Genomic DNA, 144179 nt, shown 5'->3' with positions numbered 1-144179 from the left:
GCTTTAAAGCGTGCTTAAAGACATACGTGTGCAGTCTATTGATGGTTTTAGGAAGATCAGGAATGGAATGAAATCCCTTGTTGACTTGTTCTTCAATGAATTAAATAAATTAAAAGCTACTTTTATTTTTGCTCTGAAGGAAATTATAATGTTATTGCACTATTTGCGGTATCTTGAACTTCATTTCGGATGAAAAAATGTTTTGAGTCACCAAAAGTTAGCACGACAAATCTGACAAACTGAACATCAGAAAATAACACAAATGTTCATTTTGTTCAAACATGTGAGCATTTAAAAATTCGTTACTGGACTCCTGAGTGTAAAATTATTTCTTTTGACCAGGTTATAAACATTTTCTAAATGTCATCATTTTTTGTCAGTGTGGGGACAGTCTTTGGTTTATTAATGATTTTGGTTTACGAAACAAAGTCTTAATTTAACATCTCCTAATTTGGTAACATCTAATTCTCGCTGAAAACTTCCTGTTCACAATTTAAGATATTGAGATGACAACTATGTTCGGTGTGTGTGTGTGTGTTGTGTGTGTGTGTGTGTGTGTGTGTGTGGGGGGGGGGGGGGGGGGGTGTTCTATTTATTCTGCATCAGCACTCTGTGCAGATAATTCAGATATAGTGCTGTTATAAAAGTCAACAAGTAAAACAATATTTGCCTTTATGTTTAATCCAAACTACTGCATGTTTTCCAGTTAAAGCAATAACTATGTTTTAAAAATGCTCTCTATGGGCTTTTCTATTTCCTGAACTTATTAGCTTTTTTTAAAGAGGAAGTAAACTATCACTCGAGAAACAACAAATCATTAGAGATAGAGAAGCATGCTCAACAAAAGTATCAAGAAATAAAAGAAAGCTGAAATAAACATTTTCTATCTCAGTACAGTTTGGTTTGTGTCTCTATCTTTCAAATCTACAAGAAAACTTCAAAAACCTTTTTTTTGTGTGTGTTTGGAAACATTTTTACAAAACTTTGGAAAACACCCTGACAATTTATACTGCTGCAGTTGCCTTAGTACTTTGAAACGTATGCTAACATAATATACAGGATAAAACTAAGTCTTTATATAAATATGTGTGCAAATATTAGATGACTAAAAAAAATAAATATCACCTTGCTACATACTTTTCTGTATTCATCACATTCACAGCCTTGTTAGCTGTACTTCACTGTGAACACAGGTTGCAGGTGTGTGTTCTTAAACCAAATGACAAACCTAAATTTTCACCCCCCAATGACGGTGCAAGATATGCAGTTTGAGAAGAAAAAAAAAGATTTATTTTACATTGAATTATGTATACTTCATTTCCAGACAGTATGCTTAGTAAACATTCACTTCTAGAAGCAGACATGGTTTTGAGTCTGTCTATAAACGTAACCTGGCCACTGGTCGGTTGTACGTCACTTCCTGCTGAGTCTGAATGAGCTGTCTGATGTGCTGTTTATTTTCTTCCTTCCCACAGTAAAGTTAATATCAAAGCACTTTACAAACAGTATAAATTCTCATAGGTTTACATTGGAAAATATTAAAATCCCCATCACAGCATGACTATCTATGTAATCTTTGCTTGCTATGGTCAGTCATTATTTCAAGATGGGATTATGTCAAAGATTATGTTAAAATCACATTAACACTACAATGCAAATAAAAGTGGTATATTTTTGCAGTTTTTCTAAAACAAACAAACAAAAAGTTTAGCAATAATAATTGAACACATTAAAAATTGGAGCAGATTTATCCAAATAATGTATAAAATAACAATATAAGTAAACTTGCTTGACAAAAAAATGCATCACACATAATAAAAAGGAACTTGCAACTCCTTATCTTCACTGTACATAAGTAACCCACAGCTCTGTTGTGGTGTTTCATGCAGCTTGGTAAAAAAACAAAAAAAAAAAAAACACACACACACATCTGTAGCATGTTGCTTCCACATGGGGGTGACATAAAAAAATATATAAAACATTTAAGCTGTGGGCTGGTCTTGCTTATGTTAAACCTTTATTTGCCTTTCTACAGAAAGGATAGAAGTCAGTCAGGACAAAGGTTTAATTTGTGGTGGAATGAAACTAAATATTAAAAATAACGAGGATCATCTTTTGGAGCTGTAAATTGTATTTTTACTACAACTACTTAAAACAGGAGAAATTAGCTTTTCCCCTGTTAGTTTTTTTTTATTATTTTTTTTTTTATTTTCATGTTTATCCTCTTTGTGATAAAAATGTCATCAGCCTACTTCTTGCACAAGCTACATTTAAACCAAGCAAATCATCCTCTGCATGGTTCAACTCCTGAGGGCCATGTTGCTTCCTTCTTAGAAGCACCTATCCAGTTGCAATATATAGTAGATGTCTAAATATAGTCTGTCACTCAGCACGTGCTAAAAGCAAAAATATCTACACTATGTGCACACTTGCAATATTATTCCTGTGCTATTTGCTCAAGAATATTGGATTTGTCTCTCCTTTAAATGGCTGCCAGATCTGATTTTATGACTAGTTAAAGAGGGAAAAAAGCTAATTGCAAAACCTCTATATTACAATTACTCAAGACTTTTGCAGCTGGAAATCACTGATGGATTGAACCATCTTGATGAATGTACTGGACTATTTAGATGACTTATTTTATTCCTTGCTGATCTGTAATGTCTTTGTATCTGTAATGTCTTTGTTTTATGTAAAGCACTTTGAATTGTCCTGTACATGAAATGTGCTATACAAATAAAATAAAACTGCCTTTATCAGATAATCATCTTATCCATTGAAAAGGATCTTTTAAATGGTGAAGTGGAAACTTAAATAACAGGTTATCCTAAAACATCTAAAGCAAAACTATATTTTGTCTCTTTGAAAAGAGGTGACAGAAGTGGGATCACACCACACATGAACATTTATGTAATAAAGATTTAAAAAACAAAAAGTCCATCCTTCTGTCTGTGCTGATTAATTTAACTGCAACGTGTACTGGAATATAAAGACTGTATATAAATGAACGTATGAATATTTCAGGAATCTCAGTTTACAATTTTTTCTTTGAACATAGCAGCCAGGTGGTAGCTGGTGAGAGTTGAGTCACTAATGCAATCTGTCCATCACATCTGACCACAGTCCTCAAATCTCATCCATTAGATCTTTTACATTGGAGTACACCGCCTCCTCTGCCTCTTTCTCCTCTTCTGTGACAAAATGTTGTACCTCCTCACCTTCCTCCATCATCACCTCCTCCTCTTTGTCCTCCAATATTTCACCTTCCTTTCCACCATTTTCTTCTTCATTCTCTCTTCTATCTGTCTTAATTTCAGCATATTCTGTCTTTGTGTTGTCTTGCTCCTTTCTTGCCTCCCTGGGATTCTTGGTTTTCAACAAGGAAAGGTCAATGCTAGCATACACCACTTCTCTTGGCCCAGAGTTGGGCTCAGAAACGGATTTCTCTGCTACCACAGCCCCATTCTCAAGTACCTCTTGGATGCAAGTCTGATCTTCTCCTGCTTGTCCGTCATATATCTGTTAGGGAAAAAGAAATGAGAAAATGGGACAGCTGCTGCATTAAGCACAACACTGAGTGTATCATTATAAAAATTCTGTGGTATGTTCACTGCACACTACAGATTTATTCAGTTTAAGTCAGCTTCATTTCTCATGTGCCAATTCAAGATTCTGCTCTTCTTAAACTCAGATTTGTGTCTTTGATTGTATGACTTGAAAATCAGTTTAAGGCAAGATTTAAGTCTCTTCTGTCATATCACACTTTAACTGCTTTGCTAAGTAACAATAAAGAAAATATGGTCATTAAAGCCTACATGATACTGATGAGAAAATAAAAGTATTTCAAGTTCGCAAAAAAACTTTCAACTCTTTTTAGTGAGTTATAATGGCTAAAATTAATACTGCAGAGAAGAAAATCCCTAACATGCTTGCATAAGTCATCTCATTCAAATGAAATCTTAAATAAAGTCCAGTTACGATGATGCTGATAAACTCAGCAGCCTTCAGATTCTGACAAATTCTGCAGCCTCCTCTACAATCCAAACCTCGCCCACTTTTACTACTTCCTTTGTATTGATGATTTGTTCATGATTTAATATATGTGCTGCGGCTGTGTTTGCTGACAGATGATTTTTTTTCTTACAGAGCACTTGCTCTTGTTTAGACACCGTGGAGGCATCTTAAAGAGGAGGGCTAATTATGTTGCTTCTCTGCTGACTGTGGGCAGTTCTATGTTTGCGACTGGAAACTGATCTAAGTTGTCCCAAAATAGATTACTGCAACGCACGATTGTAATTTTAACAATGATCAAACAAAGTTGTCTAATCTCGCAAGCACTGAGGACACATGTGATGTCTTAGACTATGGCACTAATATATTGCCTGAACTTATTTCAAACAAATCATATTATATTATATTTACTTTATGATAAAATACTAATTGATTAAAAAACTTACCAATAGATCATTTCTAGTCATCTCCAGAGTGTCATCCAAATTTCCAGAGCTCTTCTGTTGTTTTCTGCAGAGAAATTATTGCATAAAAAAATAAAAAATAAAAATGTGCTGTATGCATACTCTATATGTTACCTTTAAGGAGGTATACCTGAAGCATTTCATGGTCAAACAGCAAGTGGAGGCTGTAAGGACAACCCCAATCAGAAAAGCAATGACGATTTCCAGCCAGGGTGCTTTTTCTAGAATATTTCTGGATTCATCTGTTATTATGGGAACCAAAAGACAAAATGTCAAAAGTGCAACTATGATTTTGTTTGAAATAAATATATTTCTGCTGTAGTTTGGTAGCAGTCTAAAGACAGCAGAAGTATTTTAGTGGGGAACATTTACCTTCTTTTTCTGGTATGTTTTGCTGGATGCTGAAGTTTTGTTTAGCTTCCCCATCGTCATTGCTGCTGACACATTCAATAGTCATGTTGTCATGGTGCTTAACTGTTAGGGTCACAGTGCTGTTGACAGTGTAGCCTGACACCATGGTAATAACAGAATACTCTCTGTGATTCTGCAGCAGCGGCCATTTAATGGAGGGTAAAGGAAACCCTTCACTGATGCACACACAGGTCAGGACCACCGACTGATGCACACATCCAGAACCATCCAGGATCTTTGAAAACCCTGCAAACACATAAAAATCACAAAATACACAAGTTAGGATGTAAATGTGGAGAAATTCTTTAATTTCATATTTAAACAGTGTACTTACAAGTTACTGTTACATCAGTTAGCTCCGTTACGGTCGTGTTCAGATGTTTTGCAGTGCAGACGTACTGTCCAGAATCCTCAGCTGTCACATTTGAGATGAAAAGAGTGGCTGGTCTGGTGTCTTTAAAGAGGATGATTTCACTTTGTAGGTTTGTGCTGGAATTCTGTTTAGTCCACATGATGTGTGATGGAGGGAAACTTTCAATGCTGCAGGTGAGATTCAGAGCATCTCCTCTCTTTACAGTTGTTCTGCCAGATATCTGAACTTTCCTTTTATCTGTGGAGCACAAGTTTAGAGGATGGAGATTATAGATCTGAAGTTACTCTATGTTTTTCAAAGTTTGAAAAAAAAGATATCCCATCCATACTGCACAACAGCAGTAGTGGCTTAAAATTACAGGTTGTAATAAATTAAAAAAGCAAAAGCAAATACCACCAAAGGAGGGCACACCTATGCAACCCACTTTAAGGAGCATTAAAAGCCATCCAACCATTTTCTATACCAACTTTTCCAATTCAGGTTCGCAGGGAAGCTGGAGCCTATCCCACCAATTAGCAGGCGAGAGGCAGGGTACACCCTGGACCTGTCGCCATCATAGGGCCAACACAGAGAAACCAACAATCACACTGACATGCTCAAGCTCACATTCACTCCTAGGAAGAATTTAGAGTGACCAAACATGGACGTCCTTGGATGGTATAAGGAAGCTGGAGTACTCAGAGAGAACCCACACATGCACAGGAGGAACATGCAAACTCCAAACATAAAAAAGTCCACTGTTTGAACTTCCTCCCAGCCTCGAACCAGCAACATTCTTGCTGTGAGGCAGGGGTGCACCACACCACCATGCAGCCAGCAGCCAAAAAAGCTGTTTCTGTTAAAAACGGAACTCACAGCACTGCAAACTGTTTCTTGCTGTAATGCTAGTTCCTGTTTTAAAAGAGTCTACTGTGAGTCACTACCTCCATAACAAAAATTAAAAAACTGTTTTACACATGGTCTAAAACACTGCATTTGAAGTTATTACCAGGGCAGTCAAAATCTAAAACATCGTAAGCTGGAGTATGCTACAAGATAACATGGGACTGATGTTTAACTGGCATACATTTGAAAATATGGTGCAGGATTAAGCTTATCACTCTGAACACTAAACACGGCTTTATGACTATTTAACAACATATGTTTTATATTTAATACACACATATAAAGAAATATTGCACCATTGTATTTTTTAGGCCAGGCCAAAAGCATCAAGCAAATTGTACTTACAGATCACTGTTAAGTTGACTTCTTTTGTCATGATGTTGTCCAGATGTTTTACATTGCAGATGTAAAGTCCAGAATCTTCTGCTGTCAAGTTAGAAATGAATAAAGAACAAATTCTTTCCTTCTCCAAGCATGTGGGAGATTTGTTCTGCTGGACAGACAGAGTATCTTTAGTTAGATATGTTGCTGTTCCAGATCTGGTCCAGCTGACAAGTGATGGAGGGAAGCTTTCAACATGGCAGGTCAGATTCAGAGGTTTGCCCTCCTCCACATCTCTGTCCCCATTAATTTTTACTTCTTTCACGTCTAAGAGTGAAAAAAATAAATAACATTATTTATAGTTTTAAATAAATGTCCTGCAGAAACAGTAAAGTTGTTAAATTAAACAAAATTCTTAGGAAAACCGGCATCCATCAAGACATTGAAAGACTCACGTTTCACTTGCAGAGTGACAGTCTCCTCTGTAGTTGTGTCGTCTGTGAAGCTGATCTTACAGGTAACATTGGTGTTGTGGTGTTCAGCTGAAGGGTTAAAGGTCAGAGATGAGCTGTGTCTCTGTGAGACCGCAGTCAGATTCTCAGTGTGGACAGCAGTGATGTTTCCTGGGATGTAAACGTCCTTCTCTCCTGCTCCTCTCCACATCCAGGTGATTTTAGGATGAGAGCTAGAGCAGAGACCAGGAGCAGTGCAGGTCAGTGTGGTCTGCTGTCCCTCTGTCAGTGGAGGAACCATCACTGTGGGCTTCTCCTTTAGATCTGATGGAAATATATTCAATGAGCAATTTGAAGGTCATCGTTTACTTAAATGTGGGATGAAAAGTGACAAGAATATGAAACACTTAAAAATGAAAAGTATGGAGTTTTAAGGTGTTAGCTACAGATTTAAGACCAAGAATTACTTTTTGCTTCATTAAGATGAAAAAAGGAGAAAAACAGACACTCTCTCACACACACACCCACAATGCCCAGAAACCTTGTTTCTTGTTGCTGTAGTTTTCCTACCTGTAACTGAGATGTTTGTTTTTGGTATAAATGTAAATCCATCTGTCCTTCCATTCAACAGACCATTAACTCTGAGCTGGTACCATCCAGAATTAGACGTGAGGAGGTCATTAATCATGATGCTGCAGTTCCTCTGACTCACATCAGGCTCCAGCAGTGACACTCGTCCTTTGAATCCAGACTTAATATTTTCACTGGTTTTGTTTGTGTTGAATATCGCGTCAGACTCACCACATCTTTCTTTATTTTGCCCACATTTATACCAAACTATGTGTTGGGGTGTGAAACCATCACCAGTAGTGAAATTACATGGAATCACAGCACAGAGTCCAGCTTCTGCTCTTATTGGTCCATCCATTAGAGTGATACAGAATCCTTTGTCACAGTGTGGGTATGTCCAGAGAGGAGCTCCTGTTAATGCAGATTTAGGGAGAAAAGCATATTATCTGACAATGTCACAAACAAACATGTAAATATAATTTGAATCTCTGCAGTGGTACAAGATGATTAAGAACATGTATGAGGTACCTGTGTCAGCACTGCTGCCTCTCACAGACACAAACACAGTGATCCAGAAGAAGACAAACATCCTGGTTTGATGCTGGACACTTTCTCTCATTTTAGGACAAACTTTATTGCAGAATATGCAGGAAAAATACAGAAAGTGAATCAATAGAAATTCCACACTTGACATCAGTCATGAAACACAGGATGTTGGCACATTAAATAAAAAAAAAATAAAATATAAAAATAAAGGAATAATAGCACATTTTACCAAGAGCCGGGACTACTGGCTGACTTTAAAGAACTTTGTGGAAGAAACGCTCTTCTCTCAAGATAAATTATCTTTACTTAAACGATCATGACATAACTCAACATCTTTAGTAACACAATAAATATAAAAAAAAAAAACAATTTCTAACAAGTAAAAATCCTTCACCTTTCAACTCACTCCTCCGTGTCATAAACACTCGGTTGGCAGTGATATATGATAAATTACCCCGATAAGACAATAACTTTTAGTTGACGATTAGAACTGAATTTAAAGTTTTTTACCTCTTTTATGTTGCTCTCGTTCTCTTCGTTTCCTTCACAGACTTTCTTCTGTGAAGTTTCTCTTCCTCTCCTCACTTTTCTATTTCTTCTCTCTTCATGTAACAGCAAGATTTCAGGAAGTTTGTCGGCCCACCAGATAAAGAAAAAAGAAAAAAGTTACTCGTCCGAGACAGACTGTGGTAATTTTTACTCTACAGTTTGTATATTATATAACACATCTCATGTATAATGATTTATCTAATAATATAAAAAAATCAAACATTTCTATAAATCATATAAAACTTTCATTAATTATGAAAAATGTGATGTTATTATGCTGATGTGAAGTTCTACAGTTTTCATGTAGATGTGTTTTATTTATTATTTTTTATAGCTTGTTTGTGGATGTCTTGAACAATTCATCAAACATACAATGTTACTGTATTTATTGTCACCACTGTGCTGTTACTGCTTAATGTCTGCATGAAATAAACCTGTAGATTTTCATGTTGACAAGAAGACACTCAAACAGCTGAAGTACTTTAAATACAGATTTAAATATGAAACGTTTTCTGCATTTCCCTTTTTTCAACCACATGCAGTCTCCTTTGAGTCACTTCTGTTCATTTGAGTTTTTTCTATGATTTACAAAGTGCTGTCGGTTTCAGTAAAGTAGAGTTTGAACCATCGTGTGCTTCTTCAGATTCAACATGTCAAAAACAAATGTTAAATCAATACTTACATTTCCTTAAGCAATTTTTAATCAAAATGATTTCTCTTAAATGTTCAGTGGAATGATTAATTGGTTCATTTATTAACTGTACCACAAGTCTTAAAGCTGCTTTAGTAACATTTTTCATGTCCTAAACTTTAACAGGCTGACAGCTGGAACACGTATGGACAGACTGCAAGCCTCTTAAGGGGATTGATTTCATGGTGTGTTTGTTGGAAAACACCGTGCAATACTTTATAGCCACTTGATACAGATTTTTTTCTTGGTTCTGTTCAGTTCAATGACGTTTGCATAACTTGAATGGACGTGAGAATATATTTAGTCACAGTTAGTAATTCTGTCTAAATACTAAAACTCTGGGTGAGTACAATATGTATATTTACATTTTTACAAAATGAAACATGTCCCTTTAAGTAAGCAGCTAGTTTTATAAAGCTGAAAGATAATCAATAACTCAATAACTTTATACACCATAGGAAAGCATATTTATTTCTTTTCAAAGTTTCACATTTGTCATGAAAATGAATTTGTGAGATGAGCAGCAGAGTTGAGTGTGTGGGTGGGGTCCATGATAAACCACACGGCTTATTCTGTTATTATTGCTGTTATTAGATTGTTTAAGTCGGAATGAACAAGACACATTGGTAATTTAACAATTTATTAGTTTAACAATCAGGGGTCTCAGCAGGAAGTGGAAAAACTATACACAAACACAACAGCTTGGAAACTCCACCTCATGGTGGCCACCAGCTCGGTCGTACACTGCAATAGGATGGCATCCCAGTCTTCAACCAGTATTTGTCGCAAGTCAGCCAACATGGTTGTGTTGGTCACTCAGCACGCCCGAACTGATGACACAGGTGTAGTATCTCATAAACTCTGCTCTGTGGGCGGAGAGGATTGTCAGGTAGGAGGATAGAGATCAGTCCCAATCTGTGGAGATTGACTCCAGAGTCTCATCCTGATACTGTATCTCTCTGCGTTAAAACTGTATCTAATGATGGTAAGCCTTGTTTTACTAGCCCATACCATCACACTTCCTCCACCAAGGAGGAAGATATATTTTTCTGCCTCTTTTTTGCAATTAGACTGTTTGGTAGCTGAAAATGATCCAAAGCATTAGGAGTAACTACCATCGTAAACAAGCTGCTTTTATCATTCCTGGCATTTTAACTTGTTTTATTTTTCTCCCAAAATCAGACAATCATCTCGTACTTTAAAAAGCACATTTTGACAAAGTGGAAACAAGCAAACACATCAGGATTTTGAAGAGGTGAAAAAATATGTTCTAAAAACTGCATTTTCTGTCTCTGAATATCACAGCAGTGGGAGCCCATCTGGTTCCACCTTTCACACACCAACAGTCATGAAAGAAATTAATAAAAAGAACAGATGAAAATAATTTAGGAGTTAACAATCATATACTGTCCATCTTCCAGTCCATTTTGCAACATGTTGAATTTATTTTTGCTTGAACATGGCAGCCAGGTGGTAAAACCTGTTAGGAGTTCAGTCACTAAAGCGATACAATCCATCCATCACATCTGACGAGAGAAGAAGAGCTGACCTCAGCTACCTGAACAATGCAGACAGTCCTCAAATCTCATCCATTAAATCCTTTACATTGGAGTAAACCACCTCCTCTGCTTCTTTCTCCTCTTCTGTAACTTGATGTTGTGCGTCCTCACCTTCTTCTCCCATCACTTCCTCCTCTTTGTCCTCAAAAATTTCCCCTTCTTCTCCACCATTTTCTTCGTTTTTCTGTCTTCTTTCTGTCTTAATTTCAGCATAATGTGTCTCTGTGTTGTCTTGCTCCTTTCTTGCCTCCCTGGGATTCCTTGTTTTCAACAAGGAGAAGTCAATGCTAGCATACACCACTTCTCATGGCCCAGATCTGGGTCCAGGAGTAGCTTTCTCTGCTACCACAGCTCCATACTCAGGTACCTCTTGGATGTGAATCTCATCTTTTCCCTGTCCATCATATCTCTGTTAGGTACAAAAATGAGAAGATATGACAGCAATTACAACAAGCACATTGAGTTTACCTTTAAAAAAGTTACCCTGTGGTATGTTCACTGGGCGCTGGTGGGTATTAAATGTATTTGTGTTTGTATTATGTCAATTCAGGTTTTATCTATATTCTGTTGCTCTTGAATTTAATTAGAGTTTTAATCTCAGTCAAAGGCCACCTTGAAATTTTCTACTCTTTTAAGCAACAATCACTTAATCTGCTCTTTTTTGTGGTTATTAAAAGAACATTCTGTCTTAATATGAGATATTTCTGATTGTATCTGCTGCATATAGTAGTACTAAAATGTTTTTGGGAGTGCTGTGCTCTGTTGTACACTCATTTTTAAAGTGATACACTTGGTTGTAAATATTCATATGGTGGGATTCATATAATAATAAACCTTCTTTATCTACAAATGAGCAACTGATTGCTTCTGAACATGAACAGAGATCCTGCAGTTTGGTCCCTTGAGCATGTCAAGACACACAGTCTTATAGTTTAGTGACTAAAAGGGGAAGCGAAATATCTTATATAAAGAATCTGATATTGGTGAGTCTGAAGGTTGGTCAGTAATGTTATTTACTGAGAGCCAGGCCATAATTCAACCTCCTCATAAAACTAATCATTAGTCTATAATACAAAGCGAAAACACAAATGAATACACTAATGTAGAAAATGTACATTAATAAAAGATATGTAGCAATGAGGCATGCATCTAAAGGTGCTTCTTGTTAGAGAAGCATTCCCACAGAACAACTCTGCTATATGAAAGAGTTGTGTGCTCCTCCTGGGAAGAGGGAGAAACACATTCAGGAAGTTGCAGAGGACATTAATGGAGTGTTATTTATGCAGTAGAAGGAATGGAACTGGCTTTAAAGCGTGCTTAAAGACATACGTGTGCAGTCTGTTGATGGTTTTAGGAAGATCAGGAATGGAATGAAATCCCTTGTTGACTTGTTCTTCAATGAATTAAATAAATTAAAAGCTACTTTTATTTTTGCTCTGAAGGAAATTATAATGTTATTGCACTATTTGCAGTATCTTGAACTTCATTTCGGATGAAAAAATGTTTTGAGTCATCAAAAGTTAGCACGACAAATCTGACAAACTGAACATCAGAAAATAACACAAATGTTCATTTTGTTCAAACATGTGAGCATTTAAAAATTCGTTACTGGACTCCTGAGTGTAAAATTATTTCTTTTGACCAGGTTATAAACATTTTCTAAATGTCATCATTTTTTGTCAGTGTGGGGACAGTCTTTGGTTTATTAATGATTTTGGTTTATGAAACAAAGTCTTAATTTAACAGCTCCTAATTTGGTAACATCTAATTCTCGCTGAAAACTTCCTGTTCACAATTTAAGATATTGAGATGACAACTATGTTTAGTGTGTGTGTGTGTGTGTGTGTGTGTGGGGGGGGGGGGGGGGGGGGGGGGGTGTTCTATTTATTCTGCATCAGCACTCTGTGCAGATAATTCAGATATAGTGCTGTTATAAAAGTCAACAAGTAAAACAATATTTGCCTTTATGTTTAATCCAAACTACTGCATGTTTTCCAGTTAAAGCAATAACTATGTTTTAAAAATGCTCTCTATGGGCTTTGCTATTTCCTGAACTTATTAGCTTTTTTTTAAAGAGGAAGTAAACTATCACTCGAGAAACAACAAATCATTAGAGATAGAGAAGCATGCTCAACAAAAGTATCAAGAAATAAAAGAAAGCTGAAATAAACATTTTCTATCTCAGTACAGTTTGGTTTGTGTCTCTATCTTTCAAATCTACAAGAAAACTTCAAAAACCTTTTTTTTGTGTGTGTTTGGAAACATTTTTACAAAACTTTGGAAAACACCCTGACAATTTATACTGCTGCAGTTGCCTTAGTACTTTGAAACGTATGCTAACATAATATACAGGATAACACTAACTCTTTATATAAATATGTGTGCAAATATTAGATGACTAAAAAAAATTAAATATAACCTTGCTACATACTTTTCTGTATTCATCACATTCACAGCCTTGTTTCTGTACTTCACTGTGAACACAGGTTGCAGGTGTGTGTTCTTAAACTAAATGACAAACCTAAATTTTCACCCAATGACGGTGCAAGATATGCAGTTTGAGAAGAATAAAAAAAGATTTATTTTACATTGAATTATGTATACTTCATTTCCAGACAGTATGCATAGTAAACATTCACTTCTAGAAGCAGACATTGTTTTGAGTCTGTCTATAAACGTAACCTGGCCACTGGCAGGTTGTACGTCACTTCCTGCTGAGTCTGAATGAGCTGTCTGATGTGCTGTTTATTTTCTTCCTTCCCACAGTAAAGTTAATATCAAAGCACTTTACAAACAGTATAAATTCTCATAGGTTTACATTGGAAAATATTAAAATCCCCATCACAGCATGACTATCTATGTAATCTTTGCTTGCTATGGTCAGTCATTATTTCAAGATGGGATTATGTCAAAGGTTATGTTTAAATCACATTAACACTACAATGCAAATAAAAGTGGTATATTTTTGCAGTTTTTCTAAAACAAACAAAAAAAAAGTTTAGCAATAATAATTGAACACATTAAAAATTGGAGCAGTTTTATCCAAATAATGTATAAAATAACAATATAAGTAAACTTGCTTGACAAAAAAATGCATCACACATAATAAAAAGGAACTTGCAACTCCTTATCTTCACTGTACATAAATAACCCACAGCTCTGTTGTGGTGCTTCATGCAGCTTGGTAAAAAAAACACACACGCACATCTGTAGCATGTTGCTTCCACATGGGGGTGACATAAAAAAATTTATAAAACATTTAAAGCTGTGGGCTGGTCTTGCTTATGTTAAACCTTTATTTGCCTTTCTACAGAAAGGATAGAAGTCAGTCAGGACAAAGGTTTAATTTGTGATGGAATGAAACTAAATATTAAAAATAACGAGGATCATCTACTGACTAACTAAAACAGGAGAAATTAGCTTTTCCCCTGTTTATTTTTTTTTTTTTTCATGTTCATCCTCTTTGTGATGAAAATGTCATCAGCCTACTTCTTGCACAAGCTACATTTAAACCAAGCAAATCATCCTCTGCATGGTTTAATGTCTGAGGGCCATGTTGCTTCCTTCTTAGCAGCACCTCTCCGGTTGCAATACATATAGTATATGTCCAAATATAGTCTGTCACTCAGCACGTGCTAAAAGCAAAAATATCTACACTATGTGCACATTTGCACTATTATTCCTGTGTTATTTGCTCAAGAATATTGGATTTGTCTCTCCCTTAAATGGCTGCCAGATCTGATTTTATGACTAGTTAAAGAGGGAAAAAAGCTAATTGCAAAATCTCTATATTACAATTACTCAAGACTTTTGCAGCTGGAAATCACTGATGGATTGAACCATCTTGATGAACATACTGGACTATTTAGATGACCTATTTTATTCCTTCATCAGATAATCATCTTATCCATTGAAAAGGATCTTTTAAATGGTGAAGTGGAAACTTAAATAACAGGTTATCCTAAAACATCTAAAGCAAAACTGTATTTTGTCTCTTTGAAAAGAGGTGACAGAAGTGGGATCACACCACACATGAACATTCATGTAATAAAGATTTAAAAAACAAAAAGTCCATCCCTGAATGTTTCAGGAATCTCAGTTTACAATTTTTTCTTTTGAACATGGCAGCCAGGTGGTAGCTGATGAGAGTTCAGTCACTAATGCAATCCGTCCATCACATCTGACCACAGTCCTCAAATCTCATCCATTAGATCTTTTACATTGGAGTACACCGCCTCCTCTGCCTCTTTCTCCTCTTCTGTGACAAAATGTTGTACCTCCTCACCTTCCTCCATCATCACCTCCTCCTCTTTGTCCTCCAATATTTCACCTTCCTTTCCACCATTTTCTTCTTCATTCTCTCTTCTATCTGTCTTAATTTCAGCATATTCTGTCTTTGTGTTGTCTTGCTCCTTTCTTGCCTCCCTGGGATTCTTGGTTTTCAACAAGGAAAAGTCAATGCTAGCATACACCACTTCTCTTGGCCCAGAGTTGGGCTCAGAAACGGATTTCTCTGCTACCACAGCCCCATTCTCAAGTACCTCATGGATGCAAGTCTGATCTTCTCCTGCTTGTCTGTTATATATCTGTTAGGGAAAAAAAAAATGAGAAAATGGGACAGCGGCTGTATTAAGCACAACATTGAGTGTTTCATTATAAAATTTCTGTGGTATGTTCACTGCACACTACAGATTTATTCAGTTTAAGTCAGCGTCATTTCTCATGTGCCAATTCAAGATTGTGCTCTTCTTAAACTCAGATTTGTGTCAGTGATTGTATGACTTGAAAATCAGTTTAAGGCAAGATTTAAGTCTCTTCTGTCATATCACGCTTTAACTGCTTTGCTAAGTAACAATAAAGGAAATATTGTCATTAAAGCCTACATGATACTGATGAGAAAATAAAAGTATTTCAAGTTTGCAAAAAAACTTTCAACTCTTTTTAGTGAGTTATAATGGCTCAAATTAATACTGCAGAGAAGAAAATCCCTAACATGCTTGCATAAATCATCTCATTCAAATGAAATCTTAAATAAAGTCCAGTTACGATGATGCTGGTAAACTCAGCAGCCTTCAGACTCTGACAAATTCTGCAGCCTCCTCTACAATCCAAACCTCGCCCACTTTTACTACTTCCTTTGTATTGATGATTTGTTCATGATTTAATATATGTGCTGCGGCTGTGTTTGCTGACAGATGATTTTTTTTTTCTTACAGAGCACTTGCTCTTGTTTAGACTCCGTGGAGGCATCTTAAAGAGGAGGGCTAATTATGTTGCTTCTCTGCTGACTGTGGTCAGTTCTCTGTTTGCGACTGGAAAATTATCTAAGTTGTCCCAAAATAGATTACTGCAATGCACGATTGTAATTTTAACAATGATCGAACAAAGTTGTCTAATCTCGCAAGCACTGAGGTTATTAAATAGAGGACACATGTGATGTCTTAGACTATGGCACTAATACTTATTTGAACTTATTTCAAACAAATCATATTATATTATATTTATTTTATGATAAAATACTAATTGATTTAAAAAACTTACCAATGGATCATTTGTAGTCATCTCCAGAGTCTCATCCAAATTTCCAGAGCTCTTCTGTTGTTTTCTGCAGAGAAATTATTGCATGAAAAAATAAAAAATCAAAATGTGCTGTATGCATACTCTATATGCTACCTTTAAGGAGGTATACCTGAAGCATTTCATGGTCAAACAGCAAGTGGAGGCTGTAAGGACAACCCCAATCAGAAAGGCAATGACGATTTCCAGCCTGGGTGCTTTTTCTAGAATATTTCTGGATTCAGCTGTTATTAAGGGAACCAAAAGACAAAATGAAAAAAGTGCAACTATGATTTTGTTTGAAATAAATATATTTATGCTGTAGTTTGGTAGCAGTCAAAAGGTAGCACAAGTATTTTAGTGGAGAACATTTACCTTCTTTTTCTGATAAGTTTTGCTGGATGCTGAAGTTTCGTTTAGCTTCCCCATCGTCATTGCTGCTGACACATTCAATAGTCATGTTGTCATGGTGCTTAACTGTTAGGGTCACAGTACTGTTGACAGTGTAGCCTGACACCATGGTAATAACAGAATACTCTCTGTGATTCTGCAGCAGCGGCCATTTGATGGTGGGTAAAGGAAACCCTTCACTGATGCACACACAGGTCAGGACCGCCGACTGATGCACACATCCAGAACCATTCAGGATCTCTGAAAACCCTGCAAACACATAAAAATCACAAAATACACGAGATAGGATGTAAATGAGGAGAAATTCTTTAATTTCATATTTAAACAGTGTACTTACAAGTTACTGTTACATCAGTTAGCTCCGTTACGGTCGTGTTCAGATGTTTTGCAGTGCAGACGTACTGTCCAGAATCCTCTGCTGTCACATTTGACATGAAAAGAGTGGCTGATCCAGTGTCATTGAGGAGGCTGATTCCACTTTGTAGGTTTGTGCTGGAACTCCGTTTAGTCCACATGATGAGTGATGGAGGGAAACTTTCAATGCTGCAGGTGAGATTCAGAGCATCTCCTTTCTTTACAATTGTTCTGCCAGAGATCTGAACTTTCCTTTTATCTGTGGAGCACAAGTTTACAGGATGGAGATTATAGATCTGAGGTTTCTTTTCTTTTCTTTTTTTTAAATATACTTCTTCGACACTTCTCATTACTTAGTGACTTGCCAAAGTATAAAGGTTGTAATGACACAATAGAAGAAGATTATAGGTTATTATTAAAATAAACAAAACAGAAAAAATAAAGTCAAAAAAGGAAAACCACCAAAACGGAAGAACACATAAAAATCACACATGATGTAGGATGTAAATGTGAAGCAGTGTTAAACTTCATATTTAAACAGTGTACTTACAAGTTACTGTTACATCAGTTAGCTCCGTCATGGTTGTATTGAGATGTTTTGCAGTGCAGACGTACTGTCCAGAATCCTCTGCTGTCACATTTGAGATGACAAGAGTGGCTGATCCAGTGTCATTGAGGAGGCTGATTCCACTTTGTAGGTTTGTGCTGGAACTCTGTTTAGTCCACATGATGAGTGATGGAGGGAAACTTTCAATGCTGCAGGTGAGATTCAGAGCATCTCCTGTCTTTACAGTTGTTCTGCCAGAGATCTGAACTTTCCTTTTATCTGTGGAGCACAAGTTCGCAGGATGGAGATTATAGATCTGAGGTTTCTTTTCTTTTCTTTTTTTTAAATATACTTCTTCGACACTTCTCATTACTTAGTGACTTGCCAAAGTATAAAGGTTGTAATAGCACAAGAGAAGAAGATTATAGGTTATTATTAAAATAAACAAAAGAGAAAAAAAAAGTCAAAAAAGGAAAACCACCAAAATGAAAGAACACATAAAAATCACACATGATGTAGGATGTAAATGTGAAGCAGTGTTAAACTTCATATTTAAACAGTGTAATTCACAACAAAGATAACATGCCATGATGCGTTCAGGGTCCTTGCTGTAGTTTTGCTACTACATCAAGCCTGGACCCAGTAGGATTCCTGTGTTAGTAAGATAAGGAATCGAACACGGTCAGTTTGTGGAGTGAATCAATCTAATCTGTTAACTATACCTTGTATGACTCAGAATACAACAGAGACCAGTGTAAACTTCATAAAGCTAGATGTACTTAATGTTAGATCTCTGTCCAACAAGTCACTGTTAGTTAATGACTTCATCATTTCTCACAGTTTAGATTTTCTTTTTCTGACAGAAACATGGTTAACAGAAGACACAAGTGCTACAGTTCTTAATGAAACAGCACCCCCTCATTTTAGTTTTATGAATAAATGTCGAAACGGGAGGAAAGGGGGAGGAGAAGCTGCCTTATTTAAAGATTCATTCCAGTATAAAGAGCTTTCATTTGCTGATTTTACTTCTTTTGAATATCTTGGTTTTATTTTAAGGGGCATTCCTAAAATCCTATTTCTAATCATCTACAGACGTCCAGGACACTGTGTAAATTTTATTGATGAATTTTCTGAATTATTGTTGGTTATCTCTACTGATTTAACCATTTCATCATAACTGGGGATTTTAATATTCACATAGATAACATGACAGATGGTAATGTCAAGGAATTTTGTTCCATATTGGACATGTCTGGTTTGTGGCAACATGTAAAAGAACCAATTCACATTCGAGGTCACATTCTGGACCTGGTTATTTCAAAGGGTGTTGATATTTCTTCTGTAGCTGTCACTGACTCGCCCTTGTCTGACCATTTTTGTATTTTGTTTGATTTACTGATCACTCAGAATGTTCAACCAACCTGCTTCTCCGTTAGAAAGAGGTACATTAATGAAAGAACAAGTGCTAAGTTTGTGGAGGCCATAGCTGTGTTACCAACAACCAGTGCAGAGTCAGTTGATGAATGTAATGGATGCTGTTGCACCGATAAGAATCAAGAGCACTTTCAGCAAACAGAAAACACCATGGAGAAACACCACTGTGGTTACCAGCCTAAAAAGAGAATGCAGAAAAACTGAGCGGAAATGGTGGAAAAGTAAACTTCAAATTCACTATGAGCTGTACAAACAAAGCCTGCGTAACTATAACAATGAGCTGGTCAAGGCCAGAGAGCTGCATTTATCTGAAATGATTAACAGGAACGTCAACAAGTTTCACTCTGTTTGCTATGATTGAAAAACTGACAAATCCTCCTATACAGATAAGACCAGAGCTCCTTTCCACTGAGAAATGCAACCAATTTGCCAACTTTTTTAGCCAAAAAATTAAAACAATTAGGCAAAATATTAATTCCACACAGTCACACAAGAAAACTAGTCTGTGTCTAAAACCCGGAAATAATTCTAATGTCATGTCGCAATTTAAAATAGTTTATTTATAAGTCCTACAAGAAACAGTTTGGCATTTGAAATCAACAACATGCACTCTGGACATGATACCATTTGACTTTTTAAAAACAGTTTTTACCTCAGTAGAAAGTGATCTTCTACTGATAGTTAACAGCTCACTGGCATCAGGCATTTTTCCCAAGTCACTAAAGATAGCTGCTATTAAGCCTCCTAAAGAAAAGGACTCTAGGTGCCTCTATAATGAACAACTATAGGCCTGTCTCTAACCTTTCTTTTATTTCCAAGGTTATTGAAAAAGTTGTATTTCACCAGCTTCATGACTTTTTAAATGAAAGTGGAAATCTTGATAAATTTCAGTCCGGCTTCCGACCTCATCACAGCACTGAAACAGCTCTGGTCAAAGTGCTAAATGACATTAGGTTGAATACTGATTCTGGTCAAGTATCAGTCCTGGTTCTATTGGATCTCAGTGCTGCGTTTGATACTGTAGATCACAGAATCCTGTTGCACAGGCTGGAAAACTGGGTTGGGCTTTCTAGAGCGGTTCTTAACTGGTTCAGGTCCTATTTGGAAGGTCGGAGTTATTTTGTTACGATCGGCAGCTATGAATCCGAGTGAGTGGCCATGACTTGTGGAGTCCCCCAGGGGTCAGTCCTTGGACCTCTTCTGTTCAACTTGTATATGCTCCCTTTGAGTAAAATATTACAGAACTATCCCATTAATTATCAAAGTTATGCAGATGATACACAACGTTATATGTCTCTGTCACCAGATGACTGCAGTCCAATAGACTTATTGTGTCAGTGTCTGGAGCAAATAAACACCTGGATGAAGGAGAATTTTCTAAAATTAAATGAAAACAAAACTGAGATTATTCTGTTTGGTAGCAAAGAGAAGAGGGTAAGCATTGGCAAACACCTGGAGACTCGGGCTCTTAAAATCACCAACCAAGTTCGTAACCTGGGAGTGTTGATAGACTCAGACCTGACTTTCAGCAGCCACATCAAAGCTGTCACTAAGACAGCTTTTTACCAGCTCAGAAACATCAACAGAATTAAAAGTTTAGTCTCCCAGAAAGACCAAGAGAAACTCATCCATGCATTCATCTCCAGTAGGCTGAATTACTGTAATGGTCTTTTAACAGGACTTCCTAAAAAGAGCATTAAACATCTGCAGCTCATTCAAAACGCTGCTGCTAGAGTTTTAACCAGGACACACACTACACATAGGGCACTGTGGGGCGGGTGGAGGCGGTGGGTTTGGCTGGGGGGTCCCCATTGCGGGATCCCCCGGTGGACCCCTGTGACTGCCCGCCCCACTAGATTTTAATCACAACCTAGACATCAATATACATTTAGGGCCTCGGGGGGATGGGCGCATGGGCTGTGGGTGGGCGGAAAGGAGCCACCGAGGTGGCCCTTCCTCCATCCCCTCCCTTTGTGACCTCTCTCCCCCCGATTTGAATGGGTAAGGGTTGGGGTAAAGAGGGACATGTTCTTGTCCCAGGGGTGCCTAGCCTTGGTGTTGGGTTGGCGTGGCCCACGGGGGTTTTGCCTGGGGTGGTCGGGCCCCGTCGGGTTCCTGGGTGGGGCTTTGCTGGGGGGAAAGGGTGGCCCTTGGGCCTGTGGGGCACCTGCCCTCCATGCGGCCCGCGCCGCAGCGCCCGGCGCCCACTGGGCCTGCTCGCCATCACCCTGGGCTGCCCGGTGCCCCTGCCCCGTCGCGCCGGGGGTTCCGGTCTGGGGACCCCTCTGCTCTGGTCCGGGTGGGCCGCTGCTCTGTCTGCTTTGGCTGTCCCGGGCTTGGTACTCTGTGGATCTGCTTGGCCTTTGGGGCCTCGGGCTCCCCCCGTCCCCCGCTGATGCTTCGGGGTGCGGCGTGATCGCGGCCCCCTTGCGGGTACACATTTCCTCCCTGTTGCATGGCCACACATGCATATTAACACGTGCATGCTCACAAACGTGCTCGTCTCTCCATCCGCTTCTCACAAGATATAGCTGATGTTTGTGTGTTGGTCTGCAGGTACGTTTGATGACTATTGTAATTTTTTATACTATCAACATTCTATCTTTCTTTTGGTATCATGTAGTACTGTGGTAGTTTATGTTGTTGTTTTTTTTTTTGTGATATGTTCTGGGCAGCATAGACAACTGTTATTTCCACATTTTAATCCTGTCCTTTTCTTCCCATTTTTTTTTTTTTTTTTTTTTTTTTCTCTCTCTCTCTCTTCCTCTATCTCCCTGTCAGGTTCGGCACTGACATATAAGACTAAAGAAAATAAGATTACAATAAAAATAATAAAAATATCAAGGGCAGCCATGTATATAACATGTCTCCCTTGGTAGAGCAAATCTGTCAAGCAAAATATGGCACACAGACCACCGTTCTGTATGTTAGGATGCTGGACAGGACAGGACTAAGAGATCTGAAAACATCACACCAGTTTTAAATCTTTACACTGGCTTCCAGTCAGTCACAGAATAGATTTTAAACCCTTCTGCTTGTTTACAAATCCCAAAATGGTTTAGGCCCAGAATACATCTGTGATATGTTCAGAGAATATAAACCTAGCAGAGCTCTTAGATCCAAAGACTAGTCAACTAGTCCAGACCAGAGTCCAGACTAAACATGGAGAAGCAACATTTAGCTGTTATGCTGCAAACAAGTGGAACAAACTGCCAGTGGAGATTAAACTTTCCCCAAATGCAGACATTTTTAAATCCAGGTTAAAAACATTTCTTTTCTCATGCGCCTATGCATAAAATCTTCATGGTAACTTTTTTAACGTATCTTGCTTTTAATCATTTTAATGTATTTTATTATTTTATTGTGATTATGTGTTGATGCCTTTTACTATTCTAAATATCTATAATGTCTTTGTTTCATGTAAAGCACTTTGAATTGTCCTGTACATGAAATGTGCTATACAAATAAACTGCCTTGCCTTACTTACAAGTTACTGTTACATCAGCTAGCTCCGTTACGGTCGTGTTCAGATGTTTTGCAGTGCAGACGTACTGTCCAGAATCCTCTGCTGTCACATTTGAGATGAAAAAAGTGGCTGATCCAGTGTCATTGAGGAGGCTGATTCCACTTTGTAGGTTTGTGCTGGAATTCTGTTTAGTCCACATGATGAGTGATGGAGGGAAACTTTCAATGCTGCAGGTGAGATTCAGAGCATCTCCTGTCTTTACAGTTGTTCTGCCAGAGATCTGAACTTTCCTTTTATCTGTGGAACACAAGTTTACAGGATGGAGATTATAGATCTGAGGTTTTTTTTCTTTTAATTTTTTAAATGTACTTCTTCGACACTTCTCATTACTTAGTGACTTGCCAAAGTATAAAGGTTGTAATGACACAATAGAAGAAGATTATAGGTTATTATTAAAATAAACAAAACAGAAAAAATAAAGTCAAAAAAGGAAAACCACCAAAACGGAAGAACACATAAAAATCACACATGATGTAGGATGTAAATGTGAAGCAGTGTTAAACTTCATATTTAAACAGTGTACTTACAAGTTACTGTTACATCAGTTAGCTCCGTCATGGTTGTATTGAGATGTTTTGCAGTGCAGACGTACTGTCCAGAATCCTCTGCTGTCACATTTGAGATGACAAGAGTGGCTGATCCAGTGTCATTGAGGAGGCTGATTCCACTTTGTAGGTTTGTGCTGGAACTCTGTTTAGTCCACATGATGAGTGATGGAGGGAAACTTTCAATGCTGCAGGTGAGATTCAGAGCATCTCCTGTCTTTACAGTTGTTCTGCCAGAGATCTGAACTTTCCTTTTATCTGTGGAGCACAAGTTCGCAGGATGGAGATTATAGATCTGAGGTTTCTTTATGTTTTTCAAAGTTTGAAAAAAATCCATACTGCACAACAGCAGTAGTAGCTTAAAATTACAGGTTGTAATTAATGAAAAAGAAAAAGAAAAAAAAAAAAAAAACACCAAAGGAGGGCACACTTATGCAACCCACTTTAAGGAGCATTAAAAGCCATACACCCTGGACCGGTCGCCATCATAGGGCCAACACAGAGAGACCAACAACCACACTGACATGTTCACGCTCACATTCATTCCTAGGAAGAATTTAGAGCGACCAAACATGCACGTCCTTGGATGGTAGAAGGAAGCTGGAGTACTCAGAGAGAACCCACACATGCACAGGAGGAACATGCAAACTCCACACAAAAAGGCCACTGTTTGAACTTCCTCCCAGCCTCGAGCCAGCAACCTTCTTGCTGTGAGGCAGGGGCGCAACACACCACCATGCAGCCAGTAGCCTAAAAAAGCTGTTTCTGTTAAAACAGGAACTCACAGCACTGCAAACTGTTTCTTGCTGTAATGCTAGTTCCTGTTATAAAAGACTCTACTGTGAGTCACCGCCTGCATAACAAAAATCAAAAACAGTTTTACACATGGTCTAAAACACTGCTTTTGAAGTTATTACCAGGGGAGTCAAAGTCTAACACATCGTAAGCTGGAGTGTGCTACAAGATAACATGGGACTGATGTTCAGCTGGCATACATTTGAAAATATCGTGCAGGATTAAGCTTATCACTCTGAACACTAAACTCGGCTTTATAACTATTTAACAACATATGTTTTATATTTGATACACACATATAAAGAAATATTGCATCATTGTATTTTTTAGGCCAGGCCAAAAGCATCAAGCAAAACATACTTACAGATCACTGTTATGTTGACTTCTTTAGTCATGGTGTTGTTCAGATGTTTTACATTGCAGATGTAAAGTCCAGAATCTTCTGCTGTCAAGTTAGAAATGAATAAAGAACAAATTCTTTCCTTCTCCAAGCAGGTGGGAGATTTGTTCTGCTGGACAGACAGAGTATCTTTAGTTAGATATGTTGCTGTTCCAGATCTGGTCCAGCTGACAAGTGATGGAGGGAAGCTTTCAACATGGCAGGTCAGATTCAGAGGCTTGCCCTCCTCCACATCTCTATCCCCATTAATTTTTACTTCTTTCACATCTAAGAGAGAAAAAAATAAATAACATTATTTATAGCTTTAAAGGTCCCATATTATACACTTTATTCCCAATCTGAGACCATTCATTAATATCTAAATGAAATATTTCCGCCATGGTATGGACAAATCGACCCTCAGTTTGAGTGCAGCGGCTTCTCTTCACCTCCCTCTTTTTAGCAGCTTCAGAAATGTGCCGTTTATGGTGGGCGGAACCCTGGTGGAGCAGCTCAGCTGTTGGCTCCGCCCATCGCATCGCCCGTCATGAGGTGATTGACAGGTTAGGCCTTAGCGGTTACTAGACGCTGATTACAGCGTAGTGAAGGATAAACAAACGCCGGAACACCGGAACCCATTCCTGAAGAAGTTCGAGCAAGAAGACTAACAGTACTGCTCTTACCTCTCCAGCTGTGTCACGGACAGTTGGTATTGAACCTGGCTTCAGCTTCAAACGGTTGGCGAAGCCTGCTTTCCATGCACCCATGTTGTGGAAACAGTCCTCTTTGAAATGCTGGCCACAGACATGCAAAACCTTTGGAAGTTTTCCGGGTACATTTCCTCCAAAAATAAAATTAATCCACTCAGTCCTCGTGGGTTCAGTGGATGGAAGTAAAAAAACGTTTTCGTGTTCATTTATGCAGCCACAAACAGAACAGTGCTTCTGTCGCTTAGCCATGTCCGCTAACGAGGGTTGCCGAAGAGGGAAAAACACTGGGCGCTAGGTGATTTTTAGAGGGCGGGCTTTGAGAGCCGGTAGACGGGTCCTTCGCTCTGTGGGGAGTGGTTATTGTCCCTTATGACGTCATAACGTACACGCTTTCAAACAAGCTCATTTCAGCGCTTACTTCCCTAGAGGTGGAGCAGGGGGGAGAGAGAGCGCCTGAAAGAGTTTCACACTTACGGGTCTCCTACACATGCGGGGGGACCAGTATGACTGTTCCAAAACCATTAAAAAGTGAATTTTGCATAATATGGGACCTTTAAATAAATGTCCTGCAGAAACAGTAAAGTTGTAAAATTAAACAAAATTCTTAGGAAAATCGGCATCCATCAAGACATTGAAAGACTCACGGTTCACTTGCAGAGTGACAGTCTTCTCTGTAGTTGTGTCCTCTGTGAAGCTGATCTTACAGGTAACATTGGTGTTGTGGTGTTCAGCTGAAAGGTTAAAGGTCAGAGATGAGCTGTGTCTCTGTGAGACCACAGTCAGATTCTCAGTGTGGACAGCAGTGATGTTTCCTGGTATGTAAACGTCCTTCTCTCCTGCTCCTCTCCACATCCAGGTGATTTTAGGATGAGAGCCAGAGCAGAGACCAGGAGCAGTGCAGGTCAGCGTGGTCTGCTGTCCCTCTGTCAGTGGAGGAACCTTCACTGTGAGCTTCTGCTTTAGACCTGGTGGAAACATATTGGATGAGCAGTTTGAAGGTCATCATTTACTTAAATGTGGGATGAAATATAACAAGAATATGAAGCACTTAAAAATGAAGGAGTTTTAAGGTGTTAGCTACAGAGTTAATTCCAAGAATTACTTTTTGCTTCATGAAGATAAAAAAGGAGAAAAACAGACTCTCTCTCTCTCTCTCTCTCTTTCTCTCTCACACACACACACACACGCACACACACACACACACACACATTCACACACAAGACCCCCGAAACCTTGTTTCTTGTTGCTGTAGTTTTCCTACCTGTAACTGAGATGTTTGTTTTTGGTATAAACGTCCATCCATCTGTCTTTCCATAAAACAGACCATTAACTCTGAGCTGGTACCATCCAGAATCAGACTTGCTGAGGTCATTAATCATGATGCTGCAGTTCCTCTGACTCACATCAGGCTCCAGCAGTGACACTCGTCCTTTGAACCCAAACTTAATATTTTCATTTGTTTTGTTTGTGTTGAATATCGTGTCAGACTCACCACATCTTTCTTTATTTTGCCCACATTTATACCAAACTATGTGTTGGAGTGTGAAACCATCACCAGTAGTGAAATAACATGGAACCACAGCACAGAGTCCAGCTTCTGCTCTTATTGGTCCATCCATTAGAGTGATACAGAATTTATCGTGACAGTATGGGTATGTCCAGACAGGAGCTCCTGTTAATGCAGATTTAGGGAGAAAAGCATATTATCTGACAATGTCACAAACAAACATGCAAATATAATTTGAATCTCTGCAGTGGTACAAGATGATTAAGAAGAACATGTATGAGGTACCTGTGTCAGCACTGCTGCCTCTCACAGACACAAACACAGTGATCCAGAAGAAGACAAACATCCTCGTTTGATGCTGGAAACTTTCTCTCATTTTAGGACAAACTTTATTGCAGAATATGCAGGAAAAATACAGAAAGTGAATCAATGGGAATTCCATACCTGACATCAGCCATGAAACACAGGATGTTGGAAAATTAGCACATTTTACCAAGAGCCGTGACTACTGGCTGACTTTAAAGAACTTTGTGAAAGGAACGCTCTTCTCTCAAGATAAATTATGTTTACTTAAATGATCATAACATAACTCAACGTCTTTAGTAACCCAATAAATATAAAAAACTATTTCTAACAAGTAAAAATCCTTCACCTTTCAACTCACTCCTCCGTGTCATAAACACTCATTTGGCGGTGATATATGGTAAATTACCCCAATAAGACAAAAACTTTTTGTTGACGATTAGAACTGAATTTAAAGTTTTTTACCTCTTTTATGTTGCTCTCGTTCTCTTTGTTTCCTTCACAGACTTTCTTCTGTGAAGTTTCTCTTCCTCTCCTCACTTTGCTAATTCTTCTCTCTTCATGTAAAAGCAAGATTTCAGGAAGTTTGTCGGCCCACCAGAAAAAGAAAAAAGAAAAAAAATTACTCGTCTGAGACAGACTGTGGTAATTTTTACTCTACAGTTTGTGTATTATATAACACATCTAATGTATAATGATTTATCTAATAATATAAAAAATCAAACATTTCTATAAATCATATAAAACTTTCATTAATTATGAAAAATGTGACGTTAATATGCTGATGTGAAATTCTACAGTTTTCATGTAGATGTGTTTTATTTATTATTTTTTATAGCTTGTTTGTGGATGTCTTGAACAATTCATCAAACATACAATGTTACTGTATTTATTGTCACCACTGTGCTGTTACTGCTTAATGTCTGCATGAAATAAACCTGTAGATTTTCATGTTGACAAGAAGACACTCAAACAGCTGAAGTACTTTAAATACAGATTTAAATATGAAACGTTTTCTGCATTTCCCTTTTTTCAACCACATGCAGCCTCATGTGAGTCACTTCTGTTCATTTGAGTTTTTTCTATGATTTACATGATTGTCGGTTTCAGTAGAGTTTGAACCATCGTGTGCTTCTTCAGATTCAACATGTCAAAAACAAATGTTAAATCATTACTTACATTTCCTAAAACAATTTTTAATCAAAATGATTTCTCTTAAATGTTCAGTCGAATGATTAATTGGTTCATTTATTAACTGTACCACAAGTCTTAAAGCTGCTTTAGTAACATTTTTCATGTCCTAAACTTTAACAGGCTGACAGCTAGAACACGTGTGGACAGACTACAAGCCTCTTAAGGGGACTGATTTCATGGTGTGTTTGTTGGAAAACACCGTGCAATACTTTATAGCCACTTGATACAGATTTTTTTTCTTGGTTCTGTTCAGTTCAATGACGTTTGCATAACTTGAATAGATGTGAGAATATATTTAGTCACAGTTAGTAATTCTGTCTAAATACTAAAACTCTGGGTGAGTACAATATGTATATTTACATTTTTACAAAATGAAACATGTCCCTTTAAGTAAGCAGCTAGTTTTATAAAGCTGAAAGATAATCAATAACTCAATAACTTCATACACCATAGGAAAGCATATTTATTTCTTTTCAAAGTTTCACATTTGTCATGAAAATGAATTTGTGAGATGAGCAGCAGAGTTGAGTGTGTGGGTGGGGTCCATGATAAACCACACGGCTTATTCTGTTAGTATGCTGTTATTAGATTGTTTAAGTCTGAATAAACAAGACACATTGGTAATTTAACAATTTATTAGTTTAACAATCAGGGGTCTCAGCAGGAAGTGGAAAAACACAACAAACACAACAGCTTGGAACCTCCTCCTCATGGTGGCCACCAGCTCGGTCGTACACTGCAATAGGATGGCATCCCAGTCTTCAACCAGTATTTGTCGCAAGTCAGCCAACATGGTTGTGTTGGTCACTCAGCACGCCCGAACTGATGACACAGGTGTAGTATTTAATAAACTCTGCTCTGTGGGCGGAGAGCATTGTCAGGTAGGAGGATCGAGATCAGTCCCAATCTGTGGAGATTGACTCCAGAGTCTCATCCTGATACTGTATCTCTCTGCATTAAAACTGTATCTAAGCCTTGTTTTTCTAGCCCATACCATCACACTTCCTCCACCAAGGAGGGAGATATATTTTTCTGCTTCTTTTTTGCAATTAGACAACTGTGTTGTAGCTGACAATTATACAAAGCATTATTAGTAACTACAATTGTAAACAAGCTGCTTTTATCATTCCTGGCATTTTAACTTGATTTATTTTTCTCCCAAAATCAGACAATCATCTCGTACTTTAAAAAGCACATTTTGACAAAGTGGAAACAAACAAAGACATCAAGATTTTGATGAGGTGCAAAAATATGTTCTAAAAACTGCATTTTCTGTCTCTGAATATCACAGCATTGGGAGTCCATCTGGTTCCACCTTTTACACACCAACAGTCATGAAAGAAATTAATGAAAAGAACAGATGAAAATAATTTAGGAGTTAACAATCATATACTGTCCATCTTTCAGTCCAGTTTGCAACATGTTGAATTTATTTTTGCTTGAACATGGCAGCCAGGTGGTAAAACCTGTTAGGAGTTCAGTCACTAAAGCGATACAATCCATCCATCACATCTGATGAGAGAAGAAGAGCTGACCTCAGCTACCTGAACAATGCAGAGAGTCCTCAAATCTCATCCATTAAATCCTTTACATTGGAGTAAACCACCTCCTCTGCTTCTTTCTCCTCTTCTGTAACTTGATGTTGTGCGTCCTCACCTTCTTCTCCCATCACTTCCTCCTCTTTGTCCTCAAAAATTTCCCCTTCTTCTCCACCATTTTCTTCGTTTTTCTGTCTTCTTTCTGTCTTAATTTCAGCATAATGTGTCTCTGTGTTGTCTTGCTCCTTTCTTGCCTCCCTGGGATTCTTTGTTTTCAACAAGGAGAAGTCAATGCTAGCATACACCACTTCTCGTGGCCCAGATCTTGGTCCAGGAGTAGCTTTCTCTGCTACCACAGCTCCATACTCAGGTACTTCTTGGATGTGAATCTCATCTTTTCCCTGTCCATCATATATCTGTTAGATAAAAAAATGAGAAAATATGACAGCAATTACAACAAGCACATTGAGTTTACCTTTAAAAAATTAACCCTGTGGTATGTTCACTGGGCGCTGGTGGGTATTTAATGTATTTGTGTTTGTATTAGGTCAATTCAGGTTTTATCTATATTCTGTTGCTCTTGAATTTAATTATAGTTTTAATCTCAGTCAAAGTCCACCTTGAAATTTTCTACTCTTTTAAGCAACAATCACTTAATCTGCTCTTTTTTGTGGTTATTAAAAGAACATTCTGTTTTAATATGAGATGTTTCTGATTGTATCTGCTGCATATAGTAGTACTAAAATGTTTTTGGGAGTGCTGTGCTCTGTTGTACACTCATTTTTAAAGTGATACACTTGGTTGTAAATATTCATATGGTGGGATTCATATAATAATAAACCTGCTTTATCTACAAATGAGCAACTGATTGCTTCTGAACATGAACAGAGATCCTGCAGTTTGGTCCCTTGAGCATGTCAGGACACACAGTCTTATAGTTTAGTGACTAAAAGGGGAAGTGAAATATCTTATATAAGGAATCTGATATTGGTGAGTCTGAAGGTTGGTCAGTAATGTTATTTACTGAGAGCCAGGACATAATTCAACCTCCTCATAAAACTAATCATTAGTCTATAATACAAAGCGAAAACACAAATGAATACACTAATGTAGAAAATGTACATTAATCAAAGATATGTAGCAATGAGGCATGCATCTAAAGGTGCTTCTTGTTAGAGAAGCATTCCCACAGAACAACTCTGCTATATGAAAGAGTTGTGTGCTCCTCCTGGGAAGAGGGAGAAACACATTCAGGAAGTTGCAGAGGACATTAATGGAGTGTTATTCATGCAGTAGAAGGAATGGAACTGGCTTTAAAGCGTGCTTAAAGACATACGTGTGCAGTCTATTGATGGTTTTAGGAAGATCAGGAATGGAATGAAATCCCTTGTTGACTTGTTCTTCAATGAATTAAATAAACTAAAAACTACTTTTATTTTTGCTCTGAAGGAAATTATAATGTTATTGCACTATTTGCGGTATCTTGAACTTCATTTTGGATGAAAAAATGTTTTGTGAGTCACCAAAAGTTAGCACGACAAATCTGACAAACTGAACATCAGAAAATAACACAAATGTTAATTTTGTTCAAAAATGTGAGCATTTAAAAATTTGTTACTGGACTCCTGAGTGTAAAATTATTTCTTTTGGCCAGGTTACAAACATTTTCTAAATGTCATCATTTTTGTAAAAACTTTGTAAACAGGACCAATGAGCAAGTTCATTAACAGGAAAGAGGCCTCAGTGGTAAATAAGGCACATTGAGGTTATTTAACTGGAAGCTCCATGAAATATCTGAAGCTTTTTAACCCATCAGACCTGAAATGTGTGTATAAGCACATTAGTATGTGGCACTAATATGTGACATGGATTAAGATGGAAGATATTTACTAACACAATCATAATTAATTAATAGGGGAATGAAAACATGGCTACTGACTATGACTATGACACTAATAAATTGCCTGAACTTATTTAAAAAAATTATACTATATTATATTTACTTACTGATAAAATACTAACTGAATAAAAATCTTACCAATAAATCATCTTGACTAGTCACCATCTCCATAGTCTCATTTAAATTTCCAGAGCTCTTCTGTTGTTTTCTGCAGAGAGATTATTCCATACAAAAAAATTATTTAATAAAAAATAAATAAATAAAAGTGTGCTGTATGCATACTGTTTTTTTTTACCTGAGGCATTTCATGGTCAAACAGCAAGTGGAGGCTGTAAGGACAACCCCAATCAGAAAGGCAATGACGATTTCCAGCCAGGGTGCTTTTTCTAGAATATTTCTGAATTCATCTGTTATTATGGGAACCAAAAGACAAAATGTCAAAAGTGCAACTATGATTTTGTTTGAAATAAATATATTTCTGCTGTAGTTTAGTAGCAATCAAAAGGCAGCAGAAGTATTTTAGTGGAGAACATTTACCTTCTTTTTCTGGTATGTTTTGCTGGATGTTGAAGTTTCGTTTAGCTTCCCCATCGCTATTGCTGCTGACACATTCAATAGTCATGTTGTCATGGTGCTTAACTGTTAGGGTCACAGTGCTGTTGACAGTGTAGCCTGACGCCATGGTAATAACAGAATACTCTCTGTGATTCTGCAGCAGCGGCCATTTGATGAAGGGTAAAGGAAACCCTTCACTGATGCACACACAGGTCAGGACCACCGACTGATGCACACATCCAGAACCATCCAGGATCTTTGAAAACCCTGCAAACACATAAAAATCACAAAATACATGAGGTAGGATGTAAATGTGGAGAAATTCTTTAATTTCATATTTAAACAGTGTACTTACAAGTTACTGTTACATCAGTTTGCTCCGTTACGGTCGTGTTCAGATGTTTTGCAGTGCAGACGTACTGTCCAGAATCCTCTGCTGTCACATTTGAAATGAAAAGAGTGGCTGATCCAGTGTCATTGAGGAGGCTGATTCCACTTTGTATGTTTGTGCTGGAACTCTGTTTAGTCCACATGATGAGTGATGGAGGGAAACTTTCAACACTGCAGGTGAGATTCAAAGCATCTCCTTTCTTTACAGTTCTTCTGTCAGAGATCTGAACTTTCCTTTTATCTGTGGAGCACAAGTTTAGAGGATGAGATTATAGATCTGAGCTTTCTTTTCTCTAATTTTTTTTTTTTTTTTTTTTTTTTATATACTTCGACACTTCTCCTTACTTAGTGACTTGCCAAAGTATAGGTTGTAATGACACAACAGAAGATTAGGTTATTAAAATTAAAAAAAAAAAAAAAAAAAAGAAATAAAAAGTCTAGGGAAAACCACCAAAATGGAAGAACACATAAAAATCACACATGTAGGATGTAAATGTGGAGAAATTCTTTAATTTCATATTTAAACCATGTACTTACAAGTTACTGTTACATCAGTTTGCTCCGTTACGGTCGTGTTCAGATGTTTTGCAGTGCAGACGTACTGTCCAGAATCCTCTGCTGTCACATTTGAAATGAAAAGAGTGGCTGATCCAGTGTCATTGAGGAGGCTGATTCCACTTTGCAGGTTTGTGCTGGAACTCTGTTTAGTCCACATGATGAGTGATGGAGGGAAACTTTCAATGCTGCAGGTGAGATTCAGAGCATTTCCTCTCTTTACAGTTGTTCTGCCAGAGATCTGAACTTTCCTTTTATCTGTGGAGCACAAGTTTACAGGATGGAGATTATAGATCTGAAGTTACTCTATGTTTTTCAAAGTTTGAAAAAAAGATATCCCATCCATACTGCACAACAGCAGTAGTGGCTTAAAATTACAGGTTGTAATAATAATAATAATAATAATAATATTATTATTATTATTATTATCATTAATAAAAACCACACCAGCAAATACCACCAAAGGCGGGCACACTAATATACACAAATATATACACTAATATATATATTTTTTCTAATGACTCTATAAAAAAATTACAGGTTGTTGTGGGGAAAAGAAAAGAACACCAAAGGAGCAGGGCCTAGTTTTGCAAGCCATGGTATAAGTATTAGTTTTTTTAGTCTTCACAACTAAAGAGAACAACTGAGGGACTAAAACAGACATTTATGTATATGAATATATCTATATATCATAGTCTTGACTCTACTCAGAGTTAATGATGTAGCCAGCACAAATAAATGTTATTGAATTCATGTCTGAGTGCGATTTTATTTATATATACACACACGTAGACAGATATTACCCGTTTGTATATTGCCATAAACTTCCCTCCGTATTGCACATTGTAACACCAGATACTGTGGTTTGTTTGTTTTTTATTAAATTCTAATATTTACTTAATCTGCTTTTCTTACGTTGTTTTTCTGTAGCTGATGTGTAGTAACACAAGTTTCCCTGTTGTGTGATCAATAAAATAAAATCAAATCTCATTTTATTTTTAATTAAAACATACACAAGCATCGGTGCTAGAACTTTAGAACTCCAAAACTTTGATGAGCTATAAATAAATTATATACAAACATTTTATTAAAAATCACAGGATTTTATAGATTATTTTCTGTTAGAAAGGAAACAGGATATCACTATACTGCTTTCTGCTCCATACTTTTGTAAGTTTAACTGAAAAACCTTTTTTTTAGCTGCTGCCTGGATAACAAATATCTAGATTTGCACATTGTCTTATACACTGCTTATCAAGGTAACCATTGAAATATAGTCAAAGTCTAAAGATGGTAAAGCTGAACTATGTTATGAAGAAAAAGAATCTTCATCTAAGAAAGAAAATGATAAATTACACAACTAGCTAAAAAACAACTAACCTCTAGACAGTAAAATACTCACAGCTCACTTGCAGATTGACAGTCTCCTCTGTAGTTGTGTCCTCTGTGAAGCTGATCTTACAGGTAACATTGGTGTTGTGGTGTTCAGTTGAAAGGTTAAAGGTCAGAGATGAGCTGTGTCTCTGTGAGACCGCAGTCAGATTCTCAGTGTGGACAGCAGTGATGTTTCCTGGTATGTAAACGTCCTGCTCTCCTGCTCCTCTCCACGTCCAGGTGATTTCAGGATGAGAGCCAGAGCAGAGACCAGGAGCAGTGCAGGTCAGTGTGGTCTGCTGTCCCTCTGTCAGTGGAGGAACCATCACTGTGGGCTTCTGCTTAAGATCTGATGGAAACAGAGAATGAAGATATTATATAAGCAATAAAACTACTTAAATATGGGATGAAATTTGAGACACTGGACATTTCAATAAGACAGGAATTTTTATTGGAAACGTTTTTTGTTTGCAGAAACATTTCCAATAATTACTGTTTACAGAGCCCAGAAACCTTGTTTCTCATTGCTGTAGATTTCTTACCTTTCACCAACACCTGCGATTTTGGAACAAATGTAAATCCATCTGTCCTTCCATAAAACAGACCATTAACTCTGAGCTGGTACCATCCAGAATCAGTCTTGCTGAGGTCATTAATCATGATGCTGCAGATCCTCTGGCTCACATCAGGCTCCAGCAGTGACACTCGTCCTTTGAACCCAGACTTAATATTTTCATTTGTTTTGTCTGTGTTGAATATCGCGTCAGACTCATCACATCTTTCTTTATTTTGCCCACATTTATACCAAACTATGTGTTGGAGTGTGAAACCAGAACCAGTAGTGAAATAACATGGAATCACAGCACAGAGTCCAGCTTCTGCTCTTATTGGTCCATCCATTAGAGTGACACAGAATCCATTGTAACAGTATGGGTATGTCCAGAGAGGAGCTCCTGTTAACGCAGATTTAGAGTTAAATATATATATATGTCACAAAGATGATATAGTCACAAAGATGTAGGAAAATATTAGTTGAATCTTGCCATGAAAAAGAAGAACATGTATGAGGTACCTGTGTCAGCACTGCTTCCTCTCACAGACACAAACACAGTGACCCAGAAGAAGAAAAACATCCTGGTTTGATGCTGGACACCTTTTCTCTTTAATCCACCTCAGGACAAACTTTAGTGCATAAGATGTAGGAAAAATGCAGAAACTGAAGCAATGGAAAGTCCACACTTGACACATAAAACACAGGAAGTTGCATGTTTTGTTATTTCACCCTTTCCACATTATTACCTCACTTTACCAAAAGTTCTGACTATTAACTGACTTTAAAGCTATTTGAGGCAGAAAATCTCTTTTGTTAACATAAATTAAAGAACCTTAACTCCATTATCTTTAAAAACAAACAAAAGATAAATTCAACATCAACATTAAAATCATAAAAAAAACAAGCTAATCACTGATGAGTACAAATTCAAAATCATCTTTGTCCACCATAGCCAGCTCCAACTTTACCAGCACTGATATGAAATTAGATTTAATTAAGTAACATTAAACAAAAAATAAATAAAAATATACTTTTTAAAAATAAAATAATTCCTTTATACTCTTGTAAAAATGTGTTATTTTCAGTATGAGGTAAGACAAATGTTCATTTTTAGCCACAATATGATTCAAAACAGAGTTAAAAGTTGTTTACCTCTTTTATTGTCCTTCTCTCCTTTCTCCTTTGCAGACTTTCTTCTGTGAAATATGTCTCCGTTTCCCCAGTTGTCTCTTTCTGTACTCCTTTTTCCTTCTTTTGCAACATCAGGAAGTTTGTTACATCACACAGACAGATTGCACTTATATTTCTTAATATCATGATCTAAATAGTTATACAGTTATACGGTTATACAGTCACTAACTCCAGCTTAACAGGAAAAATGTATTTTTATTTATCAAGTAGACGCACCCTGTTTTACAAATAAAACACTTGTTAGTTCTGTTTAGTTCAAATCTCAGCATTATGTTGAGTTTTGTTATTGTTAGTTACAACAATAGAGACCAGTTTTTTCTCTAGCTGATATCAGTGAAAAAGAAAATCTAATTATCACTCCTTCATGTCACCTTTAAACACACTGAGACAGGACAAGGACAGAGGGGACAGACAACTGCTGAGGATTTAACAGGAAATCTGGCTCTAAAAAAGTTATTATAATTATGTAATATAAAGAGCTAAAATGATGTTAACTTGCCTATTAGAGATGATACAGATATCCAGACAGAGAAGAAGCAACTCCTTCCACTAGTGCGTTTTATTTAGGTAACAAAGCCACGTAACCAGACACTGACAAGCTGCCCACACGATAGTTTTGGTGAGCAGAACAGAGCATTTTATCCTTTTCTGTGGTACCTATTAAAGTGAAGACAGCCTAGATAAGTTTGGAGTTTATGAAGAGTAAATTAAGAGTTTGATCTTTTCATCTTTCCATCTTGTCAAATTTCACTATAGATCTTTAAATTCTCTCTTGGGTTATTCTACTGTATGCTACATGAAAGTAAAACTTCAGATGGTGGAATTAGCTTTCTTTAGAACTGTGACTAGTTGCATCACAGCAAAAAGGTTCCTGGTTCAGTCTTGGGGGGGACGTTTCTGTGTGGCGATTAAAAATGACTTTCTCCCACTTTCCATAAGAAAATGCATGTTCATTTGTTATACTATATTAACTGTAAAACTAAATGTGAGTGACCCAAGGTACGATAAAGCATTGTTACGACCCGACTTAAGGGGGTAGGGACGGGCGTAACAAAAAACACGGAGAGGACAGATGGTATTTCAAAATAAAAGCACATTTATTTACAATTCCCGTGGTAAGTGATGGACAACCTGTAAAACAAAAGATGAGCTGGGGTTAGCGGACCTGCAGAAAGAAACAAACCAAAACCTATACCAAACACTCACCGAGTGCACACACAGACACAACCGCAACTCGGTGAGGAAACTAAAACCAAACAAAAGCAACAGGCCCATAAACTAAAGTGACCGTCGTCACAACACAATAAAACGCTAACCTAGCCCAGCTCTAACACAAACACAAAGTAACTTAACTCAACTAAACACTTAAGCACCCATTGTGGAAAAGGGGGTGGTCGCGACACACACACACCCGGTGCACAACATGAGGGGGAGAGAGACCGAAGCCATTCTGGCATCTCCCCCCCCAGACCTGCCTAGGCTGCAGCCTTTTCAGCCTCAGCTTTCCTTCGGGCTGCAGCCTGACTGGTCCAGAGGGATGCCAGTCAAAACGGGGCGGGGGCAGAGTCGCTGGCCTTAGCCACTCCGGGCAGCGCTCGGCAGTCCCCAATTAGCGTATAAACGGCCACAGCTGCCTGCAACAAGCAGGGGCCGTAACACACCCCTCCTAAAAGTTTCAAAATCCCTCCTCAAAAGGATTTTGGAACTACACACACAAAAAAGGCCCAGCTTGTTCCCACACACACACTCAAAAAAAGGTAGGGTACCACACAGCCACCACCGCAACGGAAGGAACACAGGACACACTGACAGTGCGCAAAGCACACACACACACACACACGTGACGTTACGGTAGGGGATCACACAGCCACCCCCGCAACGTACACACTAGACACACAACGTGACGGAGCGGTGGGGTTTTCACACGGCCACCGCCGCAGCGTACACGACATACACACATACACATAACGGTGGGGTTTCACACAGCCACCACGAAATGCGTACGAACACAAAACACAAGGGACAAAACGGTGGGGTTCACACAGCCACCACCGAAAATGTGCACACACAAACAAAACACAAAGGCAAACCATCCAGCTACCGACACTGAAGGAGGGCCGATGGTGAGTTCCCCTCCACGTCTCGGAGAACAGGTACCAAACACTACATGGCAGCAAACGGGGAGAGGTGTCTGAACTCATGCAGCATACCACATGCAACCGCCCATGTTCATCGCCCCCACTAGGGTGTCAAAACAAAAGACGGCACAACAGGGGAGGACTACAGGCATGTTCCTGCGTCACCCTCCCGACCTTCGGGAAGTACGTCCTCCGCCGTACAACGGGTCGCCCCTAGGCCAGAGCGCCCTTTGAAAAGCTGCTACTCAAGAGTTCAGGCCACACCATCTCCTTTCCCACTCACACACACTCCCAATGGAGCCATCGGCTGCCGGATGCCAACCTCCAACACGGAGAGAACTCATCACACGGCAGGAGACCTTCCCGCCGGTCTCCACCGGAAGTAGCCGGATGGAAGCCCTTCACAATAATAGCTCCCATTCACGACCACAAGGAGAAACAATAAACAAATGGCCTATTCATCCTCACCGTGCAAACCACGGGAGAACCTTCAAGATGGATAATAGAAGAAAGCTCCCGGACGAGCCCCCACTTGTTACGACCCGACTTAAGGGGGTAGGGACGGGCGTAACAAAAAACACGGAGAGGACAGATGGTATTTCAAAATAAAAGCACATTTATTTACAATTCCCGTGGTAAGTGATGGACAACCTGTAAAACAAAAGATGAGCTGGGGTTAGCGGACCTGCAGAAAGAAACAAACCAAAACCTACACCAAACACTCACCGAGTGCACACACAGACACAACCGCAACTCGGTGAGGAAACTAAAACCAAACAAAAGCAACAGGCCCATAAACTAAAGTGACCGTCGTCACAACACAATAAAACGCTAACCTAGCCCAGCTCTAACACAAACACAAAGTAACTTAACTCAACTAAACACTTAAGCACCCATTGTGGAAAAGGGGGTGGTCGCGACACACACACACACCCGGTGCACAACATGAGGGGGAGAGAGACCGAGGCCATTCTGGCATCTCCCCCCCCCCCCCCCCCCGACCTGCCTAGGCTGCAGCCTTTTCAGCCTCAGCTTTCCTTCGGGCTGCAGCCTGACTGGTCCAGAGGGATGCCAGTCAAAACGGGGCGGGGGCAGAGTCGCTGGCCTTAGCCACTCCGGGCAGCGCTCGGCAGTCCCCAATTAGCGTATAAACGGCCACAGCTGCCTGCAACAAGCAGGGGCCGTAACAAGCATGAATAGAAAATGGATAGATGAACTGACATGTGCCTGTTGTGTTCAAACATTTAACATTTATATCATTGTATCCAGAAAACTCAGCAGGAGCACAAGGTCTTGATAACTTCCCTTATCTTCCACACAGCTTTGTCTCTAAAAAAACATTACAGGAACTGGAGATCATTACAATAACTGCTCCTCATTGTCATCATCATTTCACAACTGGCCGATAGGAGCAACTTTGTATGTCATCTCGGGAGGTCTAAGCACCTCCCCCAGTTAACTCTGGTTTCATCAAAGGAAAGGAGTGAGCGAGAATTCATCATTGTACATCATGTACATACTGTTCTGTACTTACAGGGAATCCCTTGGAAAAACTGTAGATTCATCTGATCTCTACAAAAGTAAACAGTGAGCTTAAAGCTGTTGGCCTTGTAATAAGGTATAGTTACTGAAACAGCTGTGTGTATTTTGTTACGACCCCGTCTCAAAATCCAGGGGACTAAGGGGTCAACAACAAAAACGAGCCGGACCAAACTTAAAGATATATACAATGTTCTAATATAAACCCAGGTTCCAATACAAACACACACACACACACACACACACACACACACACACACACACACACAAAAACAACAAAAGGTGTCCAAGGTTCGGGATATCTAGTCCGGTTAAAGTAAAATGAAAACTAATTAACTAAAGGTGTCCTCAACTGAGGTAATAAGAATGAACAATTAGCAAATACAAAATAAATGGTTCTCTTTACTTATACAACTTTAACTATACAATTTCAAAACACTATACAAACCAAAATCTTATTGTACTTATTCTAATGGAGCTTCTTTTGTAAACCAAACCAAAATCAATACCACTCAGTAGACCACAAAATAAACCAAAAGCTATTTAAACTACAAACCAAATATAGTTATAAATCTTAACTCAAAAGCTACTCACAAACGATGAGAGCAAACTGTTTCAGTTTAATACAAACCAAACACAATCGTGTATCTAACTACAGGGAAACTAAATACTCTTACACTCAATCAGACCAGCCACTTCAACAATTCAATCCAATTAAATCCCAGATGGCGAGCTGTGGGTCTAATGGACAACAGCTGCCTCGAACGCTGGCGCTTCCTCCCTTTTAAAGGTCAGGCGTTCCACTGGTTGGCAATCACAAAGCAGTATTTACATTAACACAGAACCCGGCCTCAGGCCGGGGGATGTGACAATTTACAGCACGCTTATACATTTTCTAGCGAGGTGTTATATGCTACATGACACACATTTGAAACAATTTAATAATGCTCAAAGAAATATGAAACAAAAAGGCATTTTTATTCAATAAATTGTGTTGTTTATGCTAAACTACTTCTTCTTCACCATCATAAAAAGTGTCAAAAAAGTTGCTCAAACACTGAGTTTTCTGATAACTGTCACATTTTTATATGTAAATTAGCACTTAAAAAAGGAAGAAAAGAAGAAGAAGAAAAGAAGAACAAGTGAATGTAGTTTTTAGAATCATAAAAGTACTTTATACTGATGGCTTGGCCGCAGTTTAAGATAAGTCATTTAAAGATCACTATAAAGTGCGTCCATGTTGAGACAAGGTCTCTGAGAAGTTCCTGTTCTCATTTAAAGGTGTCAGATCATCATTACCAACAAGTGCAGCTACAAACCAGATGAATGTTCCTCGAAGTCACAACCATGTTGCAGAATACCAGCAGAAAGTGTAAATGTTCTGAGTTGCTGTGCAAGGTACTTAGTTTCAGTGCAACAGAACATGTGGCCTCATTACAGCAACTTTATAAATGAAGCTAATGAAGGTGACAGTCAAATAGTAAGAAAAAAACAAAACAAACAAAAACAAAAATTATATATATATATATATATATATATATATATATATATATATATATATATATATATATATATATACATACATACAAGATAAACCACATATAAAAATATCAAATTGCAACAAAAATCTCATATCCATGATAAGTTAGATGGTAAAAGATCAGTTAATACTCAGGTTCCAGTAGAGACAGACAAGCAAATAATGCTTCCAAAGTTTCAATAATATCCTGCAACATATTTGTAATACTAGTTTTAATTTCTCAGTTCTCAACAAAGACATCAGTGCAAAGGTTAATTGTGTTTTCATGCAATTACATTATACTCTGGTGGTGAATGTGTGTTTTACAATGACATGCAAGTTCTATTATTTTTACACATTTTAGACATGTAAATCCATCTGTTACTCAGGAGCCAATAACTCGAGATCTTTAACTACGATGCTGCAGTTTGACTGTCTCACATCTGGCTCCAACATTGACACTTGTCCTATGAAACCAGATGGAACTTTGTCATTGGTGTGAAATATTATGTCAGGATCTCCACATCTCAATTTAGATATGCACACTTGTACCAAAGTAAAATATGAGGTGTAAAGCTATCACTAGTTGTGAAAGAGCAAAGCTTAGCTTCTGCTGTTCAGGAGACAAAGTGACAGATATAAAAAAAGAGACACGTTGATTTGATTATTTTAATTGATTTTTTTTGTCTCCCTCTACAGGTCACACTTTTGCAGAAGATGCAGTAAAATATAGAAAAAGAAACAATGGAAAGTCCACATTTGCTTCACATTACATTATGTAGTACTGGATGTTGCATGTTCACCATAGTATTTACATACGGAGCTATGACTACACTGTGACATCAGTCAACAACTGAGACAAAACAGTGACTAGTCTATTCAAAAACTACTCTAAAAAAGTAAAATAAAAAGAAATGAAAAATGTTTTATCCCCAAAAACATACAAAGCTGCTTTTATTGTTTGTGCCTTGGTCGCCTATATTAGCTTAGTTAATAACAGTGTTAAAATGATGACCCTTAAGATGAAGTCTTTTAAATGCCTGCAGATGCACAGAAAGTATCACCTCTGCCATTTCCTCATTTTAACACTGTGTAGCATCTTTGGAGAAATGGCCCCAAAGTTACCATTATTTTTAAAGAACACTCCCTTACCACTTCCTGGTTGCCTGTGGGGTGTTTTTTTTTTTTTTTTACCATTAAGAGTGCCATTTTATATTACCCGAACATGCAAGAACCTAAAAACATATTCAGATAGAAAAGACTGGCTTCAGATCTGTTCACATTTTACTGGCATTTTGTTTTCAGTTCCAAAATGGAAGACAAATTAAAAAGGCCAATTATGTTTTAAATCACAAAGAATGGGCTAATAGCTGATTTACTAATCACTGAAGGCGGCTCTGAATGTGGTCCCACTGGAAAGCTTTCACACACACATTTTATGGCGTCATGCTGTAGCAGTATTATCTGTATTATAAGAGACTGTTTAATTTTCAGCTCTATAAGCATATTTATACATAGCAAAAATGTATTTTTTAATACCTTTTAGAAACCCTGAGATTAATACGATTTTACAAAAAATTAAACTAACATAAGTAATCAGTACATTTTAAAAAGATTATGTAGAAATATAATCTCTCTGGCAGCTGTTAGCTCAAAGACTGGCCGATTACATCATATTCATCTGATGTGTCTTTTCGGTGCAGCGACATGTAAAACCTCTCCGCTTCGTCTGGTTTCACCTTTTTTCTTGAAATCCTTGAGAAAAGAAAAAAGAAGGTTATCATTTATCGAAAAGTGCAAGGTGCACCACTAAAACCTTTAAAATAAATCAACATGTTGTAACTCACCAAAGGAAGACACAGTAGATCACGAGGATGACGTTCACAAACACAGACACAACAGCGATGCTCAGGAAAAGCTCTCCACTTGAACAGTGATGGCCTGCAAAAAGAACACTAACTCATTCACGTATCAAAGTCTCAACCTTAATGACCGGCATGTGAAGACCGTGTGTTTTACTTGGCTATTAATACTTGAAACAGAAGCTGTCTTAGATCTAGAGATAAGGGACTTTAGAGGGTTTTATAGATGAGTAATAGTTTAATAGTTTAATAGTTTTTTTTATTATTTTAGTGGAGAACATTTACCTTGTTTTTCTGGTACGTTTTGCTGGATTTTGAGGTTTAGTTTAGCTTCCCCATCGTCATTGCTGCTGACACATTGAATAGTCATGTTGTCATGGTGCTTAACCATTAGGGTCACAGTGCTGTTGACAGTGTAGCCTGACGCCATGGTAATAACAGAATACTCTCTGTGATTCTGCAGCAGCGGCCATTTGATGGAGGGTAAAGGAAACCCTTCACTGATGCACACACAGGTCAGGACCGCCGACTGATGCACACATCCAGAACCATCCAGGATCTCTGAAAACCCTGCAAACACATAAAAATCACAAAATACACAAGGTAGGATGTAAATGTGGAGAAATTCTTTAATTTCATATTTAAACCGTGTACTTACAAGTTACTGTAACATCAGTTAGCTCCGTTACGGTCGTGTTCAGATGTTTTGCAGTGCAGACGTACTGTCCAGAATCCTCTGCTGTCACATTTGAGATGAAAAGAGTGGCTGATCCAGTGTCATTGAGGAGGCTGATTCCACTTTGTAGGTTTGTGCTGGAACTCTGTTTGGTCCACATGATGAGTGATGGAGGGAAACTTTCTACACTGCAGGTGAGATTCAGAGCATCTCCTCTCTTTACAGTTGTTCTGCCAGAGATCTGAACTTTCCTTTTATCTGTGGAGCACAAGTTTACAGGATGGAAATTACTTTTTTTTTTTTTTTCTCCAATCAACCAGTCTTTTTTTGTAAAGCACTTTTCATATAAAAATGCAGCACAAAGTGCCCCCCCCCCCCCCCCCCCCCCCCCCCCACACACACACACACACACACACAAACACAACCCCCTCCCTCCCCGCGTCCTCTCACATACCAGTATGTACAAGCAAGCATACACATAAACATACACATACACACACACATACTTGCACATATTAAAAGACTAATGTGACGTTGGGCACAGATGAGCCAGGTAAGGAAACACTATCACAGGGAGTCGTCTGCACCGGGAGCCGCCCACAGGCCACGACCGCCAGGACACCGACCCAGGGCACACAGCCAAGTGAAAGGCAGAGGAGCCACCCAACCAGACCGAAAGAACCCACAGGACAGAGCCACAGCAGCCACAGCCGATGAAAGGCCCCGGTGCAGAGAGCCCCCTCTGAGGGAACACTGGAGAAATAACCTAAAAATAATATAAATAGAATAAAAGCATAGAATAAATAAAAATGGGTTAACACAGAAAAATAAATAGGCTAGCGGAATAGAATAAATAAGAATAAAATTAATAAATATTAAGTAAAAGCTAAATTTAAAAGGTGGGTCTTGAGCCTATTCTTAAAAACATTAACAGTTTTTTAAATATACTTCATCGACACTTCTTATTACTTAGTGACTTGCCAAAGTATAAAGGTTGTAATGGCACAATAGAAGAAGATTATAGGTTATTATTAAAATAAACAAAACAGAAATAAAAAGTCAAAAAAGGAAAACCACCAAAACGGAAGAACACATAAAAATCACACATGATGTAGGATGTAAATGTGGAGAAATTCTTTAATTTCATATTTAAACAGTGTACTTACAAGCTACCGTTACATCAGCTAGCTCCGTCATGGTTGTATTGAGATGTTTTGCAGTGCAGACGTACTGTCCAGAATCCTCTGCTGTCACATTTGAGATGAAAAGAGTGGCTGATCCAGTGTCATTGAGGAGGCTGATTCCACTTTGTAGGTTTGTGATGGAACTCTGTTTGGTCCACATGATGAGTGATGGAGGGAAACTTTCAATGCTGCAGGTGAGATTCAGAGCATCTCTTTTCTTTACAGTTGTTCTGCCAGAGATCTGAACTTTCCTTTTATCTGTGGAGCACAAGTTTACAGGATGGAGATTATAGATCTGAGGTTTCTTTTATTTTTTTTTCCAATCAACCAGTCTTTTTTTATAAAGCACTTTTCATACAAAAATGCAGCACAAAGTGCCCCCCCGCCCACACACACACACACACACAAACACAACCCCCTCCCTCCCCGCTTCTTCTCACATACCAGTATGTACAAGCAAGCATAAACATAAACATACACATACACATACACACACACATACTTGCACATATTAAAAGACTAATGTGAGGTTGAGCACAGATGAGCCAGGTAAGGAAACACTATCACAGGGAGCCGTCTGCACCGGGAGCCGCCCACAGGCCACGACCGCCAGGACACCGACCCAGGGCACACAGCCAAGTGAAAGGCAGAGGAGCCACCCAACCAGACCGAAAGAACCAGTGTCATTGAGGAGGCTGATTCCACTTTGTAGGTTTGTGCTGAAACTCTGTTTGGTCCACATGATGAGTGATGGAGGGAAACTTTCAATGCTGCAAGTGAGATTCAGAGCATCTCCTTTCTTTACAGTTGTTCTGCCAGAGATCTGAACTTTCCTTTAATCTGTGGAACACAAGTTTTTTTTTTTTTTTTTTTAACTTGTCGTGTCCAGCATCATAGCAAGCAAATTTGCTCTGCCAAGGGGAGGCCTATGGGTAAGGCTCCTCTTGATAATCTGATTAATTAATTTATTTATTTACTTTGAATCATGGAATCTATGTAATCTTGCTGGACCTGCCCGGAGGGGACAGAAAAAGATGGAAAATAGCAGAAGGAGCAAAAGGGTAAGAAGAAAGGAGACAAAAACATCACAGACAGAAGGAAACGACCCTTCAGTCCACACCATCACCAGACAACAAACTGTTACACCTGTACATGAACACACCAGAAAATTTCCTACAACTTTTACAAAAACAAAAGCACACACACAGAAAAAACAGAGGTGCTAGTGATTAAGAGTTTTTAAATAATAACCAAATCAAAACGACATAACAGCGACCAGAAACTAACTCACAGGAAAAATAAAAAATAAAAAAAAAAGACTTTTAAAGGTATAAAAACCCACTGGACAACTTAGTGACTGTGTGTTACAGCCCCTGCTGTTTGCAGACAGCTGTGGCCGTTTGTGTTTGATTAGGGGCGGCAGAGCGCTGCCCGGAGTGGCCAAGGCCAGCGCCTTTGTCCCCGCCCCTGTGTGACTGGCACCCCTGGACCAGTCAGGCTGCAGCCTACGGCGAAGCTCAGGCTGAAAAGGCTGCAGCCGAGGCAGGTCTGGAGGGGGAGAAGCCAGAATGGCTCCGGCCGCTCTCCCCCTCGAGTTGTGCACCGGGTTTGTGTGTCGCGACCACCTCCTTTTCCACAATGGGTGCCTTAAGTGTTTAGTTGAGTTAAGTTTACTTTGTGTTTGTGTTAGAGCTGGGCTAGGTTAGTGTTTTATTGTGCTGTGACGACTGTCACTTTAGTTTATGGGCCTGCTGCTTTTGTTTGGTTATAGTTCCTCACCGAGTTGCGGTCGTGTCTTTGTGTGCACTCGGTGAGTGTTTGGTATAGGTTTTGGTTTGTTTCTTTCTGCAGGTCCGCTAACCCCAGCTCATCTTTATTTTGTTTTACAGGTTGTCCATCACTTTTCACGGGAATTGCAAATAAATGTGCTTTCATTATAATTTACCACCTGTCCACGTCATGTTCTTTGTTACGCCCATCCATACCCCTGAGTCGGGTCGTAACACTGTGTCAGCATGCAGAGCACAAGAAACAATGAGTGATCAGTGATGAAGAGTGGTGAGTGAGATCATGCAAATGCGACCACGCCTCCACGGAGGCCAGAGGAAGACCAGGGCCAGAGACCCGGGCCCTCAGCAGCAGACCCGGAGCACCAACCCAAGTTACCCCACCACGAAGACGACTCCAGCCCCACCCAAAGGGCGGCAGAGGAGAGCCCCAGCAAGAGCCCCCCCACGGTCCCGGGGCACAGGTCCCAGTGGGCCAAGATCAGCAGCTGCCGGCCCCGCCAGGGACCGGCCACCCAGGGCAGCCAAAGCGAAGGGCCCAGGGCCCCAGGAGCCCAGAGGCGGCCGCCCCACCCCCCAAAGGCAGAGGGCCCGCAACATGCCTAGGAGGACCAGGCCCCCCCAGGGAGCCACCCGGCGTAGGCCAGCATACACCCCGATGTTCCAGCCGCACACCCCGCGAACCAGGATGCCATCGGCCCCCTCCCCCCACTCCCCACCTACTCCAATCTGCACCCCATATAACCCCACACTCACACCCTCCCCCGCTTCGCACCCACAAGCACACAACACCACACACAACCCACCCACCATGCCCCAGGCCGACCAGAGGACAGCGAGCCCCAAGCACCCCCCCTTGACCTAACACCCACAGTGCCAGCAGCCCACGAGCGCAGCCACCCCGGGACCCGGACCTGGGGCAACCCCTTTCCCCCTGCCCGCCCCCAGCCACACACAAGGGGGACAGGGGTGTGAGAGGTCCCCAATACCCTGTGGAGCACAAGTTTACAGGATGGAGATTATAGATCTGAGGTTTCTTTATGTTTTTCAAAGTTTGAAAAAAAATATCCCATCCATACTGCACAACAGCAGTAGTGGCTTAAAATTACAGGTTGTAATAAATGAAAAAAAAAAAAAGCAACAGCAAATACCACCAAAGGAGGGCACACTTATGCAACCCACTTTAAGGAGCATTAAAAGCCATCCACCCATTTTCTATACCAACTTGTCCAATTCAGGTTCACAGGGAAGCTGGAGCCTATCCCACCAATTAGCAGGCGAGAGGCAGGGTACACCCTGGACCGTTAACCATCATAGGGCCAACACAGAGAGACCAACAACCACACTGACATGTTCACGCTCACATTCATTCCTAGGAAGAATTTAGTGTGACCAAACATGCACGTCCTTGGATGGTAGAAGGAAGCAGGAGTACTCAGAGAGAACCCACACATGCACAGGAGGAACATGCAAATTTCAAACATAAAAAAGTCCACTGTTTGAACTTCCTCCCAGCCTCGAACCAGCAACCTTCTTGCTGTGAGGCAGGGGTGCACCACACCACCATGCAGCCAGCAGCCAAAAAAGCTGTTTCTGTTAAAATAGGAACTCACAGCACTGCAAAGTGTTTCTTGCTGTAATGCTAGTTCCTGTTTTAAAAGAGTCTACTGTGAATAAACGCCTGCATAACAAAAATCTAAAACAGTTTTACACATGGTCTAAAACACTGCTTTTGAAGTTATTACCAGGGGAGTCAAAGTCTAAAACATTGTAAGCTGGAGTATGCTACAAGATAACATGGGACTGATGTTTAGCTGGCATACATTTGAAAATATGGTGCAGGGTTAAATCTTATCACTCTGAATACTAAACTCGGCTTTATAACTATTTAACAACATATGTTTTATATTTGATACACACACAAAGAAACATTGCATCATTGTATTTTTTGGGCCAGGTCAAAAGCATCAAGCAAAATGTACTTACAGATCACTGTTATGTTGACTTCTTTAGTCATGGTGTTGTTCAGATGTTTTACATTGCAGATGTAAAGTCCAGAACCTTCTGCTGTCAAGTTAGAAATGAATAAAGAACAAATTCTTTCCTTCTCCAAGCAGGTGGCAGATTTGTTCTGCTGGACAGACAGAGTATCACTAGTTAGATATGTTGCTGTTCTAGATCTAGTCCAGCTGACAAGTGATGGAGGGAAGCTTTCAACATGGCAGGTCAGATTCAGAGGCTTGCCCTCCTCCACATCTCTGTCCCCATTAATATTTATTTCTTTCACATCTAAAAGAGAACAAAATAAATAACATTATTTATAGCTTAAAATAAATGCCCTGCAGAAACAGTAAAGTTGTCAAATTAAACTAAATTCTTAGGAACACCGGGATCCATCAAGACATTGAAAAACTCACGTTTCACTTGCAGAGTGACAGTCTTCTCTGTAGTTGTGTCCTCTGTGAAGCTGATCTTACAGGTAACATTGGTGTTGTGGTGTTCAGCTGAAAGGTTAAAGGTCAGAGATGAGCTGTGTCTCTGTGAGACCGCAGTCAGACTCTCAGTGTGGACAGCAGTGATGTTTCCTGGGATGTAAACGTCCTGCTCTCCTGCTCCTCTCCACATCCAGGTGATTTCAGGATGAGAGCCAGAGCAGAGACCAGGAGCAGTGCAGGTCAGTGTGGTCTGCTGTCCCTCTGTCAGTGGAGGAACCATCACTGTGGGCTTCTGCTTTAAATCTGGTGGAAACATGTTGGATGAGCAATTTGAAGATCATCATTTACTTAAATGTGGGATGAAAAGTGACAAGAATATGAAACACAAAATGAAAAGTATGGAGTTTTACAGTGTTAGCTACAGAGTTAATTCCAAGAATTACTTTTTGCTTCATTAAGATGAAAAAAGAAGAAAGACACACACACACACACAAAGACCCAGAAACCTTGTTTCTTGCTGTAGTTTTCCTACCTGTAACTGAGATCTTTGTTTTTGGTATAAATGTAAATCCACCTGTCTTTCCATTCAACAGACCATTAACTCTGAGCTGGTACCATCCAGAATCAGACTTGCTGAGGTCATTAATCATGATGCTGCAGTTCCTCTGACTCACATCAGGCTCCAGCAGTGACACTCGTCCTTTGAACCCAAACTTAATATTTTCATTGGTTTTGTCTGTGTTGAATATCATGTCAGACTCACCACATCTTTCTTCATTTTGCCCACATTTATACCAAACTATGTGTTGGGGTGTGAAACCATCACCAGTAGTGAAATTACATGGAATCACAGCACAGAGTCCAGCTTCTGCTCTTATTGGTCCATCCATTAGAGTGATACAGAATCCATTGTAACAGTATGGGTATGTCCAGAGAGGAGCTCCTGTTAATGCAGATTTAGGGAGAAAAGCATTTTATCTGACAATGCTGTCACAAACAAACATGTAAATATAATTTGAATCTCTGCAGTGGCACAAAATGATTAAGAACATGTATGAGGTACCTGTGTCAGCACTGCTGCCTCTCACAGACACAAACACAGTGATCCAGAAGAAGACAAACATCCTGGTTTGATGCTGGACACTTTCTCTCATTTTAGAACAAACTTTATTGCAGAATATGCAGGAAAAATACAGAAACTGAATCAATGGTAAATTCCACACTTGACATCAGCCATGAAACACAGGATGTTGGAATATTAGCACATTTTACCAAGAACCGGGACTACTGGCTGACTTTAAAGAACAGAAATGAAAAGAAATGAAAACTCTTTACTTTAGAAAAATTACTTTTACATCAGTGGTTGTTCACAAAATCCAACAACAATTTTAATACAAAAATAAACCCATAAAGTAAAACATCTACTCACTCAGTTGAGTTAAGACTCAGTTTTAGTCCAAAACCAGATTTTAAATAGAATTTTTTTTTCTTTTTACCTCTTATATCATTCTCCTTCATCTCTTTGCATACTTTCTGTGAAGTCTCTCTTCTTCTCTTCCTCTGCTCACTTTTCTATGTCCTCCCTCTGTGCATCATCAAGATTTCAGGAAGTTTGTGGGTACACTAATAAAGACAGACTGTCTAAAATTACTTGAAAGTTTCCATTTACTGAGTTTTAAAAGATCTCATCTTAATGTACAGACTTCATGTATATGTACACACACGAAGCCAAGCCTGCACAATTCTTTGTAACTTGTTTGTGAATCTTTAACAATGCATTAAAGATACAGTATTTCCTTACGTTCACCACTGGGTTGTGTTAACACACTCTAAAAAAGTACTTTAAATACTTAGATTTAAAGATGTACCATTTGCTTTCAGCATTTCCCCTTTTCTCTCTCTCCACCACATGCAGCCTACTGCAAGTCATTTCTGTCCATGTATGTTATTTCTATGATTTCTATGAAAGCAACAGCACATTGTGTTGCTTTCAGCAAAGTAGTTTCAGACATCTTGTGCGTCTTCAGATTCAACATGTTAATATTGTTCTTTACTAAAATTGTCATCAAATTGTTTGTCATAATGCGGGAAAGATGATGGAGCCAAGGAGCAGATAAAAACCCACTGTAAATGTAAAAGCTTATTTTAACTCCAATGGCATGTACGGCGGAAAAAAAGAGTAGAGGTCTTCACCGTGTAGTAAATTCTGCTTGGAAGGAGAGTCAGAATTAATGAATGTAGCGCACAAATCAATAGAGTTGGAATCTTGAAATAACAAACCAGTCCTACTTAGTTTGTGCAGGATCCAAGGCTCGGGAGAAAAATCTAATATTCTCCATACTGGGTAGGGTGGCCGGTGGGGAAGCAGAACAGCAGGCGGAATCTGGTGGAGACCGCTGAAGATCAGGCAGGCAAGGCAGGCAGAAGACTTCCTGGAGCAGTCTCAGGCCGAGTAGAGCAGACGACCTGGCAAGGAACTCCTGCAGCCTGCAGCTTGATATAGCCAGCCTCTCGATTAGCAGATACAAGACAGGTGTGGTAGAGAGAGGATCCAAATGGGCCCATTCACCTCCTGCAGCTGAAAGCAATTAACATGAATAGACTCAGGTCCAACCAACCAACCCATGGCAGTTTCACTTAAATGTTAACCTTAAAAGAACAAATACATATAACTATATTTTAGTTATGACAAAAAAAAGAAAGAAAATCAGATCATTGTATATAGATAAATTTGCTAGGATTGTTTATAATGATGGTGGTATAGTTGATATATTTGGCATTTTGCATTAATTTATCATGTCAGAACAGATGAAGGGAAAGACAGTGAATATAGCTTCCGTCTTCATTAAGGGAGCAGTTAGTAAGAAAAAGACAACACACAATGACAGAGAGGGAGGGAGAGTCCTCAGTAGCTGTGTTTCCACTACAGTTTTTCACAAAATAAAAGCGATATTTCTAACATTTCGACAAACTGGAATTTGCAGATGTTTCCATTGAATGGTGTTTAGTGCATTAGCTATTATTCTCATAAAATCTTGTCCTGCGAGACTCCACTTTGAGGAGGATAGAGATTTCTAATTTCTTGTAAAACTCTGCATTTTGTTGTCTGGTCACGTGACCCCCTACATCATGGTGAAACATTTGAGAAAATATTTTTGAATGGTTGTTTTAAAGCAACGTTGTGTAAGGATTGCTGCCATCTAACACTGAACTGGTGTATGGCATTCTATTGTATAGTGCATTCTAGCGTCACATTTCTCAAACACGTGTTGGAACAATAGAAGCCACTGTGTCTCAAAAAGCCTCAACAACACCGATAAAAGCATGTCATCTGATAGTTAATTGAATGTTCACTCAGGTGAAGAAGTTCTGTCTGGATCATAATTGGTCAGGGGGAAAACATCTGGTGGATGGAAATTCACTGTCAGATATCGCTCCTCTGTGTTTAGAAGGAAGAGTGGTCCTCATAGGGGGAACGGATCTCAAACGGGAAACTGGTCCTGACACAACACCAACTTTTTTGTCACAGTAAAAGCCAGCTTATAAAGTCTTCCCACTGGCTTTTAGTCTGGCTTTACCACAACTGAAAGCCGGCATTTACATGACTGAAACCACATGAACATACACTTCTGTACTAGCAAGGCTGGTGTATTTAAGCAGCATAGTTATGTTGCCCATGGTAACAAGCAACACTGTCTAACAAAACCGAATGAAAAAGTTGGCTTTAGGCTCATTGAGGCAGTACCGTTGACTTATTGAGGAGAAAGCTGTCAAGTTCAGCCTCCCTTTTTAAAATATGTCTCTTTTTTGACCTCCTTCTACCTGGGGAAGGCTAGCCTGATGTTTTTCCTTTTTGTATTTGTCCTTTTTCAGCTGGTCATGCTGTCTTTTATGTCCCCTTTACACATTTTTTGCCATTGGTGAAAATGGCTCCCATGCTTCTGCTGCATTTGCATGGTCCTGTATTTTTGTGAATAACAATTTACCAGATTTTCCAACTTGCAGGAGTAGTAAGCTGCTCTCATTTATTTTATCCTCCAGCATCTAAATCACTGTGCACTGGCTCGCAGAGATTCCGCATTGATGCTCCTCGTCCTTTGCCGAAGGTTGTAGCTTCAAGATGACAGACTGTCATGGAAAAAACCCTACAGACTTCCCTGTTATATAAACAAATCTAAAATTCTTTGCTTACTTTGTTAAATGTGTCAGATCTTTAGCGGAGATCATTATACACCAAATGATAACACATATATAAATGCAGACATCAGTTGTGGTCAGTAAACAACAGAAAATGTTACACAATGTCCCATTAATGATTACTGACTGCAATGGAATTTGGCTGTCTTGGTCAAGCCTACCTTGAAAAAGAGATTTTGTAATCTCAGTGGGACTTACCTGGTAAAATAAAGATTAAATAAAAAAAAAAAAATAAATATAAAATTTTTAGCACCTTTAATTCTGACACAGATCATTTTTTAGCCATTTCCCATGGAGCCCAGCAAACAGACTCAGAGAGCGAAAGAAAGGAGGCCCCTAATAACCTGTTGCCCAGTTGAAACTCCAGATAAATCTTTCACTCATACATTTGGCTAAACATGCACTGCTACTGTGCGTTCACTGATATCCCCACTAGTTCAAACTGTCTGTTTGGTCTCTTTTAAACACATCCTTCAGAAACTGCAGAATACAAACATTTGCAAAAATCCTTTAAACACCTTAAAGACATAATACAGACATTTTGCCATATTCTTAATGATGCGTCCCCTATCGATGGACAATATTGGCATCCAGCTTGCATACCTGTACTGTGAGCTCTCTCCAGCCAGTAAAATGTGTTTTCTTGACCTTTGTGTTATCTCTTGTTCTGTCTCTTTCTCTCTTTCTTTTCCTCTCTTCCTCTGATAATGTCAGCTTTGCTTAATCAACCCTTTTCCAACACACCTGAATTGAATGTCATTCAGCTCTGCAGAGGCCTGGTAACGTGCCATTCATTTGCTGCAAGTTTGTTGGAGAAGGGATGCATCTAAAAATTGCAGGATAGTAGATTTCGAGGGCATGACTTGGCCACCCCTTGTTCTACATCAACATTGAAAAATATTGTTTGCTGTTTGCTTTTCTAAATTTAACATGTGATGACCACTTAAGTTCTAATAACAAGCTAATTATTTACTAAAATCCTGGCTTTAAAACGTTCTCATTTGAAACACCCTTCAGTGCCCCTGCTAACCCCCTCATCTAGACCTCAAAGAAAAAAAAGGCAGAAGAAGAAAAGATAATATCTACAGATGTCCTTCTAAACACAAAAGTAACACCTACTATGGATGGCAGATGACTTGGCTGCAGTCTGACGGAAGTCATCACTATAAATGGCATCAGAGCACTTACATGGTCTCTGAGAAGTTCCTGTTCTCACTTAAAAGGTGTTAAATCATCTTCATGCATCATGTTCAGCTAAAAACCAGTTTAATGTTTATCACAATCACATTATAGACAGAAAGAGTAAATATTCATAAACACATTACCATCAGTTTCACATCTGTGTCCTGATTAAGGAGACTGTCCTCCTCCATATCACACCAATAACTTATCTTTCATCCACAGCAAAAAGGCCTACAATTATTTTGAAAGAATATGTGACCTCTAGCAGGTCTGAGAGCAACGGTATAAATGAGCCCATGAAGGTAAGAGTTACATGGTAAAAAGAGAATAAAAAGAGATAAACCATGGTTAAAAATATCCAACTGCCACAGAAACATTTTATCCATTTGTGACATCAGGCCTTTGACCTCAGGAATGTAGAGTTACTAGAAGAGATGTTGGCTTATTTTCTTCGTTTCAACAGTTAAAACAATTAATTATATTAAGATGTATAATGTTTATATAAAATATTAATTTAATAATCAGTATAAAATATTATTACTCTTAATATTTGTAAACCTCAGAGGCACCACCTTACTATTACAATAACTATGGCAGCAAGGAAAACATTAAAATCTTAGATTCATTAAATAAATTAATTAAATCAACAAAATTAATCCACCTCTGGATGCTAATTACTTGTCTGAAGGGCTTCAAAACCATGATTCAAAGGAAAAATCACAAAAGACGACTAGTTAGATAAATGTAAATATTTATTTGTGTAAATAAATGTTAATATTGCAGGTTGCTATTCTCCTCCTTCAGAGGATCGACTGGGGTTGGCGTCATCAGACGGTGGATAGTAAAAAATTATCTGAATTAATCCCTGAAGTGATGCAAAAATCAGAAAAGCTGATCTTAAAAAGCCAGAAAATTTTGTGCTGTGGTTTTAAGTGAGCAGGTGTAAGTTAACTTGTTCCAAAAAACAATCAAAACATGAAACAAACTAGTTTGAGTTTAACTAGTTTGACAAAAGGACATGTGCAGAGGTAGATTTTCTGTCCTATCCTGCACCTCTTGGTCAGATCATCCTTGTGTATTTCTACGTTCATTCTCATGCAGGCTCAGCTTCGGTCCTCTGGATGCACACATGGACACTGCTCTAAGCCATCTGGAGCAGCGGAGGAGCTATGCAAGACTGCTTTTTGTTGATTTCAGCACTGCATTTAACACCATCCTCCCCCACGGACTCGTGTCCAAACTGGCAGAGATGGGATGGTCTTCCTCCATCTGCTGCTGGATCCTGGACTTCCTGTTGGATCACACCCAGAGGGTGAAAGCAGGCCATCACACCTCCTCAACCATCAGCCCCAGCCCGGGCTGCCCTCAAGGCTGTGTGCTGAGCCCCCTACTGTACACCTTCTACACCCATGACAATACCCTCACTCATTCCAGCAACACCATCATTAAGTTTACAGATGACACCACAGTGGTAGGAGTCATCTCGGAGGAGGGGAACGAGTCTGCATACAGGGATGAGGTGGAGTAGGGACAATAACCTGATCCTTAAACAGTCAAAACAAATGAGCTGATGATAGACTTCAGGAGCAAAAAAAACAGACATCCAGCCATTGCTCATCAGCAGAGACTATGTGGAGAGGGTCTATGGCTTCCAGTTGCTTGGGGTTCAGATTGGGGAAGATGACCTGGAGGTGTGGTTACTGTATCACCGTGGTTACTGGCTCCAACCAATAAGAGCAGGTTCCATGCAGTGAAAGTTCAAGAGATCAGGTTCCTAATATCTACCCTAAGGAGTGGTTTAATGTTACAAACGTTTCTGATTTCTTTTGTTTAAAAGTATCAAATTAAAACATTTGTAATCCCACGTGTAAGTTGTTAAACATTAAATATGAAGTACATGTAATGAACATTAATAAGTCCTTCGTAACACAATGAAATAAAACACAACAACTCATTAGATAAACAAAGCTTAAAGAAAAACATTAAAGAAGGAATAAATGATTCAACTAAAGTTGATCAGCAAATCTTGAATATCTGAGCTGCCTTTATAAATAATACACACATATATATTGCTTCTCCAAGAACATATGTGCTGTGGAAGTTATTTGATCGGATAGAACAAAATCAATTAACTACTCTTCCCAGAAGAAAAGAATCTTTCCCAGGTCTTTAAAAAAAAAAAAAAAGTCTGCTTAAAGTATATAAAACCCTTTTAAGAGTTTAGAAAAATATCTTTTTAACACAACTCTTTATTGTAAGATCTGCAGAATAGCAAAATTTAAAGTGAAATCTACTCAAGTTATCATATTCCATTACCTAAAATTTTTAAGGCAATAAAAAATAAAAATTTATGTTATTTCTTTAGTTTCCAGGCTTTTCATTAATTCAAATGAAAGATAGGATATCTTTCCTGAGTAACCCCCCAAATACAAAATCATAGTTTGGCCAATGCTCAACTCTTACTCCTTTCTGAGAAGAGTTGACCAGTTTGACCTGTTAGATATTCCAGCTCGAGTCAGAAATTCCTGAGTGCACTTTCAGTGTCCAACTCTCTCTTGGAAGAAGTAAATCCTTTTGTCTCTGTAAGGAAATCTATCTGACATGTATAAGTTAATAAACATTAAAGTTCTTGAGATGTGTCCCATCTGTTCCTTTTGTTTAAAGGAATACATTACATAAATTCACAGTGAAGAAGCTCACTAAAGGAAATCCATGTAAAGGCTTATCGGTGCTGTCGTTGTGCAATAACATCATACTCTGGAGATGTATTCAATTTTTGCAGTGACACGTAAGTTCGGTCCTCTTGACTTGGTTTCACCTTTTGTCTTGTGTTCCTTTGGAGAGACAAAGCAGAAAGAGCAGCTCCTTATTTGTTGCTTTCAAAGCTTTGGCATATTGGAAAAAAATAAAAACAAAAGATAGAGACTGAGTTATACCAGAGGCAACATGAGAGGATTATAAAGAAAACATTCACAGCTAGTGAAACACCAGCAACAGTCCAGGGAACAACTCCACAATGTTTCTCAAGATCGACTGAAAAAAGAAAGAAATTATGGTCAAATATGAGACATATACTCTATTTATCATGACCTGTAAAGAACATTATGTAAACACTAAATACACTGAAGATCAGTATATTTTACCTACACCTTTCAGTAATGCCTACATATTTCATAAAAGTCCTGTTTGTGTATTTTGTTGTACAGATGTACAGTTTGTTCTGCTGCCATGTTAGTGACGACAAATGTGGCTGATCTTTTGTTTATGAGCAGGATTACACAAGAATTAAGTTTGGTCCACATGACAAGTGATGGAGGGAAGCTGTCAACACTGCAGAGTCCCAACGTCCTCCCCAATAATTCACATTTATTAGACAAAGTTAACTGTTTTCTAGTGAGAACACTACAAAGTAAAAAATCTGGAAAACATAGAAGTTTTATTCTGTATATTACTCACGGTTCACTTGCAGAGTGACAGTCTTCTCTGTAGTTGTGCCCCCTGTGAAGCTGATCTTACAGGTAACATTGATGTTGTGGTGTTCAGCTGAAGGGTTAAAGGTCAAAGATGAGCTGTGTCTCTGTGAGACTGCAGTCAGACTCTCAGTGTGGACAGCAGTGACGTTTCCTGGGATGTAAACGTCCTTCCCTCCTGCTCCTCTCCACATCCAGGTGATTTCAGGAAGAGAGCCAGAGCAGAGACCAGGAGCAGTGCAGGTCAGTGTGGTCTGCCGTCCCTCTGTCAGTGGAGGAACCATCACTGTGGGCTTCTGCTTTAGATCTGATGGAAACAGTGCATTAGTGGAACTATGAGACCTATGTGGTCATCTTTCACTTAATCTGTGATAAAAAAAATAAATAAATAAAAAAAATCTGTTTTCTCAAACATTTCAAAAAGCATTTTGTTTTGCCCAAAGATCACAAAAAAGATTTACAAAAATCTGCAAAATGTTTTGCTGAATTTTGACTTTAGAAATAAGAATGTGGAGTTTAATAAACAAATGATTACTTTATCTACCTTCAACAGAGATATTTATTCTTGGAAAGAATGTAAATCCCTCTGTTTTTCCATTCAGGAGACCAATAACTCTGAGCTGATATGACCCAGAATCAGACTCCCTCAGATCATTAACCATGATGCTGCAGTTCTTCCGACTCACATCGGGCTCCAACATTGACACTCGGCCTATGAAACCAGACTGAACTTTTTCTTCATTGGTGTAAAATATTATGTCAGGATCTCCACATCTCGCTTTAGATGGTTCACACTTGTACCAAACTACAGTTTGAGGTGTAAAGCTATCACTAGTTGTGAAAGAGCATGGTATCACAACACAGATTCCAGCCTCTGCTGTTACGTTTCCCTCCTGTAGAGTGACACAGAATCCATGCTGACAGTGCTGCTTTCCCCATGAGTCTGTTAACACAAAGGGAAAAAACCATAATTATTTCTTCTTCTGCAATAAATATGTTAAACATGTGAAAATAAAGGGTTACTGCAACATCTGTTTCACAGAAGCTGATTATCAATGTATTAACATAAAATATATTTACTATCTCAAAAAAGAAACAAAATTGATGATTAAAAACTGTATCAACCATTAAAATCTAGTATAAAAGATGAATGCATGTCATGTGAAAGTTTAGTTTAAAAACAAAAAAGTAAAAATCTTTTGATTCATTTGGATTACAGAATCAGAAACATGTTAGTCAACTACACCGTGGAGCTATACTAGACAAAAGATAGCTTTCCCTACCTTTGACAAAGACATTTGTTCTTGGGGTGAATGTGAATCCATCTGTCCTGTTATTCAGGAGACCAATAACTCTGAGCTGATATGACCCAGAATCAGACACTCTGCCATCATTAACCACGATGCTGCAGTTCATCCGACTCACATCGGGCTCCAACATTGACACTCTCTTGACAACTTTTATGTCACTGGTGTGAAATATTAAATCAGAATCTCCACATCTCTCTTTAGATGGTGCACATTGGTACCAAGCTACACTTTGTGGTGTAAAGCCATCACTAACTGTGAAAGAACATGGTAGCGTAAAACTAAGTCCAGCCTCTGCTGTTATTACTTCCTCTAGAGTGATGCAGAATCCATGCTGACAGAGCTGTTTTCCCCATGTTGATGCACCTGTTAACACAAAGAGACAATCATATGGTTAAATATTAGAAAATCAAGGGTTATTCTACTGATAGAAGCTGCTTGTTAGTAGACACAATACATTCAAAATGATTAGCATGAAAACAAGTGCATGTAATGTAGAAGTATTGTAAAACAAAAAAATGTTAATGCATATTTAATGTCTTTCATTTAACCTTCTCGTTTATGTAATTATAAGACAAAAAAAAAAAAAAAAGCCAATAGTACCTGTGTCAGCATTGCTGCCTGTTAGGGTGAGAAACATGGTGGCCCAGAAGAGAACAGGCATCTTGATTTCCTCCTACAGGTCAAACTTCAGTGCTGCAGATGCAGTAAAAACAAAAATTCGGAAACAATGGAAAGTCCACATCACATGTCCAGCCCAGGACATTGCATCATTTTTTACAGCCCTTACAGTATTAGCACACTTTACCTAGGTGTGTGACAACATAAATGCACTGTGATAAAAAGTTAATCATCTTTACAACTGCTTTTAAGTATTTAAAGGTTTTTAAAAACCTTTGAATATTATTTTGTTGATCAGCAGGTTTTAGAAAATTGGTTTGGTTTTAAAATCAAGATTTTTTTTTGTCATTTCTTTTTTGCACTAATTCCGTACAAAAAAACTAAATATTATTTCCCAGGCTGAGGCAGTTTAATGAATGAATCAGTTCTGAAGAGTACGGACCTCCATCCACACACTTCTCCTCTTCCATCACTGTCAGATCTTACATTTACAAAAAGTGCCTCAAAGCATTCTGATAATCACATCAATAACTTTCAAACTGATATTTTGAAGGTAAAATTGAACAGAAATTAAACATTGTTTTACCTGTTATTGTTAGACTGATTTCTTCTTCTCTCCTTTGCAAACCTTCTTCTCTGAAGTTTTTATTCCTGGTCTCTCTTTAATATTTCCTCTTTTGTGATGCACGTCATCATCTCAGGAAGTCTGTTGGGACACAACTGAACAAAATTGCTCATTTTCTGAAATACTGAGGTTTTGATTTCTGACATAAGCCACTATGTATGTTGTACACTGAAAACTCATGTTTGCTTGTTTATTTTAATTGTCCCTATAATGTTTTCTACTGCCTCTGTGAAAGGTACAATGTTTTTATTTGCGTAATTAATTAATAATAATATCTCATTTTAATTTAAGATTGTTGGCGTGTTTTGTTATTGACTAATTTTGGCATGTATAAAACTATTTTAAAATGATGAGCCTTCAAGACAAATTTAAGTGTCTGAAAAGCCTCCAGATGCACACAGAACTTGTTTGTCGTCATTTCCTCATTTTAACTGCATGGAGAGACAGAAACCCTACTGTATCACTTCCTGATGGTCATTGGGGTGTTTTCACTCTCTGGCTGTCATGCAGCTTCCCCAGCACACAACAGCAAAAAATACAGCGCTGGCGACAGCTGACCGGTGAAAGAGGTACAGCACTGTGTTGCAGACTTCAAATGATTTAAGCTTCCTGAGAATGAAGAGTCTGCTCTGTCCTTTTTTGTACGCTGCATCTGCATTCACCGACCAGTCCAGCTTATGATCCAGGTGGACATCCAGATAGTTTTAAGTCTGGACCACCTCAGTGTCCTCCCCCTCAATTACCACAGGTGATGTGTCTGCCGCCTCCCAAAATCCACTATCGTCTCCTCGGTTTTAGATATATACTGAGGATTAGTCCATTGCAGCTGCACCAGTGTGTAAAGTCTGAAATGACCCTCCTATATTCCCCCGCGTCCCCTCCCTCCACGCAAACCACCACAGCTGTTATCACCCGAGTATCTCTATATGTGGCATGATGGGGACCCATAGGCAAAGTCTGATGTATACCGGATGAAGAGAAACGGGGATAACACAGTTCTCTGGGGGGGTCCAATGTTGGTTCTCACAGTCTCAGAAAGTGAATTCCCCAGTTTGACATACTGTGACAGCTTTATACCAAGTTAGATATAAACATTATACCTGATAAGTATATAACATTTGTTAATGAGAAGAAGAAAAAAAAATTGAGTTTTTTTAATTTATTTTACTTCAAGTTGTCCATTTAACACAACGGTCTAAAGTAGCAGTTTAATGAACTTTGAACTTTGCATGTGGGTGACATTAAAATATCTTGTCAGCATATACTGCTACAATAAAACAGGTTTACTAAAAAACAAAAATTTACTTATAAAAGTTAATTTATCTTTATTATATACAGTCATACCTGAGTACAGTTTTTACTGGGTTAATTGGGATGGAATGACATTACACAAAAAACTTTTGCTGCAGCAGATCAAACAACATCACGGTTATTCAGTTTGGTTCCAACTAGGGCCACAGTCCTGCAGTTTTGCAATGTGTCCCTCCTCCAACACACCTGACTCAAATTAAATGGATCCATCAGCCTATGAAGCTCTGCACAATGACTCATTATTGTGAGTCAGGTGTGTTGGAGCAGGGAAACATTGGCAATTTGCAGAACTGCAGCCCATTGAGTAGCCCTGATCTACACCAAATTTGCAAAGCTCACAGTGTGTCAACTCAAATTCCAAACTACCTTCATCATTTAAAGACATCTAGCAAACAGTTGTTACAAAATAATAATAATAATAATAATAATAATAATCTGTGTAACTTGCACACACAAAGCCAAGGATAGAAGCAGTGATGGGGGATTGCTGCCCCCTTCTGTCCAGACAGAAAACTATCTGGAAAGAAGAAAAAAAAAGTGGCGTGCAGAAAATCCAACAGTTTTGTTTCTTTTTATAATTGTAGCTTCAAAATGGATAGAAGATCAATGACATTTATTCTCAGCCTTGAAAAAAATGTCCAGATTGTTTCCTCCTTTGGGTAAAATAAAAGGAAATATCATGTTTTATTGATTTCATGTGTCCACACGTTTCCAATCAAGGCTAATCAATTAAGCCAACAGAGCTCAAGTCTTTACCTGATTAGTTTAACTTCTTCCCCAAAACGGTAATTTCTCTGCAGTTCATCTGCAGTCCCCTGATCTTCCTCACCTGGTCTTGATCTGCTCATAATCATCAAGCCAACCAGTTACACCTGTGTCCCGTTAATTTCCCAGTCCTCTTATACACCAGCACCTCAGTCATTCCCTGTCGGACCTTAACCCACGCACCATATGGACGCTCTCCAAGTCCCTTCCAGGCTCCCTGGTGACCCACGTCTGTGCTGCCTTGGTCAGATCTAGTAAGACTCTTTATCTGTGCTCTTGCAAATAAAGATCTGTTAACCTGTTTCTGTCTCCGAGGGGTCCATGCGTAACAGTGTGTGTGTGTGTGTTTGTACACGTTCATGTTTTAGGTAGCTGCATGTGTTTGACGTATGATGCTGCACTGGTACTTCTTTGTTAGAGAAGGAATGTCAGATATAAATTCTATGAAATGTTGGATTCTTCTCTCTCACACAAGACTTTTAGTTCACCCATACATGATTGTTTACTTATTAGGCAACACACACACCCACATAAAAAAAAAAAAAAAGCTCTTTTTCAGATCTGACTGAAGAGATTATGCACCATATTCAGCCGTTTATGTGCTAACATTAGTGAGAAGGCTGGAGGTCTAAACAGGTCTGTAAACCAACAGCTTCCTCAGTCATCGTGAAAACCACGAGTGCTGTACAAACCTGTGTTGAAGTGATTTCCCTGTCTCACAGACAACAGCTCTTTGTCATTTAAAAGCTGGGATGTCTCAGCAAAGCTGTCTGGTTTTTCTTTTCTAGGATGAGCTTACATAAGCTTTAAGAAAAAGTATCTTTTGAGAGCAATGACTAAACACCCAGCTCAGTATCCTGAAACTGCTGGAACATTTGATCTGCCAGCCTTATGTTAAATTCAAGATAAATCCTGCAGTTTTCCATCTATATTGTACTCTGAAGAAGAATGCTTTAAATAGAAGCTAGGTCCTATCATGATTCTTTAGTGTCACAAATGCAATAAAAATGGCCGATAATACAGGCTTCCAGTGTGTTCAGCAGAGAATAGCTGTTCCATACGCTAGTCTAATGCAACACTTCGCCTTCGCCGTGCTCTTCCCTTGTCTTTTATAACAAAACCCAGCTGCAAGGCTAGGCCTGATGATGACTTTTTTTTTTCTTCTTTTTCAACGTTTGGGTTGAGTTGTTGCCCTTTATCTTGTGAAATACATGGTGAATTTGACTTGCTTGAAAGAACCTTATTTTTTTGCATAAGTTATACAGCTCACAAGGAAATACTTCTCCTGTCTGGAAGGTGCTCAGAGTGCAGTTGGATGGACTGGAATGTAGACGGTGAGAAGGATTTCATTAGCTTTGATACTCCCTTGTCAGGGTTAGAGCAAACCCCTGGCAACAGATTTTCAGAACGATTATTATTCTAATTCATTTCCAACATGTTTTTCAAGCGTCTGATTTGTCTTTTTTTGTATTAAATTGATTTCACTCAACATGTTAGTAAAGGAAGATGGACAGTTTCTGTAACCATAACCGCATATGAGCAAACAAAGTCATATTTTGATTTAATCAGGTTAAAAAAGACCACCTGCTATGAAAAAGGCCTCTATGTCAATACTTTTTATTTATTTTTATTTCCTTGCAGCCTGAGTTTTTGTTCGGTGGTGAGGTCTCTGTCCTACCTCTCTCTCTTGCCTTTATGACCTTTTTCACCAACTTTTTAAACAGACAAAGCAAAAGGTAATCAGACAACAATGGTGGTGTTGGAAATATTTGGAAAAAGTACAAAAGAAGTGGTTTCATTACTCAAAACAGTTGGTTTTACTACTTTATTATCCTCCAGCAGTGTCATCTGCAGCTTATCAGTTGTAACATCCCTGTAGAAACTCTTTGAAAGAAACTAACTTTCCTTCCCACATAAATGTTGCTGCTCAGTAAACTAGCTTCCACAAGCATCATGTGGGTGTGTCTAACATACCAGAAAAATACACGTGTTTTGTTGCACTTGCATATAAAAGACGATCATTTCAGTATCATGTAACTGAGTGGACAGGACCAGTGAACAAGCAAAAGGTTATAATGCTAAACATTCTATACAGGGACTTACAGTAAGTTGCTTTTGTTTGTTTGATTAACTGAAAACAGGATTATTTGACTTAATGCTTCCGTAATTTCATAAGATGAAAAAAATCTGTAGGGCATATTTGTTTCACATCAATATTTTCTAGACAAAAATAATGGTCTGTACTACAATGTAATCAGCATCACAAAATGTACTTTAATCACAAATGACAAACACATGACTTACATTGATCAACATAAATGTGACCGTTTTACAACAGAATTACAAAAAGTGACAAACCAAGGTACAAGGTATTGTTCTTATAGCTGTAATCATTTAGAAAAAAGAAAATCTGTAATGTTTTACTCCTGAAGACCCGGAAATTCAGCCACACACAGATAGTAGGTTTGAATAGAATGAGGTTTATTAGAACCAGGAGATGAATGTGAAGAAACCAGCTGCAGTCCATAGGGAGGGTCAGGCAATCCTGGGGCTGTGAGTGAAGAATCCTGAAATGAACTCCAGACATGAATATAAGTCCACAGATCCAAAAGGCGTAGTCAGGGCAGGCCATGTTCATACACAGTTTGGCAGAGTGAGGTTACTTATCCAGGGGGGCGTGTATTCTTTGTTATATCAGTGTTTTATTCTTTTTTCACTGTTTTTAGACACATCAGCATCCACTAGAAAAGCTTAGGAAGAAGAAGGAGCACTAAGGTAAAGTTTTTTTTAAAGCCTATCTTCTTTTCTTTCACTGCTTCAAGTACCACACTCTTCGGTACTGCTGTTTTACAGAAAAGAACCGTGTTTTTGCAGAAATAACTCTGTTTTATTCTTTTTTCTTATTTTGACTATTTTTCAGATGCACCAGCATCCAATGGGAAAGCTTGGAAAAAGGGACAGGACACAATAAGGTAAAGTTTTTTTTAAAGCCTATCTTCTTTTCTTTCACTGCTTCAAGTACACACTCTTTCGGTACTGCTGTTTTACAGAAAAGAACCGTGTTTTTGCAGAAATAACTCTGTTTTATTCTTTTTTCTTATTTTGACTGTTTTTCAGATGCACCAGCATCCAATGGGAAAGCTTGGAAAAAGGGACAGGACACAATAAGGTAAAGTTTTTTCAAAGCATACCTTCCTTTCTCTTTCTGCTTCAACCTCCGCCCTCTTTCACCACCGCTCCTTTTAGAAAATAACCATGGTTTTGCAGAAATAACTATTTGATTCTCTTTTTTTTTTCTTCTTCTTCTTATTTTGACAGTTTTTCCCAGGCATGCCCCAATATGCCCTCGCAGGACCAACCCACCATTACAGCGGCCCTCCCTTCATTGGCTCTAAAACCACGGAAGAGGCGGGGATCCTGGCAGTGACACAGCTTCCGCATTGACTACATTTCCGCTCTCTAACAGGGGAGGAGGGACTTCAGCTGATGACGCAGCTTCCAATGATGATGCACTTTCTGGTTAAGGAGGGACTTCTGGTGATGATGTGGCAGCTTCTGATTGGACAATACCACCTGTCAAATCAGTTTGACGAAAGGCGGTTACGCCCCTGTCATAAATCATGTCATCAGTAGGGTCATAAATCACTTTTGACAATGTGATGCTTATATTCTCATCTATCTGTGTTACTGAATTGTTGCCAATAAACCTAATTAGTTGTCAAATGCTCCTTAACTTGCTCTTAATTTGGTCCAGTTACTTTTTAATCTTTTTGTTGCCCCTGTTCTAACCTTTTTCCATGTGTTGATGCCATAAAATCCAAAATGTATTTTTTCATAAAACGGTAACTTCTGTTAGTTTCAACATGTGATATGTTGTTTATGTTCTACTGAGAACAAAATATGAGTTTATTAGATCTGCTAATCATTGCATTCTGTTTTTATTTATATTTTACTCAGCATTTCAACTTTTCTAGAATTGGGGTTATACTTGAAAGTAGTTGAATATGCTGCATATCTGGGGGAATATCTCCTCCATTCTGTGAAGATGCTTGTTTACGGCAGTGGCTCAGGCGGTAGAGCGGGTCGTCAAATGACTGGAAGGTTGGCGGTTCGATTCCCACTCCCCCAATCATTTGTTGTTGTGTCCTTGGGCAAGACACTTCACCATCCTTGCCTCCAGTGTTGGCATCACTGGTGAATGAATGTGGATGAATGTCCGGTGGTGGTCGGAGAGGCCGTAGGCGAGGATTCGGTGCCACGGTTCCGTCAGCCTGCCCCAGGGCAGCTGTGGCTACACAAGTAGTTTACCATAACCAGTGACGAGTGGATGAATAGTTAATGCACAATGCAAAGCGCTTTGGGTGTCTTGAAAAGCGCTATATAAATCTAATGCATTATTATTATTATTATTTATAAGGATTTATACTTTAGTTTGACTATTTAACCTCTTAAAACTGCACTTTATGGAAAGGAAGTAAAATGACGTAGACAGTGTATTTTTCAGTTTTATCATAATGCTGCCGTTTTAAAAAGGCAAGACACAACATAAGAAATAAGAAACATGTCCATAGATTGTGTTCTGTAAATAATCCACTGCTTATATTTAGTGTTTTTTTTTCTTTCATTTTATTTATATTTACATGGAAATGGAGACCAAATTAAAAGAGCAAGCAAACTACATTGTTGCAGAGCCATCATAAAGTAACTGCTAATTTGCAGATATTGGAAAACTCTGACCTGACCTACTGATCAAAACTAGGGGAAAAAAAAGACTCAGTGAAGATAATTTTGATTACGACGACATATCTGACTATAAAATTTGCTTTAAACACACTGTGACAAAATATTAGACATATTTGAGAGTTGCAAAAGAAAAAAATATATTACAAAAAATATGAAGTATAAGAATGTAAGCCAGCATATCTGGAACCCTCCATCATTAAATCAAGAACAATGTCCCAATAAGAGGCTAAAATGAATCAGGACAGCAGGTCTAAACAGGCTTTGTACACATACACAAAAAACTTGATTTTTAAACAGTGTATGTTATGGTCAGAAACCCCAATACCCACAAGATTTTATTTTATTATGTAACAATTCATTTAATTGCTAATATTTATGTTTTAGTATATAAGACAGTAGAGTTAGATTTTGAGTTTCACATTTAAACTTAACGCTAAACTTCTCATTTACTACCACTACAGGTTTAAAAAAAAGAAAAGAAAAGGTGGCACAAATGATTCCAAGATCTCACTTCTTTCATTTGTATTTTACTCAGATCTGCACCACATGGTTTGTGTCTGATGTCAGAAAAAATATCCAACATGCTGTTGTGTTTATTATTCTTCTAACGGAGCCTTCATCATTTGAGGTTTTGTCTTGGCAGCAAGACATTTACAAATTTACAAGAGCTTGATGTTCACCCCTCAATCTGGTTTCATTTTTGTGGTACATTAATTACAATTTATCTCTGTAAAATATTGTCTTATTTGCTGTATTTCACTCTCCTGTTTGGGGCAAGAAAGAGCTCTTAGAAACATTGCTTGCTTAATGCAGCACTTCAGCTGAGATGCTCCCAGTCCTACACATTAGATATAAATTGAGAAATATCCTCGTTCATTAAATCCGAAATAATTTTACCTTAAGTCAGAGAAGAGATCACAACTCTACAAGTCAACATCACTTCCAGTTTAGCCACGTCAAATACTTGCCTCCATTGTTATGATTTTTTTAGACAAATTAGCAGGATTTTTAATTTTTTATGTGATGTATTTAGGCAACAAAAATTTGATAAGCAGCTTATTATATACAATAAATATGACTACAAGAAACCTAACAGAAAAGTGAGGGACACATGAACAAACAACAAGGTTATGAAGGTTGTGCTGTGGGTAAAGTAGGATTCAATGTTATTAAAGGGATATTTAATTTTTATCTTACACCTGCAGGATATGTTAGGCTGATGTTATGCATGGTATCCTGTTGTACCATGAATGTTTTTCCGTTCCCAAACCACGTTGAACCTTTGGAGGCGGCTTGAGATATTTATATGATGAAGTTCTGATCTTTGGGACTCTATTTTGAGTAGCTATTCACCTAGCTCCAACTTTAGAATTCCTCTGTGATCCTCCACACTGAGAACCACTATTTACTGCAGGTAAGACACAGACGACTCACATGTACTTCACACAACCCCACTTAAAAATAAAAGAATATTTTATTAATACATGGAACCAAGGACATTTCTGCTGCTAAAATATAAAAAAAAAAAAAATTTGTATCACCCAGAATAATGAAAGTGTAGTTTAAATAGCTGAATAACAATTTAATGGTTAATTGAAGTAATACAAAAAGAACAATAAATATATTTAACTTCACCTCAGTATATAACAAAGTTAATCCTGCATTTAAACATTTTTTCTGAGTTTGATTTTTGACAGCTTTGATTACTTATAAGTTGGACACCATTTTCTAAGCTTATATTCAGACAATGTTCACCCAGAGTGGAGATGTGTGACAAATATGTTTTAATTTTGTCACATTAGTTTTCACCATATTATAATCAAATAAATGTACAGTATGCTTCCGAAACACTCATGCAGGGCATTTTCTACACACACAGCATCCCCTTTCCCTTTAATATCCATTAAATGAATAGATTATGACACCATCAATAGGCAGTTAGAGTATTAGTATGCTTTAATAACAAATCACAAGTTCATCAAATGTCTGTGAATAGCACAACCAGTTGGCTAATCAGCATGACCTTTTTTGTCATTCAGACATCTGATGCAATCCTGTGAGAACAAAGCATCCGTCTCGCAGCGAGGTGATGCTTAAACTTCTCAAAGACCCCAGAGATCAGTGTCCCCTGATCTTTCAGCACAATTTGAACACACACACATACAAACAAACACACACATTGTCTACAAGAGCTAACACTTTGGCCCCTCACGCGCATATATGTTGTGCTTTAGGTCTGTATTTTCTAGATGAATCAGAGCATTTCTGAGAAAAAACAGGATTTTGCATCTGATCCAGTGCTGGAAAATACCTCAACACATTCTTCTGTTTAATGGAAAACACTGGAAATGTGTCATGTTCTCAGAAATGGGTGTTGTGTCACTTAAATTCACAAAATCTCCAATTATTATCAAAAGTGATGGTGATTTTTATTTCAGTTTATTATGAGAGGCCGCTCAATCACAGCTCAAATTAAATACAATTATGTGGTAAAAGAAGCTGAGATACATTTCCATCTCTCACCTCTGTCAGTTATCTTAAGATGCAATTAACCAAAACAAACAGAGAAGAGAGGCTTCACTCTCAGGTGATAAACACACATAAAGATAAAGAGAACAAAAAGCGCGGTTACTCCTTGCCCTGACGCTTCGACTGGCAGCAGACACAGTGACCGTTATGAGGCATGGAGAGCAGACAGTGAGACAGTGATAATCACATGGAGAAAGCAAGAAAAACATGGCTGCTGCTTAACACTCTATGATGTAAAGACAATAAACAACAACTGTGGAGTGACACTGCAATAATTTGTTATAAATTGTCCATTGGGTTTTGCACCAACCCTGAAAACTACCAGTTTTTTTCAAATGATGGCATAAGGAGGGGCATCTCGTGGAAGAGGGGCAGCACAATGGGGGCAGTACTGACATAGAGAGCCGTACATTATATGTGACAAATCTGAAGACAAGAGGAACAAGGAGTCATCGTGTGCAGGGTGATGTCCAGGAGAGGAAAGGAGGTTAATACACACTGTATGGTGGTGTGTGGAATCCGGGGCTGCCACTGCATCTCGCATAGCCGAGGGGTCAGGGAAGGATCGCGATTCATTTGGCTTTGATTTCCGAATAGTTGCTGCCGTCATCCCCCCTCCCTGAGGCCCCCTCCCTGGGCCTGGCCCCAATAAACTCCAGAGCAGCATAATTCAGCTCTTGCCTCTCCAGTCCTGCCATAGAGCCCACAGGTTGGTAATCCCCGTCTTCTCCCTGCAGACAGAGCAACCGTTCAGCGGCACAGATCGCTACGAAGGTGCCAGTAAGAGCGCGACAGACACCAAAAAGAAAATACGTTAGTGGTTACTGGCTGACAAGAAGACTGAGATGTTTCCTGTTAGTTTGGCAGCTTGTGTTAGCGATGAGGCACCCATGCAGAAGGCAGTATCGGAAAAAAACAGCACTGAACAGAACACAGAAGCTGATATGCGAGGAGATGCATCTGCTGCTGAGGATTGTGTTTTTTAATGGGGATTTGTTTGGGAACCTTACCGTAGTCTCCTCTAGAATGGAGTTAAACTTTGAGCCCAACAGCTCTGTCTTAAGCTGTGCAAGAGTTAGGGGAGAGAAAAACAGACAGAAAAATGCAGAGAAGCGATGAAAGCAAGAGAAAAACAGTGTTTGGAAAGGTCATGGTTGGAGCAACTAGACTGCAAGTGGGAGCGATTCCTTCTATCACCTCATATCAGAGGTTCAAATGGGGTTTCAGCATTTATGACTCATTTCATTACACAAAATTATAACCCCAAACAATCTGAGAATGGTCATCCAACCCATCCTCCATCATAATCATAATCATTGACGACAGCATGTCTCACCACTTTCTTCCTCAGATTTTGTTTGTCCTTCTTGACTGCGCTGTAGTACAAAGCTGGGTTCTCCAGGACCACGTCCTGCCTAGGGTTGCCATTCTCTCTGGGGGACGGAGTCACATAATCAGACTCGGTCTCGATTGCCACTAACGCATGGCGACACGCCAAGCCTGGGCATCCATTTTAAAACAACAAGCTTTGAAAGGTTATGCTAGAGGCCATCTGTGGCTGTGAGTGACGTGGTTATTTCATGGGTTTAGTTGCTGAGATCCCACCCACTTCAGGGCTGATCTACTGGAAAAAAGCGTGCAAATTTGGGGGTCCAAATATACCTTGAGGATAATAAAGCACCTTTTGTTAAGATGGCTACCTGGGTTGTTTTCAGCATAGCAGGTCAAGGATATAGAAGCAGTGTAAGAGCAGGGAATCATGCCTGCAAAATATAAGGTTAGTCCAGCTTGCTAACCCACTCCACAAGGCAGCCAGTGTTGATCTCCAAGGATTTCAACTGGGTCTCGTCATAGCAAATAAACTGAAATTGCTCTGGAGAAATGATTCTCACGTCCACATCAATCCCACATTCACTCATATACAATGTGCATCAATTTGTTTTAGAATGGATGACTAGGCTTAAGTGTTTCCTTGGATTTTAGAAAATTCTTCTGTTCACATTGGCCTCTCCATTAGTTTGTGATCTGTACTCACTTCTTGTTGTTGTGGCCCACATATCTCACAGCTGCAATGATGAAGGCTATGACAGCTACTCCTCCAATGGTGCCAACTATAACTGCCATCATGTACTTTTCTGGAAACAAAAGTGACAAAAAGTTAACAATCAAGGAATTCTTATAAATAAAGAATCTGCACGAAACTGCACAACTAGCCAACCAGAGAGTTGCTGTTGAAACTTGTGCTGCAAAAGGAATTTTCATATCTATGAACCAACTTCAATTTCCTCCTTTGGCCTGACTCTTCATTTTACATGTCCCTTTTCTTTTAGGGATCAACAAGTAGTGGTTGTCTAGTCCTTTAACTGGGACACTGGGAGTGATTTGAATAGCTAGATAACCGCTTGATTTACAGAATAAACGGGGTATCTTGTTTCTGAGAAACAGAGAACTAAAACAGATGCAGTGAGTTGGGATTAGCCCCACATTTCCCAATTTAGTTGTTTCTTTTCAACAATTAAAATTCCTCTTCCCAATAACTCCCATGACCCTTTTGTCTAAGAAGTCTGTCAAAGAAATCTGTTAGTCTTCCCCCACTGTTCATCTCAAATTTAAGGATGAACACATTCTCTATAGGATCTACATCTTCCTTGGTCGCTGCCTGAATGATGCATCTTCTAAAAACTGGCTGCAGATTTGCAAGCTGATTTTCAGTAAATTAAAAGATCCATCTTGCTGGTCTTTAAGGATAGCTGCCCTCACCAGAACCTTTCCTCAACCTTGTTAATGCCTTGGCTCAAAGTAGTGCTGTGTGTTCATCATGCCATTTTTACAGCTAAAGTAACACGTTTAAACAGAGTTTAAAGCATGGGTACACCCACTTAAACAAGCTGATTAAATCTTTTCCTGTTGGAAATCATTGTGTGTTTATTCTTGGTGCTCTGCATGTCAGTGTATTAAGAACTGGTCCAGTTCCAGTTCACTCAGGGGACAAGCATGTTAGCTAAATGGGATTGCACTGTATTTCACAGGCTGTGTTGGACGCAGTTTCTAATAATCATAGAAAAAAAAGAGTAGTCTATTATATTTGACCAGAAAGGGGCATCAGGCCCATGGGCGTCACACCTCTTTTGACACCTACACATTTCATGGTGAGAGGGTCCAACACACACACTTTTTAGCTGCTTTTTTCTTCTTCTTCTTCTTCTTCTTCTTCTTCTTCTTTTAAACACTCTGTGTCCCTGCTCTGCACGACTTCCTCTTATCCCCTTCCTCTCCTGCTGCTCCTTGAATCCTCATAGGACTATCAGTTTTCTGCCACAGCTTGTCTCTCATTTGTTTATTGTTCAGTTCGTGCTGAGGAGAAGGAAACTGGCAAGATGTTGATGCAAAACGGTACCCTGTTTTAATTAGATAGCCTTTAATTTGCATTTATTTTATATTATTTTAATTATTAGCCGATGTTTGCTGGTGACGCAGCCGTAAACTTTGCTGGTCATAATACAGCCAGATGGATCAGGTTCAGATATCTAGCAAGTGTCAAGATTAAACAAGATGTCTTCTCTAAATCATTGATGCTGTGCAGATGCTGGATAGGCAGGTTTACCTTTTAGTAGCCATGAATGTGGTGATGGGGAAATTATGAGCAGGTTCTGAAATACAAATCAGAACAGGACCCTTCTCTAACCAGGTGGTTGACAGGTGACAGAATGGATTTATAGGCAGGGGTGTGTCTAGAAAAGTCCTGATGACGGGGCCAGGCAGGGGCATTGACCAGGAAAAGTGTGGAACAAATTAGGTTTCTTTTTCTTTTTTAAGGCCTAGATTAGAATATTTCATGATTATTACAATTTAAGTTTTCATCAGATGTTAAATTAGGAAAAACGAACAGCCAATGATGTTTTTCTTTATTATAGCCATATATACATATAGACATATAAAAGTGCATCACATGCTGCATTCACTGACACCTGGGAATTCTGAAGTTTACCTAAGTGAAGGTTAGTTTACCCTTGATATTTGTTAGCCATTCATTACCCCCAATCATGCCTTTCTATGCAGATAAACACATCCCCCACACTTTTGAAAAGCTTGCTACCCTGATCAGGCTCACTAAAAGTGAGCTTCCACCTGCCTTACAGTCAAGTGGAATTGAATAATCCCATGTAATTTTGTTCAAGAATTATTACTGTCAGTTTTAGAGCTTCCACATGAGACACCACAGCCAATAAACAGCTGTTTCTGCGGAGAACAAGTGGGCTGTCTTCATGCTTGAAACCCAACTGGAATGCTTTCAGCGCCCTAGTCAATACACCAGCGACCACTGCAGTCATTTGATACATGACTAAAGGCTGTTTACACTTTTTTTAATCATATTTATGAGTCAGATCTTAGAGAGAGACTTAGTCGTAATTTATATATTTTTTACATGTATTAGAAAGATTTTAATAATTCAGCACAGACCCATCCATGTGTACTATCAAGATTATCTCTAAAATATAAAAACAAAAGTTCAGTTGAAGGGTTGCTGTAAAGGTCAGTGGACTTGGGATAGCTTCAGTTATATATTTGTGCATTTGTGTCTTTGATGTGAAATACAGCCTTTTTATCTGTTCCAGCTTGTCTGTGCTCTTCATCTAGTCCATGTATTTCTATATGTTGTTAATGTACAAAAACAAACTCCATATAATTATATACAGTTGTTATTTGTGTGTTACATTCTAAAAAACTAGACTTTGTAGTTTTAAGCAACTGTTTCTTAAACAGGAAGACATTGTGCTTTCATTGGATCTATTTTCTTTAGCAGATCAATGCAGGTTTAATTTACTGCAGCAGGGCAGAATATGTGGAATTAATTACAGTTCCCCAAGTTTATTGCAAAGAGTGCACCTGTGTTTTTTAATAGCTTTTAAACAACACAGCTTCATACCAGGCTTTGACTTTGTATTGAATACAGGAAAATGTGTCACCAGATCCAATAATGAGCAGAGCTCAATAATACTGTTGAAGCAAACATGCATTTTGTACTCACTCTCCTGCTGCAGCTCCAGAAGGACGCTTTCTCTTCCGTACAGGTTGTAGATGCTGCAGTGGACGTTTACGGCTGGCCCGCCGTTCTCGACCCTGTCGCCTTTCTCCCGCAGCTTGATCATGCCTGTGGACATGTGTCCATCTGTGTGCGTGTAGAAGTTGTACCGGCCGTCAGTTTCGTTAATAGTGATGTTAAGGTCGGGTAGGTAGAACTCGATGGTTGGTTCAGGGTTTCCTGTGGCCATGCAGACACACTGGACTCCCTCCCTCACCACAGTACACTTTGACTCCTCCAGAAGGACTGGGGCATCTGTGGAGGGAGGCAGTACAGTGAAGATCTTCAGTAACATCGACATAATAAAAGTAGTACATGTTTGTCCTTGATAAGAGAATCTGATAATTAACTTTATTTTTAATTTCCAAAGAATGATTTGATCTTAGTGCAGCAAAGAAAGCCTCATAACAAGTGATTTATCACATGCAGAACATCAACAGATCTGGCTGCAGATAGTAAACTCTGCTTTCATGCTTTGTTCTTTCTTACACTTCTTTACAATACAAAATGAGGCACTTACACTCAACAGTGATGTTGAGGGAGCTGCTGGCTCTCCCATGCTCATTCTCTGCCAGGCAGCGGTACTGTCCATCCCCTTGTGGTGTGATTTCCAGGATTTCCAACACCGACAGCTCGTCAGCAGTGATGGTGCCCACCAGCTCCCCATCCTTCAGCCAGGTGAGGGTTGGGGCCGGGCTTCCCTGAGTGCTGCAGTGCAAGGCCAGCGACGTGCCCTCTAGTACGGTCATAGAGTCGTTTACCACAGGCTCACGGGGAGGGTCTGCAAGAAAACAAATAACTATAGTTTGTTTTGTTTTTCTTATACAGATTGGCAGTGCAACAACCCATTTGGCCACTGAGGGGCAGCATAAACAAGCAGCGATACAATATCAAATTTTATTAATATTCTCTCCCATCAAACTGGATGGCTGATCTGTTTCCTGAGGAGTTAAAGTTAAGGTTGTTTTTTTCCGACCACCAACTGTAAATTTATTTAATTAAATTTACTTTTATATTTAGTCTTTGGTGAACTTTTGAGAGAATCAAAATAATATTTCTGTTAAACTGTAAAATGCTGAACTAAAGTGACCATGTGGGGGTTTAATGTGTTGATATACAGTTTGGTGCTGAGCCACTATAGAATAGTGGGGTTTTAACACCTTCCTATAGTGTGAAAATGGGCCTAAACACACCAATTCTATTATTTGTTTTCAGAATTACTCAAGTGTGACTGGAATTATTTTACATATATGCTTAAAACATTCAATTATGACCATCCACCTCAGTTCTACTCCAAAAATATTGCATATTGAATGCATCAGGCACTTTCTTTGCAATGGTGTATTGCATCCCCACCTACTTATATACAGCACTTACATGTGAAGTGAAATTGTGAAGAAGAATGCTTCATTTTGGGTCATCCATCTTCAGATTTAAAGTGTTAAGCTTTTTCAACAGCTGCTATAATACAATTTTTTATTTGGTTATTTTTATTCTTTTTCAATAACAATTTGCAGAAAAAAAACCTATATTAAGAAAATGGTTTGATAAAAGAAGTTTTTTTGTATTCATTTCAAGTTCAGAAAAGGTTATTGGTCCTTGTAGAGTAATTTTAAAGGCAAAGCAGAGCATCATTAAAAGGAAGGCATTGTGATATAAAACTAAATAAAGCAATAAACAGGAAAAGAAGCATTTATAAATAAGGTATAGCTTCGATGTTTTGTTTGTGTATAATAAAAAATGTTATGTAACATGTATTTCATGACTGACTGATAACTGATAATGAGTTCAAACTCAGAATGAAGCTCCGCAAATCTGTGGTACAGATTTTGGTGGCAGTTCTCTGTGAATAAATCACTACCATACTTCATCTATCTGTGATTTTATTTCCTCAGTATAAAATTTACTGTGGGAATATTTGTTAAATATTTTATAGTCACCTTGGACATATATTTCAGGCTCCAAACACCCACAACTCCTCCATCCTACTCGCATTTGAACTCTTTCAGAGGAAGGTCAAAGTAACTGTGTCACAGGTCTCTATTGGAGTACAGGAGAAAGTCTAAAAGCAAACTAAAAATAATCACTATATGCATAAAAATACCAGTTGGTTTTTAATTTTTTTGTCTCTGTGCACTGACAAAGCAAGTCAGAAAGAAAAATAACAGTATCAGAAAATAAAAAAGTCATAAATTTAATTTTTTTTAGAAACAGAAGCTGACAGTGGCAGCTTCGTGGGTTATGTTAAGGCACAATCCAACAGTGTGTGCCTTGAATTATTTTTGGTCTGTACAAAAAAAATAAGTCCACTATTCTCAGTCCTCAGAATATATACTGATTAAGGAAAAGATTAAGGTTAGAAAATTCTGACCTAAGCATAGTAGCTTTTGCATGTAAAAGGTCCAGTACAGTAATTAACACATTACTTGGCCTGAATTAAATTCACCCTGCCTTGAAGTTTTACTCTGATCCTAACTATCTGGTTTATACTTTTACCATAAAGAACATTAAAAGCTTAAAGCACCTACAACTTATGTATTGACACCAGATCTTTGGAGTGAAGTTGCAAACAACTCAGGAGCACTTTGCAAACCCATAAGGATTACGTATCTGATACTGTATACTTTAAACCTGTACATGTATGTATGGGGCCACTGGGACTCATTAACCATCTTAAACTTACATTTGACAGCCAGGTACAGTGATGTGTTCATGATGCCATAGCCATTGTCTCCAACGCAGGTGTATATTCCTTCATTTGCAGGCATCACGTCATCCAGGGTGAGGGAGACATTAGATGCCGTGTCCCATAGCAGCTCCTGGTCTCCGAACATCCAGGAAATCCTGGGAGGAGGGTTACTGTCCACCTCACAGTGCAGCATTACAGAGCTGCCCTCCATCACCTCTGAAGACACATTCACCCACACCGAGCGAGGGGCATCTGTAATAAAAAGGAAAACATGGGATAAAATTCCCAAAATTCCCAGTAGGAGTTACTCCTACCCACTTGCAATTTAAAACAGCTTTTTAACACAAGTATTCTGCTGAAGCTTAAACTGCCTCTGTGCAGCAACATTGTTAAGTAGTAAAAATAAAGCATTGAATATTATGATTCATAATGATTAAATTAATTTATTGAAATGGAATAAATGTGATTGTTTTGTTTAACTTACACTTGATGTCCAGTGAAATGAGCCTCTCATAAACCAGAGTGGTGTTGGAGTAGTAGACCCTGCAGCCCAGGAGCTGCCCATTATGCATGGGTCTGGGTATGAAGGTGAGGGTTCTGGAGAGCACTGCTGTGTTACTCTCCTCCACGTAGTCAGTGGTGAACTCGGGGTCCGGCAGGTAGTCGGTGTACATCCACTGAATCTCTGGAGTCATTTCAGGGCAGTTATCAGGAGCGTAGCATGTCAGCTCCAGGCTCTCATCGCTGACAATCTCCTCAGGTACATCGATGTTGGGCTGATCTGCAAAACAAAACAAAATTGGCTTTTAACTATCAGCAGTGATTGTGCTTTTCTTTCTATCAGCTACAGTTAAATGCTAATGTGAATTCCTCACTGACTCACCCAAAACTTTTAGCTCAGCAAAGTCTGGGTAGGTGTATATATTGGCTCCACCGAGGTCTGCACGAAAGTAGTATCTCCCTGAGTGCTCTGCACCAATGTTGCTGATGAGCAGAGTGCAGTTCCTCTGGTGCAGGTCACCCAGCAGCTTGGTGCGACCCTTGTAGCTCTCGTGCACAACATCTGTACGTGATTTGAAGACTACAGGGGGAAAGAGTTGAGGGTAGGGCTGGCCAAAGTACCAGATACCATGAATGCCACGGTACGGCCTGATTCCAGACGGATACATGAAGGTGCATGGGATGACCACACATGAGTTTGTCATGGCTGAGATATCCCGGGGTACCCAAACATTCCACTGGCAACTGGCATCTGGGAAAGAAGGCAGATGTGAAAGGACATTTGATAATTTTATTCAAAATATGCATTAGAAAACTGACTGCATGGTGATAAATCTAATGATGGAAGAATGTGTCTATTATCTAACATGTAAAAGGTGGAGGAATTTATTACCATTGATGATCAACAGCAGAGGTAAGAGCAGCTCCAAACACCACATGGTCTCTGCTCAGTGCTGGACCATAGACCTCTGTAAGAAACAAACATGTCAGTTACAGAAAAAACATTTTTAAGAAGAAACTAAATCAAATGTCTTGTTTACATCACTGATGAAGCTGCACAATTCATGATGCAACACAGACCTCTATGATTCACACAAACCTAAACGTTTATCAGGTTTAACAGCTTTGTTTCTCAGTCTTGAAACACAAATCTATCTAAAATCTTTCTTCCACAAAATAAAAAGCTCTGTATGCTGCTTTTGTTGAGCATCACAGCAAACGCAGTATGCAGAATAAAAACATGATATTCAATATTCAGTCCTAAGCATGATAACCAACCAAAATACAAACAGTACAGTAAACAGTTTAGTCAGGTTATGACTGGAGTTCAGCCTAGCTATTGGACCACTGGCCTCATTACAGTACACACACACACAAGCAAATGGAGCTGAGTTGTTGACTAAAGTATGTCCAACAATGCGGCTCTGTGGACTGTTTTAGAAAGTAATCAAGACTTTTAGCCAGTTCTCACTTTCACTGTGGATGATCATTGTGCATGTATGCGTAGCCACATTCACAGATTCACATTTATTCAGCCTACTTGAATGGTGATTAAGTCACTAGAAGGACAATTTAGATAATACTGCAGTTATAAAATTAGGATTTTATTAGAGCAAAGCAAGTCTAGAAATTCTTTATTTAAATTTGGATCCTTTTCAGATACAATTTTTGACACATTTAGCTGAAGACAGATTTTTTTTTTCTACATAATGATGCTAAAAGAGGGAAATCTGGTGCATGCAAAAAGTAAGTCCAGTTGAATCTAGTTGAGAACATATATGCAGAAAGGATTTAAACCCTAAACTGAATGATCTGGGTGTGTTAGGACAGTTTTTAGAGCTTCAGCTTTGATGTGAGTTGGACTGGTATGTTTCCAGTTTTTATAAACATGCTAAGTTGCTTTAGTAATGTAGTTTGTTCCAAAAGAGTCTAAAAGCAATCATTATTTAGTCATTCTCAGATGAATGAAAATGACCAATATCCCATTTTCAGTCAGACAGACACACTACTGCTGTGCTGTCTGGGTCATAAACAGATCTAAAACAAGAGTAGTGAAAATTTGTAATAACCAAAAAGAGATCAAAGATTGTCAAAAATCACTTTCTTTTAAACTGAAAATAGTAAAGACTAAAAATCCTTAAACATCTGAGTAATTTTCATTAATGTCCTCCATTTGAAATAAGTGAAAATGGATGAATGTTATGTAGTGAATTAAGTATATTTGACATATTTGAAAAGATTTTGAATTAAAACATTTGTTTTAAGAATTCAAAACTATTACTGGTGGTTTGCACAAAGTATACAACACGTTCATAAACGTTTCAGCTTCTAAAAAGCTTTTAAATGCTTCTCACGCTCCTGAAACACAGACTTAACACTGACTTGCAACTGTTAGCATGACTGTGGATTTACCTTGAAATGTTGACAGTTAGAAACAAACAGAATCTCTGTAGGACAGCTTGTCAGCAGCTCCTCTTGAGGGTGTTTACTTACACCCTGACAGCCTGAGAGTCCTCTTCTCTGTAGAAAAAGAAAAGGAAATTGAAAAAATACTTGTGACATCAGCATCATCAAGCAATGACATCACTTACAGCTCCCTCGCCAGCACAGAGTCGTAGTAAGTCACACAAGCGCAGCGTCAGTCAGCACCTGCTCGCACCCCCTCTGTGGAATCTCTCATTATGGTGGCCATACGTAAGCCCCCACAGTGAATGACCCTCACTGTTGGCTGCACACTGACACGAAGCCAAACACCAGTCACCACACATCATGTCATCAGTAGATTACTGATACTATTTGTGCTGTGCTGGAAATAAATAAGGTAAAGAGGGTGTGATGACTGTATGTGTGTACTGATGTGTAAACAAGTGCCACTGCATTCATTAAAAGCAATTTACTGAGAAAGTGACAAAGCAAACACACTCATATCACAAAGGCATTTAAAGTAGTCAGCATCACAGCAGAATCAGACTATCTGTGGTGTTTCTAATTACCCCAGATATTCTCTATTTATAATATAGCATCAAACCACAAAAGCATGAACTTCTATATTAACCTGGATGATAACAAATGTCAAGAACCAAGGACTGTTTTAATCGCTGCATGCAAAATCTAAATAAACTCTTGCTTTGGCACACAAGAGGTATGTGGAAACATTTGAGGACAGCCAAATATAAGGTACAAGTTAAGCAAACAGGGGTGAAAGGTTAGAATTGTGGCAACAAATGTTTAACCCCTGTGAGGGTAGGAAGGTAAGGTCACTTTATATTCTGCAAATATAATCCTAATTAGGACAAACATGCAATCAGCGACCTTAACTAAAGAATCTGTAAACATGTAGACAAAAAAAAAAGGATTTTCTCAAATTAGTTTCTTGGCATAATAACACATATTAAAAATAATCCTTATTGTTATCTTCATTTTCACACTTATATAGTGCAGTACTGAGTGCTAAGGTAAAGTCATTAAAGGTGTTAACTTAGTGTTTTTAATAGTAATAAGATAGAAGAAAGGCTGAAGAATGACCTGTAGCAAAGATCTAAAGTAAACCTCCTCCATTGCATTGCCTTCTTTTGGGGCATTACATTATGTCTTATTGGTGATTCTACCAAAACTTCATTTTCTATTATAAATTTAACTGGTCTTTATGTCCGACTTTCCGCATAAATCTGAAACTGTTTAAAAATGGAATACAAATGGAATCTAAATTGGTGTGATTGTATATTTATTTTATTCCTTTGGAATGATGTAGAATTGAAGTAGAAGCAGAGGAGTTTGGCCTTGTGCATCAGCAGCCGGTGTGCACAGATGGTGAGATTGAGGCTGGATTGTGCTTCAGAGCTTCATGATTAACACATCTTAACATACCCCAGAATATCTACAACCAATATTAGCTTTGTTGATGGAGAGCGGGTCAAAAAAACTATGTTGGTTTGATACCAATGCATCATCATGCAGCTCCACAGCCAGTCACAATGTAAAGATGTTTTCACATCTGGCTTTGCATGGTTCCTTATATTTTCTCACTAAAGTGTCAGCTTGAAACCTGTGATGGCCATTAATTTTGGCCTCGTGTGGGCGGTAGAATGAAATTGTGAACAGAATTATCACATTTGAAGTTAATGCTATGAACTTGACAGCGAACAGTTTATTATCTCCATATCAGTACATGTGGAGCAGCATTATCATCCATTAGAAGGTGTGTTTCCTGGTGAATCAAGGCCCAGTGCTGACTCCCTTTTAGCTGTTTATCTAGTGACTGCTAATTCTAAGGGAACATTTCCTCACCTGCTAAATACTTAACTATTCACTGTGTTCATCAGATGGATGCTAAATGTGTTTGTCTGTTTATTGCTAAACAGGCAAAAAGGTTTAACTATGAGAACAAAACTATAATCCTCTTTCATCACTGATGTGTGCATATATTTTATATGCTCATCATCATGCAGATGTCAGTTGCAGGTATTTCCAAAATGGCCATATTTGGCATATTCTTGCTACGTAATGCTGTAGTTCTAGCTGTTAGAATTCCAACTTTTTTCCAGTGTTGCATCAAGCTCAACTATCTGCCAACAAAAGACCAAGCTAGATGAGTGTGTCCAGGGTGAGAGGCTGTGCATCAGCAGCAGCAGAGGAGAACAGAGCCGAGCAGCCAGGCCGGGCCACTGACACCACCACCAACCCCAACAACAACAACGGGGTCATTGATGGGGCAGACAAACGGCTGGCACCGAGCACACAGCATACGTGTGCACCCTTAGAGACGCACACACGGCATACACTTGCCTCATTCCAGCCTCAGCACCAGGCTCCTTCTGCCTCGCAGTTCTGACGACTTCTTCTTCTTCTTCTTCTTCACGCTGTTTTTGTCCTCCCCGAGCTTGTTGTCTTGCTCTGAATCCTGGGTGCCAGACTTTGTGGGACAGGACCAAGAAAGGGAGATAAAAAGAGATGTTAGAGGCAGACAAGTTGAGAGGACTCTAAGTGTGCTCTGTTTACATGGGTTGTGGGCAGATTTAAATATGCCCGCCATCATTTCTAGAGCTGTTCTTTGGCCCACTCAGAATTCCTTTGTTCTGGTCCACCATTTTCCTGAGGTGTCCCATGTGTCTTCATGTCTTTGACAAGGCCTCTCGTTGAGACTGAAGCATAATATGTTGAACTCTTTCATGTGATCGGTGTCTGAGCACAAGTGGTGAAGCAAAGATGACTCAAGTATCACTTTGAGTAAGGCTCAACATATGAAGAGTAGGAGGAACTTGTGAAAAGGCATGAAACACAGATTTACATATCTTTGCTAAAGATTTTCATGTCAATTATTCATTTATTTATTTATTAAATCACAACCTAAAAGAGTCACAGTGACTCTGAAGAACGTGTTGGACTCTGCAGACGTCTGTGGGCACAGATCTAATATTTGCCCCAATGAGGAATGTCTGGAGGCAGGGAAGACAAGCATAGATCCACTCAGAGATCCACCTAGTTTACATAATATTATAACAAAGGCAACTTGTGTCTCCAATAAAAAAGGTTTTTCCACCCTCATTGTTACATACAGAGTGTGTCACTGTGTTAAAAAGCCATTAGAACGTCAGCCAAGTGATGGCATCGAATGGGTTGTTAATAACCTCAAGGGAATCCCTCCATAAACAGTTTGCAGAGAAGCTGGAGACAAGAATGCTGCATTCATGTTGCTCTGAAGCTCAGCACTAATGAATACACAGCATGCCATAGCCCCCCACACACATGCAGCATAAGTCATTGCAACACACTTCTCAGTGTGGGGTTTGCAGATATGTGACCTTCGTCTGCAGCTCCTCTGTGCTGGTTGTAAGCTAAGCATGATCCATTGTCCTTCTAGGGCTGCAGTCAATGTTTTGTCTTGGAAATTTAGCTAAAATTATTGTTTTGTTTTTTGTCAACTTTTATTACAAATAAAGAATCTTCATCTGATGTTTTTGTTGCCTTGTGCAAAATATAATTTTCTAATACATGATACAATCTAACTTGAATGTAATCATTCATTCAACATCATCCCTCAGGGATACAGATGCTGTCTGAACAATCAACTGGACTAAATCAGGGCCATGACAGCTTTTATGAGTCATTCTACGTTATTACTCAATTTTACACAAACAAGCAGCTGAACCTGCAAGAAGAACATTTTCATTGTGAATATTGTCTGCAGAACATGCACAACGGCACCACCGCGGTTCTTGGATGGGGAGGGGAGAAATAATGGGAACCTTGTATGCAGAACACTGCCCATTGTGAGAGGGACAAACTGGAGGAATTTTTCCGGAACAGGCCTGCTCACAGCTTGTGCTTTGCTGCTTGCCTGTGACGCGCGTTGATCCACCACAAGCTAAGGCTCCCACTAAAATACTCAGAGGAGCAGATGGTCTTAAAACATGACTGCTCCCCCTCCCACACATGGCACACTCAGCTGTGATGAGCCCAGCGAGCAATGCACACACACTTACTGATACAAGATATAAACATAAAAACGGAGGTATGCCAACATCCAGTTACACAGTCTGTCCGAGGGACTGCAAAGAGAGTTGGCATAAAAGACTGCACTTTATGGGAAAGATATAGCATTTGCTCAGAAATGCTTTTTATTTTAAATTTTCTTATTGTGCCCATGATTATTTTACTATTTTAGGGCACTTTATAACCCATAATTTTGATGTGCTTTTATTTATTATCGCATGTCACTTAAAGTAATTCAAGGAAATGTCATTTAGAGGTGATCATTTTTATATCCGAAAGTGAAAAAAAACACAAAACTATCTTCACTCATCTTAGAACTTGCATGTGGGTGAAGTTCCCGCCTTCCCACTGACTGTGCAATATGTACTGAAGCAGCTGAAGTGGTCATCAGATGCTGCTTCACAGATGCAAAGCATCTATTTGACGCTGTAGTTCACACTTTAAATCCACATTCATTTAGTCCTCTTCCAAATCTGAGGAGGCAGGTTCACACTGAGTCTTCCCCCAAGAGCAGACAAAGTGCACAGGACAATAACGCGACCTTCAGCTGGCAGATCACCAACAAAGCAAAAGACCAGGAGCACCGTTAGCTTATCTTCACTCCTCTCTACCTGGCAAATAAATTGAGTCTGGCAATCCCAATCACAGTGGCCAGATGGTGAGCCACAGGCCTCTTCTCTCATAAGAGCACGCTCTCTTCCGCTTTGAACAAAAGGGGGCGACAAACAGAGACATCACCTGTTCTGCACACAGGCAAATAAAGTGTGGTTCCTTCTTAGAGCTTCCTGGGACTCTCCACTTGACTTGATGTTATGTACAAACAGGGAGAGTGAGCGTAAGCCAGCTTTTGTTTGGAGTTACAAATCTTTGTGCTGAAAACTAGAATGGTGGGAGGCATTGACATTCTTGAAGAGTGATGCATATTGATATTTATCTGTGTCTTGACTGTTATATTAACCAACACTTTCACCATTGTGACTTTTATGAGACATGCACTGCACCTGAGTTATTTTCCACATAAATTTGCAGATGATACTTTCTGCAAATCTCCTGAAAGAATCAAGAAAGATATATTTTACTGTACTAAATAATACACTTCACTTGTAAACCGTGCTGGTTGACTATGTCATTGCAAACTCAACTACCTGGCATCACAAGTCTGTTTAGATATACTAATATGTTCAAGCAATTACAGCAATTGCTCTGCGCTAATGGCACAGGCTGTAAAAATCTGTTCACTAATAATTGGCTGGGCTTTTAGCAGCCTCTGCTGCCATCAAAAACCAGACCTGCTCACTCATGTGTGCATGCTTACACATCATCTAAAAATCACGTTTCCCAATCCAGGAATTCACAAGGAACACAACTTATTCATTACCTAACACCATGTGACTCATCCAGCTCTCAATCTTTTCACTAACTTACTCATCACATCGGTTATGAGTGCTCACACTAACAAGCTCACACACTCATCCTGTACGTAGGTGTTTGATCTACAAAACAAGAGACTACATTGCGAGATCTGTATACTCCTGCTTGGACCTCTGTATGCATCTCTGATATAAACTCGCCAAAAGGCAGAAAAAAAATCTGTATATAATCAGAAGAACTGCCGCTCCTCACCTGTGTAGGTGACTGTGGCCAACCTCCAAAAGTTCAGCAGCTCCTGTATGAGTAGTGCCAGCAGTCTGCCCTCTGACACTCACATGCAAAGCGTCACGCCAGTAAGACCTCTCGCCACTCTCTGTACCAAGCCCCAACAGTTGGGAATAAACTGCCCTCCCCACTGCCGCCACCACTACCATCATCACCCCCCTCCCATATGAAAATCAGCCCTTCAGTGTAGCAGCATTGTTCTGAAACGTCGCCCCAAGGCTCAACCATTCATAAATACACGTGGGGCCACAAAGGGCCACACTGTTCCAGCTCTCCTTGATAAATGTGGGTGAGGCTTTGAGCTCCGAGGTCTTTCTGTCCAATCTGACCAAATGGTTTAGGCTGGATGGATCTGAGACCATTTAATCAGTTTGGACATTTTTCTCTTGCCTAATGAAGTCAGCACAGAAGAATGCAGGAAGTGATCTTTGGAGAGGATGATGAGGAAAAGTAGGCATAGTACAAAGAAAATGAATAAAAAAAATTGAATTTGCTCTGAATATCAAAGTAACCCCTTAAAGGCTCAAAAAACTAAGAAAAAAAAAAAAAAAAAAAAAAAAAAAGGGTTTTAGCGTTTTGGGTTTTTTTTTGTTTTGTTTTTTGTTTGTTTGTTTTTTACCCCAGTAACTACAAATCTGCTTTTCACAGTATGATGCGGTGGTTTTCAGTTGTGTTTTCCACCAGAGAGGCTTCAGCTGACTTCTAATCATTTCTCACTAAAGAAAAAAAACAACAACAACAACAACAATAATAATAATAATAATAATAATAATAATAATAATAATAATAATAATAATAATAAATTAAAATAAAAAACTTGCAGAAGTTTTAAAGTTGCTTGAAAAGCATTTCATGTCTGCTTTTATTAGTGTTGCAGTATTGCTATATTGTTGGACTATACTGCGAAACAACATCTGAACATTTAAAAGGAAGTTAGGTTTTAAATCTTTGCTATGTGTATGAAAGGAGAAACAAAACTCATAATCATCATAATCATAATCTCTAATATAACACTTTCTAATCAGTCATACTTATTAACTGCAACATCAGTCATAAAAGTTCAGAACAATTCTACAAAACGTACATGATTTCAGTTATAATAACAGACAGAAATCTGTCAGCTAAAGAAAACTACCAGCTGAGTGTTTAGAGGATGGATAGCAGAAAATTAAAAGATTCCTGTGTTAAAACTAACCTTCAGACATTGAAATCTTTGTCAATCTGAGGATTTTGGTTTACAGCCTGCAATATAATGTTGAATTAGAAATGTTGGAGGAAAAAAAGTTTGAAAGAAAGAAAAGAAGTTAAAAGCAGAGCTTGGTTCTTTATATAAACATTATTTTGCCTTTTACATCTCTACTGGGCTTTCAACACCTCTCTATCAAGCTGATGCTGACGCACAAGAGCTGCATATGAAAAGCATCTCCACTGATACTAAAGACTCCTCCTTGATCCTTCAAACAGCCCACACACCCCACTGCTGTCACACTGAAGCTGATTGTAAACACAGATTCTATTTTTCCATCCATTTAATCGGCAGCAGACAATCCTGCACACCGAACAAACTACAGCACACACTTTTATTTACCTATTTTGTGTAACTGATCATTAAATTGGCGTATATACTTGCAACATATCAACCAACCTGCATGCACCAATTTACAAATCATTCTGTCTATATTTACAGCTGATATCGGATATTAAATCTAATCCAGAAAAAATATGTGCTCATTTTGAATTTGATACACGACATGTTTCAAAAGAGCTGCATCATTTCTCATTCAAACAGCACAAAGAAGATGTAGTTTTACAGATGATAAGGTTTTCCATTTTGCTTTGATTTTGTGTTTCAGCTCATCAGTATTGTTAGCTTTGTTTGCTTAATGATGCTTTCTGAGACGTGCAAGTTTCTTTTGCATGGTTGCAACCCTACTCTAGCTCAGATGCTGGGTTTTGAAATCTCTTCTGCTTTCAGACTTGATGGTCCATCTCTTTATAAACCCAAGATGATTAAATAGTAAAATGCTGAAGGATTTTACACTGATAAATACTATTTTGAAACTGTAAAAGGATTTTACATCAGAAAACATGATTTGGAAGAAGTTCTAACAGGTAAAGGAACTACTTTTATTATACTTTAAGTCTTTTGATTCATTGTGACAACTGTTTTAATCTGTTGACATCAAACTCATAAGCCTTTATTAACATTAAAAACGAGCTAAATGGACATATTTAACTCGCTGTCTTTCTGCTGCTATTAAAACAAAATAATGTAGGGTGTTTGAATAATTTGCAAGGCATTGTTTTCTGTTGGTCTAACACTCCATCTAACGGTTTTTATACCACCATAAAAAGATAAAACACATTTGAAAGTCTATATGGCATTAGCCATGTTCACACAGTTGCATGGTGATGTGACCATGACACGAAAACCGTATCTTGCCAACAAACCCCCTCCCTCCTGCTGAAACAATAGCCTTTGTTTCCAGAGGCCTTCTGGGACAGAACAGCTCAGCTCGAGCCTGACACCGCACAACACTGGGAAGTCGATGTGCACAGATAATTGTCTTTTAATCACAACAATCCCCTTTTCTCTGCCCTGGCTCGTTTGTCTCTGTCTTTTGTTCAACCTTTCTTTCTTGGTTTTAAGTCTTGTGGCTTTTGGCAAGTTTGACCAGCCACAAGCTGGGCTGTGTCTTCAGCTATGGATTATACAAGAGAGGTCCAAACTGATGATGTGAAATCAATGAAGAGTTGTTGGGAATTACACATGCTGTAAATATAACTTTGTTCTCAACCTAAATGTTTATATTTTTTTGACAAGAAACTGGTCACTCAGCAACAAAATTAAATTGTAAGATTTGACATCAAGCAATTGATAGTACTAAAAACATAATCTGACTATTAAAAGGACACACACACCTCATGCTGGCCAGGTGAGTCTAAAAGCATGGAAAACATGTAATAAGGCAAACTTTTTCAAGTTTTCCATTTTCATTCTTTCCAACAATTTTCCTATTTTGCTTGTAGAAACATCAGGGATGTCTGCCAAGAAACACAAGCCTTCACCCCCCTCTCCCCTTTAGATGATCGAGTCTACTGTGTCAGTAATGGTTTCTTTTAAACCAGTTTATCACAAGCATATCCTGGCTTTTCTAGGCCTGTTTCAGCTGCATGCAGATGGCAACCGGCGCAAGCGTCACTTTCTATAAATGACTGTGACTTGCAAACTGCTGCGGTCTCGTGCATGGTTTACAGTTACTATGCTTCTTTTGCAAAGTAAGAAGCATTAAAATTAACATGAGAAAAAATGAACTGAAGATTTTCAGATTGAGGTGAAACATCTTCAAGAATGAAGCAAAGAAATGTAGTTGCCTATATTTGAATTTTGAGAATTACAATGACCTGGATGACTGATAATCTGCACCAACAAAGAGCTAAATGACAAATTTCACAAAACAGTCTCCATAAAAGCATAATGTGGTCTCATGTCCGAAGTCAGAGGAAACAAGAGTAGTTTTATAGTTTGTTTTTTTTTTAACTGTGACCATAATTTTGTGTTGTTTTATAAAGATATCCTGCAAGCAAAGCCAAAGCATGCTGGACACCAATGGTGAACTCATGCTAGCAATTTTGATTATTTTGGCCGATTGAGCCTCTTCTCATGGCTGTGTGGGTGTGTGAACGTCAGGTAGGAAAGATACTTGTCTCACTCTCCTGTGAGCCTGGAAAAATGAAAACCTCATGATTATTAATCCTCACTCTAAACGCTTTCCAAATCCTTTCCATTTCCAACCTGAGCAGAAGTAATCCCTTGTGTGGCCACTTTTGGGAGCTGTTGTGTAGAAAAATGTTGGCACCCAAAATACAAAATCCCAGTTTGCAACAGTACAAACAAGAAAAGCAAACCAAAATCCACACAGTTTAAATACATTAAAACTCACTTTTACTGTATGATGGCAATGCTGATGGTGAGGGGAGGCTGTGGGTGATGATGGGGCTGTTTGTACTGGACAGAGACAAGTAACAGAATAGCTAGCACACTGAGAAAGGATCTATTGTTACTTTGTCCACTTTATTGAACAGAGGCAGAGGTTGGCTGCCATTTGTGAATTCATAAACAGTTGGAGAAATGCTAATGCTTTGTGTTTTATTGTTCCACTCCGCAGATCATTACCCAAAGCACTTGCTGCACATGCTCCTCAGAGCACATTTAAAACTAATATTGCTACAGCTGCTCGGTGTCACTTCAAGTCAGAACTAAAACATTTAAGAGGGGGTTTTATCCTTTTTTAAGTTATTAAGTTCATTTAATTTATGTCAGCGAATCATAACGATTTGTCAAAAGTATGTCCAAAGTATGAGGCTAAAACGTAAAATCATTTAAAATATCTCTGTGTGAGATGACTGACCCCATTTAGGCTGTTAGATTCATAGCTGTGACCTGCTGTTGTTCCTGGTTTACATGGTTTTTCTATTCCCAAAAGTGCACCTAATCTCAAATTTGTCCTAGTTGGCCTAAGTTCCCATATTGTGCTCCAACTGTCATTGACAGGCTTGGATTAGGAGAGAGTTTGATATGCAGGTCAGTTTAGATTTTTTTGCCAGCCTTGTTAGGACATAAAAAAAAGTTCTTTATTCAGCACTTTAGATTTTTCCATCATTAAGAGATGGTCACTATATTTCCTCAAAAGGTTATTTATACCTGAATCAAAGATATGACCTGGTGGTGATATCGGCAAAAGTTTTCTTTCTCTATCTTCAACATTTTAACATTCACTATGAACAGATGATAAATAGATCAGATAGTAACTGCATTACTCTTAACAGAAAGACACTAAAAAGAGCTACACCATCAACTGCAAGTAGGCTATACAGTAACGAAAATGTGGACAAACTTATAGACACTACGCCACTGTGTTTATTTATCCATAATATTGCCACTATAATCACAATTCACTACTATTCTACTGCAAAAACTGGGTTTTAAAGAGATTTAAAGGCACAGCTTTAAAAAAAGAAAAACATGAATGAGTCAGAGTGGGGAAAAAGCGAGCAGCATTTTAAAAAACTCTCTCATGAGAAAAATCTAACAGTAATAGTTAAAAACTGTTGATTAAAGAGCAGCGTATAGTTCTTACCTTATCAGCTGATCGGGAGCCAGTGAGAAGCAGCGAGTCGTCCTCAGTCCTTCAGCATTTGCTTTTCTGCTGCTCTCCCTCCTCCCTCACTTTTTGCGCTCTCTGTGTCAACAGATTGGCTCTTTGGCATACAAACCTGGAATTTTTTTTTGAAGGGAGGGGACACATGATTCTGGTTGTCTTGTAGTTTGTCCACTATTAAAATCATTAAAACACATAGTAACCTATTTGAAATGAGAGCAAAAAAAAAAAAAAAAAAAAAAAAGGTTGGTCAGACAGTCATGTAAGATAAGCAAGACAACAGCTGAGGAGAAAAAAGAAGCGTTCACTCTCAGGTGTTGGTGATGATCCCTCAATGTGCAATCAAACTATATAAATATACAAACAGTTAATGAGCTTCAAATGTGTGCATAAGCTGCCAAAAAAGATCCTGAATCACCAATTTATTGACTGCATTTGTGTTTATTGAAAACTCTTCTGATCATCTGATGCTCTGTTACAATCATTTATTTTCTTACTGTGCAAAGATCTCAGAAATTACATTGTTTATTGAAAAAGGTTAAAACTTAGAAAAAAGACAAGTTTTGATAAATGTGTTTTTTATGATTTATCTATCCTGCTAACAAAATGCTAATAAGAAATATAAACAAATAAATAATATTTGTTAAAACACCAAAAAAAATATATATATAAATAAATAAAATAAAATAAAAACTAAAAGATTAAAGGGGCAGTGGTAGCCTTGTGGTCACAAAGGTGGGCTTGGGTCTGGAGAACCTGGACTCAAGTCCCTGCACTGGCAGCTAAGGTCAACCATACTGCAGTGACGTGTGGTCAGTAGAGGTAGGTGCCTCACCTGTCATTATAAAAAGTACGTAAATATTAAAATTTTTCCTGATCTGTGTTAAAAATGCATTTTCAGTAAGACTCTACGTGTTTTTGATATTTTATGAAAAAAACAAATTGCAGAATTTGAGTATTTCCTGATTAAATACAGGGCAGAAACCCATACGCCTCAACTCCAACTGCATGATCCAATACAAACTGGGTTGCATGACGCATGCCTGTTTCTGTTCCTCAGCATATCACCAATATGAACTTTACAGAAATATTTATTATACACCATGACTCTCCACAGTCTGTGTAATGTCGTTAATGTATGTGTGATGGAATTATTCCTGCTGACCGTACAATAAAGTGCAGAGAAACGTCAGCAGGTGAGGCAGGCAGTAGTTTGTCTCACCTCAAGGGGGCACACTCACACAAAACACAATGGTGTGTGAGTGTAATTCAAAGGAATGCTGATGGGATATGAAGCATTACCAGTGGTTGGATGCTGTTGGATGAATGCTGATATAAGATGCTCTTTTCAGTTCTTAAAATTGTAAATTTGACTCTGACTCTGAATTTAAAAAATGCAAAAATTAAAAAACAGATAAATAAAAATAAAATGAAGTCAGTCTCAATAAAAGTAAATCCACTCTAAATATTCTCCAGTAGAAGAGGTGTGCTCTGTATGTGGGACGGCTAAGAATTCGCCTTATTATACCACATGTGATATTAACCGCCTTGTTTAGCTTTTTACAAGATGCAACCCTCTCTGGGCCTACCTGCACAGAGTTAACTTTTCCAGCATTTACCTGCAATAATACACTGTTGTTTTGTTAATAAAATAAAATAAAATAAAATAAAATAAAATAAAACAAAATAAAATAAAATAAAAAGCAATGATATTTTTAGACATCATAGTGGTCGTTTTGTTTGGTATTTAATTTAAGGGAATTAAATTGATAACGATAACAATATCCGGTCCCAAGCTCAGATAAATGCAGAGGGTTGAGTCAGTAAGGGCATGCGCGTAAAACATGTGCCAAAGGAACGTGAGAAAACATCCTACGACTTCCATACTGAGTCAGGTGGAATCGGATGATTCGGATGATCAACAAACAATGAACATGTGTGTCCTGTGTGTGAAAAGCATAGAAAACTGACTGGCTGCCTGAGATGAGATGCATATCTGAATTATATTTTGATAAAAATGTTCAAGTGCACATTATTGTCCTGCGTTTTGGAAACGAGTTAAAAGAACAGAAAATGTTACCTTTCCTAATATTTAATAAGTTATTAAATTCGTTATTAAGTAACCTTTCACAAATAACTGATTCTGAAACCAAAACTGAACATTCACAAGCCTTTGGGGGTTTTCTAGTTTTTTTTTTTTTTTTTTTTTTTTTTTGTTTTTTTGGTAAGTAATGTAGGTGTAGGTGTTGAAACTTGATCTTTGCATCAAAGGCTTAAACCAGTGAAACCACAATTAGTTGATGTTGCTCAGCACCAAAGAAAGGTGGCCTGGGGGCTGCTGAACTGTCCTAAGTCATCTCAAGAACATGAACAAAAATAATACATCTAATATAAGGCTAAAAAAATGTTAATAATGATCTATAAGCCTATCAGTCTGTCTGACATGGAACTGAAACAACTTTCAAACACCAAAAAAAAAAAAAAAAAAAAAAAAAAAGTCCCATGCCGTTGTTAAATATACATTTCCAGATTTGAATAATTGTACCATGATTGCGTACATGATGATAAAGTCAGACTGTAAAAGCTTTGCACTGTAAAAGTGATACTTGATATTTTTTTTAGGACTGTTAATAGTCTGGCAGGCAAACAAAAGGCTCAGTTATGGAAGACCAGAGGGGCAGGCTGGGGGAAATTTTGCACTGATGGGCAGATCTTACTCTGTTTTTTTTCATTTATTCCTTTTAGATTGCTTTCATTTCTCTTATTTTTAATGTTTATTTTGCACCTTGATGTAACGCTTTTAATGTTTTATGTAAAGCACTTTGTACGTGAAATATGCTGTATAAACTTTTCTTACATTTATAAATCAGAGCAATGCCTGACCTCACCAACTACTTTATTATGTACCCCTTGCTAATACTGGGTTGGACCCCTTTTGCCTTTAAAACTGCTTTAATTCTTTGCTGCATAGATTCAACAGAGTACTAGAAACATGCTTCAGAGATTTTGCTCCATATTGACATGATGGCATCAAACAGTTGCTGCAGATTTGTTGGTTGCACATCCTTAAGTATCTCCTGCTCTATCACATCCTATAGGTGCTCTAATGGATTGAGACCTGGCGAGTGTGGAGGCTGCATCATTACATCACCACCAGTCTGAACTGTTGCTACAAGGCAGGACAGATCAAGATGCCACTTTCATCCAGACAAGTGCTGCTCACTGGATATTTTCTTTTTCAGACCAGTTTCTGTTAACCCTAGAGGTGGCTTTGGGTGAAAATCCCAGTAGATCAGTAGTTTCTGAAATACTCAGACCAGCCAACATTCTGATGCTCAATTCAAAGTCATCTGGACCATGTCTACATGCCTAAATGCACTGAGTTACTGCCATGTGATTGGCTGATTAGTGACGTGTAAACAAGAAGCTGAACAAATGGAACTAAGTTTCTTCACCACGCACTAACAATAAAAATAACAAAATGGCGACATCTAGTGGCAAAAACATGTAAGTCCAACAGATGGCCTGGCAAAGAGACCTTTATTTGTAAAATTAGATTCCATGACATGATAATAACTATTTGCATTTTAAAACATGTTACTGGTCAGCTGTACAGCATGCTGTAGATTAAAACTGAACATCTGCATAAAAAAAGAGAAAAAATACTCAAATTACAGTAGTTTGCTTCCATGTCTCCAATTACAGTAAGTGTACCAACTTGACTATAAAGCCAAAAACAGCAGATACAATCAATTCATTTAAATTTACATGGTTTCATATAAAAACAACTTTTCACAAGTACAAAAACAAAACAGCACAAACCCATAAAAATCTACATCAGATAACTCAAACTACATAAATGTGAAAACCACTAAAACCCAACAGGAACATGTTTACTTGTCAGTATGCAAACACAAACAGAAGGTTTTCATTAACCTGACTTCTACATCTACAAGTAAAACTTTGTACACTTGAAGGCACTTGTGGCAGCCACAATTTTTATGAAAGTAAAAGCACAAAGTTTTATCAACGCGAACACATTCAGCATCAGTTTCAGTTTATTATGAAACATTTAAATCAACACAGTAAATTAGCATTACGGGTAATATTTACAGTTTTAAAAAGCAAATGTTTGTTGGATGATAAAGCTGCGTCCAGCATCAGGGTGGGTTTTACACAACCAGACTCTCCCGACTAACAGCTCCATTCTGCAAGACAGGAAAAGACAAGTGTGGTTACTAATTAAACAAAGCAAACATGTAATCGTATTTGAGGTTTCTAACCAGCATCTAATATTTCAGGCAGGGGACCAGCGTAGTGTTGATGATGGTGAATGCTCTTGAACAAGAGACTGATGCTGCTCATATATCATCTATTACCACAGAACGACTTTATTAGCTCCACTAAGACCATATTAACTCCCACCATTTGTGATAAAACCTTTAATTTCTTCATAAACAAAACTGAGAAAACGAAAAGGGTAACTTAAATCTGGAAGGTGTATGGAAGCCCATTTCCGTCACTCTGATGAAAAAAAAAAACATAGTATCTCATAATTATGACTTAAGTATCTCATAATAATGAGATAGTATCTCATTATTATGAGATACTTAAGTCATAATTATGAGATACTATGTTTTTTTTTTTTCATCAGAGTGACGGAAATGGGCTTCCATAAAGGTGTGCTGTATGACTGTAGATAAATAATATATGACTAATATCTGACTTGCCTTGCGGAGGTTGCTTTTCTTTGAAGATGACACACTTTCATTATCACTGTAAGGTGGAAGAGGAGGAGGCGGGTAGTCGTTGCGGCGATCGGGATATCCAGAAGGGGGGATCACAGGAAGAGGTGGTGGCCCACGTGGTGCCCTTCCTCTATCTGAGCGGTCGCTCTCGCTGTCCAGTCGCTCCCGGCTACGTGCTCTCTGCTGCTCGCCCAGCCTCTTTCTTTCCATGGCTTCTCGCAGAAAAGTGTCATCATAATCTTCTCGGCCACCCCTGGGACCGCCATCGCCATAACGGCGATCCCTCTCCAGGTCCATGAGATCGTCACGACTGCGGCTGCGTTGGCCTGCAAGGCCGCCATTAGCCCCTCCCTCTCCTCTCCTGTTGCTTTCAGGGGAGTAGTCCCGACGTCTGCGGTCATCGTAGTTCCGATCGTATCCGCTGCGAGCGCTGCTGCTCCACTCATCATCAGATCTAAAGGAGAACACAAACATCCTGTGAATGCTGATCTTTGATGACAAAGCAGTTTATAAATCATAACCGTGACATAATTTCCAGTTTGCTACGTAGCTGTTGTTTAACCTTTAGAACCAGAAACTGCGTCCCAATAAGGCTCGAAAACATCAACCTGTGGCAGTCAGATGCTAACAGGTGGTAGTTTTTAGTAGTTTATTACTTTCAAGTTTTTTGTTTTTGTTTTTTTAGCATGGATTATAATTTGTAAAAATTATAATGTAGCTCAGTGGTAGAGCGTGTGTTTTGCAGGTATGAGGGTCCTGGGTTCAATCCCCTGCATCTGCAGCTCCAAGGGGGGGGAGATTATAGACTAAGATGGACGGAGCCTCCATGACGTCACCCGTAGGTTCCTGACGTCGTTGGGCGGTTCCTACCATCACCATTTTGGCAGCATCACACCTGCCGTCACTCCTGGAAAATACAAAAATGGGCAGTAACAGAGCTTAGAGGGGGGTTGTGAGCGTGGGGGTGGATGATTGACGTCTGTCAAACTCCGAGCTGCCTGTAGCTAAGAGCTAACTGAACCAACTCAGATCTAATGTGAGCTAACCAGCTAATGAAGGTAGGTGGGCTAAAGCTAAGACACGCTCTTAGCCGGCTAAAATCTGCGGTTGTGCTACACTCTCCCTTCTTGCAGCGGATATTGGATACCTGTCAATCAAAAGGACATGTTGCTAATTATGCCGAATTTCAAGATTAAATAACATCCAAACGGATGAGTTAGAAAAAAATTCAACCCCCTCACAGTTGTCCTGAAGGTAAACTTGACCTATTAATCCTAAAATGGATCTTTGTACCAGGCTTTAAACATGTTTACGTTTTAACATGGGCGTCTGTGGGGATTTGCTCTGCTTCGGAGCCAGGTCCTAGCAGATGAGGGGTGAACTGCAATTTTTTGCACTTCCGCATAGGCTTCACATTTCACCGCCGGAGGTTGCCGCTTGGGGGGGGACACAAGCCGTCGACTATTGTCGGCAAAAAAACCAAAAACTACAGAGTGAGACATCATCTTCTTTTATCTCTGCTGAGAGTTGCACATGCGCAATAAAGTCCCCAGGGGAAAAATATGGCGGCTGACTAGGGAGCAAAACGGTGGCAGAGGTCGTCAAAAGTCTGAAATAACTTCACGTTAAACTTATAAAATAAATTAAATACATTTGAGATTTGTAAAGCGGACCTTTGCGTACCACGGAAGTACGTCTGCAACGCTCGAACACTTAAAGACGAGGCACGTCAGACTTACATAACAACCTCATGCAAGATTTCAAAGTTGAAAGTGAAATAAGATCCATTTATAATAATCATGAGATACATAATCCGATTGGTCAACTAGTCGTTTTAATAGTCGGTGACTAATCGACCATCAGAATAGTCATTAGTTGCAGCCCTATACACAAGTGGAAACCGATCTGACTTTTTTCACTAAAGCAAAGTGACTTTATTTTAATAAAATGACGTGATGTCAGATTCAAATCAACAAACAATGAACATGTGTGTCCTGTGTGTGAAAAGCATAGAAAACTGACTGGCTGCCTGAGATGAGATGCATATCTGAATTATATTTTGATAAAAATGTTCAAGTGCACATTATTGTGCTGCTTTTTGGAAACTAGTTAAAAGAACAGAAAATAATGTTACCTGTCCTACTAATTAATAAGTTATTAAATTAGTTATTAAATAACCTGTCACAGATAACTGATTATGAAACCAGAAACTGAACATTCACAAGCCTTTGGGGGTTTTCTGTTTTTTTTTTTTGGTAAGGTGTTCTTTGCATGAAAGGCTTAAACCACTGAAACTATAATTGGTTGCTGCTGAACTGATCTAAGTCATCTCAAGAACAAGGACATTAATATATCTAATATTCAGATGAGTTTCATATTAAAAAATGTTGATAATGATCTATAAACCTATCAGTGCCTAGCTCCTTAGACATCTATGTCTGACATGGAACTGAAACAACTTTCAAACACCACAAAAAAAAGAACAAAAAAACAACACAGTGCCATTACATAGGTTAATGTACATTTCCAGGCTTGAATAATTGGAGCATGACTAATGATACAGTGAGACTGAAAAAGTTTTGCACTGTAAAAGTTTATCACTCTGAAAGTGACACTTGTATTTTTTAGGGCTGTTAATAGTCTGGCAGTTATGACTAGTTAATGTCTGTGAAATGTGGTCAGACGTTTTTCAGTTTGGAAGATCGAGAAAAAGTCTGACAAGAGCCAGACTAACAGCTTTCTGCAAAGAGGCTAAAAAAAAAACCAAACAAACAAAAAAAAACAAGAGTGGACTTTATGCCATAAAATAACTCAAACCTAAAAAAAAAAGGCAACTAACTCTTTGAGCCAGATCTCTATAAAGTGATTCTGACGCCGCCTGACTTTTGCTTCAGACACTGCTTCAGACCACTGCACACACATGACTCAGCATGCCCAGGAGTTGTGTTGAAGAGCTTAATGCTTAACATTAATTTTGCAAATATTCAAACGATGAATGTTGTTCGTGCATCTCAAAGCTCATGAAGTAATTTTTACTGTGATGTAGTAAAGTTTTTAAGGATTAAACCAAAGTCTAAAAGTTAGTGAAGAGTGAGGGTGAAAAATAAGCACATCTATTAAGCAGAAACTTCTTTTTTTCAGCTACAACATGGAAGGCCACATAATAAGAACCATTTTCGCTTTGAATTTTGATTACAGTTTTGAAGATGCACCTCAACACTCGCAGACTACTTCACTTTGGTCAGCTGAGGAGGAGAAGGGAGATAGAATAACGTATGTGCGACATGGGAACAAGCATGCCCAGAATGAATAGAACTAATTTAAAGTGAAATGAATGTATATATATATATATATATGATCAAGGAATTATTCAATTCAGATTTAAAATCAGAATAAACCAGCCACTTACTTTGGAATTAAGTTTAATTAGGAATTGTCATTTTAATTCAGAATTAGGAGTTTTCAGAGTCATTTTTAATCTTTTCAAAGAGGATTTAAATTTTATTCTGAATTAAAGGGAAATTAAAACTCATGTAAACGAGGCAGGGGTCAACATAGTTGGAGGGAAATGTGTCCACCAGGTATCATCTACTCCTAAGTACTAACAGTGACTATCAGTGGATAGATGGATCTATCCAAAAACCTGAAACAAGACCTGAGGCCTCAATAAAACAAGAAGCAATTCTTAAGGAAGGGAAAAGACTGAAAATCAGAGGCAACTGGTCTTATGGAGTAATGCATCCTCCCCAGAGCCTAGACTTCAAGATAAGTGAAGCAGTGTGGGATCATTTAGAAGAAAAATGCACTTTGCATCCAAAGAAGAGCTTTGTAATTAAGCCTGGGAATGCTAACAGGGTTTAGGTTAGGGAAATGAGACTCACCCTCTCCTGCCTCTGGGCTCATCTTGGCGGTAGTGTGGTGGGTACTCGTCTCTGTGGTACGACCGTCCAACGTTGTCCAGGTTGTCCATGGAGCGGGCACGGACACGATCCCCCATGTCGCCTCCGCCACGCCGTGGGTAGTCATCGCGGCGGCGGCCTTGCTGAGAGACGCTGCTGATGGTGCTCATGGCTTCATCCCGGTCATAGACTGTAGCCAGAGGTGGAGGCTGGGAGCGACCTCCGCGTCCTCGAGGCTCCAAACTATCGTGCAGGGAACTGACTTCACTCATATTGTCCACTGGAGAGAATCAGATAAGAGATTAAGCAGGACTGGAAAACTGAATGATGAATTATCAGCTTATTAAATAAATGAAAAAAAAAAAGAATCTTTGTTTTATGTATGTGTGTGTATATATATATATATATATATATATACATATATACAAATATACACACACAAACCACAGACCGTTCTTTGCTTAAAAGAACCTCATTTTGATCAATTTAACATCCTTTAGCACAACAGGGTTAAAATCATTCATTTTTAAAATGTACCGAAGCCAATGAACACAAACAATCAGCAACGTGTTTTCACTTGCATGTTCATGTTAAAAGACAAGCTGCATCAGTGTGGATCTGCTGCAGCTGTGAGAATATTTGAAATACACACTGCACAAGTGTTCAGTGACTCAATCGAGTGTGATTTACTGTCGCATGCAGTGGTTTGTGGCAAGCGCGGCACACAGGCAGCAGAGCTTAGCAGGAAGTGCTAATACACTCACAGCGGTTGTAGTTAGCGGGTCTGGATGGGTCTAATGTGGCAAGCTCTTTCTCCAAGTAGTAAATAGCACGTGTGGCGTTCCCATCAGGGTCCACCTGAATACGATATCCGCTGCGAGCTGAAGAGAGGAAGGAAGGGAGTCGAAAATACACTGAATCATTTGGGTCTGGTGCAAAATTAACCATATCCTAAAGGCAAGTTTTTTTTTTACTCTCGCTTTTTCTTTCATAATCTTGAACACTTCAAGATCTGCAAAACCCCATCAGCTTGTTACACTCACTTTTTTCATCATCTTTCATCATCACCTTCTTTATGACCTATTGCTTTTATCTATATACTGCTTTTGTAAAAAACTTTGTAACCAAAGTTCTAAAAATGCTATTATTATGGAACAAAGATGTACAAATCTTTTTTTTTAATATAGCCTGCTCATACTTTGAATGTAATTACAACACAGACGATCATTTATTAACCCCTAATAACACCCAAGCACATTTTTTATTTTATTGGATTTAAATTTCTAGCATATTTAAGATTTCCCCCACCCGTTTTAATTGTTTCTGCTAATTTCTAACATAACATGCTGTGAAAGTCAAACAATAAGTAATCTGGTTTGCGTAAAGTACATTGAAAATTAATTCATTGGTGGGATTTTAGTACTATAAAATCGAGTTGCGCCATGACCAAAACATGGCAATTTAAGGTTAAAAAAAGGTTAAAAATGCATTAATATTTTATACGTATGGTTAGGGGGGATGCTAGTTTAAAGAATAAAAAAAAAAAAAAATCACAGATTTCTTATAACTTTATTTTTTATAAACACATTTTTGTGATAATGGTACAAAGGGGAAGTATTTGACACTGAGCAGAAGATAAAAATGCATATAAATTAACGTTATTGCTAACTTTTAATATATACCAGGCAACAATAATCAAACCACTCATGATCCAGTTTTCATGAAGTATGTTGAAAATTAATTCATTTTTGTGTTTTAGTACTACAAAATGTTTAAAAAGTAAAAAAAAAAATATTGGATATCTATGGTTAGGATTGATGCTGGTTCAAAGAATTTAAGAAAAGAAAGAAAAATAATCGTAATGTATTCATAATTTCATTTTTATATGAAAACATTTTGTGCCTAGGGTACAAAAGAAGAGTTTTTTAAAGGGGTGATTGAGAGTTAAATAGATGATTTAGTCATTTAATGTCTAAATATTATCTCTATCTGATTTAGGAGAGTAGATTCTAAAAACATTTTTGCTGATGAAAACACTAGAAATTAGGGCTGGGTGATTAATCGATAAAATCGATAAATCAAAGTTTCCATTTCTGGAGATTTATTTTGATGAAGATCAGGATTTTTTTTCCATAGTTAGTTAGCGGTAGATTTAGCCCTTCCTCCACACCAGAACGGTGTTTGTCTGACAGATTTTCAGTGAAGTGACCCTTCTCTCACACTCACACAGTTTTTCTTCTATTTTTACCATTGCACTGAGGAAATTCCATTGTCAGGTTTAGCAAATGACACATTAACACCCACACTAACTGACATCTGTGTTGGGTGTTGTATTTTCCCTTTCTATATACTCACTGTGGTCCCCTCCGTTGTCTTGATCATGCAGCAAAGGCACCTGTGATCCCTGCCCCACTGCACAAATGACAAAAAGCAAATCAGAAGATTCAATGGAGCTGAACACAAAAGAAACAAAGAGAGTATTAAGAAACTCTGATGGTTTCACAACTAAGTGACCAGTGGAATAAAAATTACTCAGTTACTTTCAGAAGATGGAATAGGCACACCCATTTTCCAGTTGTAAAGTGGGGCACAGCTTGCAAGGTTTATAATTATAAAACCATTCAAACGTTCCTTCGCGCAAACATACAACGTCTATTTAACGTCTATCTATTTTTATGACTCAGTGACTGAAAGTGAAGGAATCCCTTTTTAATTTTAGATAGAATGCAAACGACATGCCCTATAAACAGGAGAAGGTTTCATATCTTTGAGTGGCCACAATTGTTGATAATCAGGGGACTTCTAATTTGCTTTTGTATTGAGTTCAGTTTCCACACAGACTGTGCACGTGTATGGAGCAATCTAGATGGGGCATCCCTCCCAAGGTCTCGGCAGAAACAAACAAATGAAATAAATTTGTTTCTCAACAGAGAAGTGAAACTGCTGTATTTGATTTGAAAATGTCTTATACTCCTCCACTGAGTGCAGGCAGTGTATGTGGCTAAAGGAAGGGAAATCCCACCAAAAGACAAAAAAAAGACTGCTATGGTGTTGAGAAAAATAATCTCACGTCAAAGCAAAAGACGGCATGGTGGATAAGTAGTTTACTACTGGCATTCTACCAGGGAAATAACATGGCCAGTTTACATAACCAATTATGCTACTTCAGAAAGCGGAGATCAAAAGAACAATACTATAATGATATTTACTAGTTAAACCAGCGTTTTCCCACACATAGACCAATGTGTGGCGCAGCATCACAAAATATACTTTAAGCGGCACAGATTTTGCCCCCCAGAACACAATTTTAAAATAAAAAATTAAGGCTGTCAACACAGTGTTAACACTGTTAACTAATTTAATTGAGATAACATTTTTAATGCATTTAGCGCATGCATGGCATAATAAGTCCAATATGCGGGCCATTTCTGTTATGATGGGGAGACACAGAGATAGGGTAGAAAAGATAAGCCAGCTAGCAGGCTATTGATGGATTTGAGTATAATAAGATCAATGGAACAACCCATGGTCATCACACCCATGGAGAATGACTTTAACACCTGCACTTTTCCCACGTATTAAAAAAAAAAAAAAAAAACTTTTCTTGGAGTTTTGCATAAACTGTGCAGCGCTCTGCATCCTCCTCTGTCCATCTCCCAACCCACTGAGGCAGGATTTGGTCACAGCGCAACACGGCAACTCTACAGAGTGTATTTTCCTATGAGGAGCCATGTAGGACAGAATCCATTCTTGACTCTCACACACACCTCTAAAATCATTCATATACAACTATAATTACTTGCACATACACACTTGAGCAAAATATCACATATAAACTAATGAAAATTCACACATACATACATACTACTAAACCCCATCGCACATACATACAAGACACCCTATACACATTTGAATCATTGATAACATTACTGTATGTGAGAGGCTATATGTGTGTGTGTAAACCTAAAGTAGTTTAAATGAGAGGTTATATATGTGTGTGTGTGTGTGTGAACCTAAAGTAGTTTAAATGAGAGGTTATATATGTGTATGTGTGAACCTAAAGTAGTTTAACTGAGAGGTTATATATGTGTATGTGTGAACCTAAAGTAGTTTAAATGAGAGGTTATATATATGTGTGTGTATGTGTGAACCTAAAGTAGTTTAAATGAGAGGTTATATATGTGTGTGTATGTGTGAACCTAATGTAGTTTAAATGAGAGGTTATATATGAGTATGCAGGGTCCAAAATTAACACTCGCCAGGCGCCAAATTCGAGTAGATTTTTTATTTGGCGAGTAAATCTCAGAGGGCTATCCACCAAATGGCGAGTAAATTTTTGTACCAAATTAGTCATGTTTTTCAGTCTTCCTTTTGGTGGAATTCTTCTTTATGTTCCTCTACTGTCTGCACGTATGAACGATGCGCACGAACACAAACATACACTGAAGCATGACACGACAACGTACACACACTTTTTCACTATTGCTGTTTACCGTTTAGCTCAGGCTAATTAAATAGGGTAAATATGTAGAGATTTTTAGCAGGAGGCGGCCAGCTTTCCAAAAGAAAGCAAGGTGAACTGCAGGATAAATCAGCAGAGCTTACAGCCCCAACCACAAAGTTCAGTGAAAAGTGATGGTTTGGATATAGTGGCGCCTTCTGTCTGCTTCACGGTCCGATTAAGCTCACTTCTCATGCAATGACTGTAGGCGGTAACACACCGATGTGTGCCGCGCTGTAAGCACAGCAGCACTCTGTTGGACATGACGTTAGCCTGTTAGCTTAGCTTAACTGTTTTCAACCTGAATACTGACGACAGCTGCATAACGGGTGCGACGGGAATCTGCGAGACGACAAAACAAAACAAAAAAAAAAAAACAATCTGCGAGACGACGAACAGCTATCAACCGAATAACTGATTAATAATAATGACGCTTATTATTATTTTACTGATCAGTTATTAATTTTATTATTATAAATCAGCTTTTATTATTATTGATAGGCTATTTATATTTAATATTACTGAATTAATTTTTAATCAGATCAATAAGCTTTAAATGTATTTATTAAAATTTTTTGTTTTGATTTGAGTATAATCCCACCAAGGCTGTAATGCTGTGGGAACAGGAGGCCAGACTTCACAGACTGTGTGAAAGCACCAAGAGTAGAGAGGGAGGAGTCTGGTTAGGTTTTAGTTAATGAATTCAGACATTAACACTTTATCAAATAAAACCATATTTCTTGTTGCTTTTGTTTCCACTTTCAGTTTGGATACAACACAATACAGTGTTATAGAAATAACATGTGTCTAGAGGTATGTGTGTGTAAAATAATTTAATATTTTGGCCAGTAAAAAATATGTTTGGCCGGTGGATTTTTTCATCCACCGGCCAACTTGGCCAGTGAGTCAAAAAGTTAATTTAGGACACTATGTGTATGTGTGAGTCTAAAGTAGTTTAAATGAGAGGTTATGTGTATGTGTGAGCTGGCGCTAGTTTGAATGAGAACCTGTAGTATGTGTGAGCGAGAGGTAATTTTGTCATGGAAGTGTTACAACCACTGTTGCCCACTAAAGTAGCTATTGGCTGTCCTAAAAGTTATAAAACCCTCAGAATCCCAAAACAATTCAATAAAACATGTTGAACAAAAGTAATGGCTACCTGAGCTAGCACCATCATAGTCACGGCTGTAACCATTATGGGACACTGGACCTCCAACTCCGCTGGTTAGAGGAAGCAAGGGCATGCCAGGCTGGTTGGTTTGTGGACCACCATACATCGGCTGAGCATACATGCTGGGTGCATATAGGGTGGGGGCATATTGACTAGGCACACCTTTCTTCACTGCTTTTCCTGCCTCGTACACTGCAAAAATGAAGAGAGAGAACATGCTAAAGGAGAATCATAACCCAAGAGGCCTTGTTTCGGTGAAACAAATCAGATGTTTTCTTGGTTGTTTTAATTTTTCTTTAGTCTCAGTTTTACAACCAGTTCTAAATTATAGAAACATTAGAGCAATTTCACTGGCTCTTCATCTAAATATACATTTAACTGAAATATACACGTGTGTGTGTGTGTGCCCATATTATATCTATCTATCTATCTATCTATCTCTATATATATATATATATATATATATATATATATATATATATATATACACATACATACATATATATATATATATACATACATACATACATATACATACATATATATATATCTATATATATATATATATAGATATATATAGATATAGATATATATATATATCTAGCTATATATATATACACACACTTACTTCTAATGTGCATTTTTTTAAAAAGAACAACAAGAATTGTACAGAATGATCTAATCAACTATCAAATCAAAAACACTCAAATTTAAGGATTTGGATGATTTCAAAGCAGCCCAAATTATGTACAGATCAATCATTACACCACAATATTCAGAATTTGATACAGTTGAGTCAATAATTTTGACAAAGAGGCAGTTAAAACTAACACAAAATCCCACATTACAGTAAAAGGAGTTGGTTTGCTTAACAAAGCATAAGTCCAAACCAATTTTTTAAATATGAAATTTAGAGATTACGTGGAAGAACTGTCCCAGTAACCACTGTATAAAAAAAAAATCACATAAGCAGTTTTGTTTCTGCTTTTGTTTTTTTCACTCTTTAATGATCTTATAAGGAGGTAGGTTGTGACAAGAGACAAAGTTCTACTTCCTTAAAAAAACAAAACAAAGCAAAAAAAAACAAAAAACGCCTACACAAATATAGATAGTAACTTAACTGATGTGTCTTGTTTGTGTATTTAATTTATTCAGCCTTTTATATTTATTTGTTTGAAATAAAGAAGGCCAAAAAATTAAAGGATGTGTATATACTAAATAAATGAATAAATACTCACATGCTCGTGGACAGCAGCACTTATCAGGGCAGCAGGGACAGCTGACGTAGCAGCAGCAGGTGTGTGGACAACACTGGCACCAGCAGATCCCAATCAGCATCAGCAGCAACAGAAAGCCCAAAACCACCAGAAGAACCAGGAGCCAGTCTGCATGGACCAGCAGGAGTATCAAACACAATTATCTTAGTGTTGCTGCGTTAACACAGAGGAATTTGTTACTTTCAAGTCAAAAAGATCTAAGTTGTCTCTCTCTCACACATACACACTCAAACACACACCTAACTTGCCACTACTCATCTCCCATTTAAGGTGAAATGGTCTGTATGTAGGTTTGCTTAGTGGAGTTAATTATTAGAGCAAAAAACCTACAAACAGATATTCTGTTTGGTTAAATATCACACAAACAGGAAGAAATGAGGACATGACATCTCTATGTAGAGCGATGAAAAAGAGAAAGAAACAGAAGAAAAAAGAAACAAGTCTGTAGTTTATCAAAGTCAGAGATACAGAGAAACCCTTGGATTTTATTCTTATACTCAAAACAAAACATGTTTCCTCAGCTGCACTGATCATGTTTTTCTTTTTACCCTTTAAAGGTTGGTAAAACTGGAAAAGCAGGTTCCCTCTGCGTGTCAGTTCAGGCAGCACATGCCACAACAGAGGAGGCACGCTTAAAGGAATCAGCTGCAGTACAGATCATTATTTGACTGTGTCCAGAGATGAGAAGTTGCTAAACTGTGCAATTTGAAAGAATTCAAGTGAGCATTAAAAAAGGAAGTATTCAGGAAGTACTCATCATTATAGTCAGTTTCACATACAACATATTTTTTAACTTGAAATGAAAGGACTGCTCACAAAATGAATCATACTCGCCCCAGTACTGTTAACTATAAAGAAAAAGAAACAAGCAGTGTAGCCTCCAATCAAATAGCTGAGGCATTTCCTTAAAAAGCCCCCCCTCCCCAGTTTATGTGGGACAGAAACATGGCTCTACTAAACCAAGGGGCTTGCATGTACTACCTTCCATAACCAGTAAGTCAATGCCAGGCAGGAGGTCAGTAGTATTTGACTTTCTCTCTGTGAAAGAAAGATAAAGCCACAATTACTTTTAAACGGTATCTGTCTGACTTTACTGCCTACAACTTATGACTCCAAAGACTTATTGAAAATGCAGTTTGTCCCAAGTAAACTCTATCGTGCTTATGCTCTGACCCCCACACTAACTCAGCCACTTCCACCTTAAGCCTGGTACATTTCCCCCTGAGCAATTCTGAAACTTTGGGAAGGCCAAAAAAAGAAAAAGGGAGGAAAAAGAAGGGAAAATAAAGAAGATGAAGAGAAATAATACACAACAGAGAGACTGACCGAGTACAATTAGCTCCGTGTAATCCCTCTCATTTCCTGAGAGATCCTGAGATGAGACCACAGAGCAGACGTAAACGCCACTGTCTCCCCATGCAGTCTGCGCGATATTCAGGTCTGCATCTGTAATTAAACGTATTTACTATTATCAGAATTATATTACATATAGAGCTTATTATAACAGTTCAGTGCAGTGCATTCTAACATCTCCTATTAGAAAACTAACAGATATTTGTGTTTACTCTGTGTGTGTGTGGCTGCGTCTTTCCTGAGTCTTTCTTCCAGCTTCAGGGCAGACTTAAAATATGCTAGTGTTTCTTACTTTGGAAGGGGTGACTTTTTTTTAATCGCCATCATATAGTTATTTCAATGATGCATCATTCCCATTTATTTTTAAAAACTAAACAATGGTATGCAGCACACAGATACTAATAGACCTAATGTAGCATTCTGATTAGTTTTCTGATTCACAACAAAAACAGAGAAACCAGAAACGTTACTTATCTTTGAAAATGAAAGTTCAAACAATGTCACTCACTGAGGGCAAAACCCAAGTTATTTTCTATAGCTGGAGTCCCTTAGTGTCCCTTAATGTCTCACATGTTTACCAGCAATCTCTAAGACTTAAATGCATAATTAAGAGAAGCCAAAGTATGATCCCTCCTTCAAAGCACCCCCCTGAGTTAGAGTGACTGTGGTGGACAGTAAATTCATTCATTCTCTGTACCGGAAGATGGAGCCTATCCCAGCAGGTGAGAGGGAGGGAACACCCTGGACAGGTCACCTGACAGAAAGAATCTTCCCCCAGCCAAGGCTTGAAAGAGCGACCTTCTTGCTGTGAGGCTGCGTTGCTAACCACCACACCACCATGCAGTCGTGGAATGTAAATTCCAAAGAAATTCAGCAGATGTTGAGACGATGATTCACACCCTGAACACTCGCATATAATCCTTCTTCAAAAGCCTGCACAATTTCTACAGTTATGCTCTTCTTCATTCTTCTACTTTTTTTAATTTCTTTTCTGTTTCTCTTCTTCTTCTGTGTGTTTTTTTCTTTCCCTGGTCACATTTCAGCTATTCTGCTCAGCACTGCCCCCATGATTTCTGCTAGTATTGCTCCGTCTTGTGCATAAAGCGACAGATAGTTAAGCTCCCTGAAAACGGGCCAAATTACGCACGTGACCGACGAACAAGACAGACGAAACTGTCCGTCTTCTGCGTTGAGGATAAATGGGCCTTAACACTGCAGGCACACTGGTATCAGGAAAGAAGAAGACTGAAACTGAACTCTTTATTCATGAGAGCACAAGGAACTTTCTGTTAGGTCCAACTAATTACTAACAACAAAGAAGACACACAAAAAAAGTTCTTCCTTTTCTTTTCCTCTCACTTTGGGGCTAAAACCGTTCCTGCCTATGGAGTGAGGAACTGAGTGGGTTGGCTCAACTGTTCTCCATTTGCATGTCTCCCTGCATACAGTTTGTTAGTACACCACTATCAACTGTCAAGCTGTAACAGTAAATTAGCCAGGGCGTTTAATTAGACTGATCTCCTTGTCCTATTTTATAAGTACAGGAAGAGAATTAAGTCATTAATCAAAGTACATCTGACTTTAATATAATAGCTGGTGATATGACCTTTTCCAGCAAGGTAGTATTTGTTTTGTTCTTTTTATCGTAGAGAAGATGTTTGAATCCAAACGCTATTGCTGGTATTACACTTCAGGACACCTCAGATTATCTTCTAATTTTATACGTATCGCAGAAACTATTTGTGCAAAACATTTCCATCTTGAAACATAACTTTTTCTTTTTTGAAATTGTAAAACTCAGATTTACATTTTAATTACTACGCCACTGACACCATTCTGTCTATCCCACATGGGCATATAGCTATCATTTCACTTTGAAATACAGATTTTTAAAATACAATAACTCCATATTTTGGTAAAAAAGAGATCATACTTTGTTAAGTCACCAGTCACCATAGTTTGTATTCCATATCTAAGTGTGGTGGAGTTTTGGGTGTTTGATCAACTCACCGTTCATGATGCTGAGTTTGCGGCCTTGGTAGTCTGTACCAAGAGTAACAGCGGTGCCATGCTTAGAAGCCACTATGCGGACAGTCCTCTGGCTATCCGAACACTCTGTATCCGGGTCATAGGGTTTGTTTTGAGCCAAGATGTTCTCTGCACTGTTGGGATTGAGTGCAGCTTGGATCGGGTCCCGGCAGTATGATTTGTACTTCCATGTTATAATAGGAGGCTGAGTACCACTAGCTGTCTGGAAGTTACAGGTGAGGGTGACAGGCTGGAAGAGGATGACAACATACTTCTTGGTAGGACATTGGACCGAAATGGCCAGGGTGGACTCTAGGAAGTATTAGAAAATTTTGAAAATATAAGTACATTAGTCTGTGCAGTTTATTTAAATGATGATTATTATCAAATGTCACAAACATTTAGTAAAATTGGTTGATGGTTTCTTAATACCTTGCAACATTTTAGGTGTGGCTCATGGTAAACAATGTTTCTTTACTGCTAGTTTCACAGCGTGGGTGAGGTGAGTCATTTCAGATTGGTACATTCTTTCAGTCTGACCACTAAAGCCATGAAGGCTAAAAAATCTAGGCCCTCTGAACAGATTACAAGTCTACACAATGGTTTGTGGGAAAAAATGATGAATGAGCTTTTATTAAAAGATTTGCTGACAGCATGAAACATACATCTAATTCTCACCCAAATGTATAAAGAAAGATCCTCATCAGAGCTCTATCTGCCCTGATCAAAGACATTTTCAGCTTACTGCGTGCCTGCATTGCTTCCAAATTACAACTATGTTGAAAAACTCCACAGAAGTCATGCACTGCTGTTCTTTTTATATAACGCATAAATTCTTCATTATCTCCGTTTACTTAAACTAGTGCAAAAAGTTTGCATGGTGTGGAAACAGATGGCATTGCTTGGCTTTAGTAAATGTCCAGACCATATCCAAGACCTGACTCACATCTAGTTTCTGCTCGTCTGCTCTGCATCTTTATCACACAGGGCCAATAAAACTGCTATTTTTACATTGCACACTCAGTATTAACATTTCCTTTCTGCAAATACATGAGCAGATTGCTTAAAATATCTTTTTTTTTTAGTCAGATTTTTTTTTATTTAAAAATGAAAACAAATTAGAGATAAATATATATATATATATATATATATATATATATATATATATATATTGTAAGCCTTTTAAAAACAACCGTTATCAAACTGTAAAAAACTGTTTAAAAATATCTTTTTTTAAGTCAGATTTTTTTTAATTTAAAAATGAAAACAAATTAGAGATAACTATATATATATATATATATATATATATTGTAAGCCTTTTAAAAACAAACTGTTTCCGTTATCAAATTGTTTTAATGTTTCGGACATGCCATTTTTTACTCCAGAAACCGTTTTTTTTTTCCTTCTTCTTCTTTTTACGGAAGAGGGCCCACCCTGTCGGAAGGAAAACAGGCCAACTTACCTGCCGCCAATAACGCGCCAATGATTATCGCCCAGAACATCTCTGATCCTGTTTCCTTCTTGTGAAAAGTGTCTTAAATGTTAATAATACATCAATACCCAACGCACAATCTTATTGAAAACAATCAAATCGGGCGTAGCTACACTTTCCCTCTGCCAGGTATCGTCAACTCCATTTTGTTCCTCTAACTGAAGACGAGGAGGGAGGGAGTACCTGAACGCCACACGTCACAGGCACCGTCAACAGGTGAATTTTGGGGAAGGTTCACATAATCCGAAGTGTGTGTTGAACGGTTTTAGGTTGTTTTTCTCTCAGATGCGGGTCCGTTTCAGTTTCATATAACAGGAAAAAAATAAATAAAGACGAAAGAGTTAAATCATCCATCTGTTTAAACCAAAGTGGAAATTAGGTCATGTTTTTTATTTCTCCTACCCGCTAGTTGGTACGACCCAGACGGCAGCGATAAGGCGAGCAGTTTGTTAATGTTCAGCTCCGGACTTGTAGAAGTCCTTGACAAAAAAAAAAAGAAAGGACTTTTTGCTTTTTAGTACCAGGGTTGGTTAGTTCGATTATGTGGTCTTACTATTTAGATATGAAATGATAATTTTCATCGAAATAATTGTAGTTCTTTGTGGCCTATTCTAGAACATTTTAAAGCAAACATTTAAGGTCATTGCTTCTCTTCAGGACTTCTTGCTGTCCACATTTATCTAATTCAGTACTTCAACTAAAAAAATAACTTACACGAGGTTATAGAAATATTTCTTTTGTTCCTTTTTAAGCTTTAAATAGAGCTTTTAGGTCTTTCTTTTTTAGCCATCTCCCAGCTTGAGTTAAGTCAGGGTTGGTGGTCTTGAAAAATCCAGCGGAGGCCCCCAGCAGGTATGCTGAGATCTAAAGCCGCATGTTAAAGATCTGCTGCTACTGGAGCTACTGTTCATTAAACAATACACTTGCTTAGTGTTAATTTTTTTCATTTTTGCTTAGCTTTCTTTGCTCTCTTCTTTCCTCAGCTACCTATCCTGAAGCTGGTCCTGAGGTTCGTTCTTTGTGTTTTTTCTCCTTGCTAATGAACACAGCTGATCAGGAAGGAAATGAAAAGTAAGATTTTAACCTGCAATGAATAGCTTCTCTGGTTCTAATCAATGGAAATCAAACGCAAAAGAATTATTTCAAATGCTACAAAATTATAAAATGCATCACAATTCTACTAGAGATGGGATTTATGGCTCTTTGAAGGGAGCCGGATCTTGAGGAGCCGTTCCTTTCAAAGAGCCATTCAAAAGACTGGCTCGTTCTCACAATATCTTACAAATTTCACAATATATAAGAATGACAAACAATCAAAATATGTACCTATATGAAATCTACTATACAAGATTTAAAAATTATAGGAAAAATATAGATAAAAAAGGATAAACCTGAGCAGTGCAAATTCTAGGAAATGTTTTGGATAGAACTCACAGTCTTTGTTTCTAAACAATACTCTCTACCCATAGATGCTTCACATGAATGGAGCGTGTTGGACATCAGACTTCTATGATGTCACAAAAGTTATTTATTTTATTTTCATTTTACTCAACTGTATTACTTCTTACTTATTTATTCATTTATTTATTCATTCAGTCATTTTTAGCTGGAAAGGGGGTGGGGATTGGGCTTGGCGTGCGACTGTGTGAAAGATTTCTTTGAGTGTTTTTATTCTTATGTTTTTAATCATGTAAAGAACTTTGTGTTGCCTATGGCATGAAAGGCGTTTTATAAATAAAGTTTGATTTGATTTGATGAAGGCAGTGTCAAAACTTTGTATATATACAGAATGGCTCGCAAATGAACGGCTCACAGCTGTGAATTAGTTCCCATCGTTCATTTAAAAGAGTTGTTAAAAAGAATCGATTCGTTCATGAACGTCACATCTCTAAATTCTACATCACAATTTCCAACATTTTGAAGGTATTTAAACCATTAATTAATTGGCTACATGACATAGTCCATTATTATTATTAATTAATACTACTAATAGCATTAATCCTGCTCTGGCCTTCTACTTAAAACCCAAATACTAAGACAGAATTTCTCTTAGTAATCACTTAGTGCTCAATCAGGATTGGGGATTGAATCACAGAGAATTTTGATCTGTTGGTTTCATTAGCTAGATACCTTATCATGAATTAGTATATGATCACAATTTTAATAAGATGGAATAATATGGGTTATTATGAAATGTGAGTGGGTCTGGGCTACTTTGTTCACAGCTCATAGGAGGGAGGGAAATAGTGATCCAGTTAAGTATTCATGTTAAGTGTTCATGACACAACACTACTATGAATTTTATTTAACTGGATTGTGACAGGACAAACTGAATCTCAATACAGTGGTGATGACCCTGGGAATCTTTCTATTTTTATACACTACTGGCTCGAGCCGGCTCTCGCTTGCCCATTGTTGCCTGTGGTGTAAACATAGAGAATATTGCATTGACCTGGTGATGGTAACTTAGACAACTACTCCTTACATCTACGCTGAGAAGTGAATTACCATGATTTACTATCATTAAAGGCGAGGGTGGCAAGCTCCAGTCCTCGAAGGCCGCACCAAAAGGTTTTAAATGTCTCCCTGCTCCAACACACCTGATTGAAATTAAATGGCTCTCCTCAACAGCTTGTTGTCATGTTCTGCTCAAATGTGTTGATCCATTAATCTGTTCTGTACTGCAGCAGGAAACATCCAAAACCTGCAGGACAGCGGCCCTCGAGGACCGAATTCTGGAAACCTGATAATGAACTGATTATGAAAACCAACTCAGTGCTTTTATAAAAACAAGATCAGTAGACAGGTTTAATCTGAATTATCATGTCAATATGATTCAAAAGTCTCAAAGGAATTTGTCTTGTGGAATTCATGAACTGAGGTTGTTTTGAAAGTTAGGAGACAGTATACCAAATGTTGTGTTCTTAATGAAGTGTGCATTGTGTGCACTTACTGCCATGGATAGTCGCTCCATCACTCCCTGGGCCAAACATCCGTGCACCTAAAGATGATAAAAATAGATTAAAAGTGCATCAGGGAGTCTTGCAGAAACATTCTCATTCTCAATTTTTGCTTTTGTATCAATACCCTATTATATTATAGCAAATTAATTACTGTTAAATCATTAATAACAACAGCCACTATATATAATACGGCCTCAGTCTATAGTAGTCCATTGGGTTGATTTGGCTTTATAAATTTTAAATTTCATGCGTGGCTAGAGGAAATGATCAATAGCTAGCATATACATTTTAACAATCATACATATAATCCACAGATTCTGCTGGACGTTTTTGGCCGTTGGCCTCTGGGTCAAATGTGGTGACGTTCTTAAAATAGATCATCACAATGGTTTGGTCAGAGCACACTGAGCAGGTCTTGATGGGCAGAAGGGTTCGATTGCACACTGGAATTTAATCATATATACTCATCAGATTGAGACATTGATCCTTGTCCTTGCAGGTAAAATAATTACCTACCGTCAAATCCCAGCAAAGCATAAATGTGAGGCGTAACAGATGTAAACAGCTGGAAAGTTACTAGATATAAACATTTTTGACCAGCCACAATTGAAATGTAAACCAATACCGAACATGTTAAGCATAATTTTAAAGAGGACAAAAATAATATTATTAAATCAGAGTATAGTTTAGTATAGTTCCTCAAAAAAATGAAACAATTAAAGAAGAAAAATCAAATAAAGACAAAATAATCATCTTACATGTAGAAGCAGATGCAGGCAGCCACCGATGTAACTTGCCACCTAAAAGACATGAAACACTGGAAATGAGAAAAAAAAGTTCATTCATTTGTTTAGTTCTTTCTTATTCCATATAATAGGTTAAAATGTTAAAAGAATTAGATGCACAGTTACTACTTTATAATTGTTCCAAAGTAGTTATATACGTTTGAGGTATTTGCTGACTTAACATTGAGTTTTGTATTAAACTTTATTATATCAAGTGATTCTTATATTTTTATCATTATTGTTTCTAAAGAAATGAGTCAAAAATAGAAAAATGTGACAGTATAATTTAGACAATTCAGCACTACAATTAGACTTCCCTGCAATAATTAACCTATAATTCAGTAAATTTTTTACTTTTTATGTAAAACCGACAAAACAATAAAGTTACTAAGAAGGTTCAAAGTTGACATTAAGTATGAGTGATGTTAATAAAGTTGCATTGCTGTATTTATTACTAAAACCAATGAAAATGTTGTAACATATAAACAGCAACCTGTGTGACACTAGTTCTTCCAGCAGCTCCGTTCTTTCTCTCCTGCAGCGGTTTCTGTTTTTCATGCCTGCAGCGTGTCTTGCTCGGTTTTTGCTGCGCTCCATCTCAGAGTCCATGATGCAATCACCTCTTCCTGCCTTCTCTCCTTCGTCTGCTCCTGAAATGGCGGCTGTTTCAGATTAGGCTCCAGGGTCAGTGGTTAGACAGGAAATGACATGACATGGTGTTTAGCCATGTCACAGCAGTATGTTTAAATGAAAAAAAAAATGGGAGTACATACACTCTCTTTTGCAGGCTTTTCTTACACTTACTTTGTGGTTTAGAATAAGTGTAAGCTCCTGGTTTAAAAGCCTGGATGTCAGAGCTTCTGTTGCTCTCTGGTAGGTTGTGCAGGCCGTCAATGACCAACAGAGGAAATGAATATATACGACTTCATGGTGTCACCTGTAAATGGTACAGCACCTCCATCAGCTGAATGAAGAGCCTCAAGCTTTATGTTCTCATATCTCTAATGAAGGCTAAGAACAGAGGGACAGTGTTTTTAAACTGGTGTTTTGACCTTTATTCAAGAAGAAGAAAAAAAAAAGAAAAAATCAGGCATTTTAGTTTCTTTCTTTTGAATTTTGATTTCAAATTAAAAGGAGTTCTGCAAGTTATTTTAAGTGCGTCTGTCATTAAAAATGTATTTTTAAATTTCATTGTTAGAAATATGTAACATAACTTACACATTTTCTTGTAAATATTTTGATTAATCTTTATAAATGTCGAGAGTTCTCCCGATAAGATGAGCAGTACAGCATCCCAAAGTCTGAACTTCCCAATTCTTCATTCCACGTCAGTCATTTATGAATAACTTAATGGTCTGGACCAGAATCTGTATAGTAAATAATGACACGAACCACATGCTGATTAGCTTTTTATTAGTATTAATTAAATGTGTAATTACTATTAGTTAACAAGGCAAGGCAAATTTATTTGTATAGCACATTTCATGTACAAAACAATTCAAAGTGCTTTACATAAAACATTTAAAGCAATACAAGTGCATTAAAAAAAAACAAAGATTAAAAGAAATGCAATTAATAAAAATAAAAACAAAACGAAGATGCTAAAATAAAATAGATAAAATGCAAGAAATAAAATTCCAGTGTGGGGAAAGACAATATTAAAACATGATTCCATCTTAAAAGAACCAGATGTAGATTTTGACTTCTAAATAAAAACTAGTGAAATGCAGCAGAGAACAGGTGGGTCTTTAACCTGGATTTAAATAAAGCTGATTTGAGACTTTCTGGGAGTTCCAGACATGTGGAGCATAGGAGCTGAATACAGCTTCTCCATGTCTGGTTCTGACTCTGGGAACTGATAAGAAACTGGAACCATGAAGGGTTCTGATAGGTTCATACTGGGTCAAGAGGTCACTGATGTAATTTGTTCCTAAACCATTCAGAGCTTTATAGACCAGCAACAGAACTTTAAAGTCTATTCTCTGACGAACAGGCAGCCAGTGTAAAGACATCAGAGCTGGACTGATGTAGTCCACTTTCTTGGTCTTAGTGAGGACTTGAGCAGCAGAGTTCTGAATAAGCTGCAGGTGTCTAATTGATATTTTAGGTAGACCTGTAAAAACACTGTTACAATAATCAAGCCGACTAAAATGAAAGCATTGACTAGTTTTTCCAGTTTCTAGTTTCTAGTTGTACAGTTCACTTATGCATTAAACTGCCATTTAGACAAGCATTTGGTTAATAGTAGCATGCAGTGATTAACTTATATGTCTTACGGTGATCTCGCCATTTCATATTCATGACCAATTTTAATCCTATTTTCAGATTGAGAAAAAAATGCTTTTAGTGTAAATACATGATTAAAACCTTTATAGTACACTACTAAGTCTATGGTATTAATTGTAATCTTTAATATTGTATATCACAACAGCTAAATATTATTCTCAAATAATAGTTTTTACAGGTTAATTGGTTTAAAATGATCAATACAAACAGAAATGAGAATTAGTTTTAAAAAAAGCTTCAATCAGAGCAAAAAGGGAATAATTGATCTTTTTTGTTAGATTTTATTAAATGATAAGAAATAGAATCACTGTAGACATTCATGCAAGAAGCTAAAATGAAATAGAATCACTGCTCAGTTGAACATGTTGTCACACAATGAAGACCAGCAGCGCTACGACCAGCACCACAAAGAGACCTGGAAGGTGAAAACACAGGGTTGTCAAGGCAAAAGAAATCTGACTGTCGATTTCCTGCTTTGTTATACCATCATTATCAACATCAGTATTAAATTAATTACTTGATTTTGTAAGTAAAAGAAATTATTAGTAATTAACTTTAAATATTGCACTTTAATGTATTACCATGGTAATATGAAAGCATAGAGCTGTCACCCAAATAAAAAAAAAATTGGGACCTTTTCACGTTGTAATGTGATAATTTATTGTAAAAACGTGAAACATCACGTTTTAGAATGATAAGAACACGAAACACCGTTTGTACTGTCTGCAAATAGAAATATTGGAGCAAAACACATTTTATAGAAATTATTCTCATCAAGTAGAAACATTTCAGCTCTTCTGGTCACGGATTTTTATCTACTTTGATTTATTGTTGTACACAGAGTCACAGTCACCTTCCTGCTCGCAGTGAGGTGGTGGGTGTGTGTCTGTGGGTGTAGCATTTGGTTAACATGTAGCAGTAGCTGCGTCTATGGCCTAGTTGTCTTCTGAAAACTAAAATGAAATTATAAAGGCTGTATGCACCGCTGGGACTGGGAGAATTAAGTTGGCGACACAAAGACTTGGTCCTGTCTGCTTTAACGGTGCAACGTCAACAATTTCAGTGTCCTTCAAGCTCCACTGTTGTCCAGTCTCTCCTCGTCTCAGCCTAGTATGAAGTAAATACAACTTCATCCCATTTTATAAATTAGACATTTCTCTGGTGTACAGCATGCACAGTTTCCTCCTTCAAACACTAATATAGTTTATATTCCACGTTTTCATCACCAAACGTATCACGTTATACAGTAATAGGTTTCATGTTTTTACAATAAAACTTAGTTTATGACGTGATGCGTTTCACGGTTTTACAAAAAGTGATCAAGTTATAACGTAATATGGTCCCATTTTTATTTGGGTGATAGTTCTACACTTCTGGATGATAACGCTTTATCATGTCTACTAAAGTTATTTTGAAAGTCAAGAGACGTTTAACTCAGTGTGTTCCTATTTAAATGTTCAGTGAGTAAACTTACTGCCACAGACAATCGCTCCATCGTTCTTTGGGTCAGAGGTGTTTTCATCTAAAGATGAAAAAATTATTAAAATGTATATCAGATAACAAAAAGCTGAACAAAAAAAATCTAAAATAATAAGTTATGGTAATATTATATATAGCAATAGTTATAGCAATATCAGCATTGTAAAAGAAAAAAAGAAAGAAAAATAAATAAAACTCATTTGTATAATAACTTGTGTTTTAAAATGTATTATTGCTTAAAAATAAAAGTAACGAGAACTAACGACATCCACTCTTTTAGCAATACTAAGCTAACAAGAGAGGATAGTAACACACCGACATCTGTAATCATTTTCTACAATAATCAGTACTTTATACAAACAGTTACCGTGTTTTTAATACAGAGTGCACTGAGAACACTTACTGCCACGGCTAGCTGCTCCATCATTCTCTGGGCCAAACATCTGTGCACCTAAAGATGAAAAGAAATATTAAAATGCACCTCAAAGTAACTAAACACTACACTGTAATCTATTTACTCTATCACAGTAAATGAATTACTGTTTAATAGAATAAATTATTTAATTAATCAAACTGTAGTGGTCAGTTGAACTGATTTGGCTCTATAAACGTTCAACTGATTGTACACCAAGGAACTGACAAAAGCCGGCATATGAACAAAAGTTATAGCTCAGTTTATAATGTCATACGTACAATCTACAGGTTTCATGATGAGAAGTCTCCCGTCGGCCTCGCCTTCTATAGTGGGGTTGTTCACATGGATCATCACGCAGTTGTTGAGAAGGCACACTGAACAGTTCAGGGATTGAAGGGCTCGACTGCACGCTGGAAGTGGATCGTTGGTTTTTCTCTCCCAGAGTGGAACATATTTAGAGCCATATATCTTTATCAGATTGTGGCACTTGTCCTTGTCCTCGCAGGTAAAACAGTTACCTGTCATCAAGTCAGAGTAAAACATAAATGTGAAGCTTAACAGATGTTAAACAGCTGGAAGGTCCTGGGTTTGATCAGCACAAAAGCTTGGTACAAACCAATAAAGAAACTATTAAGCACAGTATTAAAGAGAGGAAATATTTTTTCAGAGTTTAGTTGCTCATTAATTAAACTGTTCAAGATGAAAAACTTCAAATACTGACATAAAAAACTTTAACACATACCAGCAGATGCACCAGCGACAAACACAGCCACACAAACGACAAGCAGCACTGGAAACGATAAGAAAAAATTCTGTCATTCGGTCATCAAATTTAGTTCTTAATTCATTCATCTGATTTAAGATTAGAAATTTCTGAAGAATTAGATGTCTAGTTGCTACTATATAATTTTGCCAATGAACGGATGTGAAAACAGAATCTTATGATGAAAATCAGGCTTGGTTTTATTTTGTTTTGTGGTTTTTGTTGTTAAAAAGCCTCCTATGTCATTTACCACTTATTAGATTGTGTTTTACTGAATTAAATTATATTGAGTACTCCTTATATTTTCCTACTAGTATTTAAAGAAAAAAAAATCAATTAGATTAAATTTCACTGCAATAATTAACCCGTAATTTAGTTGTAATTTTTATGTATTTAGTAAAATTGAGAAAAACTCTAAAGCAGCTAATAAAGTTTAGTTAACATGTATGTGTGATGTCAATAAAACTGCATTGCTGCATCTGCGACTAAAACCGATTAAAATGTAAAAGTTTTTCGTAGCTTCTTTTTACCCTAAAAATATATATAAGTGGAAACTTTGATAATATTAATTCTTACCAGCAGCTCTGTAACTGTTCCTTCCTTTCCTGTAGCGGTTCTGGTTTCTCACGCCTGGTCCACGTCTTGCAGGGCTTTTGACACGCTTCATCTTGGAGGCCATGATGCAGTCATCTCTTCCGGGCTTCTCTCCTCCCTCTGCCTCCATAATGGCGGCTGTTTCAGGTAAAGCTTCTTCTGTGACTTCGTTTCCTCTGCTTTTGTCCAGCAGTGACATCACTGGGGGTTTCAGGGACAAGTTGTACTTTTGCTCCGTGGCTAAACCTTTGGCCACTTCCTTGACAGACACACTTTGTGCCTCAGGCCCAAATACCACTGAGTGTGGCTTTTTATTCACCATCTCTGGCAGCTCAGCGATGTGTAACTCCTCTTTTATGATGGGTTTCACAAGGATGCTGCTCTCACTGACAGAAAGAGCTGGTTCACTTGAGTCTTCAGAGCCGACACTGAGCTCGTGCTTCATGTTAGAAGAGAAGCCCTCATAACTGAAAAAATAAAATAAATATATAAACATAATTCCTCATTTTAGTTTAGAGTCTGGAATGATTTTTAGAATAAATATAAAATATAAAAAGATAAAAGTTCCATGAATCAGTGATTCAGCATTAAATTTCATAAATTCAGCTTAATAATACCAGTATGTGTATATTTACACAATATAAGTGATAAAAGAGGAATTAGAGTACACACCCACTCTCCTGCAGGCATTTGCCACCTTAAATAAGAAAACACAACACAATTAATCAACTTTAAAATAAGATGAAGAGATAAAACAATCCCTCATGTTTGCATGTAAAAATCTCCTTGAACCAGCGCCGTCACTAACATGCAGCAGATGAAATAAAACTGCGCAACATGAAAAATACGCCCGTTAGACCGTTATTGCATTGGCAGCACATGTTAAAGTAACAGTTTCAACTACAAATAGCTTCACAGAAGTGAAGTAAACAAACTTACTTTGTGGCTGAGGCTGGATTAAATCTTCTCGTTTCAAAGCCATCGTTCTTCCAGCACGCTGTTACTCGTTTATTAGTTGTGTAGGACTGAAACACTATATTAATAATCCAGGAAATGAATGAATGAATAACTTCCGTGTTCTTCCTTTCAGTCATTTGCAGCTCTATCACCTCCATCTAGTGGTCATAGTGTGTCTAGCTTTGTTACTTGACATGTAATGAGAGCCAGGGACACAGTGTATTTTGATGTTTAGTTAAACAAAGAAAAAGAAAAACACGTATTTTTATTTCATTGTTATGTTTGATTTCAGTCAAAAATAGAATTTAGCTAATCATCTTAAAATGTTCCTGCCATCAAAATATATCTTGTTCATTTCTGTTGTAAATATACAACAAAACACATTTATTCATAAACATTTTTTTGTTTGCACTTGTCTTGTTTGCACCATATTTTATATTTTTGTTTTCACTTTAGAAGACTTCCCAACTTGCTTGGAATTGGAGTTGTATTTCAACAACAAAATTAAGCAGAAAGATAAAATAAAGAAAGTGATCGTGTTTTTTTAAAAAAAATTTAAGGGGAAATAAATGCTTGATTAGATGCACGTGGATCATCCCACAGTGTTGTTGAACACCTTCAGTTATGTTTCAAAACAGAAAGAAAAGTAAGTTATGTTCAAAGATGTCTTTAATATTATTTTTTATACATTTACACGTCATTTTATAGCAACTCAGATTTGAATTAATCTAAAAGAGTAAATACTAACCTGGAAAAACAGAAATTATCATGAAAAATAGTAAAAAAAACACACAAAAAAAAAGGATTTACTGAAATGTGAATAATTATATTGTAAACAGGAATATTTAAGTTGTATTTCAACAGCTGCATTCCAGCAGTTGTGATTTATGCTGTATGTAGACATGCAGAACTATGGTTTTATTTTCAGTATTAGCGTTTGATGTAGCACAAGCTGTTTAGTGGCAATTAAAGAATATGGATAATTCTCTAGCACAATTAGACTTCCCTGCAATAATTAACCTATAATTCACTTAATTTCTATTTTTCAGGTAAAATTGGCAAAACAGTAAAGTAAAGTTTAAAGTTGACATTAAGTATGAGTGATGTTAATAAAGTTACATTGCTGTATTTATTACTAAAACCAATGAAAACGTCATGACATATAAACAGCAACCTGTGTGACACTAGTTCTTCCAGCAGCTCCGTTCTTTCTCTCCTGAAGCGGTTTCTGTTTTTCATGCCTGCAGCGTGTCTTGCTCGGTTTTTGCTGCGCTCCATCTTGGAGTCCATGAGGCAATCATCTCTTCCTGCCTTCTCTCCTTCGTCTGCTCCTGCAATGGCGGCTGTTTCAGATAAAGCTTCTTCTGTAAATGCCTCTTCACTGCTTTTTCTCTAGCAGTGGCATCAGTGGGCATTTCAGTGGCGCCTTGTTTTTTTTTTTTTGTTGCACAGCTAAACCTTCGTGTTGTAAGAGCACTGCCCCAGCAGAAGCCCACAAACCACTGGGTGTGACATTTTCTCCACCATCTCCGGCAGCTTGGAGAAGTGTAGCTCTTCTTTTGTTAATGGGTTTAAAAAAAAAAAATCTTCTTTTACAGAGAAAGGAAGACCAGTTGTTTCTTGATATGAAGCTAGTACTCTTAAATGGTAGAGCAGCCTTTACAACAAACAAAAAGATTACAAAAAGAATATTATAAGCAGAACACATAGCGCTCTCCTTTTTTTTTTAGTATATGTAATGAATGAAAGTGCCAGTCATTCTCTCAGACGAAATGTAAGATAATTTAAAACAGATCAGGTTGAACCATATATAAAACAAAGCCTGTTGGAAGGCCACTGCATCAACAGTTGTTACCAGCTGCAGAAATAATACAGAACAATCTATCCTGCTTATAAGGTTAATAAATGCTTATAATCAGAAGCTGTGTGAGTTTTAACATCAGACGTATCCAGTCAAAGCCAGTTTACAGGATGAAACATCTTCACATACTGGAAGCTGAGTGAACAAACTTACTTTGTGGTTTAGAATAAGTGTAAGCTCCTGGTTTAAAAGCTTGGATGTCAGTGTTACGGTGAGTCCGACAGGCAATGGTTTCTGGACCCACGGTGCAGACACTGAGCTACCAGGAGACAGAGGATGATCAATTAAGAAAAGGGTTTTAATGTTGACAAGAAATGAACAGGATGATCAGTGTTCCAAAGCCGAGATCCTCAGAGGTTTGCTGTTGACTGGACTGGCGGCGAGCAGGCAGAGCTGGACGGGAGGTTGGTAGGAGCCAGAGACGAGGTAGTGGATTTTAATGGAGAAAAACAGTCCAGGAGGTTGCAGGCAGACAGGATGGGCAGGATCCACGACACCAGGAATCTAGACACAAGAAAAACGTTATAAACATGAACTGGTTGAGACAGAGAAACTAGAAAGGCCACGAAATACCAGATGCGTAACTGGACGATCCATCGAGGAATGTAGAAAGGTCCGGTGTTTAAATACTGTGGTAGTTGATTGGTGGGTAAGATCCTGGTGTGATGATGTGCCCAGGTGGGATGATTGCTGCTGCTGAACTTCTCCAGGTAGAAAACAGACATGACGCACAGACAGAGGGAGCTAGACGCACACACTAGGATAATCTGGGAACACATGTACACAGGGGAGACAGACAGGAACCCTAACAGTCAGAGCTTCTGTTGCTCTCTGGTAGGTTGTGCAGGCCGTCAATGACCAACAGAGGAAATGAATATATACGACTTCATGGTGTCCACCTGTAAATGGTACAGCACCTCCATCAGCTGAATGAAGAGCCTCAAGCTTTATGTTCTCATATCTCTAATGAAGGCTAAGAACAGAGGGACAGTGTGTTTAAACTGGTGTTTTGACCTTTATTCCACATCACTCATTTATAAATAACATTAATGGTCTGGACCAGAATCTGTATAATAAATAATGACATGAACCACATGCTGATGAAGCATTTTATTAGTATTATTTAAATGCGTAGTTACAATAAGTTAACAGTTCACTTATACATTAAACTGCCATTTAGACAAGCATTTGGTTAATAGTAGCATGCAGTGATTAACTTATATGTCTTACGGTGATCTCGCCATTTTATATTCATGACCAATTTTAATCCTATTTTCAGACCGAGAAAAAAATGCTTTTAGAGTAAATACGTGATTAAAAACTCTATAGTACACTACTAAGTCTATGGTATTAATTGTAATCTTTAATATTGTATATCACAACAGCTAAATATTATTCTCAAATAATAGTTTTTACAGGTTAATTGGTTTAAAATGATCAATACAAACAGAAATGAGAATTAGTTTTAAAAAAAGCTTCAATCAGAGCAAAAAGGGAATAATTGATCTTTTTTGTTAGATTTTATTAAATGATAAGAAATAGAATCACTGTAGACATTCATGCAAGAAGCTAAAATGAAATAGAATCACTGCTCAGTTGAACATGTTGTCACACAATGAAGACCAGCAGCGCTACGACCAGCACCACAAAGAGACCTGGAAGGTGAAAACACAGGGTTGTCAAGGCAAAAGAAATCTGACTGTCGATTTCCTGCTTTGTTATACCATCATTGTCAACATCAGTATTAAATTAATAACTTGATTCTGTAAGTAAAAGAAATTATTAGTAATCTGTTGAGCTGTATTGTTCTTATTTACTGGGTCAAAGGTCTGGGCCACTTGTGCTGAGGGGGCCCTGATCCAGGCCATCTTAAGTCCTGGAAGTGACCATGGAAACAGGGTTGGAACTGCACTGTTGGCCCGATGGTAGAAATATGGTAGATGTTATATCGACCCAGGTATATTTGGTCAGATAACTGCTCTTTACAATGATGCTGAGAAGAAAAGTTTCCCAGACTCTAGTGCACATCAAATGTTGAGTTGGATGGGTTTCAGCATCCTCCTTTCTGCTCCTGTCTTCTAAGATCAGCGGGCGGTTATGATTTTAAAAGTCAGAATTAACTTTAAATATTGCACTTTAATGTATTACCATGGTAATATGGAAGCGTAGAGCTGTCACCCAAATAAAAAAATTGGGACCTTTTCACGTTATAATGTGATCATTTATTGTAAAAACGTAAAACATCATGTTATAGAATGACAAGAACACGAAACGCCGTTTGTACTGTCTGCAGATGTTGTTGCAACTAGAAATATTTGAGCAAAGTATGAAGCCTAGTATGAAGTAAATACAACTTCATCCCATTTAATAAATGAGACATTTCTCTGGTGTACAGCATGCACAGTTTCCTCATTCAAACACTAATATAGTTTATATTCCACGTTTTCATCACCAAACGTATTACGTTATACAGTAATAGGTTTCATGTTTTTACAATAAAACTTAGTTTATGACGTGATGCGTTTCACGGTTTTACAAAAAGCGATCAAGTTATAACGTAATATGGTCCCATTTTTATTTGGGTGACAGTTCTACACTTCTGGATGATAACGCTTTATCATGTCTACTAAAGTTATTTTGAAAGTCAAGAGACGTTTAACTCAGTGTGTTCCTATTTAAATGTTCAGTGAGTAAACTTACTGCCACAGACAATCGCTCCATCGTTCTTTGGGTCAGAGGTGTTTTCATCTAAAGATGAAAAAAATAATTAAAATGTATATCAGATAAAAAAACAAAGATGACCAAATGAATCTAAAATAAAGCGTTATAACCATCAATAATAATAATAATAATAATAATAATAATAATAATAAACAAGTAAATATAATAATAATCCAAATAAACAGAATTGTTATGTGGTACATTGTGGATTTTGGTTGTGCTGCTTTTCTTGGCCAGGTCACTCTTGAGGTTTTTATGTAGTTAAATAAAGGTAAAAGAAAATATAAGAATTCTATAGAATAAATAAATGGGGGGAGAAAAATTTGAAAGAAAAATAAATTAAACATAACAATACTTAAAACCAAGTATAATATTAATAATAATAATAATATGATATTCATGATTATGATTATAATAGCAGTATTCCCATCAAGCATTATAAATATTATTAATGAAGATAATAGTTATAGCAATATTAGCATTGTGAAAGAAAAAAAGAAAGAAAAATAAATAAAACTCATTTGTATAATAACTTGTGTTTTAAAATGTATTATTGCTTAAAAACAAAAGTAACGGGAACTAACGACATCCACTCTTTTAGCAATACTAAGTTAACAAGAGAGGATAGTAACACACCGACATCTGTAATCATTTTCTACAATAATCAGTACTTTATACAAACAGTTACCGTGTTTTTAATACAGAGTGCACTGAGAACACTTACTGCCACGGCTAGCTGCTCCATCATTCTCTGGGCCAAACATCTGTGCACCTAAAGATGAAAAGAAATATTAAAATTCACCTCAAAGTAACTAAACACTACACTGTAATCTATTTACTCTATCAAAGTAAATGAATTACTGTTTAATAGAATAAATTATTTAATTAATCAAACTGTAGTGGTCAGTTGAACTGATTTGGCTCTATAAACGTTCAACTGATTGTACACCAAGGAAATGACAAAAGCCGGCATATGAACAAAAGTTATAGCTCAGTTTATAATGTCATACGTACAATCTACAGGTTTCATGATGAGACGTCTCCCGTTGACCTCGCTCATAGTGTCGATGTCTTTAGTGGAGATAGTGGAGTTGTTGATGTGGATCACCACGCTGTTGTTGAAAAGGCACACTGAACATTTCAGGGACTGAAGGGCTCGACTGCACGCTGGAAGTGGGTCGTCGATTTTTCTCTCCCAGAGTGGAACATATTTAGAGCCATATATCTTTATCAGATTGTGGCACTTGTCCTTGTCCTCGCAGGTAAAACAGTTACCTGTCATCAAGTCAGAGTAAAACATAAATGTGAGGCTTAACAGATGTTAAACAGCTGGAAGGGTCCTGGGTTTGATCAGCACAAAAGCTTGGTACAAACCAATAAAGAAACAATTAAGCACAGTATTAAAGAGAGGATATATATATGTATATATATATATATATGTGTGTGTGTGTGTGTGTGTATATATATGTATATATATATATATATATATATATATGTATATATATATATATATATATATATATATATTTCAGAGTTTAGTTAAGTTGCTCATTAAACAGTTTATTATCATATCAATAAACTTTCAACACATACCAGCAGATGCACCAGCGACAAACACAGCCACACAAACGACAAGCAGCACTGGAAACGATAAGAAAAAATTCTGTCATTCGGTTATCAAATTTAGTTCTTAATTCATTCATCTGATTTAAGATTAGAAATTTCTGAAGAATTAGATGTGTAGTTGCTACTATATCATTTTGGGCTAGGCTGACAGATAAAATAAATTCATGATGCACTGCAACACGGACCATGAAATAATTAAGTAGTGAAATAATTAATTAAATAGATAAATAATGAAGTAAATAGTGAAATAATGAAACCGATAAATAATAAATTAAATTGTGAAATAATGAAATAGATAAATAATTAATTAAATAGTGAAATAAATATATATGTTTTTACATATATTCATTTGTATTTTAATTAATTAATGATACATTTAATAACACATTTATGTATTTAATTATCATTTTAATTATTTAATGACACATTTAAGTAACTATTGAATGATATATTCATTTAATTTATTGTGTCACTTTACGTCCTCCATATTTCCCCACCCCCCCAAAAATTCCTTAGTTCTTACCATTATTCTTCCTCATTCTTCGTTTCCTGTAGCGGTTCTGGTTTCTCACGCCTGGTCCACGTGTTGCAGGGCTTTTGACACGCTTCATCTTGGAGGCCATGATGCAGTCATCTCTTCCGGGCTTCTCTCCTCCCTCTGCCTCCATAATGGCGGCTGTTTCAGGTAAAGCTTCTTCTGTGACTTCTTTTTCTCTGCTTTTGTCCAGCAGTGACATCACTGGGGGTTTCAGGGGCGGGTTGTATTTTTCCTCCGTGGGTAAACCTTTGGCCACTTCCTTGACAGACACACTTTGTGCCTCAGGCCCAAATACCACTGAGTGTGGCTTTTTATTCACCATCTCTGGCAGCTCAGCGATGTGTAACTCCTCTTTTATGATGGGTTTCACAAGGATGCTGCTCTCACTGACAGAAAGAGCTGGTTCACTTGAGTCTTCAGAGCCGACACTGAGCTCGTGTTTCATGTTAGACGAGAAGCCCTCATAACTGAAAAAATAAAATAAATATATAAACATAATTCCTCATTTTAGTTTAGAGTCTGGAATGATTCTCAGAATAAATATAAAATATAAAAAGATTAAAGTTCCATGAATCAGTGGTTCAGCATTAAATTTCATAAATTCAGCTTAATAATACCAGTATGTGTATATTTACACAATAAAAGTGATACAAGAGGAAGTAGAGTACACACCCACTCTCCTGCAGGCATTTGCCACCTTAAATAAAAAAAACACAACACAATTAATCAACTTTAAAATAAGATGAAGAGATAAAACAATCCCTCATGTTTGCATGTAAAAATCTCCTTGAACCAGCGGCGTCACTAACATGCAGCAGATGAAATAAAACTGCGCAACATGAAAAATACGCCCGTTAGACCGTTATTGCATTGGCAGCACGTGTTAAAGTAACAGTTTCAACTACAAATAGCTTCACAGAAGTGAAGTAAACAAACTTACTTTGTGGCTGAGGCTGGATTAAATCTTCTTGTTTCAAAGCCATCGTTCTTCCAGCACGCTGTTACTCGTTTATTAGTTGTGTAGGACTGAAACACTATATTAATAATCCAGGAAATGAATGAATGACAAACTTCCGTGTTCTTCTATTCAGTCATTTGGAGCTCTATCACTGCCGTCTAGTGGTCATAGTGTGTCTAGCTTTGTTACTTGACATGTAAAGAGAGCCAGGGACACAGTGTATTTTGATGTTTAGTTAAACAAAGAAAAAGAAAAACATGTATTTTTATTTCATTGTTATGTTTGATTTCAGTCAAAAATTTATTTATTCATAAACATTCTTTTTGTTTCCACTTGTCTTGTTTGCATCATATTCTATATTTTTGTTTTTACTTTAGAAGACTTCGCAACTTTTGGAATTTGGCTGGAATTGGAGTTGTATTTGAACAACAAAAAATAATCAAGAAGATTTAAAAAAAAAAGTTATGTGTTTTTTTTTGTTTTTTTTAAGGGGAAATAAATGGTTGATGAGATGGGCGTGGATCATCCCACAGTTTTGTTGAACACCTTCAATTAAGTTTCAAAACAGAAATAAATATGTCTTTAATATTGTTTTTTTTACATACATTTACAAGTCATTTTACAACAACTCAGATTTGAATTCATCTAAAAGATTAAATACTAACCTGGAGAAACAGAAATTATCATGTAAAATAGTATAAAAAAGATAAATAAAAAAAAATGGATTTACCTAAACGTGAATAATTACATTGTAAACAGGAATATTTGAGTTGCATTTCAACAGCTGCAGTCCAGCAGTTGTGATTAATGCTGTATGTAGACATGCAGAACTATGGTTTTATTATCAGTATTAGGGTTTGATGCAGCACAAGCTGTTTAGTGGCATTTAAAGAATATGGATAATGGTCTAGCACAATACAGAACTGAAAAAAAAGTCTTAGCCTTCTTAGGATGAATGTATTTATTTAGTATTGTATCAGACTGCAGAAGCTGAGCCACCTGAAATATGAAGACTACGTCCACTAAGATCAGAAGAAAAAAAAAAAGACAAACTGCATTTTGATTTTCCATTTGCTCACTTAGATCATCACTTTTCTAAATGCTGAGTTTTGCTGCCTAAACAGATACACACACACACACACACACACACACAGACAGACAGACTGCGTCACCAAGTGTGTGTAGGAGCACTTCCCTTCCTGTAGCTGTGAGAGCGTCCAACCAGCACTGCTTCCAGACCACACACACACACACACACACACACACACCCACACACACACACACACACACACACACACACAGACACACAAAAAAAAAGAAAAAACAATATCATGGATTAATGTACATATAAACATTTTTTTACCATTTAATTTTTCCACTGACTGTTTTTTTTTTTAAACACATTGTTATACTGACCAGTGTCTAATATTATTCCCACTCATTTAGGAAAAAGTAAATCAATGACTAATCCATAAACCTCTTAACAATGTGGATGAGCATTTGGAAAGTTGCAAAGAAAAGTGGTACCTGATAGTGTTTATGCATTTGTTGTATTTTCTTACTTTACAGTAAGTCAAAATGTGATCTGTTATAAATAAATTCACATAAAAAGGAAATTTTCCTCTTCAACTTCATCTTCATCTGACACTGTAAGTGTTGCTAGCGCAGACTGGGACTGGCTGTTCCTTCTTCCTCACATGGCTTGCACAACATGAGCTACACTGAGCTAGATGGTGGGGATTTTTTTGTGTGTGTGCCTCATTTGAACGTTGTTTTTAATTCTATGACTCAGACCTGAACTGTGGGTGTGGCGTTCCTCTTCCCACACTGCTTCCCCTCATCATGGAGCACCTCCTTTATTATCACTAATATGAAAAAAAATGTTTTGCTCATTAAGTGTGAAAACTTTCCTTTTATCAAAGAAGTATAAAGACTGAAAATATGAAGAATTGTGAAACTGTTTAAAAGAGATTACATTTAACTACTGGATGCTTATTTATCAACACCCATTTCTTATTTTATTAACATCCTATAACCAGAAACACAAATCTTTTAATTATGTAATTATTAGTTTGCTAATATAATGCAGAGAAACATTGCAGTGCTTTCAGTTAAATCCAGGAATTCTGATTGGTTAAACAGTTCCTATTAGCAGCAGTATCCCCTGTTTGTGCCCAGGTTTAGGTTTCTAATAATTTCCCTTTCTCTTCATTCACCACCTGCTGCTGCCTAAAACATGTTTCTGTTTAGAGGGATTTTCCTGTCATTTAAATACAGCACAGGCAGACAAAGCAGAAGTGGGCTTCTGGATAAAATTAAAGAAAGAGAAATACAAATAACCTGTCCTAATCCTTGTTTCTAATCCTTGTTTGGGATATGAGTGGAAAAAACCTTTAGTAAACGAGGCAATGGGAATTGTGACGTTAGTATAAGTTATACTAATTTATAAATCCTTAATAAAAATGTTGTCTCCTCAGGAATAATATGTTTCATTTCATTTAGTTCTAGCTTATGGGAAGCTTATCATTATTTAAATTCTCATAGGCACACACGAAGTAAACTTAAACCCAAAATTGTTTGACCTATATACAAGTTAAACTACCTTTGCACCTAAATACAGACATTGGACAGGTCACTATAAATAAGTCTGTCCAAGAGTATTCATTGGTTCCTACCTCATGGCCATTTTGAAAACCTTTGGTCTAGATTACCACTTTACCAGTTACTTCTATGACACTACATTGTCAGTGTTGTTATTTTTATGTCATCCTTTATTTTCCACATGATCACAGAGACAGGGCCTCCGTGGCCTGGCCACGGCTGGCTGAGCAAACACACAATCATATCTCCTTTTCTTCATCAGTCACGCTCTCGCCTCATTGGCTTTGTCTGTTATCATTGTCATTTGTTACCTGTTCACCCCCGCTGCAGAACTCAGGAGTACCTGCTTTGCTCAGGGCCAGATACGAAGAAGGCGTGGATCAGGTATAAAGGTACGCAGAGAGACACAGCTATGCCAACTCATGTTCAGACCTGACCGAGCTACTTTCCCTTCACGGCAGAAAGGTAGGAAAGGTATTATTTTAAACAAATGTTGGTAAATTTGAAGTAAAAACCTGTTTGAATTTAGAAATAACAGATTCTAATCAAATTCTGACTGTTTGCTTTCATGCTATTAACTAATTACCAGTTTAATGATGAGTGGGGGTTGGGGTGGGGGGTTTCATGACAAGTCCTTGTAGCAGGCTGTCTTTTGTGGACTTACTTGTTTATTAGCTTTTCATTATATGTGAGCACATCTGTGTGAAATAAACAGTCAGGCTTCATGTGAGTCACTCACATGACTGAAATGTTTAAAAATGCCAGGGATATCCTTAGATTAGGATAACTCTTATTTACAAAGACAGAGACATGGCTGAATTCCTCAGATGAACAGCTTACTCGAGTTTCTCATATTCAAACTAGGTTTTTTATATTTATTCATTTTTTTTAAGTTTCTTCTAATTTAGGATTTACTTATTGCTTTTAAAACAAATTATTTCTACGCTGTTCAACATTCAAAATGTTGATTATTTGTCCAGATTAAACCAAAACTAGCAGCTCTGGTAGGTTATCAAGCTGCTGCACCTTTTTCTTTGTGTAGAAGTGTGTTACAGGAATTTCTGTCTTACTCAGCAAAGCTGACACACCCTTCCTTGGAAATGTTTAATCTAATTATTTAACGCTAATGTGCTGACAGGAATGTTAACATGAAACAAACAGCAGAAAAAAGCAACATGTTTTTCTATTATAACAAAACATATTATTTAAATGTTACTGGAATTGTTATGGGGTGAAAAAACATGTTTCCTAAAAAAATTACAGCAGAGCTAATAGACTGCATAAGAAGTATCAGAGTTAAAGTGATGGAGAAATACTCATGAGTTATATGGTATTATAATTGTGCAAACAGGAAAGTACCCAAAATCACTGCCCCCAGTCAAGGACAGGGACACGTGTACTGTGAGACATAGTGTTTGGTGGTGAAGGAAAAAAAAAACAACAAAAAAACCAAGATATTCTACTTCAGCAAAGATCTGCTACAGTAACCACAACGATGCACAAACAGTCTCAGACAAGACATTATGGCCTTTATCAAACTGAAGGCTACCTTCATCTGCTGTTCCAAATGCATTATTTAGTCTAAGCTTTTTAAAAAGTGACCACATCATTGCTGTCCAGCCCTCACAGCGTCTCCTGGATGGCGTACTCCACCAGCACACTCGCACAGGGCTGCTTTGGGAAGGTGTATAAGGAGAGGTACAATGGCACCTGGGCTGCAATAAAGAAAGTCCCACAACAGCTCATCCAAAGGAATGACCTGGAGAGAGAATGTGAAGTTTACAAGTAAGCACAGGAACCTTTTTCAGTATCTGTTGTCTCACAACAATAAAGAAGACCTTTGCAACAGAGAAGGTGTTTTTTAAAAAGAGAAGGGGATTTCGTATAAATGCAATTTTGATTGTGTATGAACACATCAAGAGCTGGAAAACCACCTGTTTTTCTAAAGTAGTGACATTTGTTTTCTGATATTCCTATTATGAAACAGGGATTTTACTTGATGAGCTCAGCAGAACTTATACAGTGATACAACTCTGGTAAAACAGATCAAGTTAAACATTGTTTGTGAGGTACTAAGCTTTAATCATGATTTAAAGCTGTACTGAGCTGTAGATTTATAATTAATGAATTATTTTGGATCACTTTGTAAATTCTGCTTTTCCATGTTAGATTGCAAATTTTAGCAGTGTATATAAATAGGGAGAGCATTAATGTGAAGGCTATCAGTACAAATGTGTTTGTACAAAGGAAATATAAGTTACTTTTTAATGAGCAAGACAAAAAGAGGAATTCATTTTTTTTTACTTCACAGAAATCTTAATTTTGAAATAATGTGCCTCACTTTTTTGCCCTTTACTGGCACATTTTGCCCTGAAATGGTTAAATGTTATTACACCATTTTTGTAAAATACATTTTTTTCCTTTAAAAATTCTCTTGCAAAGTCACACACAAAGTTTTCCATTAGGACTCTACTTCCAATCTGCAAGCTGTTTGCAAACCTTAAGAGTTCAAAATACTATTCAGTTTAAGATGAACATGCTGGTTTTAATGAACAAGACGATACCATCTTAAAGTTGGCACATCTGGTGCATACTATAGTAGTGATAATGTATACAGACGTGGACAAAATTGTTGGTACCCTTCGGTTAATGAAAGAAAAACTCATAATGGTCACAGAAATAACTTAAATCTGACGAAAGTAATAATAAATAAAAAATCTTTGAAATTTAACCAATGCAAGTCAGACATTGCTTTTCAACCATATTTTTTTTTTTTTACCATACATAAATACAAATAAATAAATACAACTTAGGAAAGAAAATGAGATCTCAAACAAGTGCTAAAAATATCTTAGACTGAAAACCTGAAACAAAACAAAACAAAACATAACAAAAACAAAACAAAAAAATAAAACAATGACATATGTATGGGGAGTGAAAGTTTTTCTTCAAAATGAATCTAATCGTCATTAGTAAAAAAAAAAAAAAGATCTGGCCTTAACGGTTTAACATAATTAATCCATTTTATCCAGTGAGAAGAGAATAGTTCCAGTTGAAATTGATGAGGGCTGTTATTTTTTCCATATTATAAATGTGCATTGTAATATTCATCCATTCATTCAGTCGGACTTTCTTGTGAAAGCCATTTTCTCGTGATTGCTTTTTTTTTTAGCTGCAATCAACAGAATGTTCATCAAATATTTATCCTTCTTTGTCCATTTTGATGATAAAATTACAAAATACATGCTCTTTTTGTCAAAAACTCTCAATTGTACCTTTGAGTGAGTTAAAACTTAACACGGTTGCTCCTTTCATTACTTGACATATAGACCTTATTCCTTTAAAGTTCCAATATTTAAATCTTGCATCCAATTTATTCGTTGTAAAGTCAGAGTCATATGCAAAGATATGGTATCCTCTTCTAATTTGTGTTCTTTGATAACAATCCTTCACATTTTAAGTGTCCATTTCACCCAAGGATTATCAATATTTTTTATGTAGCTTTATATCTTTCTGTCAGCTAAAATTGTTTGTTTCGGGGTATCGCAAATCTTCTCTTCAATGGATTTCCACTGTGCTTCATAAGATGGATTGCACCAGCATATAATAGTTCTCATCTGTGCTGCAAGGAAATAGTCCCTAAAAGAGGGTAAATCCCACCCTCCTTTTTCTTTACTTAACTGTAGAGATTTAAGTCTTATCTTTGGTCTTTTTCCTTGCCATATGTATCTCGTAACAATTTTTTCCCATTCCTTAAATTGACTCCAATTGATTTCTATTGGTAAAGTCTGAAATAAGTATAATAATCTTGGTAATATATTCATTTTGAGAGATTCTAGTCTGGAGCTCAGACTCAAAAAAGGCATTCAATTCCATCTTATTAAATCATTTTTTACATTTGTGACAACAGGCATATAATTGTATTATAAAAGTCTTGTGGGATCTCTTGGAATATTAATGCCTAGATACTTTAAAGAATCGATATGCCATACTCCAGCATACTTACTTTTAAGTTCTTCTGATGGATAGTGATTGTATGATAATAATTGGGTCTTTTCTATATTTACCTTATAACCGGATAGTTCACCATATTTTTCTAATAAATCCATCAATTTTGGCAGAGAGTGTGTTGGTTCTCCAAGATATATTAAAATATCATCCGCATAACAAGCCAATTTATATTCAATGTCTTTGATAAAGATCCCCTTAATATCTTTATTTTGCCTAATGTGCTGGGCTAATGGCTCCAAATATAATGGAAACAATAACAGTGACCATGGGCATCCCTGTCTGGAGCCTCGTTCTAAATTGAAGCCTTTTGATAAATATCCATTAATTTTAATCCTTGCTATGAGACTATCATATAAGGCTTGTACAGTTTTAATAATTGTATTGTGAAAACTGAATTTATGTAAAACCTTAAAGAGAAAGTCCCAGCTTGCTGAATCAAAAGCTTTCTCGGTGTCTATACTTATCAAAGTTGCCTTGGCCTGATTTTTTTGCATATAATCTATAACATGTAATGTTTTTCTTATATTATTTTGCATTTGATGAGATCAAATAAAACCAGTCTGATCGTTGTGTATCAGTGTGGGAAGGAATTCTTCCATCCTTCTGGCCATGATTGAAGTAAACAACCGATAATCTATATTAAGAACAGATATTGGTCGATATGACCCACATTCCAACTTATCCTTCCCTTCTTTCACTATAACCGATATAATTGCCTCCTTCCAACTTGGTAGTACTTGTGCTTTTTGTCAGACCCAATTTAATGTGGGGAGAATAATCGGTATCAATTAATCTTTAAATTCTTTATACCACTCTGTCGTGTAGCCATCTGGTCCTGGCGATCTGTTTGTTTTAAGCTTGTGTATTGCATTCTTTAACTCCTCTTCATTTATATTATTTTTTATATTATTATTTTTTTAAATAATTCTGTTAAAGCATGGTTGAAAAGCAATGTCTGACTTGCATTGGTTAAATTTCAAAGATTTTTTATTTATTAGTACTTTTATCAGATTCAAGTTATTTCTGTGAACATTGTGAGTTTTTCTTTCATTAACTGAAGGGTACCAACAATTTTGTCCACGTCTGTATTTGTAATCCTAAAGTCCTTTTAGACACAGCTGATAATCTGGAGTTATACATACATGTATTAGCTTGAACTTGACAATTAGGTAATGAAATAGTAATTTAGTTTTCTTCATCATATCTTTTTCTCTATGGCTCCTGATCTGCAGCAAGTCAGATCATCCCAACATAGTGAAGCTTCTGGGCAACATAACTCTTAAAGACGGAAAATGGATCATTCCACTAGAGTTTATCTTTGGAGAAGATTTAGAGACAACTATCTTCAAATCTGCAAAGTCCAAGATACTGGTAAGATTTATATTATAAAATAGTATAAACATTATAGGTAAAATGAAGATTATACACTACTTTTACAGAGAGAAATAAGATCTATCCAGTGGTTATGGGTGAAGAATCTACAGTAGACTTCTAAACAGATCAGACTTTCAGTTTCAATGAAATCTGTACACGGGGACTAAACTATGTACACCAACCTGATATTCAGTACTGGTGACAGAATTCTAAGGAAACTGTTCTGTTCTAGTACAACTGCTTAATGTGTAGTGTTTTAACAGAATGTGTACCGTCTCATTGGTTTTACATGTCACACTTCAGTCAAGTTAAATCACGCCTGATTTCACTGGAGCCAGGCTTAACTTCATCTCATGTTTTCTTACCACAGTTAACTACAGAAAATAAAGGTACCATCATTGTTGGCATGTGTGAGGGACTGCTTCACCTTCACTCCAAAGATATTGTCCATCAAGACCTCAAGCCCGAAAACATCATGGTGAGTGGAAAGTCAGGCCACTAGTGTGTTTACAATACAGAAAACACACACACACAAAGAAAAATGTAATGTCTTAACCCAATTAAGACCTTACTCTGAGTAACACTGCTATTTTAAAACTACTTTTAGATGAATGGGGGCGTGTTTGCATTTTGCCTTACACGCAATGACCTGGGTGTACTTAGTCAGCGCAGAGCAGGAAGAATGAGGCTGTACAGTGTGTGCAGAATTATTAGGCAAATGAATATTTTGATCACATCATCCTCTTTATGCATGTTGTTCTACTCCAACCGGTACAGGCTTGAAAGCCTACTACCAATTAAGCATATCAGGTGATGTGCATCTCTGTAATGAGAAGGGGTGTGGTCTAATGACATCAACACCCTATATCAGGTGTGCATAATTATTAGGCAACTTCCATTCCTTTGGCAAAATGGGTCAGAAGAGAGATTTGACGGACTCTGAAAAGTCAAAAATAGTGAGATGTCTTGCAGAGGGATGCAGCACTCTTAAAATTGCCAAGCTTTTGAGGCGTGATCATCGAACAATCAAGCGTTTCATTCAAAATAGTCAACAGGGTCGCAAGAAGAGTGTTGAAAAAACAAGGCGCAAAATAACTGCCCATGCTCAAGCGTGAAGCTGCCAAGATGCCATTGGCCACCAGTTTTGCCATATTTCAGAGCTGCAACATCACTGGAGTGCCAAGAAGCACAAGGTGTGCAATACTCAGGGACATGGCCAAGGTAAGGAAGGCTGAAAAACGACCACCACTGAACAAGACACACAAGATAAAACGTCAAGACTGGGCCAAGAAATATCATAAGACTGATTTTTCTAAGGTTTTATGGACTGATGAAATGAGAGTGAGTGTTGATGGGCCAGATGGATGGGCCCGTGGCTGGATCAGTACAGGACAGAGAGCTCCACTCCGACTCAGATGCCAGCAAGGTGGAGGTGTGATACTGGTATGGGCTGGTATCATCAAAGATGAGCTTGTGGGACCTTTTCGGGTTGAGGATGGAGTCAAGCTCAACTCCCAGTCCTACTGCCAGTTTCTGGAAGACACCTTCTTCAAGCAGTGGTACAGGAAGAAGTCAGCATCGTTCAAGAAAAACATGACAGGCTTTTGAGTGTCCTTGCAGAGAAAGGTGGTTATATTGGTCACTGATTTGTTTTTGTTTTGTTTTTGAAAGCCAGAAATGTATATTTGTAAATTTTGAGTTGTTATATTGGTTTCCCTGGTGAAAATAAATAAGTGAAATGGGTATATATTTGGTTTTTGTTAAGTTGCCTAATAATTATGCACAGTAATAGTCACCTGCACACACAGAAATATCCTCCTAAGATACTAAAACTAAAAAAGCCCCAATCCAACGTCCAAAAATATTCAGCTTTGATATTTATGAGTCTTTTGTGTTCATTGCGAACATAGTTGTTGTTCTATAATAAATTTAATCCTCAAAAATACAACTTGCCTAATAATTCTACACACCCTGTACAACAAACAATGACACACTTTTAAAGAGAGAGGGAGTCAGATTACTGCTCTGTTTTGGATATAAAGGAGCTTTTGGATGGATGTAAACCACAGAAAGCATTATGGGGGGTCTAAAAATGAGTTGGAATGAGTCAGTAATTTGACATTGCTCTGTATCATATAAATTGGAGTGCACCACAATCCAAATATGGCCTTAGCTAAAAGACATTGAAGAACTTCTTTGGAGCACCAAAAGTGTTAAAGTTATCGTGCTTCCTTTAGGTGAAATCAAAAGCCTCTGTGCCTCAAATTTGTTGTTTTCTTTTTTTGTTATTTTGCAACTCCCACCACAATTCCTCCCTGAATTCTAAATACAATGTGGCTTGTTTTTACGACCTACGTCTAGTCTTCATCAACATTCCATGAACTCATTTAGAGGCTTCAGACAGGACTCACAACTTTATCTTTTGTGAAAAATGTGGCAAAGCATGACTGTAACATCTGTTTTGGTGTTTTGTCGCCTTCGTGGCTCCATAGAAAATATATATGACGTGATGGAAGAACAACACAATTATGGCTGTATATCCAGAAACACTAATAACAGAGAAACTTTGATTACAAATGCTAAACTATGCTTGTCCCCCAGGTGGAGCATCAAACAAACAGAGCTGTAATCATCGACCTGGGACTTGCCAAGTTCTTCAGATATGGCCTAAACTCTGCAATGGACATGGGGAACGAGGCCTACTCAGCCCCTGAGGTTCTTAACAGGACCTGCCAACGGGACCAGCGTTCAGATGTCTGGGCCATGGGAAAGATCATTGCTGAGCTCTGTGCCCGGGTTCGGTTATACACGCCTTCCGTCTGTCCCGCCAAGATAAAGGAGACACTGAGGGATCAGGCATACTGCCATGCTGTGTGTAAGATGGTGGATCCAAACCCTGCTCTGAGGTCCTCAATGGTTGGGGTCATAAGTGAAATACGAAGAGCAGGAGGCAAAGGCATTGTCATAAATGCAGCTGCTCCAAAAGATCACCTCCAGCCACCTTCTACTCACATTACTGACAGAGAACGGTCTCCATCACCGATGAACAGAGGTGCATCTCCAATGAACAAGAATCCACCACCTATGAGGGCTGCATCACCCTTTGATAAAAATCCAGCACCATCTCCATTGAACTGGGAGCGGACCCCCAGACCAGACTTCAAACCTGTTCGTGCCCAGATTGGGCTGAACAACCCTCCTTTCCCTAAGCGGGCTGAGGACATGAATGAAAACCGTGCTATGATCCCAGCAGGCCAAGCCAACATCACACAGGACTTGTTAAAGATGAAGTTGCACCAAGAAGCTACCAAGAATATTCCTTGTAACTTACCTACAAATGGGAGGGTGGTGGTGAAGCGCTTTGAGAAGAAAGATGGGGAGGTAGGAACATGGGTGCAGACTGAGGTGGTGACTCGTGATGGAGAAATAATTGAGTATAAAGATATCAAGTTTAATAGCAAATAGGATCCAGCGCATTCTTTATCACCCTAATACACAACTTCAGAGTCTGGTTGAATGCTTTATTCATAGGTTGAGTTATTAAAGGCAAAAGTGAGACTGAGTAACTAGGTACCTTCTTGCACAGTTACAAATAAGTCAGCATCTGAATGTATTTATGTTTACTGCTGAACTGCATCATGGTCTGGAAGTAGGTGGTGTCTAGTCTGCTATATCTGGGACTGAAACCTTCAGAGTGGTTTACTCCGGATAGCAGGACAATTTCTTTACCATGTAACACAAAAAAGCAAGACATATACAAATGTATATTTGTGTATAAAGACATTGTTAGTCATCAGGTGAACTATCGTCATCTATAGTTTTTTAAAACCTGCATAAGAATAGATCCCCATTCACCAATTCACACATTCACATAATGCTTCCGCTGTACATGCTACACTCTCTGAGCACATCGGATGCACTTTTGAATTTTTTTGTAGACTGTTTTATAGAACCAGAACCTGTTTTATATGTCACGAGTTTGTTTTTGTTCAGCACAGTAATGAGATGCATCTGAACCCCTCAACTTTTACAGTCAGCTGTACCCAGACTGCAGTCTTTTTGCTTTCTCATCAGCCGTTTCCAGCTGTGGAAACGGGTCACTTCTTAATGGACCTGACGTGCATTTCCACCAGTTCTGCATATTAAAACTACACACACTTAGATGAAAAGTGCATGTAAGTTTCATCTAATTTTATTTTATTTTTTTAAGTACACAAATGACTAATGATGCTGCCTGTCAGTAAAACCGAAAGAATGACTGGACTACTTCCTGTTAGCATGTGTTGCCGATAACCTGAAACAATTTGGTTTATCATTGCACCACACCTTTGTTTTATTAGTTGACCCATCCCGGTGTAGCTATAGCAACCTGTTATTCCTCATGCTTTGAGTTTTTGTGTAAAGCTCTTGTGTGGTTTTGGATTTTTGTCACTGTTGGGTTTTTTTTTTTTTTTTTTTTTTTTGTTCTTAGCCTTTTCACTTTTTTTTTATTTATTTTTATTTTGTTTCCAGTCAGTAGCATGAATTCCTGGTCTTTTACAACCATACTGACTGTATGACTGCCAGCATGTAGGTGAGTCAGTGTGAGTGTGAACTTGCGGGAACTGTGAATATGATCTTTGTAACTTGGTAATAGTTTACAGATGATTATACTGATGTAAAAAAGTGCATGGCATAGCCTGCATGGGACAAAGTATTTTATAAAGAAAGTTTCCTAACCTGTGAAATTAGCCTTCTGAAGGAATCTAAACGGCAGTCATGATGGAAGCTGCTCAGATTCCCTAAATGTTAAGGACAGGAGCTTCAGTGCTTCTTTTATTTTCTTTAGTACAGGAAAAAATATGCAATCCTTTGTGAAACAATGAAAAATATTCTGTCACACTATTTCTTGCAGCCACAACTTTCAAAACTCTGCTCAGTTATATTGATTTAGTCTAACTGAATTTGTGGGGGGATAAATGAGAGGAGCAACAAACAACATGTTTGCTTGCTTTTGTGCCTGTTTCTTTCTTTTTCAGATGACCAACCTTGATTAATACTTTGTATTACTTTTTTTTTTTCATTAACATGGTCTATATCTGATATAGCCTCAATTTTAACATTAAATTTGTAAAGTATTTAACAAACATCTTTGTTACTTTTCTCCTTTAACCTTTTCTTTATCTCAAGTTTTATTTTTTTAGTGATTTGAAGAGAGTGAGCTCAAGCAAATACAAACAGAGGGTAATGATGGCTGTTTGGCCGTATACAAAGGATTGTTTATGTTTAAATGATTTTTCTGTTTCGAATGGAACTGCAATGTAGTCAAAGTATTCCCTCTAGTGGTTAACTTAAGAAACTGTCGTTACTGAAGTTGTTTTTTTTTTTCTTTTTAAAATTTGTCTGCTGCACAGGATTCTATTGTAGTGTTTTTTTGTTTCTTTGTTTTTGTTTTTTTGGGGGCGGGGCAATTTGATTGGAGCCTTTTTTTTGGGTAGTGCTTTTCTTTTTTTTTGGGGGGGGGGGCTGGTTTTGGATAATCTTGTTTGTGTACTGTGCAATGTTGGATATGAGTGGAGTTTTTTCTTGTATGGTTTGTATGTTTTTTTTTTGTTTGTTTGTTTGGAGGCTAAGTTTCCCATGTAGCACAATAAAGGGGGGTAATGATCACTGGCTCTACAAAGGCTCATGTTCAGAGTTGTGGCCGTTACTATTTTTGAACTTGTTAATCTTTGTGTTATTATCTGAGACCTGCAGAATGGATTACGTTTTCTAAACTGTCCAAATGTTTTAATAAATGCATATATATATATATATATATATATATATATATATATATATATACGCATTTTCCTTACAAAACTGGCACCATTTTGAATGGAGATAAACAGGTTTTCCAGAGTTATTAGATTTATTGTCAAAAAGTATTATTACAACAAAGAGATAATCCTCCAAATATAAATCTCCTTACTTTTTGTGCTAAATTGATATCTTTCCAACTCTACTCCCCCAAAATGTTACCAAGTCCCCATGTGTGTTTCAACAGTTATTATTATTAGACATATATTCTTTAATTTGATTTACACAAGGTGATTAAATGTGTTTCCAATGTTTAATCTATTAGGTAACATATGCACATATTTAACTAGGGATATTATCTCTAATTAAACTATCTGT

At 37.8% G+C, this 144179-nt stretch overlaps 8 protein-coding genes and 3 long non-coding RNA genes across 19 annotated transcripts in view; 3 read left to right on the top strand and 8 right to left on the bottom strand.

The window, feature by feature from the left end:
- Window positions 1-50823, bottom strand: part of LOC121641598 (sialic acid-binding Ig-like lectin 5) — a 61023-nt gene extending 10200 nt beyond the window's left edge. The window contains exons 1-13 of one of the 4 annotated variants that reach the window (XM_041987828.1): window positions 27365-27433; window positions 26882-26983; window positions 26351-26761; window positions 25734-26054; window positions 24365-24667; window positions 23188-23463; window positions 22622-22897; window positions 17704-17979; window positions 17137-17412; window positions 16764-17048; window positions 16522-16633; window positions 16374-16437; window positions 13385-15418 (exon numbers count right to left, since the gene is read on the bottom strand). In XM_041987828.1, the coding sequence (XP_041843762.1) occupies window positions 15026-15418; window positions 16374-16437; window positions 16522-16633; window positions 16764-17048; window positions 17137-17412; window positions 17704-17979; window positions 22622-22897; window positions 23188-23463; window positions 24365-24667; window positions 25734-26054; window positions 26351-26761; window positions 26882-26972 (3084 nt within the window). In that variant the 5' untranslated portion in view covers window positions 26973-26983; window positions 27365-27433 and the 3' untranslated portion in view covers window positions 13385-15025. Of the gene's footprint in view, window positions 1-5220; window positions 5497-13384; window positions 15419-16373; window positions 16438-16521; window positions 16634-16763; window positions 17049-17136; window positions 17413-17703; window positions 17980-22621; window positions 22898-23187; window positions 23464-24364; window positions 24668-25733; window positions 26055-26350; window positions 26762-26881; window positions 26984-27364; window positions 27434-28746; window positions 30048-31669; window positions 31740-31826; window positions 31939-32068; window positions 32354-32441; window positions 32718-33013; window positions 33290-34433; window positions 34755-34947; window positions 35359-35477; window positions 35952-49821; window positions 50233-50352; window positions 50455-50718 lie in introns of those variants that run through there. The other 3 variants (XM_041987826.1, XM_041987827.1, XM_041987830.1) reach the window with 3 other exon arrangements.
- Window positions 42513-49047, bottom strand: LOC121641600 (hemicentin-1-like). 2 transcript variants are annotated; one of them, XM_041987832.1, is made up of 6 exons: window positions 48841-49047; window positions 45050-45325; window positions 43866-44141; window positions 43493-43777; window positions 43193-43286; window positions 42513-43100 (listed from the first exon to the last, which is right to left on the bottom strand). In XM_041987832.1, the coding sequence occupies exons 1-6, from the start codon at window positions 48869-48871 to the stop codon at window positions 42992-42994; spliced, it is 1071 nt and encodes a 356-aa protein (XP_041843766.1). In that variant the 5' UTR covers window positions 48872-49047; the 3' UTR covers window positions 42513-42991. The 2 variants fall into 2 exon arrangements, with proteins under 2 accessions (XP_041843766.1, XP_041843767.1); XM_041987833.1 differs by lacking the exon at window positions 45050-45325.
- A 4634-nt stretch (window positions 50824-55457) lies between the features above and the next one.
- LOC121641599 (sialic acid-binding Ig-like lectin 12) lies at window positions 55458-60720 on the bottom strand. Its single transcript, XM_041987831.1, has 7 exons — window positions 60653-60720; window positions 60049-60141; window positions 59422-59811; window positions 58683-59081; window positions 58125-58445; window positions 57605-57701; window positions 55458-57502 (listed from the first exon to the last, which is right to left on the bottom strand). The coding sequence occupies exons 2-7, from the start codon at window positions 60107-60109 to the stop codon at window positions 57391-57393; spliced, it is 1380 nt and encodes a 459-aa protein (XP_041843765.1). The 5' UTR covers window positions 60110-60141; window positions 60653-60720; the 3' UTR covers window positions 55458-57390.
- Window positions 60721-65496: 4776 nt separating this feature from the next.
- On the top strand, window positions 65497-66461 carry LOC121642144. The gene is made up of 4 exons (XR_006010843.1): window positions 65497-65542; window positions 65688-65739; window positions 65885-65936; window positions 66086-66461. It is a non-coding gene; the product is annotated as an uncharacterized LOC121642144 (long non-coding RNA).
- A 3472-nt stretch (window positions 66462-69933) lies between these two features.
- Window positions 69934-80834, bottom strand: mag (myelin associated glycoprotein). Of its 4 annotated transcripts, XM_041988724.1 has the most exons (11): window positions 80725-80834; window positions 79205-79280; window positions 78695-79063; window positions 78296-78592; window positions 77806-78063; window positions 75643-75903; window positions 75069-75377; window positions 72075-72174; window positions 71376-71472; window positions 71050-71103; window positions 69934-70770 (listed from the first exon to the last, which is right to left on the bottom strand). In XM_041988724.1, the coding sequence occupies exons 2-11, from the start codon at window positions 79248-79250 to the stop codon at window positions 70612-70614; spliced, it is 1950 nt and encodes a 649-aa protein (XP_041844658.1). In that variant the 5' UTR covers window positions 79251-79280; window positions 80725-80834; the 3' UTR covers window positions 69934-70611. The 4 variants fall into 4 exon arrangements, with proteins under 4 accessions (XP_041844658.1, XP_041844659.1, XP_041844660.1 ...); XM_041988725.1 differs by lacking the exon at window positions 71050-71103; XM_041988727.1 differs by lacking the exon at window positions 71376-71472 and having other exon boundaries at window positions 70679-70770.
- A 14311-nt stretch (window positions 80835-95145) lies between these two features.
- Window positions 95146-112269, bottom strand: lsr (lipolysis stimulated lipoprotein receptor). Of its 2 annotated transcripts, XM_041987994.1 has the most exons (11): window positions 112062-112269; window positions 110582-110911; window positions 108545-108664; window positions 108200-108256; window positions 107180-107326; window positions 105930-106133; window positions 102625-102681; window positions 101034-101150; window positions 100252-100549; window positions 96353-96824; window positions 95146-95830 (listed from the first exon to the last, which is right to left on the bottom strand). In XM_041987994.1, exons 1-11 carry the CDS (start codon window positions 112099-112101, stop codon window positions 95795-95797), a joined length of 1878 nt encoding a protein of 625 aa, XP_041843928.1. In that variant the 5' UTR covers window positions 112102-112269; the 3' UTR covers window positions 95146-95794. The 2 variants fall into 2 exon arrangements, with proteins under 2 accessions (XP_041843928.1, XP_041843929.1); XM_041987995.1 differs by lacking the exon at window positions 108200-108256 and having other exon boundaries at window positions 112062-112268.
- Window positions 112270-112788: 519 nt separating this feature from the next.
- On the top strand, window positions 112789-121471 carry LOC121641738. The gene is made up of 3 exons (XR_006010790.1): window positions 112789-112943; window positions 113075-113162; window positions 121394-121471. It is a non-coding gene; the product is annotated as an uncharacterized LOC121641738 (long non-coding RNA).
- Window positions 115035-116460, bottom strand: LOC121641737. Its single transcript, XR_006010789.1, has 3 exons — window positions 116333-116460; window positions 115813-115871; window positions 115035-115092 (listed from the first exon to the last, which is right to left on the bottom strand). It is a non-coding gene; the product is annotated as an uncharacterized LOC121641737 (long non-coding RNA).
- LOC121641736 lies at window positions 118226-122512 on the bottom strand. Its single transcript, XM_041987997.1, has 8 exons — window positions 122316-122512; window positions 122049-122073; window positions 121359-121843; window positions 120762-120809; window positions 120298-120537; window positions 120008-120055; window positions 119600-119647; window positions 118226-118540 (listed from the first exon to the last, which is right to left on the bottom strand). Exons 1-8 carry the CDS (start codon window positions 122356-122358, stop codon window positions 118494-118496), a joined length of 984 nt encoding a protein of 327 aa, XP_041843931.1. The 5' UTR covers window positions 122359-122512; the 3' UTR covers window positions 118226-118493.
- Window positions 122513-125534: 3022 nt separating this feature from the next.
- Window positions 125535-130120, bottom strand: LOC121641735. The gene is made up of 8 exons (XM_041987996.1): window positions 130020-130120; window positions 129752-129776; window positions 129065-129546; window positions 128509-128556; window positions 127930-128190; window positions 127640-127687; window positions 126895-126942; window positions 125535-125849 (listed from the first exon to the last, which is right to left on the bottom strand). Exons 1-8 carry the CDS (start codon window positions 130060-130062, stop codon window positions 125803-125805), a joined length of 1002 nt encoding a protein of 333 aa, XP_041843930.1. The 5' UTR covers window positions 130063-130120; the 3' UTR covers window positions 125535-125802.
- A 2854-nt stretch (window positions 130121-132974) lies between these two features.
- zmp:0000000881 (spindle assembly checkpoint kinase) lies at window positions 132975-143894 on the top strand. Its single transcript, XM_041986891.1, has 5 exons — window positions 132975-133103; window positions 134259-134423; window positions 137882-138020; window positions 138394-138501; window positions 140625-143894. Exons 2-5 carry the CDS (start codon window positions 134278-134280, stop codon window positions 141486-141488), a joined length of 1257 nt encoding a protein of 418 aa, XP_041842825.1. The 5' UTR covers window positions 132975-133103; window positions 134259-134277; the 3' UTR covers window positions 141489-143894.
- Window positions 143895-144179: the final 285 nt, after the last annotated feature.

This window comes from Melanotaenia boesemani, chromosome 6 (genome assembly GCF_017639745.1).
Source record: "Melanotaenia boesemani isolate fMelBoe1 chromosome 6, fMelBoe1.pri, whole genome shotgun sequence".
Taxonomy (NCBI): domain Eukaryota; kingdom Metazoa; phylum Chordata; class Actinopteri; order Atheriniformes; family Melanotaeniidae; genus Melanotaenia; species Melanotaenia boesemani.
This window is presented reverse-complemented; position numbering and strand designations above follow the sequence as displayed.

Excerpts from the sequence above, each read along its gene's own strand:
- LOC121641600 (XM_041987832.1), bottom strand. The coding sequence starts at position 48,871 with ATGACTAAAGAAGTCAACATAACAGTGATCT. Across the intron at positions 45,326-48,840 it reads AGTCAACATAACAGTGATCT|ATAAAAGGAAAGTTCAGATC; the intron begins GTAAGTACATTT and ends TGTGCTCCACAG. Across the intron at positions 43,778-43,865 it reads AACTGATGTTACAGTAACTT|GGTTTTCAGAGATCCTGGAT; the intron begins GTAAGTACACGG and ends ATGTGTTTGCAG.
- LOC121641599 (XM_041987831.1), bottom strand. The coding sequence starts at position 60,109 with ATGCCTGTTCTCTTCTGGGCCACCATGTTTCTCACCCTAACAGGCAGC. Across the intron at positions 59,082-59,421 it reads AACAAATGTCTTTGTCAAAG|ACTCATGGGGAAAGCAGCAC; the intron begins GTAGGGAAAGCT and ends TTGTGTTAACAG. Across the intron at positions 58,446-58,682 it reads AATAAATATCTCTGTTGAAG|ATCTAAAGCAGAAGCCCACA; the intron begins GTAGATAAAGTA and ends TGTTTCCATCAG.
- mag (XM_041988724.1), bottom strand. The coding sequence starts at position 79,250 with ATGTGGTGTTTGGAGCTGCTCTTACCTCTGCTGTTGATCATCAATG. Across the intron at positions 71,473-72,074 it reads GTGGGCCACAACAACAAGAA|AGAGAATGGCAACCCTAGGC; the intron begins GTGAGTACAGAT and ends TCCGTCCCCCAG. Across the intron at positions 71,104-71,375 it reads AAAATCTGAGGAAGAAAGTG|CTTAAGACAGAGCTGTTGGG; the intron begins GTGAGACATGCT and ends ACTCTTGCACAG.
- lsr (XM_041987994.1), bottom strand. The coding sequence starts at position 112,101 with ATGTTCTGGGCGATAATCATTGGCGCGTTATTGGCGGCAG. Across the intron at positions 101,151-102,624 it reads AGACAACGGAGGGGACCACA|CTCGCAGCGGATATCGTATT; the intron begins GTGAGTATATAG and ends TCCTCTCTTCAG. Across the intron at positions 96,825-100,251 it reads GAGCCCAGAGGCAGGAGAGG|ATCTGATGATGAGTGGAGCA; the intron begins GTGAGTCTCATT and ends GTTCTCCTTTAG.
- LOC121641736 (XM_041987997.1), bottom strand. The coding sequence starts at position 122,358 with ATGGCTTTGAAACGAGAAGATTTAATCCAGCCTCAGCCACAAA. Across the intron at positions 121,844-122,048 it reads AAATGCCTGCAGGAGAGTGG|TTATGAGGGCTTCTCTTCTA; the intron begins GTGTGTACTCTA and ends TTATTTTTTCAG. Across the intron at positions 120,056-120,297 it reads CATCATGAAACCTGTAGATT|GTGCACAGATGTTTGGCCCA; the intron begins GTACGTATGACA and ends TTTCATCTTTAG.
- LOC121641735 (XM_041987996.1), bottom strand. The coding sequence starts at position 130,062 with ATGGCTTTGAAACAAGAAGATTTAATCCAGCCTCAGCCACAAA. Across the intron at positions 128,557-129,064 it reads AAGAATGAGGAAGAATAATG|TGCTGCTTGTCGTTTGTGTG; the intron begins GTAAGAACTAAG and ends TATCGTTTCCAG. Across the intron at positions 127,688-127,929 it reads CATCATGAAACCTGTAGATT|GTGCACAGATGTTTGGCCCA; the intron begins GTACGTATGACA and ends TTTCATCTTTAG.
- zmp:0000000881 (XM_041986891.1), top strand. The coding sequence starts at position 134,278 with ATGGCGTACTCCACCAGCACACTCGCACAGGGCTGCTTTGGGAAGGTG. Across the intron at positions 138,021-138,393 it reads CTGCAAAGTCCAAGATACTG|TTAACTACAGAAAATAAAGG; the intron begins GTAAGATTTATA and ends TTCTTACCACAG. Across the intron at positions 138,502-140,624 it reads TCAAGCCCGAAAACATCATG|GTGGAGCATCAAACAAACAG; the intron begins GTGAGTGGAAAG and ends CTTGTCCCCCAG.